Genomic DNA, 117,480 nt, shown 5'->3' on the forward strand with positions numbered 1-117,480 from the left:
AGCAGAAACCTGCAGCTTCCCTTCGCGGAGCTGTGCTGCTGCAGCCACAGCTGCCGGAGGATGCTCCGCGGCAGAGCAGGGGCAGCAGAGTCACCCTCTGCTCTTCGCACCCTTAGTTGTTCATTCTCCCTGCACTGAAGGGATGAGGGTGAGGAAGAAGCAAGCTCAGGGCTGCAGAAGTGGCTCCTGCTCTGTTAAATGTCACCCACTGAAGCCAAGGCAGGGAGCAGAGTAGGAACAGGTGAAGCTGGGAAGTTGGGGCCACTGAAGGCTGGAGAAGCAGCTTGACTGTGGTGCCTGGTCATTTAGAAGCTCCTTGTTTGTCCTGAAGGGTGGTCTGGACAAAGGGAGATACCCAGTGCCATGGGGGATGTCCTGGGATGGCAGCAGGATGCTCTCCCACCTCTCCACCTAGAAAAAGGAGTGGGCCAGAGAGATTCCTGCCTTACACATATGGTCTTCAGAGGGCTTGTCTGCAGCATGGGAAGGCTGAGATTGTGTGGGGAGAGGGAACAGTGCCCTCACCGGGTGTCTCACCCAACCCCCTTAGGTCTGGGGGGGCAGAAGAGGCTTGTTTGACCCCGTGTGGGAGAGATTCAACGTCAGTGTCCTCCTTTATCACGACACTGTGCAGAGGAAGCGTGCACTGCCTCAGCAGTGACACTGACGAGACAGGCAAGGCTACCAAAAACAGGAACTGTGTGAATTTGCAACAAACACCCTCAAAAAAAAAAACGTGACCACAACTGTTTGCAGTGCCTGTTTGAAAACAGAGCGTTGTCGTGTTGTCAACTCTTCTGACGCACGATTTCAAGGATTCAGAAAGCTTCAAGGACTGAGAAACCTCATCCCAGCGTGGGGCAGGTCTGGTGTGTTGAGGTGTGGCAGTGCCCATGCAGGGCTGACCCAGGCACGAGGAACTGGGGGGAACTGGTGCTGCTGGGAGGTGGCACTGGTGGGAGAGAAGCCTCTCTTCGACATCCCAAGTAAGTAATTGTGTATTTACCCCGTGTAAGGAGGGAAAACAAGCAAGCTCTGCAAGCTGAGATAAGGTTTTCAGCCAGCGCTCACCCAGGCCACAGCTCACACAAAGCTGATCTGGCTTAAGCCTCCAGGTCTCCATTTCTGCCTGCTTGGCTGTCATCTCTTCCACCTCCCGCCCCTCCAACTTGGCACCGAGGTCTGTCTTTGGAAACAAGGGCTTTGGGCTTGTCTGAAATCCTCTGTCAGTGTAACTCTGGGGACGCAGCAGCAGCTGGAACAGTAAAGCGAGAGGAGATGAAGGAAAACTCCCTCTGCCTCTTCCTAGCATTCCTACCTGGGGCTGCCAAAAACGTGCCCAGAGCAGTGCAATCAGACACACCTATTTCTCCAGGCTTTTCTTTTCTGGCTCCAGCTTTACACCTTCCTGAAGGAGGGGGACTTCTGGCATCTGCTTCTCGGAGAAGGAGCACGCCAGAGGAGCTGCTCTTGCCAGCATTTTGTGCTTGGTGAGGGCGCCTTAAATGTCTCCCACATTCTGAGATAGGTACGTTTTGGGATGGGGGGCTGCCTGGAGAGCACGCCAGACCCTTTATGAACTGGTGAACATCCCTTGTAAAAGGGTGGTTTAGAGTTCCACTTATGACTTCATCTCTGAGAGGTTTGGACAGCAAACGCGGAGTCTAATCTTAAAAAAAAAAAAAAAAAAAAAAAAAAAAAAGGAAAAAAAACAGAAAAAGAAAGTGGCTGGAGATGCATGGGTGGAGAAGCTTGGCTCGGGTGGCTGCCGATGTGAGGCTGCCTGTGAATTGGCATCGGCAGGGGAAGTTTGGAACCAGCACCGATTTATTCTTTCATTGCAACCTCCGCTGAGACTGGGGAGGCAAAAGGGGAAAAAGGCATTTCGGTCCCAGTCACTTTCCCCATTTCACCCGGCTTCGGGAGCCAGGGTGGAGGAGGTCTCTCCATTCTCTTCCCGGTTAATTGTCTAATTGGGGAACAATGCGCCTCTCGCACCCGCCTGCCCCTCTCCGGAGGGCTCCGGGCGAGCTCGGACGGAGCCGTCCCGCTGCACCGGGCTGCGGCTCCCCGCTCCGGGTCTGGGGGCCGGAGGGAGCCCCGAGGGGGCGGCCGGGCCGGGCCGAGCCGAGCCGAGCCGGGCCGGGCCGGGGGCGGGGGGGCCCCGCTCGCTGGAGGCAGGCGCTGGGGGCTCTCCTGCGCCCAGCAGCTGCGGGAGCTTTGGAAATTGCAAGGAGGCTCTCGCAGAGCCTGTGAACCCTCCTCTCCCCGAGCCAGCGCCCCTCCTCTGCAGCGCTGACGGTACAACGATATAATAATGATGGGTGGCTGAGGCTCGCATTTGAACTTGCAGGCTCGCTCCCTGTGCCCACCGCTCGGTGCCGGCTCCGCCGCTCGGAGTCAGGTGCTCGCCGGCGGGAAGCGAGCGAAGGAGGGACACCGAGCTCCGGCACAAGGGAGAGCCCGGAACCACCGGCTCCTTCCAGCACTAACGAGGGGATTTACTCTTTCATGCGGCCACTGGGATCTCTGGACTAGCCCAGACACCACGTTGTGATTTTTTGCTATCTCTGCAATACGCTACCTTTTAAGGTAACTATAACTCTTTTATTGCGGGTTGGTTTGTAGTGATTTTTTTAATTCCCCCTCCTTTTTTTTTTTTTTTTTTTTTTTTTTTTTTTTTTTTTTATAATATGACTGCCAGCAAACACCTAGTCTAAGATTTAAAACAATTGTTTTACTGCTTGCACCAACAAAGAGTTTGAAGTGCAAATCTTAAGCGGGGAGGGAATAGTGATGATTGGTGAATTTAAACAACCTGGGGTAAGTTCAACCACACGCGGGGGAAGAGGAGAAGGAGGGATGCTCGGGAACCCACTAAAAGGGAAAAAAAAAAAAAAAGAAAAAAAAAAGAAAAAAAAAAGAGAAGAAAAAAACCGGTCCAAAGAGGAGAACAAAGAAAACTAGGGAATAGAAGACTTTGGGGTGGGATGCCTGACAAGAGTGTTCGGTGCTGGTGGCTTTGGATGGCTGGGAAGGTAGAGCCGCACCTTGGCGTGCGACGGGGCTCCGGAGGGAGACGGGAGCAAGCTGTTCCTTACGGGTGTTAAGTACACAAAGCGCCCGTGTGGCAGGAGCGACGAGCACGGACCTTTCCCCCCGGCCACCAGTTTTGTAGCGCTGGGAAAAGCGTGCGCTCTGTGTCCTCCGCTCCTGTGTGTTCCCCACATCCCCCCCTTTTTTTTTTCTTTTCCTTTTTTTCCCTCTCCAATCCCTTCCCCTGCTGTTCCTGGAAAGCTGCTCGCAGGGCAGAGCGGCTCTGAGGTGCTCAGCATCTCTCCGGAGGAGCCGGCGAGCAGCGTGCCCCGAACCACATTTTCTCTGCGGGAAGGGGGGCAGTGGGTGGAGGAGGAGGATCGCAAGGTCAGTGGAGCAAAACGCCCCCTCTTACACCCACGTCCACTTTCTGGGGCACGGGCTTTGCCTTCCCCCCTCCGCTGCCAGGGATTTCGCCTTTGTGTTACAAAGGAAAAGAAGTGAGAGCGCGGCGGTGGAGGGCAAGCGGGGAGTTCCGACGGCGGGAAGGAGCGGCTCTGTGTGTGTCCGTGCGTCTGTCTGTGTGTCTGTGTGGGACCCGGGCAGCCCGGCCCCGTCCCCACACAAAGGGGCGGCGGGCAGCGGGCGGGGGCCGCCCCTCATTGTCCCTCATTGTCCCCCTGGTCACGTCCTCCCGGCCACCCCCTCTCCCTTCCTCCTTCCCTCCCTCCCTGCACCGGCTCTCGGGATTAAGCCCCCATGGCTCCTCTTTTTTCTCTTTTTTTTTGTCTTTTCCTCTTCTTATCACCCGCTTTCCTCGGTTTTTCTCCCTTTCCCCCATTCTCTTCCTTCGTCCTCTTTCTTCTTCCTTTCCTTTCCTTTCCTTTCCTTTCCTTTCCTTTCCTTTCCTTTCCTTTCCTTTCCTTTCCTTTCCTTTCCCTCTTTCCCCTTCTTTTTGTTCCGTCTCCCCTCCTCTTTCTTCCTTTTCCCTACCCGTTTTTGCCTCCCTTTCCCCCTTCTTGCCCTGTCCCTCCCTTCCCCTTTCCCTCCCTTCCCCTTTTTTTTCCCTTTCCCTCCCTTTTTTCCCTTTCCTTCCCCTTTCCCCCTTTTTCTCCTCCTCCCTCCACCTTCCCCTCCCCTTTTCTTTCCTTTTTTTTTTTTTTTTTTTTTTGTTAATTGAGGCGTGAGCGTCGAAATGCGCTGCAAAAAAAAAAAAACCCCAAAAAACCCAACCCAAATCAAAAACCCATCCCGGGATGGGAGAGCGTAACCGTTGGGTGGGTTCAGTGATTGCCTTGATTTCCGTGCCTTTTTTCTTTAATCCTTTTCTCCTTTTCTTTCCTGGCCTCTCTCTCTGAGCGAAAATGGGAAGTTTCCTCCCCCACACGGAGCGAGCGAGGCCCGGCGGGGCGAGCCCGGGACGGGGCGGGCGCCGCCCCGCGCTGCCGGGGCGGGGGGAGGTTGTGACAGGGCTGGGCTTTGGGGGGCTCTCCGTGCCGCGTGTCCGCCGGGGGGTCACGGGCTGATTGCCGGTTTTGGGGCGGCGGTCTCTGTTCCGTGTTGGGCCCGCGGGTTCGGGCCCTGTTTGGGGTCGCGGGCCCGGGGCCGGCCCGGGGGCGCGGCCGCTGTCGAGGAACGGGGCGGGCGCGGCGGCCCCGCGGCGCCCCCGGGCGGCGAGCGGCGGCACAGCAGCTCCCGCGGGTTTCCCGCCAGAGGGTTCCGGGCGCCGTGAGGGAAAAAAGGCCTAACCCCCACAAATGACTGCCGTAATAAAATAATTAAAAATACGCAACACCCCCTCGATAAAAGCCGCTGTCTCCGCTGTTCATCGCACTCCCCATCGAGTGTTATGCACAAGCAGTGGGTACAGAGGAGGCTCCGGCACGGGCACGGGGATGGAGCAGCTCTGCCGGCAGCAAAGGCCGCCACGGCTGCCATCGCTCACCCGGGCACCAGAAGCCTTGGCCCGAGCTCGGGGCGGCCTCGCGGGGCCCGGAGGGGCCGCGGCAAAGATGGACACGGACAATTGCCGAGGGCCGCGGGGACGGCGGCCGGGGAATGGCTCCCGGTGCCGGAGGGCAGGGCCGGCCGGGATCTTGGCAATGAGGAATTGTGCCCTGGCAGGGTGGGCAGGCCCTGGCACAGGGTGCCCAGAGCAGCTGGGGCTGCCCCTGCATCCCTGGCACTGCCCGAGGCCAGGCTGGACACTGGGACAGTGGGAGGTGTCCCTGCCATGGCAGAGCTGGCACTGGGTGGCATTTAAAGCCCTTTCCAGCCCAAACCATTCCACGATTCTGTGGTGCTGGAGCAGGCAGTGCCTGATGGACAGTGCTGGACAGCAGGGTGTGACTGGCACATTTCCCACTCTGGGCAGCCCCTCAGTGCCTGGGCTCGAGGCCCGAGGTGGTGCCGGGGCTGTGGGGATGGCAGAGCGAGCTGAGGGCACCCACAGCCTCCCTTGTGCCCAGCAGCGGCACTGGGAGAGCCCCAAGAGGGCTGAGGAACCCCTGTTGGAGCCCACTGCGGGGTCCTGGTGCCTAACCCCACAATGGCAACGCAGGGTGCCATGAGTGACACCTTGACATTGTTTCCACCTCTTGCTCCCTTCAGCAGTGTAGGTGCTGGAGAGAAGTGGCCCTCAGCTCTCCTGGAACCAAGCCTGACAGAGGTCAGTGTGTCTGGGCGATGCTCTCAGGCACGGGGTGGGATTGTCATAGTGTCCTGTGCAGGGCTAGGAGCTGGACTTGCTGATCCCTGTGCATCCAGCTTGGGATATCCCGTGTTTCTGGAAGGCAGGAGCGACAAGGTGGAGCGGGGGCGATGCAGAAGGAGCAGGGTGTGCTCGCTGCTCCTCCTCGTGCTGCCTCTGGCGGTGTTCCACTGTGTCTATGCGTGGCTGTCCCAGAGCCTGGAGCTGCTGCTGGCGCACAAGCGCGGCGCTGTCCTGCTGCTGCAGCCAGAACACGCTGTGCTCTGGTCACTGCTCCTCTCTGTGCTCCAGCCTGCAGGCAGCACCAAAAGGACTCAGCCTGGAGGAGCTTCCCCTCACAGCTGCTGGGGGTGATGAGGAAGGTGATTTGGGGTGATGCAAAGACATTCTCCAAGGCTTTGGGAGGGCATTTCCAAGGGATAACAGGCCAAGCAGGAGCCACTGGTGAATCGGATGTAGGCTGATGTGCCATGTGTTGGCACAGTGGGTTAATTAATCACGTGGCAGAGAGGTGGTGGGGCTGGCAAAGTTAATTAGGCAGCGCTGATGGTGAGGTGGACACAGGGCAGCAATTAACAGTACCGGGATCAGAGGACTGCAGAAGTCAAGGAAAGTGCAGAATGTGTGCCTTTGAGGGAGGATGGTACCTGTGAAGCTTTCAGAGCTTGGAAGGTAGCAGGGGATATGCTGTGACTGGGATTGGTCATTTCTACCTTTTTGGGGTTCCACTGGAAACTCTAATTTACTGTTTTATCCATTAGGATGAGCAGCCTTCATTCTCTTCTCTAGTGCTGGCTTCTGCTGGGTCCCACCCTCTTTTTTTTTTCTTTTTTTTTTTTTTTCTTTTAATCTTTTATGTCATTCTGACTTTCACTATGAGGGTCAGATGGGCAGAGGCTGCTTTTTACGTGTCTAAGGAACATATCCAGATTTCACAATGCAGCTGTGGAGCATGTGCAGAACCAATCTCAGGGTGACCTGAGAAGTTGCAGGTTTCAGAGACATTGTTACCTCTGTGAAAATGGCTAATATGGCAAATTCCTCATTGTCTCAGCTTCAGAGAAACCAGGAGTATTTTTGGATTGTAAGCTTTAGTCTCTTCCACACCAGGACAATTTGCTTTCTGAACCTGGAGTTTTAAACAGAAAGAGAGACATGATGTTCTCTCATCTGGTTAAATTAAAATAGCATTGGTGTGAGATCAAGCTTACACACTGCAAACTAAACACAAGCTGGAATTTGGTCAGAACTTACTGCTCCTATGAGTTTTTGCTGTAGTAAGAGAAGGTAGCAGCGCCTGCAAAAATAGGAGAGCTCTCTCTTTCCCCACAGAGAGAACCCCTACTGCTAATTTTTAAAGATGTGAAGTTTGCCCAGCAGTTTTGCATCTATTGGTTTAAAGATGCTGCACTCAGGGCTGCGTCCCATTTAGAAATGTAACACAAATTCCTGCTGTAGATCCATTTGCCTGTAGCAGCTCCTAATAAAATGGATCAGCCCAGCTGGAAAGCAGCCAGCAGGCAACCCAAGTTTGGTCACGTCAACTGAGGCACTTTTTTAGCAGAAGGTGGAAATTAAACACTTACTCAAGTCTTGCAGCTTGAGTTGGCAAGATTTGCTCACTGTGTTATGGATTTCTTTTACTATGGGTGTAGTGACACCAAGGGAGGAAAAAAAAATCTTGTGGAAAAAGGTATAGTTGGATGGATTTTAGCTAATTGCAGTGGACTTAGGGGGAGCCCAGCAGCCAGACAGCAGAATTCTGCGAGCTGCAGGGTGCAGGAATGGGAAACACAAACCTGTTTTAGAGCAGGGATTTAGGTCTGGTGGCTACAAGAGAGCTCAGTCCTCTGCAGCCTCTGCCAGCAGAAGGGCAGGAGGCCGGAGCAATCACATCCAAGAGCCTGGAAATGTGGGTGGGAATCGGGGTGGGGTGTAAAGCAGCAACCTCTGCCTCACCCGTGGGTCCTGAGGAGGATTTTTGGCACCAGCTCTGCAGAGCTCTGTCTCCTCCTGAGGCAGGATGCCCTGTGGGGCTGAGTAAGGTGCTGCTGTTATGGTCTGCATGTTTGGAGAGGGTGGCAGGGGTGATTCCATGTTTAATTCTGGCAGCTGGAGTGGAGCAGCGCTGGGCAACCCAGGAGTGTTCATGGGCACCCACCAAGGCCTTGGGGCATGAAAACCAACCCTCAGGTGTGGAGGGTTGTGTGGGAGTCACACTCCTGACCCTTGGGGCTGAAAATTGGACCATCCTCCCATGGGTTTCCATTGCTTGAGTGAGCATTTCAGGATAAAGAAGATTTATAAAAAGTCGGGAGGTGGTTTTCTAAGAGTCAGGTAGGGATTTTTGGGCAGGAGTCTCATGTTAAGCTTTGTGCTCAAACAGTGCAGTTTTTTGGAACTATCCAAGCCCTTGGTGCAGCAGGTGTAATTCCCGCCCTTCTCAGTGAAAGGTTAGGAGCCATCACACCCAGGAATGTCCGCTTCTGTTCCCATGGATACGTTAAAAATTGCCCTTCCACAGTTGCCTTTCTGTTTTCATCTGTCCCTGTGGGTGTGTGTGTTGTGTTTGGTGAACTGGAAGCGTAGCAGCAGGGTTTGTGTTCTTACCAAACATGGAAGCAGTTGTGTTATGACAGCAATTGCAATGAACTTCCAAGGGCAACAGGCTTCCAGTGACACGTGCCAGGCGCCCAGGTACGCCAGGGAAGTGGGCCAGGTGCAAAATGCAACCAGCCCTGCTTAGGTGCAACATTGCCCCCATTGTTGGGAAAAAGAAAATACTTGTTGTTCTTTTTCTTGTCAGGTTTCTTTGATTCCCTTGGTTCTGGTCCCAAAAGGCAAGGTTGCCTTCAGGGGAAGGAGGGAGATAAAACTCATGGGTAAACATGGAGAGCTGAACTTGTAAACATTCTGTTCTGGACCTTGGCTTCGCTGTGGATGCAGCCGGTGCGTGACGCATGGGAGCACATGTGGGCAGAACATCTCAGAGGGTCTGGAGCCACTCAGCTCCCACAGGTGCCAGAACTTTGTCTGGCAGGTCCTTCACCCAGCACCTTGGAAGGTGGAGAATTCTTCCAGTCAGTTTTCTTTTCATGCTGTCATCAGAGCTCTTGTGTTACCAAAGGAGCTTCACTGCAGTGGTTTTGGTGCTTGAGGCTTCCAGCCTTTTTGGGATACAAGGGTTGGTTGCTTGAAGGTCCTTCTGCACTTCTGTAGGCTCAAACTGACATCACTTTTTCTTTTAATTGTTGTGTAATAATGAGGATCATTTAAGTGTTTATCTAAGCAAGCATGTGACTTTTTCAGAGCTCATCCATTGCATTCAGAGGACTTGGATGTCTGAAGCTCTGATCTTGTGCAACCTCCTCACTCATAACAGCCTTCTACAGGGACAGTATAGAATTTTAAAGTTAGCTAATAAATAGCCACTTTTGTTTTCTTCACATGCAGCTTGGCTTGTGTAAATGTAGGAAGAGATAAAAGTCTGGCTGAGTGGTTTTGGGGGGTAGGTGTTAAGGTCTTCACAAGAAGTTTTATGGCCTGCAGGGCTTAAACTGAATGAAGTCCTGATTCTAGTTTGGGACTGAGTTGTGAAAAGTGCAAATTCCATGAAGTTCGCGTTTGCAAAATAAGTGATATCACACTCTGCACTCAGCTGTCCTGAATGGCTGCAGCAGACGTGGGGCGTCCTTGGCAGCGTGCAGCCTGCTCTGTGGAAAGCAGCTGCACTTCTCCCTCCACACCCAGGGAATAGGTTGTAGCACATGTTTCCCTGTGCAGTCAGCTGGCTCTGGCCATCCACGTACAGAGAATGAAAGGCTCTGGGGTATTCAGCCCTGTTGGGCGGGAATTTTTAGCTTGCCTCACTGGAAAGGCTTGGTTGGAGATGTTTTGCGTCTTTGCCGTGCTGCTCAGACGTTGCAGGACGTGTGCCAGTTCACACAGACTCCTGTGGAGCTTGGGCTGCAGCTGTGAGCTGTGGAGAGAACTGTCCTGAAGTTGAACACGTCACCAGGAGTTTTCTGAAGCTGCCTCTCCGTGTGTCTTTGCTGCTGCGTGTTCAGAGCACCCTGTGGAGTTTTTAAAAGCAGACGTTTCAAATTGTACACGTGTGCAGTTCAGGTTCCGTGGTTATAACACAGGTACATATCTATTAAATCTCTCCTTCACTTAAGGCAGTTCAACTGCAAGCTCTCTTGAACAGGAAAAACACTGTCAGCTTGGTTACTTGTCCTAGTGAAGAGCTCAGGTGGCAGATTTTGCAGCAATATCAGGAAAATCAGGGTAGTGATAAAAATTTGTTGGCATTTTGACAAACTGCTTCTGAAAGTAATTTATTGTGTTGGGATGTTCGTGGCACGTACATGTAACTGTTTGGATGAGGGACCATTTATAAACCCTTTGTAGTCACTGGTGTTTGTGTGTCTTGCAATGCTTTTGTAACTTTGGGGATATTTACAGGTTCAACGTGTGTAACTATGAATGGAAATGAAAACTGTGAAATAATGTTGTGAACGTGCAATTTATTGCTGTGTACCTGTGCTACATGTGAAGAGCTTTCCAGCTGTTGGAAGGTGGAGCCTGTAAAGGAAAGTGAGAGGCAAACCCAAAGGGAACCGACATGTCAGGGCATCACTCAGGACTCAACAACCTCAACACCCATCACAAATCTCTATTCCATGGAGGCACGTGGTCATTATAACAAATCTCCACCATAAATTGCTAAATGAAATGCAATGCAGGAAGGACTGCTTCTGATACCAGTGACAAATACTGATGTGCTGAGTTACAACATTTGCTAAGGACACAGTGCAATACTAACCACTTACTCCTTTGTTCTTTATTTCCAGGTCAAGATGTTGTTAAGTATAAAAAGTATCTTATGGATGTACTCTACGTTAGTTATAACATATATGCTACCTAAAGGTAAGTCTTCTGTACATAGAACATTTCATTAAAATTAATTTAGTGGTCTAATTGGCAGGGTAATTCACAGAACTGAGGAAACAGCCCAAGCTCAGGAAATTGTCTTTCTTTGCCCCTGCCATGCTGCACCATGTTACTGATTTTATTTCTGTGTCCTCCTCAAGGCATTAATGGTTTCTTTCTGTTGTGCTTGGGCTGCCATGAGCTAAGCTGGGGCAGGTCCTTTGGCTGCTGGGGTCTTTAGCAAGGAGGTGTTAGAGCAGCTGCAGGTTTGGGTGGAAAGGAAGGAGCCCTTACTGCCTCTCTTGGTAATTACATGCCAAGACTGAAGTATGTATCCATGTGTGGTTGCCCTGGTTATTTGAAAGTTTGGGTCAGGCCTTCAGTATGGAAAATATCTCAACAGCTGCTACAGATTCAACAAAAGTGGGAAAGCAGCTTTCCCAAGTCTCAAAGCAAGATTTTTTTCTTTATTTTCTTTCCCCCTTCTTTCCAGGTACTTCTCAAACTGATTTTAACCTTTAGGAAAATCAAATTTACCACTTTTTTTTTTTTTTCCTACCTAGCTGGAACACTGTTGCTAGTAACATGTTTAGGTAGTCCTGAATGATAAAGAAAAGAATTTGTTTATTAGTGGAAACAATTAAAAAAAAGGATAATAGATTTGAATTGACTATATGGAAGAAAGGTCTGGATCAGATCACAGACCTGACTCACTGCCTTGCACAAATGCAGAATTCAGGGATATTGGGATTGAGAGGGCAGCACTCTTAAATGGGGAGGAGTGTATGGATCCTTGGAGCTGTAGAATGTGGGATGGCATCTTTACATGTCCTCTCACTTACTCCACCTTTTATTACATCATAAATGTAATTTATCTCCAGAGTGGAATTTTTGGTACTTGAGAGATCTTTATGAACGTCCCATTCTTTGCAATGTAGATCAGGTTGTGACCCATCCTTATTTGTCCAAATTTTTTTGAAGAAATTCAGAAAGACCCTGATATTCCTAGAACACGCTGTGAATTTTGTGAGGTTTGCTTTTTAAGTCAAGGGCCATTCTTTTGGCCTACAGAGTCTTAACCATTTTCAAACTATGATCATGGTGAAGAGGAAAAGGATGAAAAAAATTTCCTTTTTCACGAATTCCTCTAATTCATGATCCCAGAGAATCTGTGCAACTCATGCCCTTATCTTTTGTAGAAAAGTCAGTTGGTGCAGTAATATTTTGAGAATGAATGTTAGAAGAGTTCACAGAATCTTTATAAGTATAGCTTTTGTTTAAAAATACTCCAAAATAAAATGTATCTCAGCATTCTGAAAGATTGACACCCTACATTTCAACCTTTTCTTATCGAATCCTTAGTTTGGATTCAAAATTGAAGCCTTTAAATCTTTCGTGAAACACCAATTCCCAGTTTATTACTATTGTGGTTTACAAGCTGGACCTTGTGTTCATAACCAGCACTGGAGTTTTTCCTACCTGTTTTGGGTGGCCATTTGTGGTGTTGAGTTCTGCAGCTGAGATTTACATTTGCCTGGCTCCTTGTGAGTGTCTTGTAGACCATAAAATTAATTCTTCATTGTTCTATGTGTCCTTCTCTCATTCTGCTTGCTCAGACCACAAGCCACCTAGTGAATGACTCAGGTTGCTGTTGGGTCTCAGTCCATTACCGTTTAATGTTTCCTACAAGTTTCACTCATTTAAATTCATAATTATCATCACTAAAAGACTGGTGGTTAATGAAATAGCTTCTCCTAGGTTCAGTGCTAGTAGCTGGATTGACAAAACACACAGTTTTAGTGATCCTTTCTATTTCTGCTGCTAGACAGGGCCATATAACCATATGTCCCAGCTGGTTGTTGATGAACTGAAAAATGAGATGCAACATTTTTCTTTTTTTTTTTTTTCCCTCATAAATTTAGCTAAAAATAAATAGAATATTTTATTCTTTAAGCATGTGGGATTTGTCTGCATAGTCAGTAGCAACATTCTGTTCAGCTAAACTCGATTATGTGGCAAATTCACTCCTCTAAGCAGTGTCACACCATGCAGGGAAGGTTTTACTCTTTTCTTCAGACTCCTTGTCCACTGCAGACCTATTGTCCTGGTCATTGTGATTAATGTGATACAGAGGGGCATAATTCTGTCCTTTAAAAAATTTATCAAGACTCCTACTTTAAGAATTTTATAACATTTACCACAGAACAAGTGTACACGTTTTGAAGAAGGAGACTTTGTTCTCAAGCAAGAATTCCTTTCTTCCCTCTTCAAAAGGAAGACATCCCATTGATAGGGGCTGACACGGAATATAAGCTTAGCAAAAATGCTAAAGGGGGTAAAAAAAGGGTTATATGGATTAATATAAAGTACTGATAGCTTCTACATTGGTCAGTAAATTCTGCTAGACTAACTAATTTGGAGTGCGTCAAGAAATCAAGCTTTTTTGGAACTGTGCATGAATATCACTTAATCTTGTATTTCAGATATTATGTCAGCCAGACATTTTCTTTTTCTGTAGGGAAAAGCTTCCACCTCCTTTCTCCTTCTCCTCTTCCTCTTTTTCACTTTTTCCTCTTCCTCCTTCTCCTTCTTCTTGTCTTCTCCTCCTTCTTTCCTCACCTTGCCACAAAAAATAGTTTTTTTATAAAGTGTTGTATAATGCTTTCTAAAGCTGGGCAGAACTGCAGCTGCCCAGAATCTTCTGTTCTGGGAAGTAGCACAGTTTAGGAGGCTGGGTCTAGTTTTCATATCAGGATTGAAAGTGTTGATTGCCAGGTCTTCCAGCTGGCTGATGTGAAGACATGAATTTTAAAGGGAGGAAATTTCCTCAGGGTTCAGTGCTGATATTCCAGATCACTCATAGTCATAAACAGTGTTCTTACAAAGTTTATTAAAGTTCTGTCAGTCAGTATAATTATAATTTAGTCATTCTTCAATTAAGAAGAAAGTTCCTGTAAGGTGTATAGATGACAAGAGATCATAATAAATTCTGAATATTTTGAGACTGATTTTAATCTCCCACCTGTGCAATTTGGCAGTAATTCCATCACAACTGATAGAACTGAGAATTCATTCTATTTCTTTATCTCTAACCACTGTAGCTCTGTGAAGTTTCCACAAAATAAAGGTGATATAAAAGATCTCTGGTTTCATCTGCTTTGATACCATCACCTTGACTCTATCTGAATTGTGTAACTAAGGAATTCTAGTTTGGTAGGCATGGATGGAAAGGACCCAAGAACTCAACTGAGAATTCTGAGTCTTCCCTGTCGGCCCGTTTTTTTCTGGCTAGTACTTTATTACTAAAATGCTTGGGCATTAAGCTGATGACTCTTGTATTGAACCTGTTTGGATATACCATTAAGACTTTGTCCTGTGGAAAGTCATCTTCACTAAAAACTGGTGGTCTCTGTTAAAAATAATTACTTTAATGAGCAACTTTTCTTTTTGATTCCATTTTCCTTTTTCCCCCATTTCTTTTTTCTGTTTTCTTTCTTCTTTTTTTTTTCCTTTTTTCTTTCTTTTGCTCCCTCTTCTTTTTTCTCTTCCCTTTTTGCTCCTCTTTAATTCTCTTCCTCTGCCCACCCTTCCATCCCACCCTCCAATCTTCTACTCTTTATGGAGAGATTTTACTTTTTATCATAGGTAAACAGATAATTTTCATGTGCTGGTGTCTCCTGTTTCATGTATCTCTCTGTTGATGGCTATTATTAAGTTATCATATTTCTAAACTTCATAAATCCCAGCTCCCTTCAAAATAATGATGACCATGCTCTACCTTTCAAAAATGCTAGAAGGACTGTGAAAGAGGTAAAACAGTTCCTGTTGAGCATCAGCTTTTAATCTTCATTAAGCCATTATGTGTGATGAAGTAACATCACATAAAAAAAGGCAAATCCATCAGAAACCCTCTCTTTAGTCTCAGGGTACAGCTTGGATGAACAGTAGTCAACTTCCCCCTCAGGATATTGTCAGATGGAAGCATTTCACAGTGAAATGTTTGCAGCTGGAGATGACATAAAAATGATAGAAGTCCTGATCATGTCAAGTCTGAGCCAAGCGGGGACTTTCTGCGTGCTTTACTTCTTCCTTTGCTTTTACATCCTGAAATATTTCATTTCTGCGATGTGTTAAAGGCCCAGAGGCTGCAAGGAAACAACTTTGAAAGAGTGACTATTTGGGAGACTCTGGCTGGAAAGGCTTTTGTTTCAGCATGTGTGCAGTAAAAAAGAATTAACCCCTGAGAGAACAGTGGGGACAGGGGTGCAAAGCCATGGGCTGTGTTTCCTTCTGAGGAGAGAGGCAAGGTGTGAGCTCCAGCAGCTCCCCTGCATTCAGGGTTTTGGCCAGTGAGGTAACTCATGGTTTTTCACTCAGAGTGGTCTTCCTCCTGTGAGTTGAAGAAACAGCTCTTACAGTTCATCTGTCACATAAAATTTCTGAGCAGTTGCCAAAGGTTAATTACTTGGTGACCATAACAAATAGAGAAAATAAGTCAGAATGAAATTTTCCCAAAGGGAAACGTGCTCTATCATCAGCCTAAGATGTACCAAGATTGATGCAAACTTCTTTTCAGTTTGTACTCCCCAGTCCTGTTACAAATCAGCTAAGGCTCATGGATTTCAAGCTTTGCATTAGTGAATCATTAATTAACAACGAAATATATCTGTTTCTGATTTTGCTGTTACACTGATGTGATTTCTCCTTTCTCTCTCCTCGCTCCCTTCCCTTTTTCTAGTTAAAGCAGAAAAAAAAACCCTGGTCAAGGGATCTCTCTCTGGAACTTCAGTCCTGCCGTGCTTCTTTTCAACCACACCCACCATCTCCTCCAGCTACGCCGCCGAGTACCTCCGCATCAAATGGTCCAAGGTGGAACTGGACAAAAGCGGCAAGGACGCCAAGGAAACCACGGTCCTGGTGGCCCAAAATGGCAACATCAAGATAGGCCAGAGCTACAAGGACAGGGTGTCTGTGCCCAGCCACTCCGAGGAGAGCGGGGACGCCTCGCTGACCTTCTCCAAGCTGCGCGCCAGCGACGCCGGCGTCTATCGCTGCGACGTCATGTACGGAGTGGAGGACACGCAGGGCATCGTCTCTCTGGCTGTTGAGGGTAAGGATTTTGTCAGTTTCATTTCTAGACAGCAGTAATTCCAGTTAAGGCCACGAAACTTGGTGATTAACACAATATTAGAGAGGATTTACAGCAGTGTCTTTAGCGATTTGCCCTTTGTCGCCGTCATATTTTGTGAAAAATCCCTTCACCGGGATTTCTTCTCCTGGAAAGCTGAGAAGCCTCAGAGAAAAATGAAAACAATAATTATCTGATTGCTTCTCCCAGTTTGGCTGCTTTGGAATGTGGCTGGAGATTGTTTATCCAACATGTGAATTGTTTCATTGGTTCCATGTGAATTGTTTTGCCTTAATCACCCAATCACCATCAGCTGTGTCGGGACACTGGAAGCAGTCACGAGTTTTCATCATCATTCTTTGTAACCTTCTGTCTGTATCCTTTCTCTATTCTTTAGTATAGTATTAGTATAACGGAATGGAATGGAATGGAATGGAATGGCCTTCTAAGAACATGGAGTCAGATTGTCAATTCCTCCTTTGTCCTGGAAACCCTGAAAATACCACAGCCCTTAGATTAGGGTGAAAAGAAGCAACTTATGATGGAAAGGATGAAAGTTTAGGATGTAAAGAAGCCGCTGAAGCTGTGGTTGACCTGTCTTGATGTCCCCAAAAGTGGGAGCCACTCTTTCTGGGAAACAAATATCAAGCATGAAGGAAGTGCTCCTTTTTGCCCAGTAATAAATTTTGGATGGGCAGAAGGAAAACTCATCTGTGAGAAAAAACCTCATCTGCAAGAAAAGAAGTAGGGAGGTGTTTGCTAAATGTGGGGCAGGCAGTGGTAACAGTTTGCTTGCCATCTCTACTAGGAAATAGTCTCCAAAATTTTGAGAGGAAGAAGCCTATGTGTTGAGAGAGAGAAGAGATAGGAGTTTCAGGATGGTTGATGGTAGAAAAGACATCTAAGATTATCAAGTCCAAGCTTTAACCCAGCACTGCCATATTCAGTACTAATCCAGGTTCCCAGATGCCACATTCAAGCATTTTTGGAACTCTCCCAGGGATGATGACACCCCCACTTCTCTGCAAGTGTATTTCAATGTCTGACCACCCTTTCAGTGCAGTTCATCATTTCCTGATGCCCACCCTGAGCTGCCCTGGCCCAGCCTGAGGCCGTTCCCTCTGCTCCTGTCCCCGTTCCCCCCGGCTGTGCCCTCCTGGCAGGAGCTGTGCAGAGCCACGAGGGCCCCCTGAGCCTCCTTTGCTCCAGGCCGAGCCCCTTCCCGGCTCCCTCAGCCTCTCCCGGGGCTCCATTCCCTTCTCTGGCCACACTCCAACCCCTCAGGTTGTTGTTGTGGCTGGCCCAGAGCTCTCCTGGGATCTGATGTGCTCCCACAGAACAGGCTGGCACAGCCCAGGGGCCATGAGCCTCGTGGCCACCTGGGCACCCCAGGGCTGGTGTCACAGCACCCCAGGGCTTGTCCCAGCCCCTCTGTGGTGTGCTCCATGGGTTTGAGCAAAACCAAAGAGCGAGTGGCCAGTGCTGCGTGCGATGTGTGGGTGTTTCCCCCCGGGGAACCCGCGGGTGGAGCGCGGCACAGAGACTGCTCCAGAGCCCGTCGGGCTGGCACTGAGCCTGGCCTAACGGGCTGTGCTGGAAGGCAGGGCATTAACCCGGGCCCTGTGCCATGCACAGGCACGTTCTGGACCCAGGTTTCTGCCTGTGCTTACAACAGCACTGAGCCGTGTGGATGGATCTTGCTTTGGGCCCTGCCTTGCATGCCCGTTTGGAGCTCGGTGTTCTTTGGAAGTTCAGTGTTTACTCAGGTGAATGAATCCCAAAGCAAACATTAATATCTGCTGCTGGAAATCATGGCTTTGGCTAAGGGTTTTTTGGTGAGCTTAACACTGTATTGTTCTTCCAATCTGCCTAACCTAATGTGAACAGTCTGTTGGCGTTGATTCAATGAAAGGATTTGAAGGTGTGGCCTTAATTTGGAAATACAGTAAATCAGTGTAACCATTAATGTCTGCATAACTTCATAAACTGTTAGGTCCTAATGACAAAAGCAAAAGAAATCCTGGTTTGAACATTACTTCATAACGAGTGTACCTGGCATTCCTTACCCCTTTTCAAGTGTTCCCTTGACTACATATCTATATCCAGGAGCTGCAGATGTTTATGACAATAAAATATCAGATGATTTATGGTGATACTGCAGCTTTTGTAGTTGCTGCTCCTGCAAAAACACTGCAAAGTGTTGAACTGATTAGATTTATGATTTTACCTCAATGAAAACTTCACAGGCTCCATTTTCTTTCTGCAACTGTTCTTTTCCATGAGTGCTTTAATGTCAGAATTTCAGGAGAGGAAAAAAGCTAAATCTTGATCCAAGTGGAAAATTGGTTTGCTAGACCGTCATTTGTGCCATCCATTCTCAGTTTTCTTCATTATGTAAGCAAATGGCATTTATTAGACTCAGAAGAGCTTCGTGGGAATGTTGCTGCTCAAATCTTCTGCTCTATTCTTTATGATTTCCTATGATTTCAGCTTTTATTATTAAGCCAAAAAAAAAAAATTTTGTCCCGAACACAAATTATTTCTGCTGTTTCTCTTTGGACCTGCACCCCAAAGTGGCACCTTTTGAGGAGATTGTTCTCCCCCTTTGTTCATCCTGTCCTGACTGGGGTGCAGTCCTTGTTAACTGAGCTAATTCCAGAGCTGAGGAATACCCTGGTTCAGCACTGTGCTTTGGTCAGCTCTCCTGGGTGGAGCTGGGGCTGCTGAAGCTCTGGTAAAATTATCACCAGTTTTTTTATTCTGCTCATTTTATGCTCAAATTAAGTAGGCCAAAACTTTTTGGAAGAGTTCTACTGAAGCAGGTGTAATTTCACTTTTGCCATTATGATGAATTTGTGGTTTGGGGTTTTTTTTCTGGTTCTTTGGGTATTTTTAAACCAATTTAAGAGTTTTTTCTTGGTATTTTCGGGGTCTCTTTTTGTTTTATAGACAATCTCTAATTTTAAGCTTTCAAACAGAAAGCATAATGCAGCATCAATGAAGCCAGGAAGATAAGATTAGACAGCTGGCCAGCTTGTTTTTCAAATTAACCTTTATAGTGTAATAGATAGGCTGGGAAAGATAACTTGGATAAAATTACTGTAATTGCCATTTCTCTCCTTTAGGTGTGCTGGGGATACAAAACTGCTATTGAACACACTGTGCATCAAATTAATGTATTTTACCATTGATGGAATGTATTGTGAACAAAAAGTGGGATTTCTGAGGAAGGATAATTTTCTCGGTAGCATACAGATTTTCCTGGGTTAAGCTGAATAGTGAATATTAGTCATTGGAAGTAGAACTTCTAATGCCTAATTATTTCTTTTGGCTGGGTCTCAAGCCCAAGACTGTACAAAAGCTGTAACTGTGAACCTATTTTTAATTGTTTTTTCTGTTTAGCTATCACAACAGACAAATTTGATAACTTGTGTGCAAATATCCAGTTAATTTGCTGTTTTAGATGCCAAATGAACTTCTGAAGTCAGACTCATATGTTATTGGCAACAAACTGTTCAGACAAAAGATCTGCCTGTCCCAGAGTCCTATTCCAATGAAAGCAGCTGATATCAAAGGGCAAACTTAAACACTTACCCTGTTGCTGTCAGAGACCTCTCAGCGATGGAATTACCCACACAGAGACTTGGGGTATTCTATCCTGAACAGATTTGGCTTTGGTTTTTCCCATTTGTTTTTTGAATGTCTGTAGATTTTCATTATCCATGGGTGAGCTCCTGGTTAAGCCACCATTTAACCACAGCTGCTTATTTTAGTTATCCTTCACGAGGAAGACACATTTCATCACACTTTGTCTCTGCAGTGCATATTTCTGCTAGATCATTTTTGACAGGTGAGAGTTTTCTAAACAATGACAGGATCTTGGAAATTGATGTAATTCTGTGGCTTTCCTTTGCCTTGATTATAGGAATTAACGATGAAAGCTACTGGGGTATCAATAGCTGCTTATATTTGGAAATAGATGATCTTTAAGGTCCCTTCCATCCCAAACCATTTCATGATTCTGTCTCGGAGACATCATCAAGACACTGTGAGTTCACATGTCATCTTTTGTCTGCTGAGCGCTGCTTGGCTGCGTGTGCATCAAACAGAGATCAAATATTTTGATCTGAGTATCTGTTTAGATGTCTCATCTTGGAGCAGACGACCCGAATGGGCCCATTTAATTCTAAGGGTGTGAGCAGTTGTGTTCTGCTGTGCACAGCCCTGGGGCTCTGGGAAGGTCACAGCAAGGTGCAGGAGAAGGATGACACCTTGGGTTACCTGATCCGCTTTTCCTTTGGCGCTGCACATCTCCCCGTTACGTGCTGAGCCTTGTGCCCAAGCTCAGCAGAGAGCACCCATCCTCAGGGGCCAGGTGCTCTCTACACTTCACCCCTGAGATCAGTTTGGCGTTTTGCACTTGGTGAGGCTGTAAGAGGGAGGAGGGAAACACCTAATTTTAGCCCAGGCAGGAAGTTTGGGGCAGCCAGGTGCTTGCCTTACTCCTTATTAAGGCCTGCAGGGCTGTGCTTGGGGCAGGCAGCTCTGCAGGATCAGTGGAGGGGCACTTTCCTCACACTGGACACCCCCTTTCCTGTCATTAATCACGGAGAATGCTTTCCTGACACCCTGGTTGCTGCTATAATTACACTGACCTCCCAGACAGGGATATTTTGTGTTCAAAGTGGATCTGACAGCATGGCAGTGTTAGATGCTTCAGCTTCTCACAAGGAGAGGAACGAAGAATCTTAGAATATTTTGAGTTGGAAGGGACCCACTAGGAAGGGACCCAAGTCCAGTCCTGGATATGTAGAGCAAGTCATTCATGCTCATTTTCACCTCCACGTGTTCTCTTCTCTGCCTTCTGTGCATGTTCCTCCAAAATTTTCCCTTTGTCTCAGGAGCAACTCTTTGTAAGATTCTGTAATTTCATCTCTCTGTGGTGTGTTGTGCTTTTCTTCTAACCTTTCTTGCTGTTTCTAAGCCCAAAATTCAAACTGCCTCACACTGGGAGTCCTTGGCCTCTCAGCTTTTGGATATTCCTGGGTGAGGTAAGCTCTCTGCATTAAATATCCCTGGTCACCAGTTAGGGAGATTTATAGAAGACTCCTTTAGACTCAGCTTGTAGCCTTTAGGCAAAGCTACCTTGGGTGAGTTGAATTCCAGGAAGGATTTTATGAAAAGGATTGCTGTACCTTTCTGTGTCACATTTATTCCTTCTCTCTACTTGTAATGAAGTCCGCTTTTATAAAATACATTTGAGCTACCTTGTAAAAATCTGACCTAGAAATGAAGTGGCACAGTAATTTTCATTCTGGAACATTTCTGAATATTTGGTGAAACACTTGTTTTGTGCTAGGATATTGGGCAATTAAGAAGAACATGTATCACCCAACGTATTCAATATTAAGAAGTCAGAACAAACCACTCATTTGAGCTGATTTTTGTTCTCCTCCTTGGAGATAATTGGATTTAAAGGGATCAAAGTAGAAAACAGGATCCTTCTAGTTTACTTACTCTTTTGTTATAGCTCCTCAGTGAATATTTTTCTGCCAAAAGTGAGAGCTCTTTATTCTTTTCTAACTGATATTTTGGGAATTCACTCTTTTCATGGGCCTCATTTTCTCAGTTTCTGTTTTATTCTGCTGCAAATCTGAAAGACTTCTTTTCCTTTCTTTGGGTGTATTTTCTTTTTAATGCCTGTAAAGACAATCCGAGGCTTAAGATACTGATCTTTTTAATGGAAAGAAACAAGACTTAGGGAGGCAGCAGTAGATGGTAATTCACATTTTCATTTTTATGCAAACTTGTCTTTCCTGCAAGCATTATAATGATAATAAATGAAAGTTGTTTCCGAAGTGGGAACGCTGCCACTCAAGAGATTGTGTGCTGACAACCTAATTGATCTATTCTCTCTGCAGCAGAAATCCCCTTCTTTATCTCTTAAGCAGGCATTTGAAGAGGTGCTTTTACCTAATCTTTTGGACTCACCTGTCTTGAAACCTTACCACCTCTTGATGTTGAACTTCCGTGTAAATCATCACGGGCTGCTGCATTTTTCACCTCGTTCCTTACTCTCCTGCCTAATGGATCCCGAGGAATCTTCCTGGCAAGGGAAGAGCACAGTTGGTATGGACCACCAAAGGATGGCAGAGGGAAATTTATTTTCTGGGTGGTAAAGACCCAGGCTCTACATGCAATGCGTGCCAGGAAGAGGGAAGGAAATGTCCTGGCCAAGCTGCTGTTTTTCCCTTGGAGAGTTTGGGAGTTTGGTGGACAGGCTGGGGTGGTTCTGGATGCAGGAGCTGCGGCGGGAGAGAAATGAAGGACAAAAGCCACAGGCGAAGCTCAGCATTGATCCCGCCTCTCATTACCTGGAGCTGTGCAGAGGAGTCCCTGAGCCCCCTCACCTGTGTGCGGTGAGGATGGGCACGAACATCCTGCCCAGGGCAGCACCTGTGAGCTGGTGCCTGTCCCTGCAGAGCCCCAGCAGGGCAGGGGAAGGCGCTTCCCCTCCCACCCTGAGCTCCCCGAGGCCTTTGGCAAGGCGAGCCTCTTCTTCTCAGGTTGCCAAAGCTCAAGACAGGCATCAGAGGATGGGTGCAGAGCCTAGAGAGAGAGACAAACGGATTATTCATGCACAGAACTGAAAATGCTGCCCTATTCCTTCCTCTCATGCAGCGCTCAGCCCTGTTACCCATATTTTTGGGGTGTATTTGTAATGTAAATTGCTCTCTGCATCAAGCCCAGGGAGGATCTGAACTGTGATCTGAACTGTGTGGTAGCTCTGGCACTGGGCTTGGGGTTATTTCAGGGGTCTGCACCACTCAGTGCCCAAGGTCTGGAGACAAAAATTAACAGGATAACAAGCGCTGCCATCACAATCTTTTCCCTTTAGGTATTTGCTGTGTGAATTTGCTGTATTTGCAGCCGCTGAGGCTCAGAAGCTTCCACATCCAACACTGCGTGAGGCAGCAGCGTGAGCTCGCTAGTGAAAGTGAACTATAATTTATTAGCCATACCAGGAGCTAATAAACCAGCTTCCCCTGCAGTTCCACAGGGTTTTGATGCATGATATACAATAAAGCAGCAGCCCAAAGGGGTGTAACCACGCAACCAGGCTCTTACCCACGGAAACCCTTGCTCCTTAAAAATGAAATGCCTCACATTTTTATTTTCTGCTCTAAGACATGACATCAACGACGAAAAGACGTTCACCCTTGCTCTGACAGAAGTGAATTTTGGATGCTACAAATTGCTTTCCTATGAGTTCTCCTTCTTGCTGCTACTCCTTCCTGTAATTACACCGACTTTGTTTGCCAGATGTTCAGTGACAACATTACACCGCTGTAGTCTGTTTTCCAGTTGCTTTATTTGTTCCAAGGACAACTCCTTTCTTGCCTTTTCTTTCGGGGAGGAAATAGACAAAGGCGGGGGGGGGGGGGGAGAGAAAAAAAATCCTTTACAAATGTTTTAAAGTGCAAAGACCGGGACAATGGGTTTTTCCCCCTCTCTCTGTCTAACTGAAACAATGAAAGTCCTGCACTTTAATCTTCTTAGCCCCAGGGGTCTTCTAATTATTGCAGCTGTTGCACAGGCTTATGCATGGCGAGTCCTCCTTCCCATTCACCTCGGAGGCTCTTTCATGTCCATTAGCTCCTCGCTGGAAACGGAGGAGCCTCCAGCTCTGAGAATAGGTGAAGTTTACCTTGTGGATCAGGGCGAGGAGAACAAAGCATTCCCCGAGTTCCTTTCCAGGGTTTACAAATGACCAAAGGCTCTTCTTTGCCTCGGCGAAATCCACTTTAAATTGGCTGGGATTTTTAACTCTTTAGTCCTGCCTCCTTCAGGTGTCACGCTGAGGGTAGGAAGGGCAGTTGGTGCTTCCAACGTGGGGAAAAAAAATAAAAATGGAAGGAATGAGAGGTGAAACAGCTGGTTGTGGAAAATACACTCGTATGTTTAAGCAGCGGGAAGCTTAACAAAAATACAGCTTTACGGAAATATGTTGCTATCCGCTCTAAGGTAACAAACCTTTTGGTGGCTGCACTGAGAAGCAGAAACTCTTGTGCCCAGTTTGAAGTCATAGACTATCCCTTTAACAATTTTTGAAAAAAAATTTATAGAAAAGAGACAATTAATCCAAATTCACACAAAATACATTTTAATTTGGATTAAAACAACAAACTGAATTAACAAACTGCTTCATGTAATTGGATATTTCTGACTCAGAATCAAACATGCTTTAGTACATAAACACCAATGTTATAAAAAAGAAAGTTTTGAAATGCTTGTATATGTTCAAAAATAACAAATAGAGTAGCCAGATGCACAGCTTGTGACTATTATTATGGGTTCACAGTGAAACAGGATAAATATTTTATCTGCTTCTGTTGGGAGCTCTGTAAAAGTTGTCCATTTTTAAATTCTAGATCCATAACAGCCAGCGGGCTGCCTGAAATCCTATTTTTATTTACTACTGTGCTACTAATATAGCAATCCTCATTTATACCAGCAGGTGTTCTGCTCACAGTTTCAACCACTGCTACTAAATTCTGAATATATTAAATATTCTTATGCATACCACATGCTAAAAAAATATTAATAATCAGATAATATTTTGGTGATTTTAAGTTTTAAATGCTGATGTTGGCTAACTGTGCGTTCCGGGGTGTGGGGCTGTGGGGAGCAGGGTGTCCCCATCCCCACTGAAGCATTCCTTTGGCTCCCAGCACAGGATGAAGATGCCCTTTGGAAGCTGTCCCTGTTCTCTGCTTGCTCATGAAACCTGCCCAGAAATTGTTTGGAACGGCGCAGTGGGGCCCGAGCCAAATAATGCAGTGAAATAACCTAACAATTTAACACCCTTAATGGCTGAATTTCAGGCACCTGGAAAGTTTAATGTAATGATACAAACGCAGACATAGTTTTCCGGGGTGTATTCTTCACTTGTCACTGTTGCCAAACAACATTTGGATCCATCTGAAGCTGAAATTGCACTGTTGCTTGGAAGGAGCTGTTTGTGATGGGTTTTGTCCCTTGTGAAAGGCATTTTATAGGGATGCTGGTGGTCTGCAAGCTTCCAGTTAGTGGCTGCAGCTGGTGTGTGACTCCCTGTTAAATGGTGAAATATGGGGATTCCCAGCCTTTCCTCTTTTATTTCCCGTTTCTCTGCAAGTGGCTTTGATAAAAACTGATGTCTGATGGCTGAGTAGTTTTCAGACAATATCTTCTGCATTCATTTCTTAGTGAATCATGACAAGAAGAAAAATGTGAACTCTCTGCTTCTTGGCCATATGCAGATTTTTGATGGCTGGCAAGACTTTACTGAATTTGTCTGCCTGAGAAAAAGATTTCTAAATAAGTTGGAAATTCTTGCATCAACAATTTGCTAAGTGACCTGTATTTCTATTTGCTTGTGAACTAGATTTTCTTTATCTTTCAACAATGCTCTAACAGCAAAGACTTGTTGTAAAATTAATTATTGCTACAATATTACTATTTTCCCAAACTATATTACATTACGCTGTTTCCTCATCATGAAGTACTCCAGTAAAACCATCAGAGAAAAGGAACATTCAATGGTTTAGGGGCTTGTTTTGTTTTGTTTTGTTTCCATTCTCTGGTTGTTTTATGGTTTTGGAGCACTTTTGAGGATTTTAGAGTGCAATTAGGTATTGCAAGGGACAGGCCTTTGATGCTAAAGTGTAAAAGACAGTGGCAATAGGGGGAAATGATTTTGTAAGGTGGGATGGCTGCTTTCTGCCACTTCAGTGCCCTTTATGGTTTGTTCCAGCTGTTGTCAGATTCAGTGGGAATTGTCTGTGTGTAGAAAACAGAATGTGGCTTCTAGACAGATCCTGCTTTAAACAAAACCATCGTCACACCAGGCCTCCCTCTCCAAAGGTCTGACGTGCTCCAGAAGCTGCTGAAGTTGTGAGGTCCTTTTCAGAACCAGAAAAACCCCAAATAAAATCATGCTTTGTTTTGCTTGTACCATCTGTGGTGTGTGCAGCAAAATATGGCTATGGAAAAATGACCAAAATCCATATAGTGATGAATGATGTATTTGTGGTGATCTTGGATGAGTAGAAACAGACACCAGGCCCATCACTGATTAGCAAATCTGCTTTAAAAAAAGCACATTTTTGGGGGTATTTTGTCATTACTGGTAGCAGCCACTAGAGGGGGAATGGAATTTATACCGTGATATCTCACATTTTTGTACTATTTTTCATTTTGCCCACCTGTTTTCAGCATTGTGACAACACCTAGGTGAGGTAAACAGAGTGGTGAGGGCTGCAGAAACAACCATGACAACATCACAAGTGGTGATGGTTGCATAAAATGTGCCACTGATAGAGGTTTTTGGGTTACAGAGTGGTGATGGCTGCAGAAACAACCCCAAATGTGCCATTGATAGGGAGTTTTGGTTACAGAGTAATGGCTGTGGAAACAATCCAAAATGTGCCACTAACAGGGTTTTTTTGGGTTTCAGAGTGGTAATAGCTGTGGAAACAATCCAAAATGTGCCACTAACAGGGGGTTTTTGGGTTGCAGAGCAGTGATGGCTGCAGATACAAGCCAAAATGTGCTACTAACAGGGGGTTTTTGCTTTACAGAGTGGTGATGGTTGTGGAAACAACCCAAAACGTGCCTCTGATGTGTTTCTGTTTGCCTTCCAGGTGTTGTGTTTCACTACCGGGCTGCCACGAGCAGGTACACCCTGAATTTCACCCAGGCCCACCAGACCTGCCGGGACAATGGTGCTGTCATGGCCAGCCCAGAGCAGCTGAAAGCAGCCTATGAGGATGGCTTTGAGCAGTGTGATGCTGGATGGGTGTCTGACCAGACTGTCAGGTGAGGCTTTCAAAATGCCCCTCCGCGTTTTTACCCAAAATTTGTGTGCCTGGCCTGTGCAGACCTAAACGGTTGTTTTGCCACAATCGGTGCCTCGGAGTGGCTGCCTGGAACAGAGGCTGGATAAGATTAAGGAAATAAAGTGGATACTTATTAAAGGCCTTCAAAAGGTGCATCTTGGGCAGTCAGAGGCTTCCCAGAGGCTACACCCAAAATGGACAATGGACACAAGTTTATCGCACAGTTATAAGTTTGGTCCATTTGCATATGAGGGGTCAATCCTCCAATTACAGCTTCAGGTAATGAATTAAGTTACTCCCAGTTTTCTCACCCCCCCCAACCCACTTTATACTTTTGTTTATACTTTTTATACTGTTTGTACTTTCAGGGCCTGAGGCTGTCCTTGAGTTTCAGGCCCAGAGGGATTGTGTTGTCTGACCAAAATGTGAAGACAGTAATTCACACTCTATATGGAGCTCAGAGCTAAGCCCTAAAGCAGTACAGGATTTGAAAAATATAAAAGCTGAAATCCTAAGGGGTCATAACGATAAATTTTCTGCATTTCCAGGTATCCAATTAGACACCCAAGAGTTGGCTGCTTTGGAGATAAGATGGGAAAGAAAGGAGTCAGGACCTATGGGCGCCGCTTCCCTAACGAGACTTATGATGTTTATTGCTACGTGGAGCACATGGAAGGTGAGATGGGTCTGCAAAGCCTGGAAGTGCTCTGCAAGGCTTAAAAAGTGACTGGGGAGCCTAATGTGGGAGAGCAGAGAGGGAGAAAATTCCATTTAAAATAGGTTTTGGCTGCTCTGGATCTGAAGGGAGCTGCCAAATGGAGGGAACCTACAGTTTGTGGTCCTGCAGGTCCTAATTAAAGGCCAGTGTGGAGTCTACAGAGAGGCAGTCAGGGTTCAAGCTGCCTATAGTTAGTGCAGTAAATGTCACAAAAGTTGCTGTTGAAGTGTCTTGTTTTTTGAATGTTATGTAAAAATATTTTCAAAGAAATGCATTTAATGTTTGAGAAACTATGTATGCTATATATAAGTGTATACAAAGATAGATGTAGTACATGTGCTAACTGTATTGCAGTTCATAAAGTATGTGATTAAGTCCTTTTATGTGTCCATGGCATAAAATTAGACAGATATTGAATTGCCATCTATGTTTAATAGTATCTTTCTAATAATGGGTCATCTCAGGCTCAGAAATAAAAAGACATGAAAAAACTTTGTAGTTTCTGAGCATAGTTTAGTAAAATTATTACAGACTTACTTCACAACCAGGACTAAATTATATTTTCCACTTACTACAGTGGCCTGAGTGTGTCACAATGCTGTCTGTTTGGCAGGTTTTTATTCCATGCCAGTTCCACAGCTCCTATCTAAAAACCCTGATAATTCCTCACTAAACATCCTCAGGGATGGTCCTTGGCTGTTACACTTTTAATTTAGTGCTCTTAAAGTCTGCAGAACAATAAATTAGCCTTGGCTCTGAGCAAGCCTGCCTTTGTAGGTGTACATATATTTTTAAAAAGCAATTGCAAAATGCAAGTGCTCAATGTTTGTTTGTAATCTGTTTTAGATAATATATAGATTAGGTCATGCAAATTTTTCTCCTGCTGGTGACTTGGAGAGATTTTAGTTACTGAAATCAGTAAGTGTTTTTAGTAGCTGAAGATCTGTCCTAGACCACTTGGATATTTATGCAATACAAGCAACACAGGTATTGCAAACCCTCCAGAAAACATATATACTTGAGAATTTGTATTTTCAACTAGAAAATTAAGTGACAGAGTTTGGTTAGTGCTTTTCATTGTCTTAATTTTAGTTATGCCCCGTTTACATCTGCCAGTAAGCAGTACCTGTGAACATCTACAATTCATGACATTTGATCCTCCATCAGTCCTTGATGGGATTGGATTCTGAATCTCCTCTAAATCAATCTGAATCTCCTCTAAACTGCTTTTAAATTCAGTTTGTGTCTTTCCTAGCCTACAAAAAAGAAGGTTTAGCCAAAAACCTAACCTGTATAATTCCTGGGTGAAGAACAATCTCTTGCTCTTTTCCCTCTTCAAGAACAGAGAAGTGTAACTAATGCAGAGCAGATTGTCCTGGGTGCATGTGAGCCATCAGTTTCTCAGGGTCAAAATTTATCACTAAACTTTCAAAAGTAAAGCTTGAGTCAAAACTGAAGCATTTTTCACTGAGGCTGATGGTCTGTGCTTGGGACAACCTGGAACCAGACCGGTGTGTGGCTCTTAGAGGCTGCAGTGACTGTGCAGTCCTCATGGATGAAAATTCACAGGTCCTCAATTTCTCATGGACATTAATTGGTTCTTCTTTGTTATAAAATTGCATTTGCCAAGGTTTATGACCTGGTTTCCCTCTCTGGATGCATCTACACTTCTGTCCCACTGTTGTGCAGCTGGACTGTGGTGGCATGATCTGCTTTTATATGAAAATATCCAGCTGCTAACAAATACATAAGCTAGAACACAATATTGTAGAGATTTGATTCATTATATTGCATTCATTATATTGAACAAGTTTAATGCCAGATTGTTATAATAGTTAGCCAAAGACACTCCCCAGCTTTTCCCTTTTGTTGCTTTTGAGTTTTGTTTTTTTTTTTGCTTGGTTTGGGTTCCTTTTGTTTGTTTTGTTTGTTTTATTTCAATTTGGGTGTTTTTGGTTGGTTGGTTGTCTTGTTTGTTGGTTTTTGTGTGCATGTGAGAGAGATTTTATTATTTTCTCATACTCTCAGAAGTTTTAAAATGATCAGGTGTGTGACAACAATTTCTATGAGCTCCAGGAGGAGTTTATGGGTACAGGGCATAGAAACATTGTAGGTAGGTTCTGCTGACATGCAGAGGAGTTAAATTATTATTTTTGCATGAGGAGAAACAGGCACATGTTAGGAGATAGACAGCATCTGTGAGTTTATACTTCATCACAACTCACCCACAGAAAATGGAAATTTAGAATGTCAGTGGAGTTATTGGAAAGTTGAATTAAACTAGACTGCTGTGTGGGTAGGAAACTTACAGGTCAAGAGCTAAAATTGTGTCAGATTTCTGATGGCCCTGTTCTCCAAAGGTTGATCTTGCAAGGTGTGACCTTAACTTAATTCATAGCAAAATGAATCCATGGCACTTAGGGTGTGCTTAAATACAACTTTTTCCATGTGAGTTTTAAAGCTCATATCTGTGTACCCTGCCATGATTCAATGCCAAGTCTATTAGACTTGCTTGCACTAAAGAGGTCCTTATTTGGAGGGTCTGTGTCAGTGGAATGACTATTCATGGCACAAGCCTGACTAATGATATCAAAATTTGGGCTATAACGAGGGTCTCACCATGGAAGTCATTGAACACTTATTGGTCTGTTGGCTGCTGTTGGTCTGTTACCCCAGAAGGCCATAAATGGTGGTGGGAATTCTTGCAATACATTTTAAAATAAATGTGCACTGAATTTGCAGTACTAATTTGGGTATTTGCAGTGAGGATTTGTAGGAGCAACTCCATCTCGATTTTATTCCTTTTTGGCTGTGTGGAATCAGGAAGTTAGCCAGAGACATGGATTTCTCCTTAAATCACAAACTATTAGCTTAAATTGAAAACAGTTATCTAGGCTAACTCTTGCCATTTCCTTGTTCTGAGGAAAGCCAGAGAGATTAAAGGCTGCACAATTCTAATTTAAATAGTATGAGTTTTGCTGCGACAGTCAGAAGAATAACTGTGGGAAGGATTGAAAATTTCTGAGCTCCTGGAGATAAAAATGAGAACCTGGAGTCAAAGTATCATTAAAAAGGTACCAGGCATGGTGTTTTATTACAAGCTGTTTTACATTCCTCGTATTTCATCACTCATTTCAGTGTACCAAGCACTAGCAGAAACCTTTAGGGTACTTTTAACTGCAGGGAGTGATTTATGAGTGAATATTTTGAAGTGATTGAGCTGCAAAGGTTTGAGTGGGGATTCTTTACCAGCTGAAGGGGTGTCTCCTGTGGTGTGATCCCTTGGATGGAGATGAGTGTTGGGTGGGGAAGAGTTTGAGTTCTTCAGACAAGCAGAGTGTGGTTATTTGGTGTCAGAGATGGAGATAGAGCCACCACCAAAGCCCACTGGTGGGGTGAGCTTGTGCAGGGCCAGAGCACAGGATTGTCTGCTGGCCAGAGCAATCAGAGCCCACGTGTGCCTGACAAGCCTCCCTCACGTGCAGAGTTATTGTTGGGGTGTCTGTGGGCAAGGTTGTGCAGCCCTCCTTCCATGCACCACCTCCCCCCCACAGGGAGAGCAGGGAAGAAGGATAAAAACCAAAACCAGATGTCCTTTGAATGCTTTCCACCTACTCTCATGCGGTTTTGCTGTTGTCATGGAAATTTCTGTGAGAGTGATAGTCATCATTAAAGGAATCATAGTCTAAAATGTGGCCTCAGGTGAGAAGTTTCTTCTGTGTTTTGGGCAGCTAAAGATCTTCTTTGGGGTCGATTCTGATTCTGGAGCAACTACATTAATTTTCAAAACTGGGACACAGTGAAAACTTAGTTTTTTTCTCTAGTTCAGGGCGTGTGGTAGAATTATAATCTTTTCCATTCTACTGGACACTTATCCACCTTAACCCCTCATGCAGGGTTAAGTTCTGAAGAGGATTCCTGTTCAGCCAATGGGTCTGCACAGAATAGACTCAAGACATTCAGGAAAGTGTAGTTAAATCATTGCTGCTTGTGCATCAAAAGGAATCAACTGACTTGTTCTGACGTGCAAGAGAAAAAGACTTCTTCATCTTGTCCAGCCTCCTGCTTTAAAGTTGAACCAAGTTGCTTAGATGTTTGTGGTTTTCCAGCCCTTCAGAGTGGTTTTTGGTAATTAGTGACTTTGTTAAGGACACCTCTTTATTCCCCTGGTGTGTCAGAGAACCAGCCCTGAGCAGCAGAGAAAGAGAGGAGGGGGATGAGGAAGTTCTTCTTCCCCAAAGCACAAGGGTAAATGCTTTAGTCCTCAAAGTGGTCATGGTATTCCTGCTTCTTTGCACACTTAACCATGTCCTAGGAATGAGGTTTTGAACAGATTCCACGTTTTTGAGGAAAAGAAAGTTGTGATGGCAGTGCCTCATGACTGCCTGGGATTTGACCTGCTGGATGTGTCCAGGTGAGGAGCAGTAACCACAGGTTATAGGGGCAGGTGAGAAAATGCCCTTAGAATGCTCTATAAAACATCAGGAAAGATGGCATTTTGTCTCTGACCCTTGTCTCTACCCAGCTGTAGTCGCAGAATCCAGGAGCTCTAACACTGCCAAAGGACATCTCAGAAACAAATGAATATAGGTCTGGAGTTCACCACAGGCACATTATGCTAAAAAAAAAAGAGTATCTCTCAAATTCTTAGTGGGAGGTAGTGTTTCTTCTCAAACAAAACTATCACAAAGGAACTAAAATGAAAAAGCACTGGAAAGTTTTTGTCTTGGTTTGTTTTTGTTTTTGGGGGATTTTTTGAGGGGTTTTTGAGTTTTGGGGTTTTTTCGTTTTGTTGGTTTGGTTTTTTGGTTTTTTTAATTGTGAGAGTCGAGCATTTCCTCCTGTGGGAATGTCTGACTTTTAATATAATCAATATCCCTCTGCATTTTCTAATGCCTGGCTTTGGACGACTGTGAAGGCTGTAGAATCTGAGCACCTGACCACAAGGTAAAGCTCATGAGCACCAAATTCCAAATGGGACAGTAATAATCACAGAATAACAGAATCCTTAAGGCTGGGTAAGAAGAATTTTGAGATCATTAAGTCCAACCATCAACCCAGAACCACTACCCCAGTCAACAAAGGTGGCTTTGGTTCTAGCCTGCCCTTCTTCCCACCTTCCTTTTAAGTTGTGTGATTCGTGACATTCACATCCACCAGTGTGCCCAGCTCACCCAGGCATCTCCTGAGGAAAGTGATTCAAAGCAATGAAACTTGCTGTAAAATCAGCTGATAAGATTTTTAGAACTGATTCTTGTAGAACTTAAATGGTTTCCTCAGGGATTGCAGATGAACGAGCTTTTGTCTTCAAGAGAAAAATCTGACTTCTTCATCTGCCCCAATGTTTTGTAAAGAGATGGAAAAAGCCTGACTTTCACCAGGTATCTCTTTTGACCAAGCAAAACAAACACATGTGAGAGGAAAATCCTGGGGATTCTTGGAGTGCAGTGACCGCTGAGGCTGCCCCATCAGCCTGAGGCTTGGTTTGGAGCAGGAGCCAGCAATAACACACATTACATTATTGTCTGCAGCCTAAACACTGTCACGTTCTCCACCCCACCCCCTGGTACTGCTGAACCAGTTTTTCTTCATCTGCTGGCCTAAGCCCTGGGCTTTGCCTGCAGAGTATTGCTGAGTTACTCAGGGTGTGCTCCAGCTATAAAAACAACGCACGTGGCTGTTTAACGCACACAGAATTGAATTTTCCCTGCCTGGTGTTGGTGGCTATGTCATTTGTTTATCGAGCAGATGAGTTTTCCCTTTTAATTTCCTTATTTTCAGGGTTTTGGCTGGGAAATTGAGGGGCTTCCAGTCATCTTAATAAAAACACTGTAAGAGTGTGGTGGGATCTGTCCTGCTGTTAAATATGGAAGCTGTTGTGCTTTCAAAAACAGGAGTAAATTGTAGAGACTGCGTGGATTAAATACATTTCATTAACTTCAGAATTACTTTTCTTGCATTTTAGAAGAAGATTCTTTGCAAGGCTTGAGTCCTTGTCTCTTTGATACTTTGAAGGAGTCAGGATGTTTCAGCCACATGCTAGAAGTGAAGGAGATCAAGAAGCCCCAGGGAAACTCACATATTTTAATTTTTTTTTTTAGGTGGTTTGAGAAGCTTGCAGAAGCAGAACAAACTTTCATGTGTTTCTGGATTCACATATCAAGCAAGGCCTTTATTAAGCTCTTTCTTTGTTTTCCACATTTCATCCCAACAATTAAGCACGTTAAGTGCACATTTAATCACAGAGAATCTATTTCAAACTGGAGGGACAAATTGAGGAGTCATAGCTCCTAGAGTAATTTACTGCTGTTTGCAATATGACTTTTGCCCGTTACTTGATTTTTTCAGAAATAAGAATTGTGGAATCATAGAAAAATGCTCTCTAACTAGAGTAATTACAAGATTACATGCTTTAACATCTTTGCCCTTTATCTTATCACTAGCATTCCTGAAATAAATGCACATTTAATTGGTATATGATGGAATTTTGCCTATTGCCCTGCTGCCTTTTTGCCTTCTTTGTGAGGTTATTGTCACAAATTCTTGAATATACCAATTAGGTGTCAAATACATTGGATTTCTCTATTGGATTGTTTTGGTTAAGATGTGTTTTTCTTTAAATATGTCCAGGGGTTTTTTTCCCTTTTTTTTTTTTTTTAATTGTGTCGGTTTGGTTTCATTTTTTTTGTAAAACAATCCTTGACAAAGATGGTGTTTGTTTGACAGCAGCTGATTTTGACAGATGAACAAAATAAGCCCATGTGGGGTCGGTAGAATATATTGAGTGCAGAGAAAGGTATGACACTCATATTTTAAGTGTGCAGGATTATCACTGTTGCAGACACAGGCACACTCCAAGGCAAATCTGAGGCAGACTTCTGCCTAGAAAGTGCAGCTTGGGTAAGTCAGTTCTCTGCAGAGTGATCTCTCTTAAAGAGGAACCATTTGGAAAACTTACACCAAGATTTAACCCCTCACTAAGTTTATCTGCCTTAGCTGAGGGCAGATGACAGCCCAGATGAATAAATAGCACTAACTTTAATGATGGGGTGTACAAGCTCCACTTGGAACCAGTGATCCAAATCACCTGATGGAGAAATTGCTTTTCTAGTAATCTTGCACTGTTTACCCATTTCCCGGTATATTTTATAGTTTATCTCATAGGAAATGTTGTGGTTTTGTCTGCAATTATTTTTTTGTTAACAGAAGTCATGGAAATTCATTGTTCTTCTTCACTTTTCTCACTTGTCTAACTGGACTGATATCTGCTGAATAATTACAATTAAATTGCATTTTAGCTATTAATTTTCATATACATCATGGCTGCTGTCAGAGAATCCGTGAGCAATCCTCAGAGCAGAGAGGGCTGCTCTGGAGAGGCCTTTCTTTGCTCCCCTGTTTCATGGTGCTGCTTTTGGACAGGACTGTGGCATAGCTGCACCCATCACTCTGCGCCGGATATGGCAGCAGAGCTGGCAGGCAGATGGCCAGAAGGATGTAAAACACAAAATACTCGTTTTCTGTGTGTTCTGAAGAGCTGAACGAGCCATTCTGAGGACAAATGGCTCTTTGCTTCCCTTGTCTGTCCCTCTACCTCCAAGCTGGGAGCTGCACACAATGTGCATAAAGCAAGTTACACTATGGGATTGGTGCTACAGCTGTAATAACAAATCAGAGCCTTTACCTAGGAGGAAAAAGAAAGCTGGCACCTTGCCTCCTTTCACACTTGCATTCCTTTCAGGCCCCTAACAAGTGTAATATTGATGTGAATGAAACTGCTCGGGGTGATGTAGTTTCTGTCTGCATTTTTCTGTGTTCCCTTCAGACCTGTGCAAGGGTAGGACAGACTGGCTGGCGTGGAAAAGCAGTGTTTTCCACAACAGTGGCTGTTGTGTCCTGGCCTGCTGGGGCTGAGGGAGGGCATCGCTGTCTTGCAACAAATACTTTGATTTTTGTGCACAAGCATCTCATTTTAGGTCTGTCTGGTTTCATCTGAAGTCTAAGCAAAAACTGGAAAAGGGTCATTTTACTGCTTCATTCCCAGGACATGAACATGAGAGGCTTGACTTTTCTTTAGAGTGTTTGTGTGAACGAGGCAACCAAGACAACTGCACAATGGTGGTTTTCCTTGGAAGCAAAATATTAGATGTGCTATTTGCTTTGTTTTAGTGTCCAACTGGATGGCTATTGCTTACAAACTGTTATTCTTTGGAAGCTGAACTATGCTATCAACATTGTAGACTAATTCAGCTTCTCCACACAAAGAGTGCTTTGTGCATGCAGCACGTCTTGTGCATTTCCTCACCTTTGTTTCCAAATGGGACAAGAGGAAAACTGATGGAAATCCAACATTAGAAACTGCTCTAGGGCAGACAGTGAAGAATATTTCCTGTTTTTTGAGTGTTTGAGGCGAGATTCTAGCAATGCCTAAAATGGCCAGATAGGAAGCTTGCAGAAGTAGAAAATTTGCTTTATGGAAAAAGTATATTCTGATGGACTGGATTTAATTTACTCAATTGAGCTGCAAATTCTACTCTAACAGGGGTCACAGTGGAGCCTCAGGGCTGCTGTTACCTCTGCTAGAGACCAAGGAAGGGACTCGGTGTCCAGCCACAGTGTGCTTCATGGCATAAAGTTTGCTTATAAATGCTCATGCTTTGTGGCAGTTTAACTTTCAAATCCAGGCCTGGAACATTTGGTTTACAGCCATCTGATTATTTTTCTCTTTAAGGAAAAAGGAAAATACTCGCATTTTGGCAAAAGATCCCCAACCTTGCAGGACTCTGCAATTGATCGATGGCGGAACGTGCTACTCAGCCTTCGTTACCTTTTTTCTCTAATGTTTCCTCCCGCAGATGAAGTGGTCCACGTCTCAGCCCCCCAGAAGTTCACCTTCGAGGAAGCCAGGGAGCTGTGTGAGGAGCGAGGAGGTGTCCTGGCTTCCGTGGGGAACCTCTACGTGGCCTGGAGGAACGGCTTTGACCAGTGTGACTACGGCTGGCTGGCGGACGGCAGCGTCCGCTACCCGGCCTCGGTGGCGCGGCCCCAGTGCGGCGGGGGTTTGCTTGGGGTGAGAACCCTGTATCGCTATGAGAACCAGACAGGCTTCCCTTACCCCGACAGCAAGTTTGATGCCTACTGCTATGAACGTAAGCATTTATTATTTTTTATTTTCTGGGTGGTGGTTCGCAGCGTGCTCGCCGCAAGAAAGCGGTTCCTCAGTCGCGCGTTTTGCATCGGTTCTTGTGGCGCGCGCGGGTTTTCAGGAACTGAAATGTTGTTGTCAAAGCAACATTGTCAATGTCTTAAAGTAACATTGGCAGGTGAAGACGGGCAGAGTTTTAAGGTAAGATTTCAGCCTGAGCAGTGTTTTGACCGTGAGTCTGTGCGTGCTTCATATTTTGGTGCCTGAGCACACCTTGGTATCTTTGCATCTTGTCAATGGACACCAGACAGACATTCAAAGATTACCTGACCATGTCACCTCCTCCAGATGATTCTGCCTTGGGAGCCTGGACTAGATGATCTCCAGAGGTCCTTTCCAACCACATCTATTCTGTGGCTCCGTGATAAATGTCCTAAACATGAACAATGGATATTCTCTCCCCAAGGATGGCAGCAAGAGAAGCTGTTCACAGGCTGCAAACAAGGCTGACCACTTTCAGGTCTCTCAATGCCAGTAATTTGGGGCCTGTCTCTGGATCCCAGGCACATTGTCCCATCACTTTCTTTCTCTTTCTTACTCAGTGTTTCATGGGCCAGTGGGTGGTCTAAAGTGCCTTTCTTACTGCTGCTTGTTTCCCTCCAGGTATTTTCACAGGCACATTCACATGGTAGACTTCACCAATCTAAACCAGATGTCCTCCACACCTGTCAGCTTTCTTCTGGGGTCAGATATTGTCCTGTAAGCTCATCTATCTTCAGTGCCAGCCACCTGGCTCTGTTATGGTGCAACATCTCCTTGAATGGGTTCCTGTTGTCCCAAAAGGTTCACCAGCTCCCCAGCTGAATATCCTGCTTCCCTGAGACTTGCAGCCTCAGCACAGGGGGTTTTGGACAGCTCAACTATTTCCCTGCAGGCCTCTCTGTCCAAGGAAGTTCCTTGTTGCAAATAGCATGACTGACATTTACATTGTGTTGAGTTAAAAGTTCAGAACTTGGTCATTAACTATGAATATTTAGGTTTTTTGGACTCAGTCCAGTGACTGTAACTCAGAACTACTTGAAATGTGCAGTTTGTACTGTCCCCATTTTTGTGGATAATGAACTTACTGCAGCTGCAGATCTTTCCAGCTCAGGCACTGAAGACCCATTTATGAGCAAATCTTACTCTTTGAGAACAAATCCCGACATCTGCTGCAACATTATGGTCTGGCTGTTCTCAGACACTGTTGGTTTGTTGTTTTAATTTTCCTTTATAGTTTGTGGGTATGATGTTCCAAAACTTTGCATGTGGAAATAGTCCTAATGGAACTGGTTACAGGAAAAAGGACTTAAGTTCAGGAGTCTGTGCTCTAATCTGCAGAGTAGCATTTTGTCATATCACTCCTTCTGTTCCTACTCCAAATTGTTTATGACCTGTTTAAAGTGTTGTGGATAAAAAAGACTTTAATGAGGGTGTATTTCATAAGTCCCTCTAAAAGACTGGGGTAAGAACTGAACATTTTGCCTGTAATCTAGTCTTTAGTTAGGACAAATTCCAACCTGCTGCTTGTTTTTGTGAATTTCTCCGCTTTCAAGCAAGATGCGCCTTTACAATGTTCTTTCCAGAAGTTTTAGTTAGCAAAGTTGGTGGTAACATACCATTTGTTCCAAAAGGTACTGGGTTGTTGCCTTTTATATAAAGGCTTTTCCTGAGAAGTCTTGCCCTTGGTATATAGAGAATAAATATTTCATCACTTTGCAACCCAGGAATAGACACTTCAGGGCTATCAAGCTTTTTACAAGAGAAAATAAGACTAAACAGAACCAAAACAATTTGGTAGAGGCTGAACAGCTCTCCAACACTTTTAATTACAAACAATGGAATATCAGAATTAATTGAACACTGCTGGCTAGAGGACTCAGGTTTTGCCAGACACATCTGCCTTTGGGTAGAGAAATGCAGGGGTGTCATGCCCTACCCTCCTTCAGGGTGCCACAAATTTCAGAAGTTACTGAAAGCTCTCTCTCCCTCTCAGAAGGTGCTCGGGATCTCACAGGAACCAGCTGTGACTCCTCAGTGCTTTTGCTAAAAGATTTATGCAAGTGGTGAGTAATGAGCCTCCCTGCCCAGCATCTTGGTCCTCCACATCTCCAGCAGCTGCCTGGTGCAGTGGCTTTAGAGTGAGTCACTCTCTCCCACTGGGGCCTTGGAGCAGTCTCTTCTTTGGGGCAGAGAAAGGGAGAGGATTAAAAAAAAAAAAAAAAAACCAAAACAGGCTCTGCATGAGAGCAGAAGGCTTGAATTGAAGCCCTTTGTTTCAAATCATCCTTTGTCTGGAAGTTTCTTCCGAAATTTCCCATTATCTCAGTTTCAAAGTTTCAGTCCGCCACAAAATCCGTTGTCCTCGAGTTCTGCCTGCTTTGGGGATGGCATTAAGCTCTCACACAGTGATTCCCACAGCGCCTGACAACAAAACTGTCCTGCCCAGCACCTGGGCTCTCGGTGAAACCCCTGCTCACAGCTCTCACTGCGTGTCTTGCACCACAGCACCTCTGTGCTTATTCAAGCTGTTCTTGTCTTCACCAAGACAAATTGTGCATTTGAGAAAGGAGATATCTCCTCCATCCTGCTCAGGCTCCTCACCCCTGTTTTGTGATTAGGAGTCTCTCTGCTGGAAAGTCTCAAAATGTTAATTTGCGGTCTCAAGAAACCTCAATCTGTATTTTGAGCATTTTGTTTGCCTTTAAAGAGGAATTGTATTTATTGAAATACATGAAAAACACACGCAGTAAATTCAATTTTAAAATTATATTTGCTAGTTTCAGTAGAGCAGCCAACCTGGACAACTTTTAAAGTACAGTTAAGTTCAGGATTTTAACTTCAGCAGTGTTATGGGTACAAAATTACATTGTATGAAATGTCTTGACTTTATGAAAATAAGAGTGGCCCAGACTAATAATACATGATTTAAAATCTAAAAGCCTTGTTAAAAACCCCTGAAACTTTCTCCCCTTTGATCACAAGTGCTTTTCACTCTTCAAAAACCACATGGGTCTAAGTTTCTGAAACATTATCTGTGTGTTTCATTTCATACCTCCAAGGCTTTTGCCAGACCTTTTCTTTCTTTTTTTTTCTTTTCTTTTTCTTTTTTTCTCTCTGAGAGATACCTAATCATATATCAGATGGGGCCTGAAAAGGTTTCAGGTTAGACGCATGACTAAGTACTTGCAGCTCCTTGGAGGCCATCATCAGAGGGAAAATTTTTCAAGTGTTAACATATAGGACTTATATTAACAGGTTTAAATAAAAAAAGAAAACAAAAAAGAACAGCTGTTGCTGAGCATTTATGCTAATTTCTAAGAGATGAAAATATTTCATCATTAAGAAAATGATTAATATAATTTCAATCGTTTAAAATGTATCTTTTTAATAGATACATATTTAATAATTAATTCTTTCAGAGAGCCATAGAGGATTTACTTAATCCTGTTCTTCAGCCTCCCAGTCTCTCCAGGGCTAATTCAAGAAATCTTGTCACAGACTTCAGCTGACTTGGGATGGACCTTTTTATCCCAAAGCACCCATTGAACAAACTGCACTCCAGAAATGCACTAATCAAAATGCATTCAGGTTTTTAACTCACATGCCTGCGACAAAGCTGAACTTGATGAGCTCTGTACACAGAGGTGGTTGGATTTTTTGAAACACAAATCCCCTTTTTGCTGAGAAACACCGATTTATTAAAGCTGAATTCTTTCATAGACCTGTATTGGTTTTGGCGAATCTTTCAGCAAAACATTTTTCACTTTGACTCAAAACACGTGTTGACCGTTTTGCTCTGGATTTGCCCATTCTCTTTCCCATTTTCCTCTCTCATTTTGACTTTGTTTCATGCACCATTATTGCTTCTCTTTTGTTACACCACTTGGGTTTGGCATCACGGCTCTGTTTTAGCAGGAGATTGGAAAATTCCAGTTCTGGGCTGGCGTTGCCATGCGTGTTCCTCAGGAATGGAGAGTCCACGCTGCTTTGATTGTTCCAACCCAGCCCCGTCAAGAGCGGGTCCAAGTCGGGGCTGAGGCCCTCTTGCTTTGATGCTTCATCCATCTGAAGCTCAAAATCCGTTCTGTAGGAGAAATATAGGAAATTATGACCTCCACAGGGCTTTGAGGTGTCCTGCAGCACCACCACGGCAGGCTCAGGAGGAGGCATCCACAGTGCTCCTCTTGTCCTGCAGCAGGATAAAGGATAGAGGCTGCTGGGCACAGCTCAGGAGCTGGCAGGAGGAACGCTGTCTTCCCCTTCTGCTGCATGTGACTTAGCTTGGAAAACCCTGAATAGCCGGGCAGCTCTGTCCTTCTCCACAGCAACCGTCGGTAGCTGCGTGTCCCAGCTATTTCCTGGATGAGGGAATTAGTTCCAGCCTGATGTCAGGGGCTGTGTCACGGGAGATCTGTGGATTTCTGACCAGTTTGGGAACCGACGCGGAATGATGAAGACATCGGGCGTGGCGAAGCACGAGGAGCAGAACTGCCAAGCTGAAGGGGGAAAAAAAAAAAAACTCAAAAAGAAATTTATATCTGAGGAAGCACAGTGCTGGGCATAACAAACCCAGTGTGCTCCAGCATTTCAGAGTCCAGTATCAGAATGGGGAAATGCCTTTGGGCAGGTGAGGATCCCAAGGTCAGGGCACTGAGCACAGCCTGTGCTCAGGCTGCCTCTCTGTGAAGGTGAAAGAGTGCAAAGAGATTACCCCCCGAACCACCATTCTCCAGCCTTTTGTTATCTTCCTAGGAAAGCAGATTTATGTTCTTCTCTCAGATATGGTGTTTGTCAAGTCCTCCACAGCTGCAGAGATCCCTGGTAATTTCTTGGCCCAGGTGTGGCTGCAGTAAATCCCTGCCTCTCGCTGCTGGTGAGCAGCACACCGACAGCCCCCTGCAGCTTCCTCACCCCGCTCTTCCTCAGGGCTTTGAGAGCTCAGTTAGACCATGCTGAAAGCTGCAAGAAGACCTCAATCCACTCCAAACCAGCCCGTGCTGTTCATCTCAGCAGTGTGTCACCTTGAGAAGGAGGGGAAGGATTTGGTTCCTGGGTGCAGCTTAACCTTTTTTTTAAATGTTGCGTAAGGTAGGAGCAGAGATTTATCAGCCTGACTGATGTATGAGGAGCAGCTGTTTGGAGCACCATGAAGTGCTGGGCAGGAGATGCTTCTTTTGCCTGAGCAAGTGAACTTGCATTTGCCTGAGTGATTCAAAACTGGGGGCTCTAAGAACAACTTCTGAGTGCAAACACTGTGGCCAGAGAGAGAGAGAGGAAAGAGAAGAAGACACAGCTGGAGGCATTTTCCTTTCATTGCCTCAGGTCACTGGATAGGTCAGGTAACAAGGAGAGGATGAGGAACAACAATGTGAAGAAGTGGAACGTCCACCCCTATAAGTGTTTAAGTGCAGAAGAAATTAATTGATTTTGCTCTTTGTCACCTTTGTTCCATTGCTGTGGGGTCTGGGCATCACCCATGGCACACAGGGGTGATTTCCCCCCTTCCACACCAGGTGGGGGGAGCAGATCACCAAGAATTCTGCTCTCAGTTCTTACCCAAGCGACAATCTTGGCCCTTTTTCTTCTTCAATTGTTTTTTCGTGGTCACAAAGCAAAGATTATTGCTTTTATTCGGTGCTGGGTTACAGATTTAATTAGGAAGAGCTGACTAAAGAGGCTTGCCTTTTTTTTTTTTTTTTTTTTTTTTTTTTTTTTTTTTGTTGTTGTTGTTGTTTTTTTCCTCTTTGGCAGTTTCATAATAAATAATGTGGAAAGAGAAATGCTTTTTGCTATTGTTCTTTTGTGGATAGATTGGCGGGTTATAATTGGTTCACAGAACTACACTTGCATATGGGGAAACCAGGAGATAACATATCTTTCCCCCTTCAACCATCTGACTTGAGAAGTTATGAAATAGCAAGTGGTTTTACTTAAGAATGTTTGTGTTCACAGAGCTAAAAGAGCTGCTGCCTCTGCTGTTTTGTTAGCTGGAAGAAAAGACCTTGGGCAGTGGTGTGAAGAGGATGCAAAACTTTTCATTATAAGTCTTTCTTGCAAATAACACAGCCTGATAGTTTTCAAATTTCTGGGTATTTTTTAAGAATCCTGTTGGTTTTCTCTGATACGGCACATGCTTTGTAAGCAGGAACAGATCCTGCACTTAAATTTTCATATTTTTCTCATTATGTTTGGCTTTTGATTTTGACGTCAGAACAGAGTGTAGGTGAGTGGGAGTATGCACCTGGAGTTACAGAGAAATTCTTACAGCTGCACTGTCAGATTTTGAATTCTGCTACCAAAAGTCTCATTATTTATGAACAAAATCCCACATGCCCTGTGCACCACTGCTTCTGGAAAAGTGTGAATGAGCAGGTGCTGGATCAGTGCCATGATCAGAGGCTTCTTGCTCATTCTGTAACTCAGAGCACCAATTTTTGTCCTTTTTTTCTTTTTTTTGTCTTTTCTTTATTTTATTTTTGATCTGTTCTTAATCTTAGACTTGTTCAGCTTGGAAGGCTCTGCCAGTAATTTAAACTCCAGCTGGCAAAACTTTTGGACTCAGGGGAACATCCAAGGCTGTCCTCTCTGCCAGGGTTGGTAGCAGGGAAGGAAGAAACACCAAGAAGAAATGTAACAAATTAACATTAAAAAAATGTGCAAAAACGAAGCAAGGCAGTTCTCTGTATTGACATTGTGCTTAAATTGGGCTCAAAGATTTCAAGCATTAACTTTGAGTGTCTCAACATTATTTATGTTTTGTAATAATTTATTTTGGCTGTAATTCACAGAAAGAATTCACTATTTCCAGCTTTTGTTCCAACTTAAAGCAAATTTTTTTGTTTTGGCTGTTAGCAATAACTCAAAACAATTGGGTCTATGTCTATTGGGTCTATGTCCTTCCAGGTTCTTAGGTACTTACCTAAATGTAAACAAATATACAATATTTCTGAGTGCAGAAAAATTGTTCAAGTAGTTCAAGTTAGGTACATGGGCAGAGCTGGTAATGTTGAAAAACCATGGGTAAAAATTATAATATATATAATTTTTAAAATAAGCATTTATGCTCCATAAAGTCCACTAATACTGATACCAAATTAAACAGTACAGAATTTACTAAAATTCTTATCTGGTAATTGCAAAGTTAAACCATGTCCGAAGTTGTGCAGTTTGATTTCCTTGAAAAAATAGTAAGTTTCAATATTGCTCCATAATTTTGAATCCTTGTTTAAGTCATGGTGGAAAAGAAGACTGTACTGCTGTACAGTAAAAGCATAAAATAAATAAATAGGGACTGAAAACATATAACATCTCTACAAAGTCATACAGCCCTTCCAAAATCACAAAATCAGCAATGCATGTTGTTCAGTGTAGAAGGAATAGATTAAAACAAACAAACAAACAAAAAAAATAGATAGTCTTTGATATGAGCAGCTGTTGGTGAGATAATTTGCTTTCTTGCTGCTAATATGTTCATGCACTTTATTAGGAAAATCTGCCTCATGTCTTGAACCAGAAGGAGGACAAAGGAGATAGCATATTGCACGCATGATGCAAGGAGTACAGTAATGCAAAACATCTGGGTGGAGTGGAGGACAGCTCAAACTGGAGTTGTCTACTAAAAAAGCAACCTTCCCATTGTTTGTTCTTTTTTTCTTTTCACACAGAAAAAAAAAAAAATAACATGGATATATTTCTCAGTGAAGAAGCACTGTCAGGGTATTTCTTTTTTTTAGCCACTTAAATAAGTTTGCACTCCTGAATGATGTGAGTGAAAAAACTTGCATGTAATTGTTTAGACAAAGTGACTTTAGGGTCACTCCAGTTGATTTTATCCAGAGCTGAATTGCACACAATTTCCATGGGAGAAAATCTGGCTGTTTATTGATAAACTCTTAAAAAATATGGGCTCTACTTATAACACTCTATAAAGGTAATATTTATTGATTCAGTTATTAATATAAGCAAACCAAATATGCTTGGTGTTTTTTCAGGTTGGCATAATAAATGTGTACCTATTCTGTCAAGTCATTAGCAGATAATAAGTCACGAATAATAAATATCTGCATCCCAGGCATAAATATCTGAGCTCTTGGGACTTCCAAGCATTTCTTGGAAATCTGGAAGCTGCGTAAGTGGTTGTGAGTAAGTGTACACAATTTCCCAGCAGCGATGAAATAAACTTACCTTTTTTTTCCACAGATTTAAAAAAAATTATCTACACTGCCCTCATTTTTGTCTAGTTCTGTTAGAGGGTATTAACATTTTAATATTTGTGCAGAGGGTGATCCTGATGGTCACTCCAAGTGTGGCAGCTGAAGCCTGAGTAGTGAGTGTTTGTGTTGGCTGCAAAACCAATTCCATCCACATTAAGGAAACTGATCCTGTGATTAGAAGGGAGAGATTGAGACTTGGCTGCCTCCTTTCCGTTCTGCCATTAAAAAAAAAAAAGAGTAAAAATTGCTGTTGAGGAAAATGATGAATACTTTGGTAGAGATTTAACAGCTACCACTCAGCAGCACACGCCACTTGTGTGCATCCTTCATTTCCCAAGAAAAATATTTTAACTTAAAATAAATAAGTAAAAAGCATTTATATATATAGAATATGTAGCTAAATCTTCTTTGTAAAACCACAAAAAATTTAAATTTGTGGTAGGGAAAGGAGTCTGCTCCTTTTTTTTTCTGCTGGCAAAGAACACCACCACTTCTAAACACGGTGACGTCATATTTTCTTGCCCTCACAATTTCCTTTTCACTTTCACTTCTCATTCAGGAAAGCTGAAATATCAACCCTTTTACCTCATTTTCCTGCTCTGTAATTCTACACGTTCTTCTAGAAATTTTGAGCAGTCATCCTCTGACCAGTCCTGGTCTTTTGCAAAGGTGGCATTTTCAAAGCTGAGTGTGTGAACCTGAACAAATATTTGTGTCAGCCTGAGTGGCACATGAAGAATTCATATCTCCAGCTATCAAAGGGGCACCTAATTAGCCATGGGCATTTGAAAAAAAATGGTTTTTTGCATGCATGTTGCTTATGCTCAAGGATAAATTGTAAAATAATGTAACTGTTTTGATTTCTTTCTGCAAGGGGAAGAGACTTATTTGATCTATTACATTCTAAGCTAGATTTTATTTTGCAAGTTCTAGGTGTAGTCAGTGAGTTCTCATAAGCACAGACTGTTAAATGCATTCTTCATATGCTTAGTGTGATTTAAAAGCTGTATTTTTCTCTTTATTTGCATCTTATAAGGCTTTTGACTCTCAGTCACTTAGCAGTAAGCAGCATTGGTTTAAGACATTCACATCTTCCACCCATGTGCTCCTATTGCCCTTCTGAAGATTACTGACCTGGGAAAACTGGCAGAAGGGAAGATGATTCCAACCTGGGCTTTTCCTGAGGAAAATCTCTTTTCTGAGCATTCACTTTTTCCAGGAATTTAAGATCTGCTGACACACCTGGCAGTGTTAGCACACATTTCCTCCTCAGATGGCAAGGAAATGTGGCCTAAAAGGAGTAGAAAAGCAGCAAGGCCACCAGGCTGTTTGAAACATCACAGTTTGGTTCACTGGAATCACCTTTCTTTGTGCCTTCTGTTCATCTAGGATAGCAACTCCCTCACCTTTTCCACCATCCAGAGGGTTCAGCACTTTGCCTTTGCATGTTCAGCACTCCCATGGAGGCATTTCTGTCTGTGGAGGAGTTTCAGATGTGCATCTTTGAAGTGTTTTCAAAAGATCAACATCATTTTAGTAGCATTAAGTTTGTGATCTTATGGTTCAACATTCTCACCTTTCCCCACAGTAAATTTCTCCCAGCATAATTTAAAGGCAGGAGAATTTTCTAGTGGCGTGCTTGATCCTGCTGCTTGAGCACACTCTCACTGCAGTGAGGATTCCTTTTTTGCAGCTTGTAATTATGTGCTGAAAATAAGCTAAACCGTTGTTTTATACATCTGAGCTGGATGCTGCATCAAGCTTTGAAGAAAACCCACAGCTCTCCTCATTTGTGACATCTTGAAATGAACTTTTATGTCCCCAGATCAGTACCTGGCAGGCTAATGGTCACTCATGTAACACAAGGGCTTCTAGGGGTAATTATTTAAACCACAAATATGAAGAATATTGCTAATTTTTTTCACTTCATCTGACTTTTAAGTTAGGCATTCTGCAGCTTTACAGTGTTTTATTGCATGTCATTCAATGCTCCAAAAAACTACCTAAAGCCTTTGAAACACTTATTTTTCAGCATGGCATTTATTTTTTGTTGGGGACATTCAAACTAACGAACTAGACTATCTTGTGTACTGACTGTACCTTTTTTTTTTGTTTTTGTCTTTTTTTTTTTTTTTTTAAAGCTAAAAAAGTCACAACAGAGCCCACAACCATTGAGCCTGTGACATCCCCGAGCACTGACAGCGTGAGATCGTCACCTGCTGGAGCTCCTCTCGAGCCTCCCATCTCTGAGACCCTGCTCACTAAAGTGCCTGCCACCCAAACGGTTTCTTTGGAGGAAACAACCCCAGAGTCCGAGGAGGATGCAGAAATCACTACTGAGGTGGCTGAGGAGAAAAGGGAGATGGAGGTGCTCATGGAGAACATTCCTCTCACCACCCTCCTACCTGAGACTGCCACCGACAGCGAAACGTTCACCGGCGACACGCTGGGCAGGACTGAGTACGATGTCTCACCCAGGCCAACAGACACCACGGCCCCAGACGTGGAGCTGGATCACACTTACTCTGAAGCAGAGGAACAAGGTAGGTCTGAAAGCATTGAGGACGCTTTCTTGACCTCTGTAATTTTTCAGGATAGCACAGCTGTAGCTAAGAGTTCCACTGGTTTTTGGGAAAATGCTGAGACGGGAGATGCGCAGAGGCACGATGCTGATAATCAGACTGAGCAAATAGAAGTGGGCCCTCTGAGGACAGCTACAGATAGCTTCTTGCAGGCTGCTCGGAGAGAGGCTTCCAGGACAGGGACTGCAGATTCACTGACAAAAGAGCAAGCGTCTCACAGCGCCCACCTCAAAAATGCACCCACGACAAAATCACTGGAGGCAAAATCTGACGAGAAACTCACGACTGTTGTGATCCCTAAAGCTCTGCTCACTGCTGAGTCTGCAGAGAGGGAGGGCAGTGAGAGCATGTCTGGCACAGATTCTGGGGTGGCTGCTGGTCATTACCCAAGAGCAGAAGTGCCTGCTGCATCAGAGACACTCCTAGATGAGCAAGCAGTAACCACTGGACAGTTCTCTGCAGTGGAAGAGTCAACGCCCTGGGTTAAATTTAGCTCTGCAACAGCATTTGACAGCGAGGCCTCAGCTCAAGGGAGCAGAGAGGACCTGAGGGATGTGCAGCCCACCGTGGCATCTGGAACGCCTGTATCCTTTTCTGTGTCCGCTGCTGATCAAACAGAATCTGAGGCCATCTCAGGAAGCACTGATGCCCTGCCAGTTTTTGGAGAAGGCACCACGTCTCTTATCCCCTCATCTCAGCAGACAGAAGCATCAGCTGTCTTGGAGGAGCAGGAGGAAACAGAACAGCCAGAAATGAGGACAATAGATGAGGAGTTCCCTTTTTCCACAGCTGCCATTCCTCCATGTACTGCAGGAGAATCTGAGGGGTGTTCTGCAAGGGAGAAGATCACACAGGCCCCTCCAGGTTCTGGCACGTGGCTGCCAACAGATAAAGATGAGGGGTATATGACAGAAGAGTCATCTCACACTGGAAGAGTGATTGAGTTTGCTACAGAGGATGGCTTCTCTGGAATGGAGCCCACATCATCTCCAGGGCACATTGTGGAATCCACAGTGCATCCAGGAGCTCCAATTTCAGCAGCTACTGAGACAAGCAGGGAGCCAGCAGAGACCACAGGGGATGAAGAAGTGGTATCATCTGATTTTGGTCAGAGCAGAGACACTGCAAGTGTATCCCATACCAGCAGCTCCTTGGATTTGGAAACGACCACAGCATCCAAAATACCAGTGGAAGAAAGTAGTGCAACCATAGGGTTTTATAGCTCCCCAAGTGTAACTGTATTGCCAAGTGCTGTGCCCACAGCTGTGGGGGTAACTGAGCATGAAGCAGATGAGACATCAGGGACAGAGGGAACTATTAAATTTGCAGGTGTGACCAAGGTAGATACTGCAGCTCCACAGAAGGAGTACGATGCTTCCCTAGTTCCAGTTACTGTAGAGAGTGAGGTCACTAGAGATATGCCAATTACTGATCAGACTCCTTTTGATGATGTCTTTCATACAGAAGCAACAGAAACAACTGCAAAACATAGCAAGGTGTTCCCAGAGCTCTCCACACGGGACCAAGGTTTGGAGCCAAGAACTGCCACACTGTCTGTGACATCTGCCCACACACACGAACCAGAGATGTCACCAGGACCTGAATGGGCTCAAACAGCAGTTCAGGAGACGCTGGATGAGACAGGCTCAGCTTATGAGGAGATGTACCCAACCACAGAGGCACCTGTGCCCGCAGTGACATCCACAGACCACGGAGGAGTTCTGACACCTGAGGAAACCAGCACCTGGTTGCACCTGACAGCGACTCCAACAGCTGGAACTGCTCCTGACCAGGATGAGGAGGTCACTGAGGTGATGCCCATAACTGCTGGAACCGAAGCAGAGACACAGGAGAGCCCAGGAACCCCCACCAGGGAGGAAGATGATGCAGTGAGCTGGGATTCCGTGCCCCCCTCCCACACGATGCCAGCAGGACGTCCCACTGTGGAAAGCATTACTGACCTGACTCCGGGAGCTTCTCCAAGCCAGGCTACAGAAGGCTCAGGAATGACGACAGAACCTGATGAAACCAGGCCAGCTGTATTTGCAGCTACTGCAACAGATAAGGCAACAACTCCCAGCAGCGTGGCAACACCTTCCCTCGGTGCTGCAGACAAAGCTCAGCCTACATCTGCCACCAAGCCCTTTGTCACTCCAAAGTCTCCACGCCTCATTCCCGAGGAAGAGGAGGAGGTGACGAGCCATGACATCATCATAATTGATGAATCTGTGTCTCCCAGCAAAGCCACTGCTGAGGATGATCTGCCAGGGAAGATGCTGGAGCCGGAGATCGATAAGGAATATTTCACCGCGTCCACTGCCACGGCGGTGGCACGACCCACTGCTCCACCCCAAGTGAAGGAGGCCACAGAGGCCTTGCAACCCCAGGAGGTGTCTCCTTCCACTCCACACCCTGATAATGACATAAGATTGTATGTTATTCAAATCACAGGCAATGACACAGGTAAGATTTTGCCCTTTAGACCCGCAGTCCATCAGAGTGGACAGTTTGTCATGTCAAACAGGTGTGCTTTAGGATGTGCTGGAGATGTTTCTTGGATCACTGAAGGATGCAAAGTACCACTTTTGTCTAGACAGCCACTTGCTGAATATTGGTAGGTCTATTTTTCTGTCCGTTAAAAGCCCCTCAGAAATGTATTTTAAATTTGCTGTGTGGTAAGAATTATTTCTACGTAAGAATGAATATGAAACTGTTTTATTTCTTTTTAAAAGTCATGATGGCTACAGTCCAGTTTTCTTTTTTTAATGTTGTCAAGTCACCAATTTAACTCCAGCTGTCTGTGAAACAAGCATTTTAATTTCACAGCTTCCATTCCATGCATTACTAGTCCTAAACGAAGCACTAGATTATTTTAACATTCCATTGGTCTGTAGCAATTAACAATGCCATGTACAGTGTAGTCAGCTAAAAAATGGTTAAAACACTCTACTGCCTCCTGTTATTTGGAGGAACGGGTTTTTTTAAATTTTTTTTCTAATAGCATATCATAGAATTTTTTTAAAATCCATCTTAGGGAATATGTGGTGCACATTGATGCAATATTTAATTCTGCCACATTTTTTAGCTGATGGTTCTGTACATGTGTATGTAGCTTCAATTCCATGGGTATCCAGAACAGAAACTTCTTAAGTAGCAATGAACTGTTGGGGTTAATGATGAATATGTCTCCATAATGCAAATGTGGAAGGGTGTGCAGTTTTACATCAAAGAATCCTGTCAATTGACTATTATTTAAGATGTCACGGTAAAACATTTTATTTTAAAACAAAAAGTAAAGGAACTGACAAGCAGTACAAAGCACAGAATTTCTGTTAGGTTCAATGTTTTATGGTGTTTAATTGTCTTATGTTTGTATAATAACTATTTTATTTTTTTTGAAGGAACACAGTAAAAAAATGGATTTTTTTTGTTCTTATATGCCTTAACTACATGCATGTCTTTCGAATGGTTGTGTCAGAAACTGTTTTCTCTTTGGTTCTTGGCCAAAACCTCCGTGCCTCTGAAGAACTCATCCAGCAGAATTCATAATTTATGGGAGTCTTTTGGATGGTTTTTTCAGGTTTGTTCTTGGTAGGGTTCCATTCAAAAATCAAAAACCAATAGTGGTTTTTCCCTCGAGATGTGCCATATCCTGTTTGGACATGTAATACCTTGGCTTGGTATCTTTTTACACATTGTGCTTGTTATCTTACTTTATGTTTACAGGGTGCAAATCTGCACAAGTTATAGCAATTGTAGCTTAGCCTTCTATTTCAGAAAATGATAGTTCTGAAACTTTTGTTTCTGTGGTATATTATCTTTATTTTGTCTTTAGATGTTACCAGTGCCTTGGGAGTCTCTGTTCAATGATACAATCCAGTAAGTCAGAGCAGTAGGGTAATTTATGAAGACAAGACTTAACCCACATATTAAGTCCTTTTGCACCTAAGGAAATTCATTTAATTTGACTTAATGATGAGTAGTAGGGGTTTGAGTTGTGCTGCAGTTTATTTCCTACAGGGGAGTGGGTTGTGCTGTGTGTTCCAGGCAATGGGAAGAAGTAGGATGGTTTGGAAGGGTGTGGATGTAGGATTTCTCTGCATCTACATTGAGAAGAGCCTCATTTTACACCTTTTTTTTTTTTTTTTTCAGAATAGTGTGGGTACTGTGTTTCATTAAATTAGATTTGGTCCAAAGTGGATTATCTGAAGGGCAGAGTGTGTAGATGCTTTTCATAACTGCTCTTTCTTACTCTGCCTTGGGTGATCAGGTCTTTAGGACAAACTTTCTTCAGGGTTTGTCTTCTTCATCTTCACAAATTTTCAAAGCTGTGCATGCATTTCCCACATACAGATGTGCATGTGTCAGGGTGTGTGTAAGCAGACATAAAGTTATAAATCCTTAAAAATCTGCCTTTAAGAACTATTTCTTCTGTGAGGAGAGGAAAGACATTAATAGTCTTGAAATGTTATTAAATTTGTCATATGGCACTATCTGTGCTCTCTTTAAACACAGAGAGACCCATCAGGTGTCTAGTGCAATTTTAGAGAGGAATTTTCTTCATTTTTCTGTTTTCAGGCCCTGGCAGTGGGAATTCCCCCACTTGGCTGTCCACAGACTAAAGGCACCCTCTACCTACTGACCCCAAACTCAGTTAGAACTGCCAAAGATTTATTCTCTCTGAGGGATTGGATTGATTTACTTTATTGCTACAGAAATGAAAGACAACATCTGAAAAATCCTGTCAGACCCAGTTTCCCCTCATTGTTCTTAGTCCATAAAGTTTTCTTTGTGCTGAAGGAAATCCATATAGGGAGTAATGAAGAGGAATGAATTTGGCAAATTTTACCAACATATGCCTTTCAGTGGGATGTAGTTTAACTTCTTATTCTATCACTCTTTATTTGAGAATTGATCCACTGTCATAAAGAACTACGTAAACTTTACTTCTGGCTTTTTATTCTTAGCCCTTTGGAAATTGTAAATACAGTTTACATCATTACATCTCCGATAAAACAAAGGGTTTTTCCTCCTTTGGCATGTTTTCAAGGTAATACAGTGTAGCATTTTTAGATAAAGTTAATCTGTGAGGTTTATAAATGAAGGCCTTCACTGATTTTCAAGAGTCCAAAAGTGCCTCCTAAGAAAGGACAGCTTGCTTACCAAAGCCCTTGAAGTAATAACTGTTTCAAATAGGAATTATAATGAGAGGTTATATATAGATGGCATTGTCTATAAACGAATATATTTTTCTTTTTGTGTTTGCAGAAGTGCTGGAACTATTTATGAGATTATTCTTTCCCCCTCATTCTTCACCTCCTTGTTATTCAGCTTTTGCCAGAAGCAACAGTTTAACAGTGAGGCAGGGCTCAGCAGAAATTCAGCACCATGTTTTGTTTCCTATCACTCAATTACAATAAAAACCTTGCTATTACACAGCTGAATATTGCTCCCTGCAGCTCCATTTGCCGTCCACAGCGTGGGCACAATAATATTTAAGTGCTCCATGGAGGTGCCATTAGGCTTTGTCAGGCAGGAGCAGTGTTTCACGTTCCACGTGGAAGGGAAAGGCTGTGCTAAACGTGTGAATTCTTGAGATTTTGAGGTATTTTTTAGCAGTTTCCATCAAGCAGGACAGAGAGCCTGCGGTGGTGGCAGCAGCCCTGGCTCAGGTGAGCTCACCTGTGGCCAAGCTCAGGTGGGAGGAGAGGCAGGAAGGACTCCTTGTGCCTTCCTCCTCCTCCTCCTCAAACCCTCACCAGGCTGGCACCAACCTCTCTGAAGTCTTTGGGCTGGAATGTGCTGTTGATACACGGAATGTGTTATGGATGTATGGAATTTCAGGGGGATGTTATTCTTCACTATCACTGCAGGCTGAAGCTGCACTCGAAAGGTGTGGAGTTAAATTCAGTTAAATAAAGGGGCAAGGATATTTTTCTGTCTCATACACACATCCCCCTTAATATAAAGTAGTACAGTAACTGGAAGGTGATATTAAATATTATAATTTCTAAGACTTTACATTTATTTATTAGACCGGAAGAAGGTTCTTTTAGAGGACTTTTTCTTATTCTAGAGATAAATAACTTTACTCTTAGCTTTTAAAATGCATGCTTGTGGTCAATGAAAACTCTCATAAAGGAAGTTTACTTTTAGATTAAAAAAAAAAACAAAACAAAACAAGGCATGGAAACAGAAATAATTTGAAGGCCTGGTGGAAGGTCAAACTCAGTTTGAATTCTGGAAGGTCAAACTCAGTTTGAATTCTGGAGGACATGTTCTAGGGCTGATAAGAAAGAACATAGAGCTGAACAGATAAAGCTGTTGGTTTGTGTAGGAATACAGCAGTTTTCATTGAGAAAATGTACAAACAATCCACACACTCCCATGTGGGCAAACATGGGGCGGGTGCACAAATTAATCTGGGTAGTAAGACTTGTTTTTTCTGACAGCCCATGGGCAGATCTCAGGGAGGTATTTCAATTAATGAGGAAAACATCCTCGCACATGAGGAAACATCCCTTTTTATGCTACAGAAAGGGCCACACACGTGTTTCAGAATGGAAGGGGCCTGGGACCTCCATCCACTGGAGTGGAACCAGGAGCTTCTCCCTTGGAATCGTGAGAGTGAGGAAGCCAAACACCCCTGCAGTGTGAGCTTCCCATGGCACCAGCTGGGACACAGGACTTTGTCCTTCTCTATGAGGATTCAGGATTTGCCACCTCGTGCCCTGTTGTATCCTCACAGCTCTGATGTTTCCCAGTGCTGCTGCTGGTGCTGGAAGGTCATGGATTAGCAGCTGGGAAAAGTTAAAAAAAAAAAAACCCAACCAACCAAACCTGAAGGAACTTTTCAGCTCATAAAGCTTTTATGAGCTGAAAAATGCTTGTGGGGGTGTTGTTTAACAGAGGTTGAGGGGATGCTGGAAACATAACTCCTGTCTGAATCAGGAGTAATTTGCACACCTGCGTTTTTTGGAGATATTTGAAAGTCTTTATTCAGTGAATATGTTTCAAAGTGTTTGTTGGACCCTGGGACTCACACCAGCTCTGTCTGGTTTCTTGTCCCCTCCAGCCTTGAAGAGAGTGAAATTGCAGGAGCCTGTGCTTTGTGGATGTGGATTTTTATGGAAAGAGGTTACAAACCTTTGTGTTTCAACATGTAATTCTCTGACATGCATATTTCTGTCTTAGCAGTGTGAGAGGGCAAGCAAAATTTGAATGAAATGCAGGATGGTAATGAGTAATAGTCATAAACATGAACAAAGGAGGCAGAATAGAGTCTTTTCAGGTCCATCTTAGGCCTTGCCTTAAAATTAATTAAATCTTCTTGTCTTCACAAGGGCTGTCAAAGATCCTCATGGCTCTGTTTAAGCCTGATTCTAATATCTTGCCTGAAGAGCTCCTTGGCCAGTTTATACCCGTGCTTATGCTTGCCAGCATTGTCTTTAGCCTGAATAGGTCCTTTTTCTTCCTGACACTTATCCCTTGATACTTTCATTATTTCTCTGCTCAGTCTCAGAGAATGACCACGTCCCCTTGCTCAGCCCCTGTTTTTGGTGGTTCCTGATGGGGGAGTGGGAATGTGCTGGGAGGGAAGATGCTGGCCCTGCCTCTTCCAGGCATTGCAAGGGACACCCTGGAAGTTTGCAGCATCCAGGTTTGCATCTCTCTTCATCTGTACCCACACTGTTCTCCTTTAAGGTGTTTTATTTGTGCTTGCTGGCCACCAATCTCTCTGGTTGTTTTATATATTATATATATTAATTATTTTATATTATATATTAATTATTTTGTACATTATAGATCAATATATTTATATATTAATATATGTTAATATTTCTAATATATAATACAATCTATTTTAATATAATAATATTTATATATTAATATATTAAGATATATTTATAATATATATTATCTTATATAATTATATTGTTTTATATATTATATATTAATATATCAAATAACCACAGAGATTATTTGCCAGCAAGCATAAATAATTAATTAATATATAATTAATAGATATATTTATATATAATATAATATAATATACATTATATATGAAATATAATATAATATAACATAATATACATTATACATTATACATTATACATTATATATTATATATTATATATTATATATTATATATTATATATTATATATTATATATTATATATTATATGTTATATGTTATATGTTATATGTTATATGTTATATATAATGTATTATATTATATATTATAATATATATTATATAACATATATTATATATATTATATTTTATATACCATTTTTGTGGTATACACACATGAGCTAGGTGGAATTTTTGGTGTGCCTTTTTTTTGCTAATTATTGTGTTACTCTCCTCCCCTTCAGCAGAAGTTTCTCTTTGTCTTTTGTGTGCTGAAACCACCATTTCTTTTTTCCCCAAATGAAGGGCATATTCTACCGAAAGCCATGGTTTCTTTACAGGACCTATTTCAAATCAAGGTTTACTGTAAGGAAAGCTTCTGTCTTGCAGCTAGGCTGACCTGAATTAATTTCTGGTGGGATCCTGAAGCAGCAGCAAAAGTGGCCTCGCATGGGCAGGACCAATTTCCCACCTTATTAAATGCAAAAATCTCCTTTTTTTTTGTTTTTCCCTAATGGAGGGCTGGGCTTGTCTCCTTATCAACTGTCATGTTCTAAACTTCATTTCCCAGGGAAGCAGGTCTGACTAGAGTAATTTTCACATCCTGGATGACCCAACTCCCTCTATTCTTCATAAAACCTGCTGTAGAGTTGGCCACGTTCTTCCTGTGCCTGGAGTAACTGGAGTGTTAAAGGCTGAGCAACGTGGCCAGATCCTGATTTCATCTTCCCCAGTGTAATTACACCACAGTAATTCCAATGAGGTGATTGAGAGCAGAACTGTGCTGGTGGGGATGTGGGGATAGTAGGCATCACAATGTCTTCATAACACTTTGCAGATTCTGGGTCACTGTATAATTAGGTGATTATTTTTCTTCAGAACACGTTTGAGTTCAATCCAAACTGGTAGATCTGTTGTTTAACTAAACCAGTTGGGAGTTTTCTATATTAGAATAGTGGTTTTTTTTTTTTAAGCTGGTGATACGGAGGGCTTTTTAAAATAGGTTGTATAATTTGCATTTAAAACGGAACAGTAGCGATGTCTTGTATGAAAGCAAAAATAATAACCAAGTAATTGTAATAAATTCAAGCTTTTTTGTGCACTTCTCCTTTTCTCAAAACAAAGGAAAAATAAAGCAAACCAACCCCACCAGCCCCATATCCAACAGAGCTGAAACTTGATGCTTAGAAATTTTCACAAGAAGCTAAAACTGAATTAACAAGTGGTCTTTAGGCCACTGTTTCTGGCTCTTCCTGAAGAAAGACTTATTATAGAACAATAATTTCTCTTTCCACATTCCTTGCTGGACTTCCATAGATACAAGGAACAGTGCCCTCACATTAAATGCTGTTCAGAGGATGCCTACACATTCCCAGCTGTTTTTGCATTGTATCCAAGGAGACGTCTCAGATCTAGACATAGGGATTACACATTTCCAGATTTCTTATAGCTCTTTGTTTATTCATGAGAGAAATGAAGGAATTTTATTCATAGGTACAATGTAGTTTTTCATACTTCTGTTGTGAAGAACAGGAATTCCTTTTAGAAGTTTTGTTTACATGTGGAGAAAGTCCTACTGCAGAAAAGATGAGCTGTCTTTTACATGGTGATGCAATATGACTTAATTTTTTATTTTTTTTTTAATGAGAAAGTGTTTTTCTGTACCAAACTTTTCTGAATGTGTCCAGATTGTAACTTTCTTAATATGGAATTTACAGTGGTGGGGGTTTTTTTTTTCACATTTTCAGTTTAATTAGGGGATTATTCCTTGCTAATCCAGACAGCCTTTTAAAATCTTCCTTGTTTTTTGAAGTGATTAAGTGATAAATTTGATCAGTAATATACAAAATGCCCACTGGTGTCTTTCAGAATATTTTCCTGCTGTAAGTGAGGATGTGTGCAGACTGGCTGGTTAATATTTTGTGTTGTCTTTGGGAACATGTTGCTGAAGTTATTAATCTTTCTTTATAGAGTAATTTTTTTTTTTTCCCAAGCTGATCATTAGGACTTTTCTGACAAGAAAAGTGTTACGGTTGTCATGTATTACTGCTTTTCTTGAATGAAGAGGATTCAGTATGAAAACTTTCAGCTTCCTGAGGAGGAGAAAAGCAGTTGGAATTTCATTCCTGGTCAGGAATGTCCTGCAGTAGTCCCTGCCTGCCTGGGCATTACCTCTGCTTATACTTCATTAGCTTTTTGATACCCATCATTAGCTCAAAGAGTGCACAAGAAATATTAGTTTTTAACTTTAAACCATACTCTTGGATTTTACATGTAGCACCTCATCAAGCAGGAATCCCATAGTTTCAGTGGGAGGTTTTTTGGCATTAGAAAAGGAATTTCCACATATTTGATGTAATTTTTTTGTTGCTTTTTGCCAGAATAGCAGCAAAGAATGTGCCTATAAGTACACAGAGTAGCACTGAGATTTTTGATTGTATTTCATTGTGGGATTTTTTCCTAAACCATTGCTTTTTTTTGTTTTTTTTTTTTTTTTTTTTCTTGAAAGTGGTGAGTAAAATGATTCTGGGCTTACTTATATATTCACCACTCTGGCTTGAAGTGAGTTTCCAGTCACATGTCTAGGTAAATAGTGAACATTAGAAGCAAAATTCATGAGTCCTTGGGAAATGCTGTGGGCACTTGTTCCAACTGACAGGACCAAGGATTAACCCAAAATGTTCTTCAGAAGAGTATTTGTTCACACTTTAATTGAATTGTTTTACTTCCTGGCCTATCTATACATTTTTTTTTCTTTTTTTTTTTTTTTCAGTTTATTCTGACCACATACAGAGCCTGCCAGCTGTGAACTAATTCTGCAGCAGTATTACCATGTTGGCACATGATGGGGTTTGTGGCAGTACCTTACAGTCAAAAATATGTCTCCCTCTGCTGATTTTCAGTGGTGCAGTTATATTACCACAGCAAGGCATCTATTTTTAGCTGTAGTTGGTTTAAAACCTTTGTTCTCGAGCGCTGTCCAACACAAGTGCCTTTTCCAAAAACCCCCCAAGTGTTTCTAAAAACAAATTAATATTTTTCCAGAACAAATGTTCCAGTTTTGCCAGGGAAAAAAAAAAAAAAAAACAAAAAAAACCAAAAAAACCAAAACAAAGCAGAAAAGAAAACCGAGATGAAAAAAGTTACTGCGAGAAAAAATTATGTGATTCTATGGTTAAACAAACACTCATGTTCTGTAGGCACTGTTTGAAATTGTGTCTGGTGGAGACACATTTGTGTCACTCCAGCTGCAGCAGAGGGGAGCTTACAGATTTATGCTGATTTAACTCTGGTTTATCCCTGGACTGCTTCAGGTGTTTTATAACCAAAACAATTTTATTAACGCACGGAGATAAATTTATAACATTTTCACCTTTTTTATTTTTTTTTTCAGAAGCAAGGAATTATACTGAGAATAATCAATTAAACTTTTCCAGAATCCACTCTGTATCTCCTGAGTAATAGCTGCAAAGTACAGGATTAAGATCTAGATGCAAAAATCCTTTTGCCACATATATCAATATCTATGTATGTATTCACTCTAAATATGAATTCTAACACTCACTTGGATGTAAGAAGTTTTGTAGATACAGCAGTACCTTGAGCTATCACTGCCACTTCTATAGCAACTCAATTACTTTTGCATGGGCCAAGACTGATTTGCCCCAAACAAAATTTTAGTCACATTTCAATGAAGAAAAACGAAACTTAAAAAAATATATTTGCCTTGGGGAAAAGATTGATGTTGCGACATGACTAATTTCTCAAAATAATGACCCAAAAGAGCAGGGGCTGCAGCTAAAGAATGTGATTTTGGTTCCTTGCTGCACGACCAGTGGGCTTGTGCAGGCATTATATTAAAAGTGTGCTTGTGAGGTACATGAAAAAATGCTTGAGAAATAGTAGGGGATAAAATGCCAGAAAATCATAATGATAAGTGGAATAAATATACCCAGATAGCTGTAAAAAGAGCATTTTGGGGTAGAGCAGGTGGGGTAATTGTCATCATAGCTTCAGTTCTTGGAAAAAAAGACATTCTGTGTATTTTCCTTTTCCTTTTCCTTTTCCTTTTCCTTTTCCTTTTCCTTTTCCTTTTCCTTTTCCTTTTCCTTTTCCTTTTCCTTTTCCTTTTCCTTTTCCTTTTCCTTTTCCTTTTCCTTTTCCTTTTTTTCTTGCTGTTTTACTCTTTTCCTCTCTTTCTCCCCTCACACACATACACTCACACTCACCTATACAAACACCACTGTCTGTTTTAGATCTTGAACTGTAAAATATTCTCTGGCTTTATTTCTGCCACATAAAATTCCTCTCGTGAGAGAAATCAAGAAAGAAAAATTTAGTACATGCCTTGTACATAAACCAACCTTTATTACTCCTAAAATAATATGATGTCAATCTACTTTTTTCCTCCAAACTGCCACATTAAGGAGTGTACTGTAAGTTTTTTTTTCCCCTAATGCCAAGTGATTCCTTTTTCCAGTATTACTGGAAAAAGGAAGAGCAGAAAGAATATTTCTTTCAGCCCTGAGCAGCCACAGGTGCAGTCAAAGGGTGGCGTATGCCTTGAGATTCTAAGTGTAGTATTCTGACTTGTGCCCAAATTTGTGTTGTGGTAAGTCAATTTTTGATTCTTGCTGGAGGGGACACTCTCTCCCCGCATTGGTAGGGCCAGAACTGGTTCTTTCTTGTGCCAGCTGTCTCATGGCAGAAACATTTGAGACAATTAGCAGGATGTAAATGTAACGAAGGGATGGTGGTGGAGTGGCACAGGAAAGCCCAAAATTCATGGGTACCTCAGTGTTTCCACCTCAGTCATGGAATATCACGCATGAAACAATGGATGAAGTCATTCTGGTGAGCAGATGCTCTTTCCCAACCAGCTTTTCCTGCAGAGCTGGACTTCCCTCTGCACGCACTGGGGCACACCAGCTCAGTCAGATGCAGTCTGACTCCTTGCTTTGCTTTGGGCTCCGTCTGGAGAAAAATGATTTATCGCACGGCAGCTGTTTGGGTTTGGGTTGTTTAGCCCTGCAGAGCTGCAGAATTGTCTTCTCTGTAGGCAGTGAGGGAAATGTTGCCCTTGGAAGGATGCTGGAGCCCGGGAGGAGGCTCCACGGGCTGGAGTCGTGTTTAGTTGGTGACACGTTGGAGCAGAAATGAAGCGGGAATGTGACTGCCCTCAGAATGCTGCATGACAAATTTCCAGGCATTGCCCAGGGAGCTGTACCCTGCCCGTGCTGGGGCTCACGGCAAAGCTGCCATTTTTAACAACTTGACATTTCCCTCAGTCTGCTTCTTTTTAGCAAATTTATTGTCGGGCGCGGGGGAGAAGAACAAAGGGAACACCAGGAATTGCCAGAGGGCCCCGTAATATGCTTTTATAATAAAAGAGTTCCTTTCCTTCTGACATGGTTTCTGCATCATCCTGCCTGCTGCTCTGGAGTTTGGCAGGGCGAACCCAGAGCCCTGTGCAGAGCAGATGTCCCCCTAAGTGACACCCACTCCCCACAGGTGCCTCTGGCCGTGGCCTCCAGCTCCAGCCTGGGGTCCTGTCCGTAAAAAGAAATGCCAGAAAGTGATACTCATGGATTTTGCATGAAAAGCCCCAAATATGGTAAAGCAGAAGGACTGGATAAGTGAATTTCAGTAGGCAAGACTGACCACCCACCTTGAATTGCTTTCAACTCCTACCCGGCCAGCTGTGCAAAAGTCACTCCTTACAAATACTTTCTCCCAGCAGTTTACCTGAGTCACTGAGACTTTTGTGCAAGGTAAACTTATACATATGTGTGTAATGTAATAATCGCTCTTGACTCTCAGAGCGATAGCAAAATGTAAATTTTGATAAAATTTAGAAGGGTAAAAAAACCCCAAGACAATCCAAACCTCAAATTATTGAAACCTGCCTGGTGTCCTTGAGGATTTTTAAAGGGAGCCAAAGGTAACAAAATTTTAGAAATATATATGTCCAGCTGGGAAACATTTTAAAGTGAGCTAAATAAAACCTTTTGTTTACTTAGAGAGAACAGTAATCAAGATCTGGATTTTACCAGACCTCATCATGTATACTAGTCATGTTAATGTGAGTTAGAAGGATTAAAAGCATAAAAAATTTAATTATTTCTGGATTTTTAAATTTTTTAAAAACTTTTTTGGCTTAGGTGTGTATTATAGTAGCCATGTTTCTCTAATGCCTTAGACCAGCTCCTTGGCAGTATTCCTACTTTTTCCTGAAGAGAAGGGTTATGCCTGGAGCACTGTTGCACTTTGACCATGCTTAGGTGGGATAATGATACTACAATATGGCACAAGGTAGAGGAATCGCATTGGGATTTTGGTTCAACAGGAAATATCTGTATTTCAAAATACTTTATTTATTTATTGTAAAAAATTAAATGAAAAGAACAATATACATTGAAAAATACCCACAAAATCAAACCTCTTCTGTGAAGCAAAACAGCGCAAAAGATATTATCAGATTTATTTATTTTTGTAAAATTGAATTGTTTTGTTCCAATTTGAATGCAGTATCTTAAGGGGAAAGAACATCCTACTTAATAGAAATGTTTAGATTTTTTTTTTTTTTTTTTTTTGTACTGGGCACAGCTTTTCAAATCCCTTTTTTATTTCCTCACCATGCTTTTAAAACAGAATATATTCAATGAAACTGACGCATTCCTGTGGAATTCGTTGAGGTTTTGGATGGTTTTTTCCTTGCTGTAGGAATTTCAGCAAGCCATGGTCATAAAGCTTCTCAAATCCGCGCAGGCTGTGGATCAGGTTCCTGGCAGAGCTGAGGTTCAGGGGAGTCCGGGCACGACACAAAGGTGATTTAAGTCTTTCCTCATCCTAGAGCCTCTGATAAGTCTCATGGCCTTATCAGACCTCTAGTCCTTCTACAAAAGACTGAGCTGTACTGCTGCTCACAAAAAAACTGAGCAGAAGTTTAAGTTGAGAAGAAATAAGTTCACGAATTGCAGAAGTGTGAAATTCCAATATCTGCAGGACGCCAGATTAGATGTTAAGAGCCCCATTTTGAAAGGAACTTCACAAAACCATAAGTCTTCTGAATGAAATATTTCGTGTTTCGAAAGTTTGGAAAACATCATAATATGTTTTCTATCTAACTCCCCATTAATTCTTCCTCAGATGCTTATCTGATGGGTTTTGAGAGAGAAAATGCTTTTTTACTGCCTGCCCCCTCAAAGATGGTCTTGGAAAAGCTCTCTGCAGAACATTAAAAGTCTTCTCAAGAAAAGAACTATTGCTGCACGTTACACATTTCTGGATGTGTGCAGGCATTCTCTGGTGCAGCGCTAACTGGGAGGCAGCTTTTCTGTGTGATCCACTGGAAAACTGGCGTGGGTTTGGAACCAGCCGTGGTGGATTGGGAGGGTTGTGGGGAGAATTAATGACCCCTTGGTCCGTGGCTCTGTGGTTATGTGCAGCAGCAGGCTGAAACCACCCTGTAGCCAGAGGGATTTCCATTTCTCTCATAGAGGAGCTGTTACTGAGATGGATGCCTGCTCCTTGCAGGTCATTTAGAGCACCTAGGTGTATTAAATGGATTAAGGAGCACTCCAGGCTGGATACACCCATGCTTTCCATCTCCATTCCAGGGCACCCCTCATCACTTCCCTCCAAGAGAGGCTCTGCTGATAAATCTCTCCCAGGACTTGTTTGGGTTGGCACTCTGAGCTGACAGCCCTTGGCTTTTTCTCCTTTTGAGCTACTTGTTTTCACTTTCCTTCACTTGGAGCCAGAATAACAAAGCCTCTTTGAAGAAGGGCTCCTTTTGGCTTGTTTGCCATGAACTATTGATAGGCATATTTGATAGACAAAACCCTTCCCTTTAAAGTCCTGGTTTTGTCTCTTTTTTAGTAGTCTTTGGTCTGTGTGTGCTTACCTGCAGCAGGAATGGGTGTGAAATAAACAGGAGCCTACCCTCAGGGTCTAACAAACCAGTTCAACAGATAAATATTTCTTCTGTTTTAGTATTTCTTCTATATTAATGTTTTATGGTAGGTTTTCATCCCAGTGTTTTATACCCAGTTGACAAGGATGTATGAGCCACATCATTATGTAGATTATTTGTCATCTCAGGAGTTATAGAGCATTTTTCATTGCTCTTAACCCTGAGCAACCTGAATCCTAACACTGAATAATCAAACTTGTAGGAAGCAAAAGAATTTCTAATTAAAAACAAAGAATAAAAAAAAAATCAATTACATTCTTTGCTATCTCCTGAAAATCTTGTTATTTTTTCTTTGGAAAAAACCAAAATATTAAAAAAAAAGACTTCCAAAGATGCTTGTTATTTAATGAAAGAGCCTCCTGAAAGCTTATTATCAGAATATCATACCTTTTCCTAAGGTTCTTTTATGTGGATTGTTCTGGCATGTGAGATCTTGAAAAAGCTAACAAAGTAAAAGCAGGGTCTGATAGAGATCTCTGCATGTGTAAGAATTTGTATTTGTCTTCTAGGTGAGTTTGGAACAGATGTTGTTCACTAAATTTATTGCCTACCATAAATGACTTGGTGTGAGCTACTAATTTGAGGGACTCCCAGGTGTGCACCACTGCAGAAATTCTGCACTATTGGTCAGACCTTGTTAGCCATGGTGCCCTCCTACAAATTACAGCCCATCCAGGCTTTATGAATTATTTATTTTTTCAAAAGTACAATTTCTGTGCAAAACTGCACGCTTTGTTTCACGGTCTTGATTGCTGTGTGTGAAATCATAATTAATCTTTAAGGCATACCAGGTTTGTTTATGCACATCCCTCCTTGGCAGTTCACGCAGCACAAGGCTTCTTTCCTGGCCATTCGAATTTCTGTGTGTGGGTGCAGTTATTCTATAGTGAATCTACCAAAAATCAGAGGCTCTCAGAGCTCCCCATCAGCTCTGCCTCGCCATTCCTCTCTCACTGACTGAATTCCCATGGGTTCTTGCATGCACAGATTTGAAAGGAAGGTGTGAAATTCTGTCTGAAGTGAAACTTCTGCTTTTATGAAGTCATGGTTTCTCAGTGTGTCCAGGGTGGCCCTTTGCTGAGATTCGTGGATTCTGAAAGGGGTGTTGTTAGACATGCTCCTCAAAGTCATGCTGCCAGTCTTGGAGAGATTACCAAATCCCTGCTTTTCACAAAATTTGAAAGGGAGATATCTTACAGCTCAAGTAAATTGCTGCAGAAAATTTATTCTTCTGCGGGACTGGGCAGCCTCTCTCAATATTTCTAATTTACAGGAGAAGAGCATTCATTCTTTGCAAGCATTGCACAAAGTAACTCCCAACAAGCACACGTGAGGGAGGGAGAGGAAATCTCAGTTCTGTAGCCATCTAATAGAGCTGTCATAGCACGTGGTAAACACCAGGCTTCTCTGAGCAATGCACAACAGCCAGGCAGGCACAAGGTTAAAAACAACCTTTGTTTTGGTTGCACTGGCAGCCCTGAGCTTAGTGCTGCACAGACTTGACACTGTAGTTGAAACAAACAATGCTGAAGGTGATTTATTCTCTGTATTCTTCAGCTGGAGCTTTAGCAAAGCTGAGATCCAGTAATACTTCATGAGTTCAGCTGTAAACACAGCGTGAGGTATTAGAACATTAATTCTCAATGGAGCTGCAGTGACCTTTTCAAAACCAAATTGAAGTCAATTTGCATACACAAGCCAGCCCAGGCCAGAGAATCACGAACCCCTCGTAGTGCTCTGTGTCAGTTTGACTTGATAGAATACATTCCTTTCCAGAATGATCACCTGATGGCTCTGTCTCTGCGGACTCAGTAGTCACAGAGGTTAAATGATCTTCATAGGTGGGGGAATTACTCCAAATTGATGAAGTGCTTTACCTCAAGCTCTCATTGTTTTATGACTTGTGGATGGTTTTAGTGAGGGAGATGTGATTTAAGAGCCGAGCTGTGTCACGTACTGCAGATATTTTTTCAGGAAGCAGTGGTTGCTGACAGTGCTCGCAGGCAGGAGTCCTGTCAATTGCTTCAGATCCTCTCCTGGCAGATGTGGGCAAAGCTCCATTGGCCATTCCAGCTTGTACCAGCAAGAAAGTGATCCCCTCTGGCCAAAAGGGTTATAAACATAGCTCCAGAAGAAAGAAACACTCATGGAATAGGATTTCAGCACAAGGTTTACAATTTCAAGTCAGTTGGCCAAGCTTGAAATATTGGGGCTTGTTTCTGAGTCTGTTGTGTCCTTCTTTTTAATTTTTATTTTTTTTTTAATTTCATTTTAATTAGGATAGTTTCCATTGTCTGGAACAGAAGGTTTGAAGCAATGTTTGTGCTGAAAGGGCAAGTTTAAAAAGTGTCTATGGAATCTGGGATCATAAATCTTGGAGGAATTCACGAGGCTTTCTGCGGCTAAAATCTTGCCTTCTTAATCTTCTTTCTTCCCCTTTATATGCCACCTAGAAAAAAACTGAGAAGTTTGCAACCTGTAGGAGTATGTAAATAATTCAAAGTTAGTGGTAAACAGAAGAAAATTACTTGACTTCAGTCATGTTACCCTCTGAGTGGGAGTTGACCTTTGAATCTGTGATATTTTTTCTCATTTGCTGCATAATGCTTTAAAATTCCAAGTAGCAGCAGCTATGTAAAATAAGACTTTATTCACTGTCCTAGGGTCCAAGTCTAGTGAAGAGTGATTGATGTAGGTGTTATGGTGTTCCTAGTAATCTGAATTACTCTATAGTATAAGGAAAAGGGAGATGCAGAGGGAGATTTTGTGTCTTATTTTATTTTAGACTTTGCCTTGCTTAGCTTTGCCTAGGTTCAGTTATTGGTAGAGGTCAGTTACTGTTCTAAATCCCTGGAAGCAGTTGCAGCAAGTTGGTCTGAAAAGTGGTTTTCATCTTGTCCATTCCTCATCTTTGCTGAAAATGTAGGAGCAGGTAACTCAGGCATGGGTTTGGGACCAAGGGCATTGGCAATCAGCAGACCTGAATAACCAATGTGTTCAATATACAGAGAGGCTCCAACTAGAAAATCACACCCCATGGCAGAGTTTAACTTTGTGTCAACAGGAGAACACACTGAATTTGCAACAAATTGTTGAATTTCAGATTCTTTTTTTGTTTGTTTGTTTGTTTTTTTTTCTTCTCCAATGGATTGCTTGTACTTCGTGTGTCTGCTGTTACTTAGGGATTATGAAAAACTCTCTTTTTCTTGCAGATCACCCGGTGAATGAATTTTTGGATCTGTTCAATCGCCACATGCTTCCTCATGCAATAGATGAAACCCACAGTGATGCAGAGTCAGCTCAGACTGAACCCTGTACTTCAGACTCTGTGCAGGATTCCTCTGAATATATAATACTGGATCCTTTCTTTCCACACTATCCAGAGTTTGAAGACGACGAAGACTGTGAAAACACTACTGATGTTACAACCCCTCCAGCTTTGCAGTTCATCAATGGCAAGCAGCAGGTCACCAGTGCACCCAAGAGCACAAAAGCTGAGGAAGCCAGGAGCGACCAAATCGAAAGCGTTGCCCATTCCAAAAACGTCACCTTTTCCCAAATCAACGAGACAAACACATTCATCATTAATGAACCTGAAGCTTCTGGTACCATGCAACCAAGCAAAGCTGGAGAGGTGATGGGGCCGTTTGAGGTCACGCAACCAACCTCAGGGGCTGCAATGTTAGAGCCTGTCTATAGTGGGGAGTCTGAAGTTGTGACAACAGATAAATCAGTGGCCACCACTTCTTCACACGAGCAGTCTCTGCAAAACAGCAGAGAGACCATGGCCTGGCAGGGAACTGAGGAGAGCTCCACTAAGGATAGCAAAAACCTGCTTTTGGTTCCTAGTGAATTCTCTGGAGATGGCTCCACTGACTCTGATCTGTCCACTTTGGTCTTAGATGTTGTGACAGGGTCAAGAAAGGAAGATGATGAAAAAAGTTCTGGTATAACATCTTCTCCTGATGCATTTACTGTGGAAAGTTCTGCTGTAACTGCTTCTCTGGAGGCAGTTTTTATTCCTGCTACAGTAGACAATGCCGTAACTGACCTTATTTCAGAAAAGGCAACCCCTGCTCCAGGAGACCATTATAGAACAACTCTTAAACTTAATGCAAATTCCCCTGTTGAAAACATTCTGGAAACAAGTCATACAGCAAAGCCTGAGATGAGTGCTGCTTCTTTTATGGTGCTGGAAGGCTCTGGAGATGTGAAAGACAGCATCACTGTAACAGAGGAAATAGCAGTAACAGAAACACTCTCAATGCAAGACACTTCTTTGGGCTCCGGCACAGCACTGCTGACAGAATTTTCTGTGACTGATTCAGGAATCACCTCTGCTTTGCCCAGAGCTATAAGTACTCCTTATCCTGCCTTTGATCAAAGTCCTCAAGTAACTGTTGCCACCAACTCTGTGTCTGAGCTAATTACGGAAAAAGTGCTTGCCAGCTCTCTTGTAACTGAAAAGAATATTGATGATGAAAGAGAAATGCACACCACTGTTTATGCAGGTCACCAAAATTCAGCTACTGCTGCAGAGGAAAACTTGGATTTGAATGAACTTGGGAGCACCACAAGTGAAGTCAGAATTGTAAGTCACGAGCCCCTCAGAAAAACAGTGCCAGGTACCATAAGTTCTGAAATCAAAAAGGTCACCACCGTTCCTCTCTTGAGGGAGAAGAAGCTTTTTGTAAATGAAGGATCAGCAGAAGAGCCTGCAGACATATTTTCAGGGGGTTCCACAAGCAGAGTGGTAAGTATTGGCTCCCCATTTATTGATCCAGGTTCTGGAGACACAGATTTTGTCGTTGAGTCTGCTACTTTGACTTCAGTCCCGTTAAGGCCTGTCACTGAAACACAAACAGAAATGTATGAAGGGAAAATTTACAGCACAGATGATGCTTCACCAAAGGATGCAACAACAGAGTACGAAAAACATGCAAGAACAGATGAACCTGCAGTAACAGTTTTGAGTACTTGGTCAGAGAGCTTCACAGAGGGGTCTGGAGCAGAAAGTCAGACGTCCCTGGATATGTTTAGTACCAAAAACCCAGGAGAACTCAACATGGAAACAAAACCAACCTACACAGCTCCTTCTGACATAAAATCTGGTTCCACGAAAGAGATAGCATCTCACATTGCACCAGGAATTGAAACCGGAGATTCAGAAACGGGTGAGGCCACATCATCTCCAGCATCTGTGGTCAGTAACAACCCTCATGAGGGCTTGGTGACACATGGTACTACTGGCAGTGAAAAAGCAGTAGCTGAATCTACAGAAAGCAAAGATGCAAGAGTTGGTTCTTCAACTGTCTCCTTGGGCAAGATTTTCCTGATTGAGCACGGCTCTGGGGAAGAATTCAAAGATGACAGCAGCACCACAAAACTTATGTCTAATGGACCTACGGAAGAAATACTTGGAGGTCATTTCTCAATTACTGACCAGGGATCTGGAGAACCTGACTCATCCACTGGATCATTTGCAGAAACAGCAGTTGCCCCTACTGGGAGACCAGAAATGTGGGAGAAGGATGACAGGCAAGCTGTCAGCACATCACCTCTGTATCCTGCCTTCACTACAGATCCTGATGAGCAGGGCACAAGTTCTGAACATGAGGTAACCTCCACGGGGGCTGCAGGGGATGTGAGAACTGAGGAGAAAACTGCTGATGAGCTGGCAGCGAGAACTTTTACAACGAAGATTCCTTTGATGGAAGAGATACAATCTGGGGAAGAGACGGCAAGCGAATTTTCACCAAAAGCTACGGAATCTTCTGAGGAAAAAACAACAGACTCGTTCTTTAAAAGTACACAGCCTAGCCATGAACATCTGGGATTTTTAAATGTTCCAACTCCCAGTCCTTACCTGGAAGAAAAGGAATTAGAAACTGAACCTGTCAAAAAACCACTTTTGCCATTTAGTGATGACAGAGTAACTGAGGCTGTAACAATTGAAAGGAAATACGTAAGCTCTCCAGTCACAGTTGTAGAGCAAGAGGAAGAGCTGGTGCAAAACATTTTCCCTACTAAAGATATTCCCAGAACATTCCTGACACCTAAGGAAGAAAAACAGCCAAATAATGAGCTCATTGGTGATCCACTGTTTTCAGGACAGGGGTCAGGAGACGACCTTGCTGCTCTTCCTTCTGTAGTGCCATTTGTTGTCCAAAAAACCAAGAGTACTTCAAGCCCTGAAACTTCTCACCCTGCAACTATGGGATCTGGGCTTTCCACTGACGTGACCCAGGAATTTGAACGAGGAAGCACTCCAGCAAATGTTGAAGTTAATGAAGAAGTCACAAGTGCTGTAGCTGAGCTGCTGCCAGAAACTGTAGACCCATTCCCCACCTCCACCTTCCCCAGCTCCTCAGCTTCAGCAGAAGACAGCTCCAAGAGCTTCATCTCTGAAGAGGTTGAAGACACCACACATTATTTTGTTGCGAATGAAGAACCACAGGAAAAGGAAACTGACCATGGGAGAGGAGAAAATGAAACAGATAAGACAACACCCACGTCTAAAGCTGCTTCTCTGGAGGAAAATTCACATTTTCTGATTAAAGGTGGCACAACTCCTGTATCTGTTATACTGAATGGAACTTCCAGTCCTGAAACAGAGGAATTTCTTGTAACATCAGCAACAAAACCTCTGGGCAGAGTGCTACCTGAGGGCTCTGGGGAAGGATCTGGCTGGGTTGGTGTTTCAGATTCATCTTCCCCTGATACGTTTTCCCATTTCTCAATACCCACCTCTTCCAAAGTGGAACTAAATGTATCATCTAGTGTTCCTGGACCTGTTTATTCCAAAGTTATGACCACAGAGACTCCGAGAGATGGATCGCAGACTGCAATCACGGGACGAGTCTCCCTTTTCACAGAAGAAACGGAGGTTTTGGTAAATCCATCTGCTGCTCATCCAAAGACAGCTTCATCAGAGGAGCTAACGAGCGACACTGGGTTATATGAAAAAATTATTCCTATGATTGATGATAAAAGAAGTGTAATTTTGAACGTTTCTGTTTATGGTGATATTACCCTGATTGAAGAACGACTGCAAACCCCACCAGAAGAAACAACTATTATAGACATGGATCACTCTACATCAATGCCTGAGGATATAATAAGTGTGCAGACTATGCCAAATCCTGTCACACAGTCAACATATGGCTATGATGATAGCACGACAGCTGAAGGGGAGAAATATTATTCCACTCCCAGCTTTTCCATAGCCACAGAAAAGACACTTGGATCTGGTGACACTCTTCCTCTGACTACTTCCAGTCCACCAAGTAGAGGGCTGGTGACCTCTGGGCACAGACCAACCTCAGGTGATGTGGATTTGGGTTCAGGGAATGACATGAGTTTTGCGACAGAAACTCTCACCACCACGGGACCCTCTCAACTGGGCATTTTCCTTCCCACAGTGCCATCTCTGGCAAGCCCCCAGGTGCCTCTTGAGTCCCAGCCTGTTGTGACCAGCCCCACAGAAGACACCTATGAGCCGAGTACTTCAGCAAACAGCCAAGCAACAGCAGAGCAAAGCGAAACAGTCTCTGGCTTTTCTGGGATGGGCCAAGAAGAGCTGGCTGATAATCAGCCTGTGGCTCCTTCTCTTACACCGGTTGTAACTGGTGAGCCAGAAGAGGCTTTGGCAACTGGTGAGCTTGAGTTAAGTGTTGCCACCACACAGCCAGCATCCCAGATGACAACTGTGTCACCCACCAAGGGTGCAGGGAATCGTGCCATGGTGTACACAAACACAAAATCAGCATCAGCAGAGTATGAGGAGACAGATCCAGTGACTTTTTATTCTGTTTCTCAAGCTCCTCAATCCTCAGTAACTGTTCATTTAGTAAACAGAGTATCTGAGTACCCTGAGGTAATCATTACCAGCACATCACCATCATCAAGGGATTCACATCAGTCCAATCACTCCTCAAGAGGAATCTTCAAAGAGGTTAGTTCTGATATTACAGCAACATATAAACCACCCACGAGTGACCTTCTTGACGCAACAGAGTCCTCTCTGCTGGAGCTTTCTCCTGAGCCTGTTTCGGACAGCACAAGCACGGAAAGCACTCCTCAGTCTGGCAGGATTCTAACAGGTGGGACGGAGGAGACAGAAACCCCTGCAACTGATTTACCTGCTGAGGAAGAAGCTGCTGTTTCTGGAGATTCTCCATCAATACATGTCTTGCCTACTGCTTTTCTGAGTTTCGGAGAAAGAGCGAGCACAGATATCCCAAAAGTCAGCACAACAAAAATGGAAGCTTCCTCAGGGAGAGCCAATAATCCCCACCAAGAGGAAGCCAGGACTGCTGAGAGGCAGAACCCCTGGCTCGTGCCCACAACTGTTTCAGACTCACCCAACAGCATCGAAAGTGAAGGATTTAAACCTGGCCAGGACGCAGCTACAGTGCTCACCTCGCCCTCCCAGCTTTTGGATGGAGGCACAGAAACACAGGCGGCCTTGTTTGGCCAGGGGGAGATGACAACCACCTCCTCTAACATTGCAGCCAACAGCATTGCCCCTGGGAACAGCCCCTACCAAAAGGAGCCATCAGCGCTGGGCTCCGAGGAGCCGAGCACTGTGGAAACCGTGACTTCATCATTTTCCCTCCCGGAAGTCACAAACGGATCAGATTTCGTGATTGGCACCAGTGTGGGTTCAGTTGAAGGCACGGCAGTGCAAATTCCAGGTAACTCCCCCAAAACGCGATCCCTTGTGGTGTCATGTGTGTTGTGGTCCCTTGTGGAGGGGTTGCCTGGGCTCTGGTGAGGGGTGTGACAGTCAGAGCTCCTCGTGAAGTGACAACGGACCTCGTCACCCTCCGGCTGAGAAATCAGCCTGGCCCCCACAAAGTGGAAGAGGATGGGGGGGGTGCCAAAAAAAAAAAAACCCCAAGCCCAGTGACTTTCCATCGTGGAGCTCTGGATCAGACTGGAGGTAACCAGCCAGTTCTAAAAGGCAGGAAGGTAACGTTGGCTGTGGCAGGGAAATCGGCTGGAGTGATTTCATTTGCCAGATTACAAAAGATGATTTTATCTGGTGACTTTTCTTGTGATAGTTCTTACACAGTTGGTTTTCTGTGAAGGGTTTTTTTTAACTTCTTGCAGTTGACCTAGAAAGCAACAGTGCATGTCTTAGGATCAGAATTTTCTATAAAATTGAACTTCTCTTGACCTACAAGACAGCTTTCCACATAGCTTTCCAAATCAAGATCTTCTTTTCAGCCTACATATAGCTTTAAGTGGTCGATGCAGTGTCAGTCTCTTAAAAATTACAGAACTTTTTTTAGACATAATTTGCCGCAATATTTTGTTTTCCATGATGGTATTGGGAACCATTTCATCAAATACATGGGTGATGCCCGTAGTATCACTTCAATTCATATTTTGTCTAGCAACATCTTATGAAAGAACTGGACTGGTCTGATTTTATAGGTTTACTATTATTTTTTCCTTAAATAATCCAGGTAGCTGGAAATTTGAAAATGTTTACTGTGGAAATGTCCAGTCTGTAGAAGGATAAACAGACAGCAAACACACAAAAAATGCCATTAGGGTGCTTAACAGAGCCCTTCATTTGTGACTTTCAGTGAAACAGTCAGAAAACAAGCACCCTGTTGAATGGATGGGATCAGAACCTTTCCAAAACCTCCGAGGTGAAAACCTTACTCACTTAATCATAACCCTGAAGTTTTGCACATAGAGTTTTCTTCTGGAGGCTTTCAGCTGGATCTTCTGCATTCCCATGCCTAGACAGGGAAGAATTTGCGTCTCTAATCTGCAAGAAAAAAAATAGATTTTTTTTTTTTTTGGTCAGTCCTAATCAGATTGCTTTGGGAAAGGATGACCAAAAAAAAATCTTAATTTGTCTCATGCCTCTGATTTACAGAACTCTCTTATCTATTATGTAAGCTGTCAAATCCAGGGCTTTATTTTTGCCTGTCAGAAAGGCTGCCTTCAGGATTTCCCTCTCACTGTGAGAAACTAACTCTCAGAAATGGTTTGGTGTGGACTTGTCTGTGTGAGTGAGTGCTCCTAGGCACGAAATCAAATGCAAATACCCAGGTATGTAAGCTCAGTGGAAATAAACATCACTGGAAGGCATAAAGCTCTTCAAGGAAATGGTATTTAAACGCTAACTCCTGTAACAACCGAGGATTTCACAGCAGGTAAGTTTTTATCTTAATATTCAGTCCAGAGTCAAATGCATTCAGAGCCTTTGTTTGTATTCTTTAAATGTATTTTCAAGAAAGGCAGGTGGGAAGCACACATGTGAGAAAAGAAATAGGACTTGGTGGGGGTTGATTGATTGAATATAAGCAGCCAGTCAGTATGTTCTGTGTACCCTGTCATTCTGCATAAACTAACCCTGTTCAAGAAAAAAGCATTTTCCATTCATTTTGCATATGTTTAACTGTTTTCAGCTATAATTAATTGTCATGTCATGCAAACTACATCCTCAGCAGAGTATCATGACTGCCAAATACAGTACAAATTGCTGTGAAAAGAAAAAAGTAATTCCAAGAGTAATTTACAATGTTCGTAGTAAATGCCGTATTGTTGTTTAAGTTGAAAGCAGTGATGCCTGAAGACCAGCTTTTCTGTTTTATAAATCTTATTTTGAGCAGTTGAGTACATTAATAGAGTTTCTGTAACTACAGTACTACAGTAAAGCCTGCACCACCAATGCAGCAATGAAGAAAGATATTTTTTTTTCCTCCCGAAAATCAAAAATACACAATTTCCTTGAAACCAGGGAGTCAAATTCCCTTTCCTCCTTTTTTAACAGGCCAAGATCCGTGCAAGAGCAACCCCTGCCTCAACGGTGGTACCTGCTACCCTCGTGGTTCCTTCTACATCTGCACCTGTCTGCCAGGATTCAACGGGGAGCAGTGTGAATTAGGTAAACTGGTGCCATCTGCTGCTGGTCAGCTCGAGCTTAAAGCTCTTGAACGTGAAACCTGGTGTGCTTTAGAGTTGAAGGTTGCGTGGATGTTTGAAAAATTTCACCCCGAGGCCTCACTTTGGGACAATTAAATGGAGAGATCCCCATTGTCCCTCCCCTTTTCCCTCTCTCCACAAAGTGCATAGATCTGTGCACACACACAGGGGTCAAGGGAACTGTAAATTAACTGCAGGAGCTGGAATTCCCAGCGTGAAATTCAAAACCACACCAAATAAATAAAAAAAAATAGACATTAGTATTTGGGATGGTTCCCTAAGATCTTCCCATAGTTACTTGAAAGGCTGGTAAGATAAAATATTCCCAAATGTGAATGGGAAGCTGAGAACTGAACACAAACTTGAAATTTTTTGCAGGAAATTTTAGATATTATCACATTCATATGCATCTTTGGTACAAATTAGTATTTTGGTAACAATTTTGGCTGAGAAACCTCTTCCAGTTGCCTGTGACATCTTTGCATCTCCTGTGACTGTAGATTTCAAGACATTCACCTGTGTGGTTCAGAATAACCCATTTTCCTTCCAGAAAGGAAGACAAAGTATGATAAAATGACTGCAACAAGTAAGACCAGCATAAAATTTGACCAGAGCATATTTTAAAATAGAAATATATATATTTTAAGCCTTCTGCATGATGCAGCAATTATTCCTAGTTGATTGTTTGTAGGTATGTCCAGCTTCTCTCTTAGATTTTAGCGAGTGAACCATGACTATTTCTGGATGGAGATGTTTGAAAAGTCTGTGTGGAAGTCCACACTGTGATTGTTCCAGAGGAACAGCACTCATTAGGAAACTTCATATGATCTTCTTCATGAGGAGACACACTAGCTTACAACCTGTGCGAAATCAACCCATGCTGAAAATAATTGTATAAAATGAACTTGTGCTCCGATTTAAAATGTGAAGACAAGGTATTTTAGCAGCTAGAGGAGGCAGGGACAGACATGCTATTTGTTTACTGTGCAAGACCATGGGTGCTATGATGTTTTGTCCTTATCTCGATAAGATTAGACAAGAAAGAAATGAGAAATGCAAACCAATGAGATTCCAGAGCCTGCCGCTCTGCAGACTGAAATTAGCAGCCTGTTTAATGCTACATCATAAGTTTTCCAATATTTGAGTTTCGTGAAGATATTCGAGGCCCCTGGTGGCCGATGGGGATTTCTGTTGTGCCAGGGTCACCCGCACGAGTCAGATTTTCCACCCGGAGAAGGCTGCGTGGCATTCCTCCCTCTCGCCCCCACAGCCACCACGGGGATCTTTTGCAATGCTGCATTCCTCTGCTCTGGACTGGTCCCAGCCACCAGCCTGACTGAGGCTGCGGAGCATTTCCCTGCTGGCAGCTGGGTGGGCGATGGAACCAGTTTTTTGTTTTCTGTGCAGATATCGACGAGTGCCAGTCCAACCCGTGCCGCAACGGAGCCACGTGCATCGACAGCCTCAACACCTTCACCTGCCTCTGCCTGCCCAGCTACGTCGGGGCTCTCTGCGAGCAAGGTAAGGGCTGCTCCCTCACCTGCGCTGCTGCACGCTCCATTTCCAGCCCAAAAACCCTTCTGGAGTAACAGGGAAAAGCCTCCTAAAAATGAGAAGGTGGAAGAATCTGGCAAAAATCTGCGGGAAGTCACCAGCGGTGAGGAGAGCTCCTGATTTTTGTTGGACTTCCCTGACTCGTGGTTCAGGGTGTTTTCCCATCTCTCACTTTGCACTAGCCCTACCCGCATGCTAACCTGAGGGGAAGCCAAAAGCACAAAATATAAACTGATACGCGGGGCAATTTCTATGTCAAAACAACAGCTCTCAGGCGTTGCTTTTCAGCAAGAGTTTTCAGGTGGCTCCAAGCCTTGTTGTTGATGCTGCCTTGCAAACTGCTGGGAAGACACATAATGAGGCTGTCTCATTACTGTAGTGATGCTTAAAGAGTAGGAGCAGGGTTACTTTGTGGCTGAGTTTCTCTCTTAAAAAATTATATGTGGTGTGAAGGACATATCAGAACCCATCACCTCCAAAAAGCATCAGTGAGATGTAGGAATAGTTTAGTGAATAAGACAGATTAAATATTCCTCCAGTGGGGACCACAGTTTTGACAACTGCGTCCTACAGTTTTCAAAATTATTTGTTCTGGGGTTCTTTTAGGAAAAGTAGGTGCAGGATTATCATTACAAGGAGGTTGTAAAAGGCCTTCTAAGCTGGACAACTGAAATATGATTGAATATCCATGTTCCTGTAGTTGTTAGAAAACTGCCTGCAAGAAACCTCACAGAATTTACAGAAAACATTTGCAGTGCAAGATGCTTACTCAATATGTGGGAGGAGGAATAGGGTAGCAGCATTTGTTCTGTCAATAAAATTAATGGAGGCATTTCCGTGGGAAAAAGAAACGGTGCTTGCTAAACTTATGAAAATATGCTTTTCTTTTTCCTTCAGCTGAATGATTTTGGCCACAGGTGAATGAACTAAACCTTTGGATTTGTTTAATTGATATTGTGTGTTTTCATGTTTGTTTCTCAGCTTCAGTGAAGAGTGGTTTGCAAACTCTTCCAGCTCAACCTGTAGAGATCTTTGTTAAAGGTGAAAAATCTCAGAGCTGATCAGCTTCAGCATTTTTGCTGTTTAACCTTTTCATCAGTCTGGCTCACCTTGTAACTTGAGAAGGCTTTCTGAATCTTGCCACCCAAATTAAAAATTGACAGTGTTTTCACACCAAAAGAAATAAATGTTCTCACTCCCTTCCTCCTCCCCTTCATTCCAGCAAATCCATGGCAGCGAGTGGCTCTGAGTGCCATGGTAGCTTTAAGCTGCTTTTTATGACCAACCTGAGAGTGCATTTTAGGTGGTTAATGGGAACATTTCCTAGTTTGTCAATCAGAACCAGAGCTGTGCTCTCTCAGCTTTGGAATTTAAATTTCCTCCACTTAAAGTCCTGCAGTGGTTTGGGACTTGGGAAAAGGTTTTAGTGCCAAATTTCCACTCCACCAGACAAAATAAAACTGTGTTGGCGATTCAGACATGGTTGTCTGGCAAGCAGGCTTTATTTCAAGGCATCAGTCCTGACCTCACTAGATTTAAAGACCAGTCAGGACGACAGAATGTGCACCTCAGTGCCACAGGAAAGGTGGAGCTCAGCACACCTAGATTATATTTCATTACTTCTTTTTTTTAAAATTTCAAATATACTATTCATTTTAGAACGTTTCAAAAAAAAAAAAAAAAAATCAGGCTGAAGGGGTTTCTTAGGCACAGTGCTGAGCATTCAAAATGCCGTGGGAGGGAATGGGAGCAGGGAACATGCACTGCCCTTGGACATGAAGCTCAGAGTAGGAGGTCACCACATCTGCACCCACTGCCCTGGTGCAGAAGGAAGAGCAGAGCTCAGAATTTCACCCAAATGCCCCTGTGGGACTGCTGTGGACTGAGGGATATTCGACAGGGGTGCCCTGCTTGTGTCAGCATTTGGAGGGGACGTGACCAGGGGACAGCGAGCCCTGGCAGGTGGTGAAGGTAAAGGAACCTTCTGGGTGATCTAATCCAGGCTGAGGCTCAGGGAGCTGGAACTGGCTCCCTGACAGCCCTTCCTCTTGCCAGGTGGAAAGAGTTCAGCAATCCGAGCCCGGGAACATCTTCCTGAAGCGAGCTGGAAGTGTCAGATGTTAGAAATAGTGCAGCTGAAAGTTCCCTCAGAACTTTGCCCTTAAACTAGATTGTTAGCTCAGTTAAGCTAATCATCACTTCTGGTGCAGGTGAGATTAAAAGGGACAATATCCTCTTTTGCCCACCACCTGTATCTTTTCAAAGGAAAGATGGATATTCTGCTTGCCACTTTCTGACATTTGAACATCACCCCTTAAAATTCATAAATATCCCCCAAAAACTTTCCCAAAGAGTGACAGGAGATTGCAGTAAATCTTGGTGTGAGTTTTATGCTGGGAGAGCCATCAGTCTTTCCACTGTCATCTCTCTGTGAAAAGCCCCTATGACAACTCTCAGGAAATGGTAGAGGCTTGCAACTTGAGCCTCAGTTTTCAGGGTGAATTCTCTTTATGAGAACTGGACAAACACGTCTGTGGATTTTCCTCTTCCTTCCTTGGCTGGCTAGAGTTTCCTTTTCTTTTTCTCCCTTTTCTGCTGTAGCTGGTGTCTCCCTGCTCTCAAGGAATGTTTTAAGCCTAAGGTTTGGCTTGCTTGCAGCTGGACATGTGTGCAAAAATGGCACATGTGTGTTTGTAACCGAATGCGCCTCCTTGGGATAATTCAACCAGCTGCTCTCTTCCAGGTTCTGAAAACAAAACAAATGTGGGTTTTAACCACCCTATCAGGAATCACGTGTTCTTATAACCCAGGTTCATTGTTTCAACGTCTGTGATTACTCCAGTCTTATTTAATTCATTTTGTTCCCAGGGCTTGGTTGGTTGGGGTTGAGGTAGTTGAGAAGGGCTCAGGGAAAAGGTAATTTCAGAAAACAGATGGTCTCCTACTGATGTCTGTCAGCTGAAAAGAGATTATTTTGGCTATTTGCTAAAGAAATGGGCTTCTCCTCAAGATGTGGGGGCTAAGTGGCCTCCAGCATTTCCTCATTAGCTGAAGGCAGAGAGTCACTGATAAAATTCACAGCTGAGTAAGACTCTCATTATGTTCTGGTACCTGTGTCAGTCTTTATTTCCTTTAAGCCTCTTCTGGAATTTCTTTAAAGACAATGGACCTATTGACAGCAGCATTGAATAAGCAGTCCCTATTTATGTATCAAACCCACTGAGAACTCTTTTTTTAAGTGCAGTGTTAAGGGATGTGGTTACACATGATCAATTGCAGTTACAGAGAACAGAAGCTGTGAGACCAACTCCTTGCACACACCACTGAAAACCCCTGTAAACTGTCATAAACCCTGGATGAGTTTTAAAACACCACAAATATGGTGAGCAGCGTTTCAGTCCTTCCATCACATGCTGGAGCAAGGTTACACAAGTCTGTGGCTGGGTACACAATGAATGTGAAGTATTGCATTCAATAAATGCTTGCACCTACTCTGCTCACCGTGGTTGGGTCAGAAAATTTACCTGCAATTAGTGTCTACTAATTCAGAGACACTAGTTCAATGGTTCGGTAAAGGTACTGGAAATTTATATCCATATGGAACCTTTTTACCTTTTTGTCACCCTTTTAGCTTTCATCATTAAGAAAGTGTTGCACACTGAGGACAAAACTGTGCAGAGATGAAATTGCCCCCACAGTTTTACTAGCCTGGTTTGCATTTTTATCCTCTACCATCTTGAATTTTCCTTTCCCTATGTTTTTTCCCTCTTCTTATCAACTTCTCCTCTAAAAAAAAACCAAACCAACCCCCAAAAATGCCAACAACAAAATCCACCAAACGCAAAATCCCTTGAAAAATCCCAGAATCCCCAGCCACTCTCCAACCCCAAACAAAAAAATCCTCTTTTCCAGCATCTAAAAACATCATGTATTTTATAACCATCAGTTCTGGTTTGTTTTGTTTTGGGATTTTTTTTAGATTTGGGATACACACAGGTGCAGAAAATTACTTAACTTTTTGCCAGTGTTTGGCACCTTTTTTCTTACAAAGAGAAATTGTGTGATTTTTTTTTTGTAAGAGAAATTGTGTTATAATTCATGCTCAGGCCATTATATCCAACTTAGGCAACACAGTCCTCTCAGTTTTGTATTTTCAAGCCCCTTTGCCCCCCTATTTCTCTCAAATCCTTCACTTCTTCCCTAGCAGAGGCCAGGGAAGGTCTGATTAGAATAGCCTGGAATTCCTCTCTGGCCACGTTTTTCTCAGCTCCTTGTTATTATCTGACTTGTTTCCTGTGGGACAAAGGAGTCCCTGAACAAGATAAATAATAAAATCTTAAGTGCCTTCACAGAGGACATAGGTCTGTTAGTCAGCTTTGTGTGGTTAAACAAATGTTCTAGAAAGCCCAAGGCAGACTAAACTTTAAAAATTACCTAGATGCCAGAGATTAAAGCTGTGTCTGCAGCCTGCACCTCGCACAGAATACAAAGAGGGAAAAGATAAAAAAGCTAACAATTTGGTTGTGTAGATTACATTCTTTTTTTCATAGCTGGGATGACTCAAGGCACAAGCAGTTTTGTACAGCTCAGCTTCCTGGAAGTAGAAGGGACATAATCACTCTAAGCTTGATTATGTCTTTGCATTTGGTACATTTATGTCAATACTGATGGCTTTTGGGAAATTGTTTTGATATCAAACTCCTAAGACAATGACTACATTATTAGTGTCAGAGAAATTCTGATAAGCCTCAGACGTGGCTTTGGCACACTTTGTTTGCACTTTGAAATCCGTTTATGTACATGTAAAATCTAGTTTGTGTCATGGGGGATTTAAACCCTTTTTTTTTGAAAAATAGACAATTTGGTGTGTCAGTATGGAAACGGCCTCTTCCTGCTGTGAATTAAGAACCTGTGCTGGGAAAAACTGCTTTTTTAGGTGGTGGTAGCAGCTCACAGATAAGTAATCCCTTAGTTAAGGTATTCGCAGCCATCAGCCCTTGGCATGTACTGCAATATTTGGTTGTTTCTGTACTCAGGCAAAAAGAGCCCCTTCGGCCAAAGCATGTTATTGACCACTGGACTGCATTGACTGGCTGAGAATGAGAAATCCAGTTTCCAGCCCCGAACACCTCCATAGCTCTGGAGAGGCTGGAACAGTTGGCTTCAGACACCGTTTTGCTCAGGGGCCTGATTAAATTTAGTGGGAATTGGGTAATTCCTGGTGGATGTGTGGGGTGGGGGAGGCCAGGCCTTGTGCTTCTGTTCCTCAGCATCCTGAGGCCCCTCAGGGCGAGCCATGCCGTGCTGAGATAGCTGTGGCTGAAACACACTGTAATCTCTTGCTGAAATGTCCTTCATGATGCCACTGCATCAGCCATGGCTCCAAACTCCCTGCCTTTCCCCTGTTATTTCTCCCACTCCTCCCTAAAACTCCCTCTTATCACTGGCAGGTCCTTCCCATCCTCGAGCACAGCTCAGACATCACACAATCAGACATCACACTTGTTTTCCCCATCTTACTGATGCTGATTTTTTCCTGTGATTCATCCCTGCAGAAGCAAACTTGGAACTGAAACTCTTGGGGTTTTTTTTTGCCATCTATTCTGTTTACAGCTGCCTAACCTTGACAGAATAGTTAACATCAAATCCTTGTTGTTCCTGTTCCAAGGCTTGTGTTTATTTCTCCTATGCATAGTGGCTGGTGTGAATCCTCTCTGTGATGCATTCTTATCAGCACCATGCCTCATGCAAGCAGAGACAACGTGCAATTTCATTACTTTGTATTTCAGCTTTGCAAACCTCCTAACAAATTGATGCCTAAAGTTGACTTCATCAAGGAAGATGGGTTTTGGAGGAGGATTTGGAGGCCTGAGCTCAGAAAGATAATATTGCAGCTTTGCTTCTGCAGACTAAACAATTGCAATAATTTCCCCCCATATAATTTTGAGTTATCAGTTTCTTCCAAACTTAAGTTAGTACAGTGACTTGAAGAATGACTTGTCCTTGCAAGTAAAAATTCCCATCCCCATGTACAGACTCAGAAAACTGGTGAAATGAAGGTTCACTGCAATCCAACATCCAGGGATTTCATCCATCCAGGGTGACAGGTGTAGATGTCCTCCTGAAATTGCCCAGATTCAGCTTAATTCAATCACTGGAAACCCACAAAGTTTCCAATTGTGATTATATGCCTTAGATAAGTAATAGTCTTGCAGTTTGTGCTGGAAGTGGGTAAACTGAACTGCCTGAAAGTGAGGTCTCAAGGATGGGTGTACTGAGACTGGGCAAGCAGAACTACCTGAAAATGAGATTCAAATGATGAGTCTTTGATTTTGCATGCCTTGACAGATGGGTTTTTCTTGAAACTTTGTCCCGCAGAAAATCCCTTGGTGTAGATGAGACGTGCCTGGTTTTGATGCACTGACCAAACGTGCCTGGTTTTGGTTGATTGACCAAATGTGCCTGATTTTTGTCCATTGATCAAATAAATGTGCCTCATTTTGGTCCATTGATCAAACATGTCTGATTTTTGTCCATTGATCAACTGTGCCTGGTTTTGGTCCATTGATCAAATGTACCTGGTTTTGGTGCACTGACCAAATGTGCCTGGTTTTGGTTGATTGACCAAATGTGCCTCCTTTTCTTCCATTGATCAAATTTGCCTCGTTTTGGTCCATTGATCAAACATGCATTGTCTGTGTTGACCACACAATGGTGCGTTGACCAAACATGCCTGGTTTTGGTGCGTTGACCAAATGTGCCTCATTTTGGTCCATTGATCAAATGTGCCTGGTTTTGGTGCATTGATCAAATGTGCCTGGTTTTGGTGCACTGATCAAACATGTCAGGTTTTGGTGCCTTGACCAAACGTGCCTGATTTTGGTGTGTTGACCAAACGTGCCTGGTGTTGGTCCATTGACCAAATGTGCCTGGTTTTGGTGCATTGACCAAATGTGCCTCGTTTTGGTAATTGATCAAATGTGCCTGGTTTTGGTGCATTGACCAAATGTGCCTGGTTTTGGTCCATTGATCAAATGTGCCTGGTTTTGATGCACCAACCAAATGTTCTTGGTTTTGGTCCATTGATCAAACATGCCCATTTTTTTTGCATTGGCCAAATGTGCCTCATTTTTGTCCATCGATCAAATGTGCCTGGTTTTGGCTGATTGATCAAACGTGCCTGGTTTTGATGCACTCACCAAACGTGCCTGATTTTGGTTGACTGACCAAACGTGTCTCTCATTTTGGCGCATTGACCAAACATGCCTGGCGTTGATGCACTGACCGAACGTGCCTGATTTTGGAGCACTGACTGGGGGCTTTGTGCTTTGTCTGTGTGCTGCAGACACGGAGACCTGTGACTACGGCTGGCACAAGTTCCAGGGGCAGTGCTACAAGTACTTCGCGCACCGGCGCACGTGGGACACGGCGGAGCGGGAGTGCCGCCTGCAGGGAGCACACCTCACCAGCATCCTGTCCCACGAGGAGCAGATCTTCGTCAACCGTGCGTACCCTCCTCTGCCTCACCCCACCAGGGACAGCTGGGCGTGCCAGGCAGTGTCCAGAGGAGGAGATGGGCAAGGGTCTGGACGGGAGCTGAGGTCACTCGGGTGGTTCGGATGGGGAAGAGGAGAATGAGGTCAGGCCTCAGCGTGGTGCCCAACATCCTCTGAGGGGCATCTCTGATCTCTGCTCCCTGTGGCAGGGTCAGACCCTCAGGGGATGGCCTGAAATTGTGTCAGGGCAGGTTTAGGTTCTTATCCTGGAGTGTGCTGGGCACTGCCCAGGCTCCCCGGGGAATGGGCATAGCCCTGAGGCTCTAGATTTCTGATTAAAACTAAAGGATTTTCCTTTAATTTTGCCTGTGTGGTGGTGGAAAAATGTCTGATGATTGGTGGATTTGGTTCCACAGAAGTGCTGTTTAAAAAATTTAAAACATAGAACACTTTGTTCAACTGGATTTGAGGCAAAGTCTTTGCTCCAGGAAGCAAAGACAAAGCCTTTGCTGCCAGAACTCCAGAATAATTTGAAATATTCTCCCAGGGATGCCCAGGGTGGGATTGTTGGGGTGTCTGTGCAGGGACAGGGACTGGACTGATGATCCCTGTGGGTCCCATCCAACTCAGGATATTCTGTGACTCTAAGCAAGAGAGATCACTGAGGGTTTAGAGATAGTGAGATCTCCTCCTCACCACCCAGCTTTTGCATCTCCAACTTAAAACATACTTTAAAATGTTAAATAAAAGGCACACTTTGTGTTGTAAATGTTTACTTCTGCAGTTAATACAAGTTCTCTATCACTATTAAGTTATAATTCGTTAAATAGAAAATACTTTTTGGGGGGAGGGATGAGAACAAGAACTTTTGTTTTGGCATTGAGACTTTTTGAAACATTTTTTTTTCTGGAGACTTAAGGTATTTTGTGCATATGACACGTTTTTGTGCACATGGTGACATCAAGACAATGCCACCATAATTAGCCATAAAGAAATAGCTACTGTGTTGTACTGTAAAATTTAGACAACAATGGCTACAGCCTAACCAAAGCTTGAAAAATGTGGATTAGAATATGTGATTTTAATTTTTTTTTCTTTTCTTCCTGTTGTACATTCTCAGGTAGGAAATTAATTCTCTTTGCAAGTGGTAGACTTCCCTGGGAGTGAAGAGACAGGGTCATTTAAAACTTTTAGATGAGAACCTGCATTTTTATACACATCCCAAATTAAAACCAAAAAGCTGAAAAAGAGCCTCTGAACCAGCCTTTAGCACAAAGAGCAGAACAATCTTAAGAACAGGATGTCTGATTCATTCCGCATGAAATTATTTTCTTTGGTGAAGCCTCGTCCATTTATGGGAAAGTTAATGGAAATGCCCTTCTGGTCCCCAGGTATTGGCCATGACTACCAGTGGATTGGCCTCAATGACAAGATGTTTGAGCGTGACTTCCGCTGGACCGATGGCAGCCCACTGGTAAGATGCCTTTGAGCTGAAATCACTCACTCATTGCTTTTTGTGGTGGCTTATCAAATTCCCACTAGCAGAGAGGGAAGATGCATTAAAAAAAAACCCAAAAAAAAAAACCAAAAAAACCCAACAAAACAAAAAAAAACCCCAAAAAAGTAGCCCAAAAAACCCCCACTGTCGCTAAATGCGGACCCAAGCAAACAGTCAGTAAATGCATTTTTGGGATACCTAATATTTTGTGGTTTCGCTCTGAGGTCTTGTTCTCAGTTCCTGTTATTTTATGTGTGGGAGCTCTCTAAGGTTTCACATAGAAATACTCAAAAATCTGAGACTGTGGTAATTTAAGGGTCTCTGCTGGAGCTGGTTTGTGACCTTGCCTTGCGCAAGGCCGTGTGTGGCAATTCTCCTCACTCCCCAGGATGCATTTTTGGGTGATGATCTGGCCCTCAAATCTTGCTTTTGCTGGGTCTCTGGGGTGCACAGAGGAGCCTCACAAGCATTTCTGGAGCCTGCTCTGTGGGGCAGCTCTGCAGCAGCCATCCTCAACTGGTTCAGGGGGCCTGTAACCCATAATTCAGCCATAAAATTTTAAGATGCTGTTGATACCGCCTGACTTAAAACAAAAAGGAAAATCAGCAGAAGGAGAGGGAAAGCATCTTCACCCACCATCAACACACCTAAATCAAAGAGGTGATGGACATAGGAAATGATCAAACTCTTCCCCAATCAAAATAATCTCTTCTGCAGGAGGAACAGGTGATTTATTTACTGTTGAGCACCCAGTGAAGAACATTACATTAAGAAAAAGCCCAAACTGGTTACTATTTTCCTTCCAGTAGTGAACTTTTAAATCAGAGAGCATCTGGACACACCTGTTGTTGCTGCAGACCATGTGGCTGCAGCTGGTGTAGAAAGACACCTGGGGCAAGGCAGGCTTCAATTATTGCCATTTCATGTAAATAACCACAGCCTAAAAGTGCTCTGAAGTGGCTTTTAAATGAGACATTTCTTGGGGACATGGCAAAGGTGACAGCAAAGAGGGGTGGGGAATGGTGGTGAAGCTTTCTGTTGCCTCACTGGTGGCTCAGGGTGGTACCTTAGTGATTCCAGACACCAGGTGTAAAATAAGATAAATATACATAAGATAATATATAACGCTTATATATTCCAAAACCAGAGTTGTTGTGCCACTGATTAATCACCCTGGTCTAGTGGAAGGTGTCCCTGCCCATGGTTCCTCCCAGTCCAAACCATTCTTGATTCTATAAATTTGAGGAAATTAAAATTAGAGCTGAGATCATATTTTTATAATTCAGGCTACTGACTGAATGGGCATTATATTTTTGCTGTAATTTTCAATTTTAAGAAATTAAGATATTCTAGGAACAGAGTTGTACCATCTGTCCAACAGATTTCTGCTTTTATTGATCTTTTTTCCCACCTTATTTTTCTTTCATTTTTAACAACTTCCCTCTGTCTCTTCCTTCAGAAACAATTTAGGTGTCTCCTGAAATCATTTATGTTCATTGCTTCAATAGATTTTCCTCATAACTTATTCCATATGGTTTCTGGATCCCATGGTTCTGAGCAGCTGCCTCATTTGTTCCTTTTTCTCTGGCTTTTAACTTATTTCTCATACTTTCTAACCACTCTTGTTGTTTCAGTGAATTATGACTTCTCTGCTAATTAACAAGAATGATAACATAATTAAATATACGCATCCAATCTACTTCCCTGATGTCCTCCTAAAATTGCAGTGAATTTAAATACTATGCAGGTAGAAAATTTGCCTCTTTTATGGGTGTGCAGGTGAGCAAGATTTATGATGGCTTTAAATTCATTAGCATAATTTGTGATCATAAAAATCAGCATTATTACACCAATACTCAGGCTCTAAATTGAATTTCTGAGTTTAGAGGTGACTCTTGCCTATAGCCAAAATTTAAATAGCCTTGACTTGTTTTATGTATCAGGGTGCATGTGTATTCAGCTGTTTCTAAATTTGTTTCCCAGCTCTATGCACTCTCCAAAAAATACTCTCTATCCACAATTCCATTCAAGACTTCTGGCATGGGGGAAAATTTGTTAAATGTGCTGGGGATCCCCCTGATATCAGTTTTCTTGGAGATACTATCAGAAGAGTGATTGTGTGGCTACAAGTGGTGCACATTCATCTTTATCTTGATACTTCTTTGAATCTTCTCCAATAACAGCTTGGTCCAATCCAAAAAATCATGCTTGCGTGACTTTATGAGGTTTTATGGATTAAAAATAAGCCCCTAACAGTTCTGATGCTTCATGTACTTAAAAGAAAAAGCAAATTAACAACAACAACAACATCATCATCAAGATATGTTGTGGGTGACAAGTTTCTCTTTCACACAAATTTTCTTTCTGAACCAAAGCAAGCCCCTAGAATTGGGAATTGGGAATGCTTGAAACACAGGCTTCACTACTGAGACACAAAAAAAGGTTTATATTAGTTTGGTACTCATTTCCCACCAACACAAGGAAACTGACAGAAATATGCAGCACACTGACAGCAGCAACTCTTTTGCCAGATATTTTATTGGCAATTTTGGGAAAAGGGATAAAATACCTTTTTTTTTTGCTTTGCACCTAAAATGTTTTCCAACCAATGGGTTCAATGGAAGGAAATCATTAATTTTTTTGACATTTTCAGCCCCTGACAAGTTGCGTTTTTCCAGATTTTTTTTCAAACTGAAGCCAAGAGCCAGCCGCCATTAAACATGATATTTGGGCAAAGCCTATAAATGAGAATACAGAATTAAGGTTCTTGCTGGGAAACTTACACTGATTTTAAAGTAGCCTTGACAGGCTCTCAGCCCTTCTGAAAAAGACTGTTTAGTTGCCTAATAGTGGACGAATTACAGTCAGCCACTTTTGATACCTTGGAATTATTTTTTCACTCCTGTAGAAAATACTCACTCTTAACAAGTCATCAAAACCAGCAGCACTACTCAGAAAAAAAATCCAACACAAACCAAACCCCCTTTATTCCTGTGCACATTTTTTGTGCTTCAACTAGAATTTATGTTGAACTTGGAAAAATAATGCCAGTAAGCAAGTTTTGGAAAAGATGGAGAGTGATCCTGTAAATTCACGCTACGGCTCTCAGAGTTCGTGGAGGAAAATGTTGGTGTCTTGAAAAATGAGGTGAATGCAACCAAATTCAGTGAGAAAGCAAGAAATAGTGTTTAAATCTTCTCAGCCAATGTGACTTTTGTCCATATTTGCATTGAGTCTGCCTGTTTTCCATTAAAAACCCCAACTTTGAGGACAGGAAAAATTACCCTAATAGATAGAAACAGGCCCACTCCTAAATCACAGTATTGGAGGTTCCAGTCCTGAATAGAGACCTTGAGGAAGCTTTTTGATCTGCCTCACTGAAATGTCTGATGCATCATTATCTGTGAGATATCAGAGGGATTTGGCAAGTTTATTTCTTAACTGTAAAGTGGTTTTAATTCAGCACCAGTTAGCAGTTTCCTGCCTTTCAGGCAAAATGGCACAATCTTGTGCAGATAAAGCCTCACCATCTGCTGGTGAAACACACATTTTCAGCTTGTTGTACCCACTGCAACCCAAACACAGACTGGGCTTGAGAGAACAAAATTAATTTAATAAGGTGGTTGTGTCCCACTTCTCATGCCCTAAAGTTTAATTGTTAGCTGAGGTGGCATTTTGCATAAAGAAAATGGTTTTCAGGTAACTGGTCTATCATTACAAGAATTTTTTTTATTTTTTTTTGCCAAACGAATTTGCTTGTATTTGTCTTCCTTTTTTTAATTTTTTATTTTTTAAATAATTTGGGATCTTCTTGGCTAAGACCAGAATTTATCTTCAAAGTGCTCCTTGGCTAAGCTTATGAGCAGAATAAAATAGGCTTTAATTACAGTAAGCTGAGGGATCCAATGGCTGCTCACATGTATCTGCTTTTTTTCTGATGTGCTGTGCTGTACCTGGGTGGCAGGCAACAATCTTTCCTCATCTATATCATGTCCCTGCCCACTTTTTAAAATTTTATTCCTCTTATTTATTTATTTTTCTGTTTTTGAAAGAAGTAACTTCTCAGTGGTTCTGCTGGTTGGGAGACGCGGAATTCACGTTGCGCAGCTGATGAGACACACAGCAAAACAACTTTTGGGGCAAAACAACAGCGCCTTTTTTTTTTTTGTACGAAGGGGAAGGAGTTGCTGGCAGCTGTGTCAGTGCAGCACAAAAAGAGGAGGGTGTCCTTTGAGGGACCCCAGATCCTCACACGCGGGGCAAGTTCAGTGAGAGCTGGGACCGCTGACACGGCCTGGGAGCATCACCTGGGCTTGTGTGCGCCCGCAGGAAGCTGCAAACTTTGGCAAACCTGCCTGGTCCCTGGTTTCTGACCAATTTGCCCCAAAAGTGAAGGCGGTGAGAGCAGCCCTCGAGGTGTGTTCAGAGGACTTGCAGCACCCCAGCTCTTTTAGAGCTTTGTTAATCACGACTTCCTGAAAATCAAGCCAATTTCTGCTCAAGATGTTTCAGGTATGATTACACTGATGGATTCAAGAGGCGGGGGAGAATAATGTAGTGGTTTTTAGAGCATGTTTTGCCAGCTCTGCTTTTCTTCTGTTCGGGGTAGTTATAGGGCTGTTTGTTGGCTTTGGTGTGGGAGATCATTATTTTCCCTCTGATATACATTCTACAGCGCAATGAAAATGGCTATATGTAGTCTTTATTTACATTCAGAAAATTACAGAATCAAAATTGTTCTTGCACTTTACTCTAGACTTTTCTCCCAGCATTCCTGCAACAGTGAACAACACTTTGGAGTATGTATCAAGGACAATCTTCACCCCACAATTACCTATACGGCTCTAAGCAGTGAAAACAAACACATTTGAGAAAAAAAACCCACAGTGTTGCAGGAGAAGGAAGCAAACACTCACACAACTGTGTGAGCAGAGTAATTTGCCTACTTGGGTCTTTTTGTACTTTAAACGTGATGCAACAAAAACTACAGAACAACAGAACTTACATTATCAGCTGGGGCATTTAATAATTGATCAAAGGGAGAGAGGACACAACGGGAAGCTTTAAAATACACCAGCAAAATCAAATTTAAATAATTCACTTAGCTCTGTGAATGGTAACTCTTACAGCTGTAAAGCACACCCATCCAAGCAGGAAAAAAAAAAAAAAAAAAAAAACCAAACGAAAAAGAGAAAAAAAAAAAAAATCTGGTGTTGCTTTTGGCAGCTCCCCCTTTGTGTTTGCTCAGGACCCTTGTGAGCAGGCAGAGCAGACAAGGAGCCCTTTGGAGCCATTCATGTTATGGATTAAGCACATACAGCAACTTGGGGCTGTGCCCAGGGCCCCCTGCCCCACGAGGGGGGTTTTTCACATCCCCTGGAAAACGCTGCTGATAATTAGTGCTTTGTAGGGCGGTGAGCTCACTGCCATTACATAAGATTAGTGCTGTAATAAGGAGCTGGCCAGCGTCTGTGGCCAGATTGTCTGTCACTGGGAGAATGCTGCCAGCCAGGAAAGGGATGGGGAATATTGCCACTTTTAAAGCTGTACAGAGACCCTGCCTTGGGTTTTTTTTCCTCCCCTTCAGCACAGGGGTGTTTATGCTTTGTGTTCTGCAAAGCTGGTTCCTCGGGTTGTCAGTGTTAGGGTAGGTATGTTAAAATAAAAATTGAAAAAAAAAATTAGGAAAAAGAAGGAAAACAAGCCAGAAACTTAATTCTGGCAAAAAACAAAGCCCTCTCTTTTCCTTCCTTTATTGGTCGGTGAATCAGAAGGCTTTAACTTGAGCAAATCTGTAACTGCACCCCTCTCAGAAAGAGTAACTTCATTGAACACACACACACACACAAAAACCCAAAACCTTCAAAAGGCATGGAGTATTGTAGTGAAGGAGCCTGCCTCTGAGGGTTAAGTAAAGTAAACAAACTAAAAAAGTGCTGTAGTCAGCTGCAAACAAAAAGCTCATTGTGCCCATGTCCCACAGGATCCTTGGAGAAGGAGATTTTAAACCTACCAAATGTTTTGGTTCTGTGCTGCAGTCAGTCATTACGGCCTCTTTTTAAGATGCTCATTTGACCCACGTTTAAATGGAGGAGAACTATATAATGTTATTAATGACAGGTATATTTTTGGTTCAGGATGTCGTAACGAGGGCCTCTTGGACAAAGTGGGGTTTTGTCTTGTTTTTACCAGGGGGGTCAGCAGTTACTTCAGAGACTTGTTACTGCTGGGCTGAAATTACTCCTTACTCTGGGCTAAAATTCTTGGACAGCTTCAAAGCTGCAGTAATTGTTGACAAAGTGCAGGATTTTCCTTCTTTTTTTTCTTTCTTTTTTTTTTTTTCTCTCTCCTGGTAGCTGTGCACAAAAAGATTAAATCACACCCCACACAATTTGCATTGTGCTGCTAATGTATATTCATGTCAATGTGACTCCAAAACAAACAGGAATTACACCAAACCAGCACTTAACCACCCTACTTTCTTTCTCTGCCACTCATTTTTAATGTGATTTCTCAGCTGCTAAAGTGACTTCTGAGAGCCCATCACACACAGCATACCCTCAAAACTAAACTCTACAGTGTGTGATGAAAGCTATCATTCTGAAAACAACACATGGTGAAGAGCAGGTAAAAGTCCACGGCTTCATTTAGCTCTGAAAGAGTTACTGAAAGTTGTAATTCTGAATAATTATAATTTTGGAGCAACTCGGAGCTTTGGAGCAAGCAGACAGCGTCACCTAGTGGGGTTTCACTTCCCATTCACCGTTTTCTGCTTCTGGTGGAAAAATCGTCATTCCATGGTATTGCTTTAAAAACATCCCAGACCTAGCAATCTGCTCCACCACACAATCATTTATTCCCAAAACTATAGGACTGACAGGGATTTTATGTTCCAATTTCATCAGGTAGACTTTTTTTTTCCCCACTGGCTGAATTTCAATTAATTAGATTTCTTTTCCAAATTATTTCTTTTTGCAGGGCTCTTCCTGCTTATTCAATCTGCAAATCGCTTCTTGTGGATAGCTGCACATGAATGTGTGTTTTCCAGAGTCCCTTTCTGTTTTTTGCAAGCTGCTGCACGGGACTAAAAAAGTTTCCCAATACATTCCATCTCTCTGTAACCAAAAAACCCAACCCCTGCAAGTGAAATCTTTTGCAGAAGTATTTAGCAAAGCTCCTCCTGGGAGTTTGCCTTGCTCACAGTGTGACTCAGTCATGGGGAGTGTTGGGTTCCTGCCTGGTCCAAACCCTGCCAGTTTCCCAAAATCCTATGCAAATAAAACTCAGATTAGGAGCTAAAGGAAAGCCATTCAACCAGAACCTAAAAAAAAAAAAAATAAATATCAGGACCACGACATGTGATTTTTGTGTGTACTTGTAGATAGGTTTAAATATAGGAGCTGTCTTCAAATTGATTTGAGTTTCTCCCAGCAATGACAGCAATGATTTATGCACACATTTGGTGCCTCCTTCAGGCAATTATTTTAGCATCTGTCTGAATCTGCATGTGATCTTCCCTGTGATCATCCCCCTTCAGGCAAGACCCACGCCTTTAAATCACGGTGTGTGCTTAAACGCTCACTGAATGGAGTTTTTAATCTCAAGAATGCTTTTGGTGAGTTCTGTCACTCTGCTTCCTTTCACAAAATTAAACAGAAAAATCCTTTACAGGACTGGAGGGAATTTTCCTGGAACAGAGCCTGCACTGTAAGATAGCTTATTGTCTTCCCCATGTAAAAATGCATTTAAATACTAGGTGACCTTAATGGAAGTATCTCATACATGGCCAAATCTTCACAGAAATCTGGTTGATTTTTTTTTTTTCCCTATGGAAAAGAAACGCAATCCTGTTTAAACTTCCCAAGTGTCTCCTGTAACAGCATCAGTGCTGTTACACAGTCACAAATGAGGGTTTCCTGGGCTGATGCATGTGCTCACTGTAACCTCGTGCTGGTCTTGTTGAAGTTCAGCCACTGAGTAATTCCCGAGACTCACTGAAAGTGAGATGTAATTTTTATTTAAGCTGTCCAATTATAACAACCCCCACCGTGAGGGATTCATTCAGGGCTTTCCTGATAAAGATTTCTAAGACTTTTTCTGTTATTGTGTTGCAAAAAAGAAAAAAAATAAAAGAGGGAGAGAATTGTATTCCTGTTCTTATCAGAGCTATGGCAGGAGAAGAAAATGGTGATAGTAGGGTTTGCAGTGGTGGTTTCAGCTTAGTGATTAATACCAGGCAGGAAATGTTGCTTCACTTTGAGATGAAATGGCACAGAAAGTATCCAATCAGCCAGTCCCTACCTCTTCCATTGTTGATTTTTCTCTAATTTGCCTCATTAGTCTTGCATTAAGGAGGAATCAGATAAGGAAGTAGCCAGAAGGAAAGAAAATAAAAATCACAACTGCAACCTCCAAAAAGTGCCAAGACAGATTTGTAAAAACAGCTTAGTTTAACATGCTGAAAACATGTTTCCTTTCCCCAGAAGGGAAAGCCTTGACCTGTAAATCTAAAGAGATGTATTTCAAGTAAATGATTTCCTAGATTCAGTCCTGTACAGAAGATTATTGGCCTTTACACAATACCGAGGTCAAGCAGTAAAGCTTTGTTGGCATCTGTGTTTTTTTTTTTTTTTTTTTTTTTTTTTTTATTGTGCTTCGTTAAACACAAAGCTTGTTGGCTATTTTGGAGTGATTGATCTCAGGCACTTGATGAGCCTTTTGGAGATTAAAGGAGGGCTGAAATTTCCAAAGGAGTGTCTCAAAGCTGAGATACTCCTGGATCCACCTGGGCAGTGCAAGCACCTGAAAGAGCTGAGTGGATTGCCCATCAGTGAGGAAATGAGCCCGTCAAGAAAGGCTGCTTATCTGAGATTTAACATAACAAATCTCCCACAAGGTGGGACCTTGTCCATGACGGGAAGATTATGCCCCTTCTGTTTAATTAGCAGCCATCTGAATGAGAATAGGTAGTGACTGGCTAATAAAGTTCTCTGCTTTACAGCTCTTGCTGTAGTCCTGGCGTTTTTAGCTGATTTTATGTGACAAGCCAGCCTACCACCCAACACGACTGTGAATTTCCATATAAGGAAATCCTCCCCAAAAATGTGGAACTTAATAAAATGTCCTCATGGGCTTTTGAGGCCATCATATCCAAACTCCTCCTGTGAGGCAAGAGAATAGATTTTTCCTTGTTTTATGGGCTGTGGATGGCCAGCCAAGTGCATTATCTAGTGCCACGTAGGAAGCCTGAAGAGCTGGATCCCGACTGGGCTCCAGCTCTAAGTCATAGACCATCCACACTCTGCAGGGAAATTTTCAGGGCCTTTGAGCAGAGAAAGCCAGAACAAATAAATCCAGTGTGACAGAGGAGGCTTTGATTTCAACAATAAAACCAAAAAAGTACAAGTAAGATCAGCTAATTATTGCAGTAAAATTAAAAGCCCAAAGGGTATAAAACTCCACTTCTCGTCCTGAAAGGATGGTCAGGCAGACTCCCCAGGGACCAAAGGAAGGGACCAAACCCCTGTCCCTGCAGTCACCTGGCTACACAGAAACCTCAGGTTCTTGAGGAAAAGTCCCAACCACCCTGCCACTGAGGGTTTTGAGAGTTATTCAGAGTGGGTGGTGCAGTGGTGTCTGCCTGAGCCTGCGGTCTGTGCTTCGTCAAAGATGGGTTGTGGTAAAAAACAGAGAATAAAAAAAAAAAAAATGTAGCTGATTTTGATATCAGCTGGACGGGGCTTGGAGCAACCTGTTCTGGTGGAAGGTGTCCCTGCCATGGCAGGGGGTGGCACTGGGTGATTTTAAAGGTTCCTTTCAACCCAAACCATGCTGAGATTCTGTGATTGCTCTGGGCCTCCTCCACAGCTGGAGGAGGAGTGTGGCCAGACAAAGCTCCTCTGAGGTACATTTTGTGCCTTGTACATAATTAAGATTATATGTCCAGAAAAGTACATTCTGGAAGTGCTTCGCATTTTAATACAGAGAAAAAAATTCATGTCTGTTGTGGTAATGTTGCTTAAAGAACAGAGTAGTGATGGTTTTCAGGTCACTCTGCAATCACCCACTGTCAATATTTCTGACAAGGACTAAAAACCTTACAGCAACTTTTCTTCCATGTATTCATGAAGTATTTGATTCTATTTAGGCTTTGTGTTATGAATGATGCAGCATTGCCAAAGGCTTTTTCCCATTAATTTTTTGCTGATATGGGTTTACTGGAGATCTACAGATCTACACCAGTAGAAACCAGATTCATGCCTATGCTCATGCAAAGATCTATTCCACAAGAGAAATGCAAAATATTAGTTTATTTGTCTAGTAGCCTGTTCCACTCAAACTGTGAGAATCTCTTTGTATCATTGTCCCATTATCAGTGTCTAAATAAGGAACTGGAAAACTACAGAGGGGCTGGGTGGGGACCTAAGAAAGCAATTCAGCAGTCTGGAACTTCCTCTGCTAAGCAATTCTGGCACCAGACCCAGGCAAAATCAGAGCTCCTCAGCCAAAATAAATCTGTGCAATGACGCTATCAGATGTGAGGTAACAGCAAGTCATGCTGGAGGATATCAGACATTCCTGAACAAACCACAGGGCCTAGATGTAATACCCTGCCACCGCGCTGCAGCCCTGCCAGCTAAGCAAACACGAATTTTGGAGTCATTTTGGCAAGGCAAGCAAGAGCATACGGAGCCTGTGTGCTGAGGGTGGGAGCTGGCAGGCTGCTGAGCACCTCCAGCTCACACGCCCCCAACAGCCCCTAAATATCCTCCATTCCCACACTCTCATCCCTATGGAAGCAAGCAGCTCTGCAGCGTTATTTCCACCAGAAAACAGCTGCAAGGCTTGCTGAAATATTTCCTTGGCTCTCAGGACATTATTGGTGGAACTTTCTGCCACCAACCTTACAGTTTTCTTTAATTTTTGTATCCATGCACACATTCTTGAAAGCTAATGGATCCTAAACTTGAGTAAATTAGTTGGTGTGCACTGTAATTTAGGACTGTTAAGCACTAAGAAGTTGAGATGGAGTTAATTTAGTTCCAGCTGAAAAGGGGGGTGTTTTATTAGAGGTAATAAATTCAGTGCAGAACAAATTTATTCAGACTGTGCTGGTTAAATTGCCTGGATAATTAAAACCTATGATGGGTAAGATGACACGTGGTAGGAAAAGGTTAAGTATTTAACTCATTTTCCTTTCATACTTTGATTCATTGTAAGATAAATACTACTTGTGTGGGGTCTGTTAACTTTATTTCTAAAATGTGTTCACTCAGGCAGTGAATAGGGGTTATTTCACAAAGAAATAGAGAACTAAACTTTTATGACATTTGTACAGGCCAGATTTAGTCAGAAAGATGTAAGCACTGAGGAAAATATAAGCACTGTAGAAACTGTGTCATTTTGCCCATACAAGGGGCTTGCTGCCTGGGTAATGTCTGGCATTTATGTGAATTCCAGTTCTTACAGATAGCTATTTTTATCCTTCCTTGAATTCTTCCTGGAGTGACACAACAGAAATCCCAGCGAAAATCAAAAATCGTTAGGAGTGACTTCCAAATATTCTCTCGCTTTTCTTGGCATAACATGATGCAAATCTCAGATTCCTGTGCTTTGTTTGGGAACAAAGTGAGGGATTATCCCACCTGTGCTGGCTGCCAGGACAGGAGGCTGCATGTCCCCTCACAAGAACTGCTGCCCAAGTTTCAATCAGTCTGACTAAAGTGTTGCTACTTTCCCTGCTGGTTGATTGTAAAAACACACTGAATCCTCCCAAATTTTCACCCAAAAACAACATTGTGCTGGTATTTCACAGCCGTTTGAAGGTTCTTTTGTGAGTTTTTATTTCTTGCTTGTTTTCCACATACCAAAACCCATATTTCTACTTCGAAATGTAGTGCATTTTGAAGAAGCACTTTCTGCTGTTATTCATATATTTTCATAGATGTTTGAGGCTGGTTTTTCAACAGAGGGCAGAATTTGAATCACCATTTCTAAAGCTGAGAGGCTGCTGTCTGGGCTCAGACTGCCACCTAGCATTTGTAATGAAAACACCAATCTCCAGTGGTTCTGGGGGCCAAATTCTGGCTCTTTCACTTATGTTGCACCTAATTCTGCATGTCATCCCTGTGGAATGACTTCATTAACTGAATGAAATCATCCAATGCCATAAATAATCCAAGTCTGGGAAGTTAGTCTGTAATTTCTCACTTAGTACATGTGCTCTAATGAGGGTAATGGGATATTTATTTTCTTGCATTATACTTTGTGATATTTATGTAGAAAAGAGTGTTTTAGACACACTTAGGATCCAGTTTTGCTCGTGTCTCTTTGTTTTGTTCACCTCACATCAGTTTACAGTAAATGAGAAATTAGACCAGAATATTTTCCCCCTTGAGATAATCTTAATTATAGTGGGAAGATACTCTAAATCTACCTTTGTTTAGCCCACTCTTACCAGCCTGAATCACAGTTGAGATTCCTTTTTGCCACAGGTGATATCATGGGCTCTTTTGTTAATGTAAATATTCTCCAGCCCTGGGAATGATGGTTTTGCTTCTCTTTTCTGCAGCAATATGAGAACTGGAGACCAAACCAGCCAGACAGCTTCTTTTCTGCTGGAGAAGACTGTGTTGTTATAATCTGGCACGAGAATGGGCAGTGGAATGATGTCCCATGCAATTACCACCTCACTTACACCTGCAAGAAAGGAACAGGTACAACCTTTACAACAGTGACAAAATCATAATTTGCTAAATTGCCATTCAGTTCTTCTGACCGTGCTCTGTGGACCTTGATGGATCCATCTGTTTTCAGTCCTCTTGAACATGTCACTGAGGATGACATGAAGAGCCCTGAAAAAAAAGACTTTTTCCTTAAATGCTTGTAGTAACTTCGCTGCTTTTCAGGCTTCTTTGTGTGAGTATGCCAACTTTTGGCTTGAATTTACATTTAGAATTTAAACCAAAAAGGCAATACTGACCACAATATCTGCCATTTTCCCATTTCCAACACTACTAATTTTGGTTTACAAGACTGGAGATCTACGGAGCAGACTGATCCCCCTATCCTTGTCTGGATGTTCCTTTGGGAATCCATCTGAGGTCCCTTGTCGCCTTCCTTAGCCAGGGCTCAGAGGCTGGTCCCAGCCCACACTGGGCTCACAAACTGAAGTTTTGGGTGATGCTCTCTCTTCTTTCCAGTGGCTTGTGGCCAGCCTCCTGTGGTGGAAAATGCAAAGACCTTTGGGAAGATGAAGCCTCGCTATGAGATCAACTCGCTCATCAGATACCACTGCAAGGATGGCTTCATCCAGCGCCACATCCCCACCATCCGCTGCCAGGGGAACGGACGATGGGATATGCCCAAAATTACTTGCATGAATCGTGAGTTCTCTGAGAGAAAAACACTGACACCGCAGAAACAGCGGCCTAATTTGAGATTAATAAGTAATGAATGTGTGTTTTAAGAGAGGAGCGAGTCTGGTAGGACAGATTACGGTGGAAAAACACCAAGCATCCAAAACTAATGGAAATTTTCCTCTTCTGTGTCTACTTATGCCTTGGAGTGGTTGCCTAGAACAGGGGCTAGACAAGATCAAGAGAATAAAGTGGGTATTTATTAAAGGCCTTCAATAGGTGCATCTTGGGCTGTCAGAAGCCTCCGATGGGCTGCACCCAAGATGGACAATGGTCACGAGTTTTTCACACAATTATAAGTTTGGTCCATTTACATTTCAGGGGTTAATCCTCCAATTACAGCTTCAGGTAATGAAGTAATTTACCCCCAGTTTGCTCCCCCCAATTCACTTTTGTTTATACTTTTGGGGCCTGAGGCTGTCCTCAGGCCTAGAGGAGTTACCTGACCAAAATATGAAGACAGTAACTAACACTTTATATTGAGTTTAGAGTTATACCCTAGAGCAGAACAGGATTTGAAAAACACAAAGGCTAAAATCTTAAGGCATCATTCCAGAAGGCATTAAGATTATTTTAAAGTCAGAAAATCCTGGCATCAACAGGTTCCTAATAATGCTAATGACTCTTTTTGCAGCTGTGTGTATGCCTGTAACACTGCCACAGCTCCAGCTAATCATTTGTTTACCCTCTAATTAACAAGGAATAAACACAACTGTGTTGTGAAGTGTAGCCGGCCCATTCACAGCTTAATTTTAAACAAATTTCCCCCCCTTTTTTTTTTTCCCCTTCTCCCTTCTCTCTGCAGCCTCCACATACCAAAGGACTTACTCTAAGAAATACTACTACAAACACTCCTCATCAGGCAAGGGGACGTCGTTAAACTCATCCAAGCACTACCACCGCTGGATCAGGACGTGGCAGGACTCGAGGCGCTGAGAGCTAAATGGTGAATTGGGGATTTCCACCATTTCAGCCAAAGTCATAACTTTCTGTGCCTTTTTCTATCACTTATAGGAGTATTATCGAATCGTTTTGAAACTACGGACTGCAGTATTCACGGCGCGTTTTTTGCAAAAAAAAGAAAAAAGGAAAAAAATAAAAAAATTGCGGTGTTTATCAGAAAATTTAAGAAATAAATAAAAAAGAGGAGAAGTGCTTATGGGGATAAAAGGAAACCATTTCCAGCCTATAAAGATTATAAGTTTTCTATATGCCATCGGTGTGGACCATTTTATGATATGTACCAGCCTTCTGCAATATTTAAACAGCTCAATTTTAGCACCAATGAAAATGTAAATAAGATGATTTTAATGTTGTTTGACTGTGTGTTGTTTTTAAAATCCTGTATATAAAATGAAAAGTCACACTAATTTCAGGCATATTTATGGTTAGAACGGCCTCAGAGGTCTTCAGTCATTTATGACGTTGTTTCTGTGTTGTTTACCTAGGCTGGAAATGGTTGAAATAAAGACTTCACTGACTGAAATTTGAAATTATCAGGTGAAGATAAACACACAAGTGACAAGACTTTTTTTTTTTTTTTTTTTTTTTTTAAATGGGAGCTGTGCCAATTCCCACCCAAGGTACAGTTTGTGTCCCATAAGATGAAAAGTTTAGGCAGAGCACATAAAAGTGGCACAAAGCATGAACTAGGGACTGCAATATGGAACATTTTTTCTGCTCTCCATTCCAGCTTCAGCACATGTGAGAAAGGACTGTATGGAGGAGTTGTGTATGACAAGGAGAGCCTGTAAAATTCCAAGTGCTAATACATTAACTTTATCAACCAGGGCCACTTTTTTTCTTTTGTTTGGGTTTTTTTGTTTGTTTGTTTGTTTGTTTTGAGAAGAGAAAAAAAAAAGGAAACAAGGAAAAAATTTACTTTCATGATATTAACCACAAGGTCTATATTACAGGTCTCTGCATTCTAAAATGGAGGTAGACCTGGTGTTTGGGGGATTTTTTTTTTGTAGAAAACAAACAAAAATCAAAAAAGTAAATAATTTTGTATATATAACCATTTTTTAATCTTTTTATAAAGTAATGAATGTTTGTGTATGAATGCTGCAGCTGTGAAGCGTACATAAATAAATGAAGTAAGCCATACTGATTTAATTTATTGGATGTTATTTTACCCATACAAAGAAGATTCAAAGAGCTCACCAGTGCAGTATTAGCCCCTGAGCTCCACTTTTGGAACCATCTTTCAGTTCAGCTTGCTCTTTTCCCCAGGAGAACAAAAATTCCTGCTAAACAGGATAATTTGTTGGCGGCTAGATGGGTGAGAGCTGTGCGTGACCCACAGAAGAATCAGGATCTTGGCTTTCTCTAAAGAAGTGTGTGCACAGATTGGTTCTAGGTTGTAGTTTGGTGCAGTGTGTACGTAGGAGTTTTCTGCTATGGTTTCTTGCCCCGGTCAGTGCCACCACTGACCCGGATGTGTACAGTGAGTGTAGGAGGTGACGTTTGAAACGGCCTCTCCACGGAAAGGACTTGTTGTTCCTGCAAAGTGCCTTGCACACCTTTGGGCACAGGACAAAAAAAAAAAAAAAAAGTAAAAGAAAAAAGTTTAAAAAAAAAGGAAAAAAAAAATAACAGTTTAAAAAAAAAAAAACCCCGTGAAAATAAAGTAAGTTCCTTAGGATGTACCTTTTAAAGTAACATGAAAACCACACACACAGAGGCGCGAGGTTTACGCCTCTGTGTTTGCGTGGGGTTGTGATGGGGACGAAAAAGCAGAGAGGGAAAGGAGAAGAATTGAAGCCCAGCCAACAGGGCAGAGCTGCCCGTGGAGTGACCTTGCCACAGCTGAAAGCAGAGTCAGACAACATCTCCTGACCCCGAGGAAAGGCAGGGGCTGCTGCCCACACTTGTGGCAGGACCTCCTTGTGTTGGCCGGTCCGTTCCCCACCCCTCACCCCCAAACAATGCACATAATACTTTTCTCTATTTATATTATTATCTTGTATAGTGTATAATGTGAATGTCTGGGGTTTGGTTTTTTTTTTTTTTTTTTTTTTGTGAATGAAAGTCTAAAATCTTTGTAACTTTTATATCTGCTTCTGTTTCACCAAAGAAACAAGGTTTTGCTATACTGTGACTTGTCTTGTTATTGCATGTCTTCCTGTTTAAATCTATGCAATGTGATTTTTTTCATATGAATACAACTAGACTGTCAGGTACTTCACAATTACCATGGGCTTGGTCAAGTGCCCACTGGAGTCAAAGAGTCAGCTGGCTGAACTTTAGTAGGTGCTGGATTTGACTTTATATGAGCAGCTTTAGGGGATATTTTAAGATATACATTGTATGTTTTGAAGTCGATTATTGCTTGTAAAAGTCAAGGCTCTGTTCATTAAATATACACTAATCTACACATCACTTCCTTGTACCAGAAACACACAGAACAGAAAATATATTTTAACACTTTGCAAACTTTCTCACCATATGTATAAAAAACCCTGCATAGATTTGTTGTTTTCTTGTCTACTTGTTGGATTTAACAATGTTGTAAGACATTCAGATAACATTGTGATTGTAGTTTTAATTAGGTTAGATGCAGTGCTTATATTGATTTTTTTTCATCTCCTTCTATTACGCATAATAAAATAGGTCTGACAACATTCCTCATTAAAAAAAGAAAAAACAACAAAAAAAAAACCACTAAAAAAACCTGTCACCCACGCTTGTTTATTTAGACAGGGAATGACAATTTATTCAGCTCTGGAGAATTTTTATAACTCTGATGTAAACCCCAAAATGTTTCTGTACCAACACCTTGCAAAATGCACACACCTCTTGTGTCACAGGGGTGGCTCTGCTGTGAAGCCAAGGTGCTACCATGACAAATGCCATCATTCCTTCACCTGGAGCATCCCTGAACTCCAGTCTGGGCAACAATGCTGGGGTTGGAGGCAGAGAAGACAAAACCAGAGATGTCACAAGGGTCTGGAGTGCCGGGACAAAAGGAGATGGCTTCAAACCGAGAGAGGGCAGGGCTGGCCGGGATCTTGGCAATGAGGAATTGTCCCCTGGCAGGGTGGGCAGGCCCTGGCACAGGGTGCCCAGAGCAGCTGGGGCTGCCCCTGCATCCCCGGCACTGCCCGAGGCCGGGCTGGACACTGGGACAGTGGGAGGTGACCCTGCCATGGCAGGGTGACACTTTAAATCCCTTTTCTACCCCAGCTATTCTATGGTTCTATGATCTAAATGCAGATTTTGCCCTTTTCGTGCCCATGACAGTCTCTGCAGAGTACCCAGTGCTGCTTCAAACATCCCCCTGACCCTTCAGACACTGACAGCACTTGAATTCCTGGGGTGCACCCCACAGGGCAGAAATCAGCCAGGACAATTCCTTTGGGAGACCTTCCCAAACAGCAAGAGATGGAGCTGGTTGGGGCACATATTCCAGTTTTCCAGTTACACTCTAACAGATGCACACATTCATGAAATTAGATAGAGACATCTCTGTGATGGCAGAACTTTGGTTTTATGGGATCCCCTGCCTCCTCTCATTCCCGACAACTCATCAGGCTGGGGATGGAGGAGCCCTGCAGGAGGAAACACAAGTCCTGGAATTGCAGCAGGATGCAGGCAGGCTGGCAGGGGGCTGTCGGTGGAAAGGATTTGCAGCCAACAGGGCTTTGGCATCAGGAATTGCTTTGCCTGGGCAGTGGCTGGAGGAACACTGGGGATCACCATGTGGGTATGGTTAAGGTCAATGTGATACCCTTTTCTAAGAGAAAATTATTCATTTCTGTAGGTGACATCTCTGCCCTGAGCACAAGCAGAGACCATCCCTGGGCCATGGGAGTTGAAGCAGCTGGTGCAAAAAGAAAAATCCATTATTTTCCAGAGAAAACACACAACTTGTGTTGTTGATTTTAAGCAGTGATGTGTGCAGGACTCCATGAGCATGTTGTTCTTCCTGATGAATGATAAAAAAGATGCAAACGATGCTTGGAGGAAACATGGACAAAAGCTTGAAGGCCACCCAAAGCTGTTAGCGTGGCAGAGAAAAGAAGTAAGGACAGAAACATCACCCAGAAAAAGGTGTATCATTTCAGCCCTCCATCAGCAGACCTGGAAGGAAGCTTAAGGCCTTGATGGCAAATTTTGTTTTCCATAGCAAATAAATATTTCCAGGTGGGGAAGCCATCAGCTGTCAGTGCAGCAGAGGCGCAGTCACTGTGTAAATGCTGACAGAACAAAAAAAGCAGAACCTTGAGTTCTATGAGTGAGGAATTTATTGCTGGGGCAGGGATGGGTTGGTGACAGCACCAAAATGCCTCCAGATTTCCAAAAGGTGGGACAAATGAAATGAAGCTGAAAGTGGCCCAGCAGCCATTTCTTCAGCCAACTTCTGTGGTGGTTGGAGGAGAAAGTAAAAGGAAGACAAACACTGTTGGTGGTCCTGCATGGATGCAGCAGTGTGAGGAGCAAGGTTGCTGGGATTAAGCTCTGGAAGTTACATCATGCAGTGGTGAGCAGCCCCCTGGCAGTAAAAGCCCTTTCTGAGACAGCAGGGCAATCAGTTTAGGGAAGGGAACAAATGGTGTGGCTGTCTCTGGTAGCAGGAGAATGGCAGGAATGCGGGCCCTGTGTTTCTTACAGCCTTCGAGGTGATAATTGCACGTACTGTTCCTGCTTGGTAGGGGAAAAGGGGGAAAGCAGAGGTTTGGCACGGGTCACACAAAAAGATCTGTGGTAGATCTGAGTGTTCACTAAAGGCCCTGTTCTTCCACAGGCTTGAAAAAAAAAAAAAAAAAAAAAAGAGGAAAAAGAAAAAATTGACTTTTCTAAGCAGGTGATGGAAGATTTAATTGCAAGAGGCAGCAGGAGTTTAATCTTCTCAGAGTTAGAACAAACTTGGGCTCACTCAAGTGCCATAACTTGGTCAAAATAAATATTCTTAATAAGCTTGGGAAAGGAGGAAGAAGCACCAGATATTGCTGATGGTGCTGTTTGCTTGCTGGATGAGGGATCCCTTTGGTTCTTCCTGCAGGGAACTTCTTCCACCTCTGCTTAAACCAGGGCAGCTTCCAGATGTGCTGAAATCCTTAGCAAAGATCCAAATTCCAGGAATTGAAAGGACCTTGGATTATCAAAGATCAAAAATTCTTACCAAGGACCCAAAATTCCAAAATAGTACATGGCGGGGTAACATCCCCTGTGCCTCCCAAAAGTGCGTTTCCACGGGACTATGTGCTCTGTTACAAAAGCATGTGGATTTTGGTGAATTTCAAACCATGCTGCAGCTAGGCTGACATTTGCAGCTTCAAAACAAGTGATGGCAAAAGGCTGAAACGCCAGATGATCCCCTTAGCTTTTGAGGGAAATTAAGATGTTTTTTCCTCTCATCAACCTGAACAGGTTGTGCTGGTTTCCTCACATTTTCAGTTTATAAACGTGTTTTGTTTGCACTCTATAATGACAGGTGTTTTTTTTTAAAAGAAAAAGCTACTTCAATCCTTCAGGTTTTTTTTTAAGACAAGACCTTTTAGCCCATGTTTGCTCAAGTGGGCAACACTTCCTGTCACTCTCTAGTCCTTGAAAATTGTTAGGAACAGCTGTTTGCACTTGTAAATTCAAACATTTGGGTTTAAAATGACAGGCTGTGTGAACATAGGGATTTGTCAAGTTGAAGCGACATTAACTATCATTAATAAGTGATATTGCTGGAGCAAAATGTCTTCTAAAGATAAAAGCTTTGGACATCCAGCATCGCTTAGTGCTGCTCTTGGGAGATTCTTCCTGAAGAACAGACCCCAGATGTGAAAATTAATGAGAAATTTGGGGTTCAGACTACTTTTGAGATTAACAATATACTGGATACTGGCTAGCTGGATTGGCCCCAAACCAGGAGATACATACTCACTTGATTTTGGACATGAAAGGCCCAGTTTCACCCCTCTGAGCTGTTTTCTGGCAAGCACAGCTCAGAGTCTGACCTACCTGCACAGCCTGTGGAGTGTTTTGAGGTCACCTTGGGAGTTATTCCTGTGTTCCTTAACCTTGGGGCACAGCAGCGCCAAGGTCTAATGCAAACCTCTTCTCCCCCTTTCCCTCAAATCCACTGCTGACACTTTGGGCTGAGGGAAACACTTTTTTGCATTCTTTGCTTTTTTTCTGCCAAGGTTAGGATTAAATCGTGAGATGGTGTTTTCTGTTCAGACTCAGATGTTTATTAATTCTTACCCATATCACAGTCTCACAAGCTGTGAGTTCTACAGCACTTTACAAAACTAAATTGGAGCCTCCTCTCTCTCCCTCTCTACAAGGCCTTTTAAAGAAAAACTATCTAATTAAGAAATGGCACCTAAGTTATTTTTACTTTTAACCCAATAACCAACCACTCGTGGCTGCAATGAGGACTTTTTTATCCAATTACACAAAACCACCCAAACCCATGGAGAACAAGGAGAAAAAGAAGATGAAGAAGAAGATGAAGGGGAAGGACCAGTCTCTGCCCTAAAACCTCCATCTTGCCTTATATATATGACTATATTCTGAAACCCTAAATGCTTGAGTTTTCCATCCTGTGGTATTACACACTTCTATTCAAACTCCATACCCACAATCCCAGTTTCATCATTCCATTTTGGAAGCTTCTCCTCGGCCTCAGGTCAATTGAGTGTTCTCTTGGGGGTCAGTTTCTGTCAGCAGAGAAAGTCTGAAATTCTCAGTGTCCAGGATTACAACACTCTACAACACTCAGAGAAGCAACAATTTCTGCACTGAAAGAATTTTCCAACCCCCTGGAGCACTCCAGGCTGGGGCAGAGGGGCTGGGAAGCAGGGACAGCCCTGGGGGTGCTGTGGTGACGAGGTCTCTGGTGTTGAGGTGAACCCCAGGTGTTAGAAAGTCTCTTTTTCCCAGCCAGACCCAAGAAGAAGCTGAGATGCATCAGTTCTGCTTTCCAAGGTTGTTTATTGTTTTTTATTTATAACATTCTTTCTCTGACCTGCCCAGGTCTGGCAGGTCTGTTCACAGCACAGTGACTGCCCTCAGGGCAGTATTATCTTTTTATACTAAAAACTACGTGTACTTTATTTACAATAATTCCCAAAACCTATCACCTATGTTAGACAGTGAGTTTCTACCTTAAACCAATCCAAAAGTGCCACCATCCCAGCAGAAGATGGAGGCCAAGAAGAAACAGGAGGAAGGACAGGACAGGCCCAGATTCCTCCATCTTGCCTCCTGAACCTCCATTCCAAAAACCCCAAAATTCTCCATTTTCACCCTGTGACAAAGTCACTATCACTCTACTCAAACCCTTGTGGCTTGTAACAAAGTTGGTAATTGTTGTTTCCACGGGTTACAATCGAAGGCCCGGGTGTCTGACTCCGTGCCCAGGTCTCTGCCCCTGCCAGGCTCTGAGGGCAGCCAGAGCCATGTCCTGGGTGCCAGCCCTGTGCCAGCAGCCGGACACGGCCCAGGGCTGCCCGGGGGCCCAGAGGCCGATGGCCCCGGGGCTGTGCCGGCCTGGGGCGGCAGCGGGAGCGGGGCAGGGCCCGTCCCTGGGCCGGCCCTGCTGAGGCCGCCCCTCGAGGGCTGCGGCACCTGCGGGCCCTCACACGGGCAATGGAGGGGCTGCGGCGTGGCCGGGGCGGGGAACGGAGCTGGGAAGGGAATGGAGCCCCGGGAGAGGCTGAGGGAGCCGGGAAGGGGCTCGGCCTGGAGCAAAGGAGGCTCAGGGGGCCCTCGTGGCTCTGCACAGCTCCTGCCAGGAGGGCACAGCCGGGGGGAACGGGGACAGGAGCAGAGGGAACGGCCTCAGGCTGGGCCAGGGCAGCTCACGGTGGGCACAGCAGGAATTTCCCCATGGAAAGGGGGCTCAGGAGCTGCCTTGGCACTGCCCAGAGGGGCTTGGAGTGCCCAGCCCTGCAGGTGGCACCTGGAGGTGGCGCTCGGAGTTCTGGGCTGGGGACAAGGTGGGCATCGGGCACAGCTGGGACTCCATGGGCTGGGAGGAATTTTCCAGCCTCTCTGAATCTGTGAAATCACAAAATTCAAGCACAAGGAAGTGTTTTATGCAGCCTTTCCTTAAAAAAGGGGAAAATTTTGCGGAAACTTCAGAAGCAGATCATACATATCTATTAACGTATTGCAAATCTGATTCATGAGTAGGTGAGGAGAAGCTAGAGAATGGAGAAATACAATGAAAAGCTCATTTTCTGGAGTTAAGTTGTGGTGGATGTTTGTAAGTGTCCTTCCAAGATCAGCCTCTCCACACTCAAGAATGAGATAAACTACAGGAAGGATTGAACAACATGGATTTTATTCACAATTACAATGTCTTCAGCTTCACACATGAGGGAAAATTAAACTCATATACCTGTGCCCAAGGGCAGAACATCTCTGAGTGAAACAGCCAGTGGGGTCACCGTAGCAGAAGGGAAATTTTTGCATTTTAAGGGACTGTATCTCTCGGTCTTTTACCCTTCGTGCAGCTGCCTAACATCTGAGATAGTCTTACTCGGGGAGCTGAATGTGAAAAATCTTTCTTTGCTTCCCTGTATTATTTATTTAAAAAATAAAACTACTTACTGAAAATTCAAAAGAGAGACAAAAAACTCAGGAAAAAGGGAAAACTAATCAGGATTGTTTTTCCCAAAATCTCGAGATGAAGAAAAATACCGGAACAGAAGAAATATTTGCTATCTTTACAGATAGTTCACTATCTTAAATATTATTCTTGTTGATGATAGATTCCCAAGTGACTAAGAGAATTTTAATTCCTAGGAGGCTATCAAGATGAGGTTGAATTTTGAGATGCCTTGCAGACCTGTAGCATATATTGTTGTTCACTGATAATTAATATTGCTGTTCAGCTGCTGACAGGAATGCTTTGGCTGCCTACAATGCCAGTTTTATATCATTACCAGTTTTACGTAATCTGATCTGACATGGATCAGGGCCAGGAAGGAAAAAATACAATAGATTAAAGAATGGCTGTACTAATTGCTAATCAGTGTACAAGCTATGGCAAAAAGCCATGTTTTCATCCTGCAGAGAAATACCCACAGCCAAGGATCCTGAGGAAATGCATTAATATAAAGAACTTGGTTTCACAAGATTTTAAACTTCCACACCCCTTGTTCTTCATTTAGATCTGGGCTTGTGAAAACAACTTTCCAACACAAAATGTTTCAGCACACCTGAGATTTTCAGGCTTTGCTCCAGAATTCCCTGTTGCCACACAGTATGTGATCCTGCAGTGTGATTAACATGAGGCCCGGAGGCAATATTTATCAATAAGAAGTGAAAAACAAACGATGGGACTTCCATGACTTCACGCTGTGTGCTCAGAGTGCCAGGGCTGAAGCTCTAAACACCACAATCAGCAAGATCAGACACTCGGACAGAAAATGTGTCCTGAGGAGAGTGTTTGCCATCAGCACAGGCCAATTTTTAGATTTTTAATCTTCCCTCTAAGTAGAAGTGGCCTTGGGGGCTCCTGTGCCCATCCTTGTCTTTCAGCCCCCACCAGGAACATATTGAAATTCTTTAAGAAAGTCTGCACAGATGAGTGTTTGGGAAATGAATAAATCCCCCCAAATATTACAAGGCCTGTGGTGTAAGAGTTGACGCTGATGTCTTCATAGTACCCTGGAAAAAACGCAGATTCTCTGGTAATAGGCAGACACATTCAAAAGTCAAATCTGAGGCATAAAGGTTTGCACCAACAACTATGGTGTGCATTTTTTAAATAACTTGTAATAATTGGAATAGTAGCAAATACTAATAATACTAATACTAATAATACTAATAATACTAATACTAATACTAATACTAATACTAATACTAATACTAATAATAATAATAATAATAATAATAATAATAATAGTAAAGCAATAACTTTATTTTTATTAATAATTTTTTCATCAACTGACTTAGGAAACTCCAGTGCCTTTAAATAATTTTTTTTTTTCATTGTGACAATTGTTAAAGTTTCTTGAACTGAAAGGAAAAAAAATATTATTTGCCTGCACTACTTGAGTATTCATGGTGGCACTGTGTATCCTTTATTAAAGCAGAGAACACTGATGAGAGCATTAAAAAGTGTATTTTCAGAGAAAATGCTGCTTGAGTTTTTACTGTCTTCATACATTTGTTATCTCAAGAGAAATTTGGACTTTCTGACCAGATCAGGACCAGTTTGGATATTTAACCTCAAAGCAGGAGGGTAGAATGTTTTTCTCCTGTTCATCAGCCACATGAAAACCTCTCAGCTCCCAGCCTGTCCTCACACAACAACAATCCTGGAATATCAGGTTATTTTCCCTTCCCCTCCGTGTGTTTTGCTAAAGTGACACAAGGCCCATTTAAGGACAAATTGGTCAAGCCCAAGCACACAGAGAGCACACACAAAACTGCTCCCCTTCAGCATAAAAATGTGGTTGTGGTCAAGGATTTGTGCAGGTGAATTTAGGGAGAAGAAGGAAAACCAAATTTCTGTGATTTACAGGGATTTGTAATTTAACAGGTTCTACCTAAAGATTAGTGCCCTCAGACTGTGAGGTTATTATGTTAGCTTTTTTTAAAAATCCTATACAACAAACTAAGGGCTGTGATAGGGGTTTTGAGTTAAATATCAGTGTTTTATAAGGCAAGAAATTCTAAATTAGCTTCCCAGGCATCTGATTCCCTGCTGTTCCTCTGGAGTTTTATTTCCTGTAAGTAGCTGGGTATGGGCAGAGTGATTTTTATTAGCTCTGTGATTAGTTACAGCCCCCCTGCAATATGAGGTGTCTCTCCCTGATTCTGATTTGGCTTCTGGCAGAGACAGGCCAGCCCAAAAGTCTCAAATTCTCCATCTGTTGATGTTTCCACCTCGTGAGAAAAAGTGACCTCGTGTGGCCTGTGAATTCATATTTTGTGCCTTTTTTAACAAGGAAAATGTGCCGCGTGTTTTGTCCTGCATGGAGGAGGAATATCCTTGGATCTTGCCACAGTGATCTGCAGCCACAGTGGACTTCAAGTTACTCTTTATGTATGGATGGGACACAAAAATTTGGTTTTATGCAGATTCAAGTCACAGCTTTGCAATTTGACCTAAATATCTTCTGTGTTGAGAGGGAAAAGAAAGCACTGCACTCCCAGAAGCTCTTAGTTTTGTGTTGAAACAGAGGATTGAAAAGGTTTTATTTCCCCCTGCCCTGTAAAAATGTATTTTTCTAAATCAGATCAGTGAAAGAAATGAAAATTCCTCTACCTTCCTATAACCTTTCCCTTTTTTTAAAATATATATATATATCCCTGACAGGCTTGGCTAAAATAGCAAATTTAATCCTAAGCTAGAAACACCATTTCAAATGGAAACTAAAAACCATGTGCTTAAAAGCATGTTTCTTCTTCCTATCAGCTAGCCAACAAGAAAGGCTCCTGAGGATTTTGTGGGTTTTGTATTTTTTTTTCTTTTCATCCTGTGAATTCTGTGAATTTCTCCCTGGCAATAACTGATAGAGGTGAGATTCCAAAGAAGGTGCAGAGCTGAGGGTGGGTTCACAGCAGTACCCAGAGGATGGAGGGACACAAGAATTGTTTGCTTTCTGTTCAGTGGGGGTTTTTTTGGTTTGTTTGGGATTTTTTTTTGTTTTTTTTTGTTTTGGTTTGGTTTTCTTTTTACTTACAATACTGAAAAAAACCTCTCCTCTGCACTTTATTTATTGGGCCTGTCCACTGACAAGGGCTGCAGTTGCAAATGTCAACGACTCTTGGTGCCAGTGGTCATTACATTTGTACCCAATTAAGGACCTGAAACACAACTCAGGCATTCCTGGCAATTTGTATGGAAATTAGAGCACTAAATCTCTCTCAGGGAAGTTCCTTTCCTTGAGGATTTCTGGTTATGAACTGACCTGGCCTGCCCTGCGCAGAGAACACCTGTGAGCTCTACTTTTATTCACTGTTCAAATGAAATTAACTTGGTTAATTTGTTTTGGGTTCATTACCAGTAATAGCCTTGCTAGACTGGATCAAGGCAATTTCATGCCTGTTATCAAATAATTGCATCACAATAATGCACTTATGGGCACGGCTGGGGTGACCTGGATGAGCCCTGGAATCCAGGATTTTCCCCCTCTTTTTTCCTTTAGGGAGCGAGGCAGGGCCAACCCCCTCAGCCCCCAGGGGTGACACTGGTGGGGGACAGCAGTGCCACCACCCCAAATGTGCCCTCCCGACTCCTCTTTCCTGCAGAGCAGCACGCTCAGGGCTCTCAGAGCCCTGTCCTTAGAGCAAGCCAACGCTAGATGTCACACACAGGAGGGTTATTGCAAGGGGAAACAGCCTGCCAGGAGAGATTTTTTTTTTTTTTTTTTTTATTTTTTTTTTCCTCTTCCGCTTTATTTTTGCTTCTTTCAGCCTCACCTCATTGGTTAACTCGTGATACTCCGGCAGATCCATGAAGGTTGGTTGCTACAAAAAATAAAAATTTTGCATTCCGTGAGTTATCCAAAGGGGAAAATAATCCCTTGCTCCTGTCACAGGACCAACAGCTGAGGTCTGGGCTCTTTGTCTCAAGACCTCCGGACTTCAGCATGACTGTTTTCTACTTTAGGCTTGTTTAAATTCTCTTGAAAATGGTAGGTGCCATTTGAAGGTGAATATTATTTAAAATTGTGGGGTTTTATTACTTAAAATTGTGTTTTCAGATACTGGAGATTGCTGGTGAAGGTTGCAGCTCTTGCTGCAATTATAATAACAAGGTGGGAAATTCAAATGAAGCCAAATCTGCAATAGATGCTTCAGATAAACCATAAATATCCTCTGCACACAGAGTGATTCCCTGACTAACTTTGGATAGCTCATCTTTTCATTAATATCCTCAGTTTTTATGCAATTACTAGAAGAGTCATAAAAGCTAATATTTCATGGCTTTATAAAGAACTTCTGTTAAGGTTTTTTTTTCCCCCCCTGGTTGTAAAGTTCAGTAGTTTTATTAGTTAAAGTCTAAGCTTTAAAGTATGAGCCTTCAGTTTACCCTAAATTGTGCAGAATTCCACAAATCATGTTTGCAATCCTTTAATTACTTCATCTTGGAGACTCTGGGGCAGGGGGACAGTAATGTTTTATTATACATATCAACAGATATACAGATAAAATCAATATATATATACATAATATATACAGATATGTCTCTTATTTCTATTAAAATCACCACCTTTGCCACTACAGTTGGGCTTGCATGTCTCAGGGTAGCAGAATGTCAGTTTCCACATTCATCTCCCAGATAATGTCTCAGGGTCATGAATTATGGAGAAAATGGTGACTTGAATAGCTGAAACCTTAAATTTTTGAGACTTTTTACAATTAGCTGGTTGCTGGGGGAAGAAGGAGGTGTTGACTTACAGGTAGTGTGGTTTAATTACTCCAAGAAAAACAGGTGAGGATAAAGAGCAAACCAGAGGAGTTTCTATTCAAACTTCATGTGACATTTATGCAATGTTCATTGAAAATGTGGCACGGTTACACCTTCATTTAGTTGAATTACAACATCTGGGGAAGGGGATGACACCTCTGGAGTCACCCTGTGCAAACCTCCTCACCTGAGGATGGGTCAGTCAGACCAAGCTGACTGGGAGTTCTGATTATTTCCATTTATGGAGACTTTATAACCTCTCTGAACATCGTTTCCCAGTGTTTGACCACGTTCACAATTAAATAAATTTTTTTCTTGTGCTGAGTTGGTGCCCTTTGCTTCCTCTCCTGTTACTGAGCGTCACTGAGAGGATCTGGGCTCTGCTTCCTTTGCTCCAGGACTCAGTGGCCAGGCTTTACAAAGGTCATTCCTAAGATATGATGCCTTGTGGAAGGGCCAGGCAGTAATGCCTTTTGCCTGAATGCCTTGCTGATGTATTTATCTGCCAAGTAATGTCAGCCTTTTAATCAAATAAATAATTCATGGCCGGCGTGTGATGATACCAGCGCCTGGGAATTGTGCACTGGATGGAGTGAAATAAAGCTGTCACTGGGAAAGGGCAGTGTTGGAGCCCGAGATGGATCGATGGAAGCAGAAGAACATTTCTATTTGGTTTATAACTAAGTGATCTTTTTTGGAAGGTCTCATTTTACAGAGCTGTACTCCGGTGATTGCCTTCTTCCATCATCAGCCAAGATCCAAGGCGTTTGGAGTAACCTGAACATCTTTACTGTATTTTAAACCTTATCTTTGTTTTAGTTAAATGACAAATATACCATTTTTAGTAAATTCAGTGACATTTTAAATGGATTTGATTTGGGTAGACATACAGCAATGAAACGATTCATATTCAACCCGTGCTCCACAATTGTCAGAAAACACCATGGGGGCAAACAGCCCATTTGGCTACTCACAACTTTCTGCAGGATTTGCCAGTTACTCCTCACCCAAATACTGGGTTTAGACCTGGTTGAGACCTGAGTTTCTCTTCCTGAGGCAGCTAGGGATGAACACCTTCCCTCCTGGAGCAAAACATCCTGCAGAGCCACTTTTGTATTTGTGGGGTTCCCAGATGAAGGCAGGAATGATGAATCTGACTCCATGTTCTCAGAAGGCTGATTTATTATTTTAAGATACTATATTATATTAAAGAATACTATACTAAACTATACTAAAGAATACAGAAAGGATACTTACAGAATGCTAAAAAGATAATAATTAAAACTCCTGACTCTTTCCAGAGCCCAAACACAGCTTGGCATTGATTGGCCATTAAGTCAAAATGAATCCAATGAAACAATTCACCTGTTGGTAAACAATCTCCAACCACATTCCAAAGCAGCAAAACACAGGAGAAGCAAATCAGATAGTTATTGTTTTCCTTTTGCTCTGAGGCTCTTCAGCTTCCCAGGAGAAGAAATCCTGGGCAAAGGGATTTGTCCAGAAAATGTGGCAGCGACAAGCACGGCCAGCGGCACCGCAACGTGGTGGCCCAGGGCAAACACCAGCCAGGGAGTTTCTTCTTGTGTTCCCAACAAAAACCTGAGCACACTCACAGAATGAGGAGATATTGCTGAGTGAGGAGAGAAACAACCTTTCCATGGGCTGCTGACAGCTGGCCAGAGCTCCGATTAATTTTGGATTAAGTTTGTGTTTGTGCTCAAGCGGCCGCGTTCGTGCGGGACCGCCTGAGGATCAGTTTGGAAATCCACTGCTCATCAAATCTAACCCTCAGTGATAATAACAGCTTGGCTGTGCTTTGTTTTTTCCTGTTTGTAGTGGTTTTGGTTTGTTAATTTGAGATTTTGTTAATTTTGAGGTTTTTTGTTTAATGTGTTAATGAACCTGGTGTGCTTAATGTTGGTTGATTATTAGTGTTTTTTTTTTTTTGTTGTGAGGTAGGATTAGGAGAAAGGTAAAGTAGGCTTAAAATTTTAAAAGGGTATAAAGAAAATTTTATTAATAGCAATTAAAACAAAGAGTAACGAAAATTAGAATGAAACTTTTAGATCACTTTTCTCTCCTCATAGCCTTTTATTTCCTTATTGATAATGTAAAGAAATAAAACATCACATTTTAGTTAGTTTACTATTTTTAGAATAGTGTTTTTTTAGTTTATTTTGGGAGAGAAGTTTTTTTTTATAACTTCATGGAGACTTTTTATATAAAAAAATATTTTTTTGGGTTTTTTTTAATGAATAGTAGTTGTTTTATTTCTTCTTAACCTGAAGAAATAAAATTAATCTTATTTCTTTATTTTTGTAAAAACTCTTTCCTTGTAGCTGGAATTTACAAAAAAAAAAAAAACCAAAAAACTGAATGATGTCATTGGTTTGGTGAATTGTCTGGTCACGATTGAAACCCCATTGGAGCTTGAATGCAACCTACTATTAATGAGTAACAAAAAATTGCCTAACATTAGGAAAAAATAGCAATTATTTTATCTTCTTTCTCTTCTTCATCTTCTCCTTCTCCTTCTCCTTCTCCTTCTCCTTCTCCTTCTCCTTCTCCTTCTCCTTCTCCTTCTCCTTCTCCTTCTCCTTCTCCTTCTCCTTCTCCTTCTCCTTCTCCTTCTCCTTCTCCTTCTCCTTCTCCTTCTCCTTTTCAATTATTTTTCTTTACTTTGATTTATACTTTTTTTTTTTTTTGTTTTAAAGATGTATTTTTCCTTTCCTGTTCTCCTCATGTGTTCTTCTTTGCTCACTCATCCCCCACTTTTGCCTCAGACTTTGTTAAAACCTTGATATTGACCTTTTTTGTAAGCATGGCACCGAACCAGCCAAGCTGGACCCCTAATTTTAGAAATATTGCAATGTTCTACCCAAGTAAAATGGCATGCAGGCAGCTTGGAGCAGAAATTATCAGCAATGGCATCTGCACAGTTTCTTCTGTCAGTGACACAGACCTCTGCAACCTTCACATGGGTTCTTATTTCTTCTAAAAACAGGTCTCCAAAAAAACCTCCAAAGGCGCCACTTGTGTAGAGCAAAGGATTTCTGTGGAAGGTGATTCAGTGTTCTTCCCTCTAATGGTAATGGGGCTGCTGTTATAACTGGCTTTTTGGAGTTTTACCTTGCAAGAGAAATAAAATTGTAGAAATAAAATTGTGAATCTGTGCTGCGTTTCCACAGTGCAGCACCCTCGCAATCTCCACTCAAAACTTGTCAAAGAGACAAAGAGTGGGAAATGTGCAATTATTTGCACATTGCCTGCAAGAGGAATGTCTTCAGTGCAAACCAAGTCAGCTTTGCCTTTACTTTTCATTGAGTGAAGGGCTGGAATTGAGCTGAGGATCAAACCCAACATCTGGGTGTGCCAAACACATTGGTCTCTCCCCAAGACAAAGGTTACTTCTGCTAGCTAAAATCTCCTCCAGAGTGAAATTTGTTTATCTAAACTTTGTTTACTGTGAAATGCCTGGAAGCTATTTTCATTAGATTCTTGCCTTTTTTTTTTTTTTTTTTTTTTTTTAAATATGTGTGTGTGTGTCTGTTGCTGGTTGTTTTTGTTTTCTTTTGCAATTTGATTAATATGATCTCAATTTCTTGGTCACGGAACTGGTGGGTGAAACAGGCAAACTTCAGCAAGGCTCAAATACCAAAGAGGTTCATTTATGATTGCTCAAAGTTAATATTATTGTGCAGATACGTGCAAAAGAAAACCAAATTAAAGAGGAATATTGGATATTTCTGATGAAAAACTGGGGGAGGGCAGTGCTGAGCAGAGTCCTGAGCCTCACAGACATTTTTTCTCTGTTGGGAAGAGCAGCTCTCACCAACAATTAGGAGAGCTGTGGTCACAACACAGGCTCTCAGACCATTTCCAAGCCCTCTTAGGGAAAAATCCAGCTGCCCCTGAAGGTCAGTGCTGTTTCCCCAGACAGACCCTGATGGGCAGATCTCAGCATCCTGCTGTGCCCACAGCTGCTCCCTGTCCCATCAGGCGGCGAAGAACAATTCGAAACATTGAACCAAGCACAGAATTTTCTGGAAGACACCCCTGGACACTGCATGGCAATGGCGCGAGGCAGAGGAGCTGTAGCATGGCAGCAAAGGGGACCATCAAGCACTGCACAACGTGCTGAATTGTGAGACAAAAATTGGGATGAGACATTTCTGTGACTCCTGTGACCACAGCTGCGAGCTCCAGCTGAGATGCAGATGAAACTTGCTGATTTCTTGGCAAGAAGCAGCAAGCAGCAGGACTGTCTCTTCAAAAGAGGCCTGGCAGTTTATCTTGAGGTGTCCAGCCAGTGAGGCTAAGTCAACATCCAAGATGAAGGGGTTAGTGATCCCTCTTTTCTCCCCTCTGCGGGCCCAAAGCCCTCTCCTGTCTGATTTATGAGTTCCTGCTGGTTTCCAAATGGCCCCTGATCCTCCCTCTGAAATCTGAGATCCAAAGGGCCCTCCAGAATTTCTCCCTCACACTCAAGTGAAAAATAAGAAAGAAAAGAAATCAGTCTCCAAGATTCCTAGGGGGATATTTTGTGCCCAGCACCCTTGTCAGCAGAGGAGAGTGGATGTGGATCATGAATGTCTGATAACAGCCCACATGGAGCAAGGCCGAGTTATCTCAATTTAGAGTGACACACAGGAAAGCCACAGAAGTGAGTTGCGCACAGCAAAATTCGGCCTGAATCGAGCCT

The 117,480-nt window shown here is 42.9% G+C and overlaps 1 protein-coding gene across 3 annotated transcripts; it reads left to right on the forward strand.

The window, feature by feature from the left end:
- Positions 1-2,280: 2,280 nt before the first annotated feature.
- VCAN (versican) lies at positions 2,281-100,515 on the forward strand. 3 transcript variants are annotated; one of them, XM_063179778.1, is made up of 16 exons: positions 2,281-2,592; positions 10,600-10,675; positions 15,417-15,788; positions 26,492-26,666; positions 27,235-27,362; positions 36,260-36,553; positions 46,946-47,347; positions 48,851-49,849; positions 66,707-72,190; positions 74,290-74,403; positions 75,849-75,962; positions 83,341-83,499; positions 84,883-84,965; positions 97,561-97,705; positions 98,192-98,374; positions 99,213-100,515. In XM_063179778.1, exons 2-16 carry the CDS (start codon positions 10,606-10,608, stop codon positions 99,341-99,343), a joined length of 8,853 nt encoding a protein of 2,950 aa, XP_063035848.1. In that variant the 5' UTR covers positions 2,281-2,592; positions 10,600-10,605; the 3' UTR covers positions 99,344-100,515. The 3 variants fall into 3 exon arrangements, with proteins under 3 accessions (XP_063035848.1, XP_063035847.1, XP_063035849.1); XM_063179777.1 differs by having other exon boundaries at positions 46,946-49,849; XM_063179779.1 differs by lacking the exon at positions 48,851-49,849.
- Positions 100,516-117,480: the final 16,965 nt, after the last annotated feature.

The sequence above is a fragment of the Melospiza melodia genome, chromosome Z, assembly GCF_035770615.1.
Source record: "Melospiza melodia melodia isolate bMelMel2 chromosome Z, bMelMel2.pri, whole genome shotgun sequence".
NCBI lineage: Eukaryota > Metazoa > Chordata > Aves > Passeriformes > Passerellidae > Melospiza > Melospiza melodia.

Bases quoted from the DNA above. Each gene is read 5' to 3' on its own strand.
- VCAN (XM_063179777.1), top strand. From the start codon at position 10,606: ATGTTGTTAAGTATAAAAAGTATCTTATGGATGTACTCTACGTTAGTT. The intron at 10,676-15,416 runs GTAAGTCTTCTG...CCCTTTTTCTAG, and splicing joins AACATATATGCTACCTAAAG to TTAAAGCAGAAAAAAAAACC. The intron at 49,850-66,706 runs GTAAGATTTTGC...TTTTTCTTGCAG, and splicing joins AATCACAGGCAATGACACAG to ATCACCCGGTGAATGAATTT.